Consider the following 130,300-nt stretch of genomic DNA (forward strand, 5'->3'; position numbering starts at 1 on the left):
CCACGGTGTGTGCAGAGCTGTCAATTCCAAACACACCAAGATTTATTGATGACACAGATCCCCCTCTCCTGCTCTGTGGTTTCTCTGAGCAGAATGATTCCTAAATTAAATTGCAGCATTTTTCCCAGGCACTCACTCCCTTGAAAACACAAGGCCAGGGAAAGAACAGAGTTGCAGTGGAGGAATTACAGGATGGGGAGTTTATTTGTGTTTATTTGTGCTTTAAAACATGGAGTTGTGCTCTCCCTGCTCAGGAAAACAGCACAGAGCTATGAGGAAAGAAATTTGGGAGGAAACCAGGCAGACTTGGAAGGGGCTGTGGACAAGAGAACTTCTCTGAGAGGTTTTAGGAATGGAAAGAAATTGAAAATACACCGAAAAGATACAACACAGCTTTAATGGCTGGCAAAAGGGAGCATGAAGGAATTGACAGAACACGCAGCAGTCCAGGAGGGGAAGCCTTGCAGGTTCTCCTTTCTAAGAGGGTGAAGGATCCAACCTTTCTGGTCCTGCCAAAAGCAGAAGCTCATTTTCCTGCTGCACTGGAGATGACACCTGGAATATTCTACTTGGATCCCTCCAGCCTCCTCAAAAACCAATTTCCCTCACGCCAGCAAAACTGTGTTTTATTAACAGCAATTTGAGCTCTCCAATAAATCCCAGCCAGGCATAATTCCCTGGAAAATGGCATGTCTGCATTGTTACTGCCTCCCCGCTCCTTGCTCGGAACCATTTAGGACAATACTGACTCGGCGGAGTCCATAAAACAGGATAATCTGGGATGTGCCACAACTGCTGGTGTTAAACCCTCTGGGGGCTGCTCGTTTCCTGGGCAATGGTCCTGAGCAGCAGGAGAAGCCAAGAGGATTCCCTCCCATCCACCCATCCATCCATCCATCCATCATCCATCCATCATCCATCCATCATCCATCCATCATCCATCCATCCATCCATCCATCATCCATCCATCATCCATCCATCATCCATCCATCCATCCATCATCCATCCATCCATCCATCCATCATCCATCCATCCATCATCCATCCATCCATCCATCATCCATCCATCCATCATCCATCCATCATCCATCCATCCATCATCCATCATCCATCATCCATCCATCATCCATCCATCATCCATCCATCATCCATCCATCCATCCATCCATCCATCCATCCATCCATCATCCATCCATCATCCATCCATCATCCATCCATCCATCCATCCATCCATCCATCCATCCATCCATCATCCATCCATCCATCCATCCATCATCCATCCATCCATCCATCCATCCATCCATCCATCCATCATCCATCCATCATCCATCCATCCATCCATCCATCCATCCATCCATCCATCCATCATCCATCCATCCATCCATCCATCATCCATCCATCATCCATCCATCCATCCATCCATCCATCCATCCATCCATCCATCATCCATCCATCCATCCATCCATCATCCATCCATCCATCCATCCATCCATCCATCCATCCATCATCCATCCATCCATCCATCCATCCATCCATCCATCCATCCATCCATCCCCCTGCCCTTCCTGGGATGGGTGTGAGCCCCTGGATGATTCCAGGCTCGTGGGATGGGATGGGATGGGATGGGATGGGATGGGATGGGATGGGATGGGATGGGATGGGATGGGATGGGATGGGATGGGATGGGATGGGATGGGATGGGATGGGATGGCATGGGATGGCATGGGATGGCATGGGATGGCATGGGATGGCATGGGATGGCATGGGATGGGTGTGATCCCCAGGGTGAATCCGGGCTGTGGGGGGCTCCTGCTGCTGCCCAGCCCCTCCCCAGGCACAGCAGCACTGCCAGGACGCACCAGCAGCGCCCGTAGATCTTTTTTTAATTTGAAGAACGAACAGTTTCCAGGAACTGCTCCAAACTTAGAAACAATATGATGCTGCTGGTGAATAAGTCATGAGGGCTGGAGCCTAAATCTACATATTTATGTGCACACTGCCTCATGCAGGGGGATGATTTATATAATTTATACAAGTGAGAACGCTCCCATGCCAGAGCACAGCTCTCCCCAGGCTGGGCTGTGCCCCACAAAAGCCAAGCTGCCACCCCAAAATCCTGCTGGAGGCTGGCACTGACCCCCCCAGCCTCCACCCACTGCCCAGGTGGCTTTTGGGGCACCCAATCCTGCCCTCAAATCCACGTTTTCCACCTGCCAGTGCTGCCAAAGCCACCAACAGGATCTCTTCTATTAGAGAAGCTGAAAATATTGCCAGTCAATGATATCTCAGAGCAGGGAAGTCAGCAGAGATCTATTTTCATACACTTTCCACATCAACACTTATTAATTTTTTCCCTTTTTCTGCTTTTTTAATTATTGAAAGTTTCTGCTTCAAGAAACTCCCACATTCTCGGGGGGTGGGAAAATTATATCAAAATAGGCCTTTTGCTAATCTCTGCCTTTTAATGTGCACAGTTATCCTTGGGAAAGCTGGATCCCAGAAACATCAGAAAGTCTCGTGTGCCCCCAGGGTCTGCCTGCCAGCTCCCCACTACGAGAGCAAGCGAGCCTAATTAAATTGTAAAATTGCAACCGGCACTTTTCCTTTATTTCTCCCTTTTTTCACTCAGCGCTCGGCTGTGCCTTTAATTACCACCTTCAATTATGTGTCACTTCAAGGCCCGAGTCCCGCTTTTGAAAATCCTTTTTTTGCTTCAGTCAAGGGAAAAAAAACCTGTGGAAAACACAGGGGGATGGCTCAGGTGTGGAAGCCCAGGCTCCAGCTTAACTTTAATCTGTGCTTAAGCACTTTGCAAGGCTCAGAGCAGCTCTGTGCCTCAGTTTCCCCAACCATCCCTCTGCCCCTGGGGCTGGCTTGGTCCTTTTCTTTAGGACAGTCCTTTTCTTTAGGATATCCTTTTCTTTAGGATGTCCTTTTCTTTAGGACAGTGTTTTTCTTTAGGACAGTCCTTTTTCTTTAGGATGTCCTTTTCTTTAGGACAGTGTTTTTCTTTAGGACAGCCCTTTTCTTTAGGATGTCCTTTCCTTTGGGACAGCCCTTTTCTTTAGGATATCCTTTTTTTAGGATGTCCTTTTCTTTAGGATGCCCTTTTCTTTAGGACAGTCCTTTTCTTTAGGATATCCTTTTTTTTTAGGATGTCCTTTTCTTTGGGACAGTCCTTTTCTTTAGGATGGTCCTTTTCTTTAGGACAGCCCTTTTCTTTAGGATGCCCTTTTCTTTAGGATGCCCTTTTCTTTAGGATGGCATCATCACTGCCCTGCCAGGACATGGCCAGACCCTCTCCGTGCCCTGCAGCAGCACAAGTTTGGGGGCACACAGAGCCCCAAGCCCCTCCTGCTGGGGGAGGAGATCCTCTGTCCAGCAGGAAAAATGCCCCCAAATGCTTCTCCCCCTCCCCAGGACCCCCCTGCGAAGGAGTTTAACGCCTTTTCCCGAGGAAGGGTTCCCGAGAGGCGGCTCCCCGGGCAGGAGGGGTCTCACCCCGATCACAGAGACACCGAGGGCTCGGCTGGAGATCAAACGCCTTCAAAGGCGGCCGGGGCAGCGCTAAGAGCCGGGGCTGCCTCTCCCAGCACGCAGCCTGCTCCTCTCCTCCTTCCTTCTGAAGCGCCTCCGGCCTTTCATCTCTCCGGCACTGCCCCCTCCCTGGCCAGGAAAATCCAAAAATGGAATTCAAACCTCTCTGAGATGCTCGTGCTGGCCAGGCAGAGCTGCCTGTCCCTGTGTGGAGGATAAAGGATATTTAGGGTGGCTCTCAACCCTTCTCTTCATGGGATGTTGAGCAGCAAAGGTTCAGGGAATTCCCAAGGGAATTCCCACACTGGGGAGGTGCAGAAGCTCCCGGGTGAAGTGTGACTGTCCCCTGTGCTGGCAGAGGGGTGAGCACAGCCAGTGCCTGCAGGGAATCTGCCCCTGGTGCTCCCGAAGTCTCCTTGGCTCCCTCTCAGCTCCAGCCCGAGTGGGAGATAGGCTCTCCATCCCAAACTCCTCCCTGGGCTTCCTCTGGAAAGCTCAACCTCCCTGGTTTGGGCACTGCAGGTGTTCTCTCTCTTCCTGTGAGGTCTGGGGGGAAAAAAGAAGGAAAAAACTTGTGCAGGGATTGGAGAGGAAGAGGAAGGGTTTCTGAGAATGAGTCCTTTGTGGCAGAAGAGGAAGGGGAACTACAAGGATTCACACAGACACGAAAATCAGGAGTCAGGAGTAATTAAAGAGCCTGGATCACCTCTTATGCCCAGAGGAACCCCTGATAATGGTCTGGGTGCTCATTAAAGAGATATAATTAAGACTCTGAAGCCACTGACGAGCCACTGCCTGTCCCAGCACCACAATGTCTACACGGGCAGCTCCTGCCCCCCTCTCCTCTGGCAGGCACACCCCAAATCCCTGCACAGCCCAAACCCTTCAAGGGCCTGCCCAGCCCCTCAAAACCAGAGGTTTAGATGGGGTACTGGGGAGAAATCCTTCCCTGGGAGGTGGGCAGGCCCTGGCACAGGGTGCCCAGAGCAGCTGTGGGTGCCCCTGGATCCCTGGCAGTGTCCCAGGCCAGCTTGGACAGGGCTTGGAGCAGCCTGGGACCGTGGAAGGTGTCTCTGCCCATGACAGGGGGTGGAATCAGAGGAATTTTAAGGTCTTTTCCAACCCAAACCCTTCCACAGCTCCATGATTAACCCTGAGGGCAGCCCAGCCCTGCCACGAGCAGGTCACACGTGGCAGAAATAATTGCTCACCCCCAGCTCAGTGTGACCCTCAGACAGCCAAAAACCAGCCCCACAAAGATGGGAGGAATGGTTTGAACACACGATGGAAACCCTTGGGTGAGCTTGAACCCAACATGGTGGTGTGATGCCTAATTAATTTATGTCCAAAAGCTCTTTGAGTCAGATGAAAGACATTATTATAGGATTGCACAGAGATCCTTTATCCCACAAGCTGGAAGTGGGAACAGCCCCGGCCACGCTCCCACTTTAAAGGGCACGGGCAATTAGCACAGAGCCCTCTGATGAATAGCAGCTATTTTATTTTTTCATGTTCTGGAAATGATGCTGCATCTTCTGGTGATGACACATTGTCCTGGCACAAGAGGACAGGGAGGAGGAGAAGCTCCTGGTGGAAAACAGGGAGCTAATTATTCCCTCCTTAACGCCTGCAATGAGTTTGGACCCAAATCCCCTTTTCCCTGCAATGCCCTGGGAGAGTTTTCCTCTGCTCCAACCCCACTGAGCTGATTTAGGGTGTCTGGGGCTCTCCTAACACTGCAGTTGTTTGAGGAGGGGTAAAAGGATTGATCAAAAGGTGAGGGGAGGTTTGAGGGGTTCTGCCTCACCAGACTGGGCAGCCCAAGGGAGCCAGGCTCCAATCCCACCCCACAGAATCCCAGGATCCCCTGAGCTGCCCTGTCCCCCACTGAGAGCCCCGTGCCCATCTCCTCCTCTGGGGTTTTGGAGCAGGGAGCTATTTTGGGTACCCTGGGACAGTGAGTGCCACCACTCAGGAGATCTCAGTGAATGGCCAGAATTCAGGATTTTCCTGCTGGGATAGGAAAATGGGTTAGAAATCAGTCCCAGCCCCAGGTGCTGAGTTGTTTCTTCTCTGTCTCCTTCCTCAAGCCAGTGAGGGCAGGATTAATCCCTTTCTGTAGATTTAGGGAATTACAACCTGCAGGGTGAATTCCTTCCCAGCCACCCTCAGAAAACCCCCTGGAGAATGGAACACACCCCACACCATCCCAGAGCAGGCACAGCCCCCCTTGCTGTGCTTGGAGGGGTCAGCAGCACCCTCCTGGAGGGGCAACAAAGGGTTTGAGTCGAGGGGAGCTGCCCAGGGACAAGGACAGGGACAGGAGGCACCGAGGGCTGGGAGCTGCTCAGGTTTCCCTGCTGTCCCTCTGCTCTGCTGGTGGCAGGGTTTGTTTAATCGCAGCTCCACGGCAGAGATAATTTGTAGGTATGAAACTCGTCCTGGTGGGCGTTCGTTTTTGTTGGCTGTTTGTGTGAAGAGGCTGAGTTCCTCCTCCCAGGCTGATGCTTCCCAGCTGCCGAGACACCACAGGGAAGGCTCCCACCCAGCTGGGAGCAGCCCTGCCCCACAGAGCCCACCGAGGCACAGGCAGCTCAGGGATGGATGCTCTGCTCCCCCTCTGGCAATAGGAAAAGTTCCCCCGAGGGTACCACTTGCTGGTGCCCAGTTTTGTTTGTAGGATGGAGGATTTGGCTGCCTGAGGCCCCCCAGCACCCCACAGCGTGGGTTCCTGAGTGGGGGGGTGTCGTGGATGCAGTTGCCATGGAGAATTAAAACCCCCGTGAATACGCAGAGGGAGCTAATGAAATAATTAACAAGCAGCAAAAATGAAAGAGGAGGATGGTGGTGGGGCTGCTGCCCTGCTGTCTGAGCTGTGGAGGAAAACTGACCCAGAAAGAGATGGAAAAAGCAGGGAAATAAAGCCCGCTTAAATCTGAGCTGGGGCTGGGATTGTGTGAGTTTTGTTTTGCTTTCAGTCCAAAAAGCAGAAATGATAACTCCAGGACCCAGAGCACAGCTCCCTTCTGAGGGACAGGCAGCCCTTGCTCCTCCAGGATGGGCCCACAGCATGGAGAGTCCTTGTGGCCCCAACAACTGGGACGGAGCATCTGAAAACTGGGGGGGACACTGGGAGCACTGCATTACTCTGAGACCCTGTCACAGAAGGACCAGTTTTTGGAAATTACAAACACCCCCATGGCAAAAAGGCACCCACAGGAGCATCCAGTGCCTCTGGGGGGTCTCAGAGCCAGCCCTGAGCAGGGCTCTGGCTGGACACCCCACTCCCCTGTGAGCAGAAGGCTCCTTCCCACCCTGCCACGAAGCACAGCACCAGATATATCTCTGCACCAATTTATGCAGCACGGCGAGGCGCTCCCTCCATCTCCCCGAGACACCAGTTGGCAGATCTGTGCTGTGAATGTCACGGCAGTCTTTCATAACAACTTCTCCCACCATCCCATCAAGTGCAGGGAGAAGGGAGAACCATCTGCCGGGAGCTGAGCGCATCCCTCCCTCGCCAGAGAAACCCTGACACCCTTCCCCGGGCCCACTCAGCCTCTCCCGGGCTGGAACAGCCACACTTGAGTCTCCCAAGTCTCTCCTTGGGGGTCCTTTTTGTCCCCTCTGTGTCTGCAGTGATGTGCTGGGGGTGAGCAGGGGTTAAAGCAGCTCCTGGTGGGGTTTTTAGCCCCCAGCCCTAAGATCATCTGGCAGGGGAAAGCATCAATAGGATTGTCTCTGTGAACAAAACTCCTTCCCTAAAACAAGGAGAGGCAGCACTTGGAGCCATCAGGGATAAGAGGCACTGTAATCTGATTTTCTCAGCAGGAGAGTGTCACTCCTCAGGGGACACAGGTCTGATCTCTGCCCAGAGCCAACCTGTGAGACAGGGGAGCCGCAGCCAGGCAGGGCCAGGGGGAGCTGGATCACCCGCAGAGGATCCCAGCCCCCAGCCTGCTGCCACTTGGGCTGCTCCTCCAGCCCGTGTCACCTCCCAGCCCGTGTCACCTCCCAGCCCGTGTCACCTCCCAGCCCGTGTCACCTCCCAGACCGTGTCCCCAGGGAGGGAGGGAAGGGCCTGAACCAGCAGTAACCAAAGGTTTATCCCAGATTGGAAAGGCAGGCAGAGAGGGACTGAGCATCTGAATCCACAGCTGTTGGTACAAGGAAAACCAGGTTTCCAAATGCTTTTCAAAGCCGATTCAATAGTGTTTCTTAAAGAAACCACTTGAAGAGGAGCAGGGATCCTTGCAGGAGCACTGGGCATCGCTGGGGTGGCAAAGCAGCAGCAGCAAGGCAGTTTATGCCTGTGTTTGCACAGGGGGTGGGGAGAGCCAGGGCTGGAGTGGAAATTAGTGCAGGAGAGAAAAATCTCAGGGCGCTCCAACACAATTTTGTTGACGCTGTTGTGCTCAGTGTGAGCTGGGAAAGGCCAGTGTGGTCCTTGCCCCTGAGGAGTGAATGCTTTCAGCACTTGGATAATAAGAAAAAGTGTTTTCTGAGGGAAAAAGAGCGAAATGCTTTTCCTCTCGTGAGGCACTTGCTTTCTTTAAGCTGCTTGCAACACTTTTCATAATTAAAATACCCCCATAACGTCACACAGTGCTTTTTGATGCTTGCTCTTTGATTTGGATCAATGAAAATGTCCTGGGAGCTTATGGCAACAGCCTCGCTCAGCATTTTCTCCACTTGAAAGAAACCCAAGAGGAAAAATCATTTGTGGCTCTGCAAGAAGAAGGATTTTCCAAAAGGGCTATTCCACACCGTGGAAAAAAGGAAAGTGATAATAACCTCATCCTGAGTTTCCATCAAGGCTGATTTACATAATTAACACTAAAATTAGTTGTTGTTCTGCCTTTCAGGGTGTATTACAAAGGGAACCTGGTGAGAGCAGAGCTTTGCCCAAGGCAAGCCGGGTCCCCCCAGGGATGTCCCCAGATCCCCAGTGTGGAGCCACAGGTCCCTGGCAGAATCAGGACTGACTTCATGCCTTGAGATGGCCAACCCTGAGTGCAGCCAAAGCCTGGCATGGCCGGGCACTCCCACAGTGCCCAGAGCAATGAGGAGAACCGTTAGATTCAAATCAAATCAATCCAACTCGAATCAAACCTTATGGGATTAGCATGAAACCCGAGCGCTGCCGGAACTGGGAGCTGCCACCTCCAAGCCCTCCTGGCTTTCCAGTCGGGTCTTTTTTGGAATGTGCCCGTCTCCCATCTGCAGAAATTGTGATCAGGAGTGAATTAATATGAAAAGGGACTTTGGAGCCAAAGCAAAAAAAGAAAATAACTCAACCCCAGCTCCCAAACCTGCGAAGCCGGAGCTGCGCTCACGCTCCGGCACGCTCGGCTACACGAGGATTTTAATTTCCCCCCCACCCCTCAACAAACTGTCAGAAATGTACTTAATGAGAAGTTCTTCTGTTACAAATGAAGCAGTAATCTGTCAGAAGGGAAAATCTGCTGTAAAGTCAGAGCTCATCCCCTGACTCGGTGCCAGGAGCAGCGCAGCGCTGGCGGGCGGCGGGGCCGGAGTGCCACCTACAGCGGCCGGGGGGAACTGAGCCATCCCGGAGCCTGCTGCCCTCGGGTTGGGGCTGCTTGGCCCAAAACAGCCTGCTGCTGCAGCTGGAAGAGTGCTGGGAACCGTGGCAGGGATGCAGGGAAGGTCATCAGCAAATTAAGCAGCGCTCCAATAAAAATAAGAGTTGTTTTTGCAGCTCGTGCTTGCGGTGGAGACTTCCAGAAAGTCGTGTTGTGAGGTGTGGAGAGTCCCTCGTGTGGTTTCTTCATGAGGAAGAGTCAGGGCACAGGGGTCTGGTCCTGCTTCCACGGGCAGCACATGGCAAAACCCACCCTGGCACCGGGAGGAGGGGACCCAGTGAGACCCACGCTGAGGCAGCTCCCAGAAAGATCTGCAGGAGAACATATGGTGTGTTTTTAAATGCACCCATAACATTTATTTAAAATACAGGCTCTAAAGCTTGCCAGCAAAGCTTAATGGCAGGAAAGCTTTCTTTACGCTGGAATGGCTGCTATTGTTTCACTCAAATCATTAGGCTCGTATTTATTTGGGTTTGGGCTAAACAAGTGGGGAGTACTGCAGGCAGAGCTGCCTGGGATTCCCCCGCCTGCAGCATCCCAAATCCAACGTGCCCGGCTCAGTGATGCCCTCCTGGCTCAGGGGACTGCCAAACCCCGCCGAGATCACTCTGCCCTGACAGTCCCCAAGGCAGAAATGTCCCTCTGCAGCGAGGAGATGGCTGTGACAGGGAGAGGAGAGGAGAGGAGAGGAGAGGAGAGGAGAGGAGAGGAGAGGAGAGGAGAGGAGAGGAGAGGAGAGGAGAGGAGAGGAGAGGAGAGGAGAGGAGAGGAGAGGAGAGGAGAGGAGAGGAGAGGAGAGGAGAGGAGAGGAGAGGAGAGGAGAGGAGAGGAGAGGAGAGGAGAGGAGAGGAGAGGAGAGGAGAGGAGAGGAGAGGAGAGGAGAGGAGAGGAGAGGAGAGGAGAGGAGAGGAGAGGAGAGGAGAGGAGAGGAGAGGAGAGGAGAGGAGAGGAGAGGAGAGGAGAGGAGAGGAGAGGAGAGGAGAGGAGAGGAGAGGAGAGGAGAGGAGAGGAGAGGAGAGGAGAGGAGAGGAGAGAGGTGAGGCTCATCCCGGCTGCCATGGGGTGGGCGGAGAGGCTGAAGCGCAGGTGGGAGCCGAGTTCTGTGTGTACCCGAGCCTGCCCGCTGTCCTGCCCAGCCCCGCGGCTCCAGCATAGCTCGCTCCCGTCCGGGGGATGAGTCAGGGCATGGCAGGCGGGCGGGGGCTCGAACACAAGACAACGGTGGCATTTGGGCTCCTCCGGCCGGCCCGGTGCCATCGGAAGCAGCCGGATTGCCGCAAGGCACGGGGGCACCCCCGGGATCTGTTCCCCTCTCCTCCGCCTTCCGCTGCGCTCTGCCAGCATCTCCCGCGGGCACTGCCAGGACGCGCTCTGCCAAGGACAGAGAGGCCAGGAATAGCAGGAGACGGATTTCTCATCCCCTCCGTGCCACCGTGCCCACGGCTGGCACGGCGCTGGCGCTCCACAGGTAGCTGGCACGGAGCCTCGGGCAGGTGACAGTGGCGAGCTGTGTCCCTCAGCTTTGTCCTGTCTTGCCAGGACACTGGGAAGGGGCCACGGGGAGAGCCCAGGGCTGGCTGCACCCCCAGTTCTGCCGCAGGGCCGGGGTCTGGCTGCACTCGGTGGTGCCCAAAGGCAGCTGCACCATCTAGAGGAGAAACGGGCCCCGAGCAGAGCCCACACCCAGTAGGCACAGGGATGCAGGAAAAGGGTAACCAGGGCAGCCTGGTCATGAGTGAGCTGCAAATCCTTCGTGGAGGCGCTGTGTGAGTGATTTCAGGGTCTCATGAGCGAGCCCAGATGGCCCATCTATGCCAGAGAATGGGAACAGGGGGATAGGATTCACAGATCCTGCCTCTGCCTGCTTTACATGCTACTGATCTCTGCTGGCTGCAAGGAACAGGGCAAAGGAGAGGGGAAAAAGAAATTAAAAATCCCCAGCTTGCAGTCAGGCCGACCACACACCCCCAAGCTGGGAATCAACAGCCCTGAAAGCAATTTCATCGCTCAGCTGGACCTGTATTATTGCTCTCCCTCTGAACAGATGTGCCAGTGACACTCATGAATTATCACAACAGAGATTCGAGGGGGTGAGGAAAGCCCCCCTTCCTCCCACCCTGTGTCCCTGCTCCCCCTTCCCCACGGTGCTGAGGCCAAGCCCCTGCCCAGCACCCAAACAAGTGGCAGATTTCTGATCCCTTGTGCTGGGGATGTCTCCAGAGATTTTGAGGAGCAAACCCTCAGGGCCATACCCACAGGTATTCCAAGGAAAAGGAGGCTGCACTCCATGCTGGCAGCACCCACCAGTCACAGATGGCCCGGCTCCCTGGAGCAGGGGAGTGCCCTGTGGCACCCACCAGCTCGCCCACATCCTGCCCTGTGGCAGCTGGATGAAAATCTGTAAATCCAGCCCTGTGCCTGGATTTACGAGGCATGTGAGAGCCTCACCCTCCCCTGCAGCACAAGGGGATGTGGGAGCTGCATTCCCACTGCTTCCACATTTTCTATTTGCACCACTCAGGCCCCTGCCGGCTGTGCAAGTCACAAGGGAGCGTTGATCACATCCCAAACACAAACCACTAACACGTCTCAGCTCTCAATCTGCCTCGTTTGCTGACACCGTTTTCTCCTCCTCCTCCTCCCACCAGCTCCTCACAGCCGGTTCCTTCCTCCCAGCACGTAGGGCTCAAGCTGCTCCGGCTCTGCCGTCCCACGCAGGCACACACAGCCCGAGGTGCTGCCCCCGCACCTTCCCTGCCCTGCCCGCGGCTCTCCTGAGCCCCGGCCAAGCAGGGAAGCCTGGCTAAGGGTCAGATCCAGCCCTCACCCTGCACAGTGTGGGATGCACGAGGAGAGGGCAAAATGAAGAGCACCTCTGGTAATGGGAATGGGCTTTTTTCTTTTCTGATTCTTCCTGGTCAGTTGGGCAGTGACGAGGATTTGTGTGTTGGTGAGCCACATTTTGGGTGAAGGTTTGTAGCCCCACACTGTTTTCTCAGTATCTCAGTGCCCCCAGGGGTGCTGGAAGGATCAGAGAGGGTTTGGGTCATCCTCCAAGGAGCCCAGACTGCTGCCAGGGGATTCAAGATGAGGATGAGGAAACATTTTAAAAGGACTATCAATGCCAGCAGCACGAGCCCCATCCAGGAGAAAGCACACCACGTTTTTCTTAATGCTTGCTAGGACAGGATTTGATGCCCTGCTCTGTCTCCAAAGCTGTTATGGATCTGTTGCACTCAAGGCATTTGCACTGCCCAGCCAACACTTCTCCATCACTGACAGCTCTGCAGGATGGGAGGGTGAATCTGACACTGCACTTAGCCCAAAATTCCCATCACTGCCCATATGTCATGGCCCTAAAAGACCCATGAACAGCAGGAGGACACATGGAGTGTGAGCAGCTGCACCTTGCACGAAGCTGGGGTGCTCCTGCCCTGCTCCTATCCAGGCTGGAGCACTGGGAGAGCAGAATGAAGGCTGGAGGAAAAGAAATACCTCAAATAACTATTCAGCACTGCTCCAACCAGCCTGGAGCTGCTCCTGGGAGTTCCCCTCAGCCTGCAGAGCAGCAGGAGGCTTTGGCTGTGCATGGCTGCTCTGCTGAGGGCGATTTACTCTGTGCTGCTTTGCTGGAGAAGAACCCAAGTCAAAGCATTACACAAAGCCCCAGCTCAGCGTGTTTTTTCAGCCTGATGAGAATTCAAAACAGCGGTGATCTCTGGCTTGATCCAAAACTTATTTAAGGAAGCGTTTTAAGCACTGAACCAAACAGGAGCTGTTTGCAAATCCTTGATCAAAGCTGCTTGTGCAAAGAGCACTTGGAAACTGCAAAGGCGTCTCTGGGTGAGGCTGTGCACCCTGGCCCTGCTGGGACTGGACAGGCAGCACACCCTGGTGGCCCCGTGGGCTCAGCCTGCTCCTCAGGGACCTCGGGGACAACTCATTTCCATCGTGCTGCACTTCACACAGAGACTTTGAACCCCTGCCAGCTGCCCTGTTGTGAATTCACCACAGAGGTTTCTCTTGTTTGCAGCCAAGAGAGTCCAAGGATGCTAAAAATAGAGCACTTCTTGAAGGTGATCTGAAAAGGCTGAAGATGCCTCTTAAAAACACCGGTTCAGAGCTAATGGGGGCTGGGACAGTGCTCAGGGTGGCCCCTGCTGGGAATCAGGAGTTGCTTCACAGAAGGAATCCAGCAGCCTTTGCCTCAGAGGGGGCTGCAGGGATGCTCCTGGGCGAGCAGCAGGTCAGGAAAAGCACTCTGTAAATGCAGGACCTGGTAATTGCAGGTGGACAAGTCCGTGGCTGTGCTGGGATTCCTCGGCAGAGAGTCAGAGAAGCAGTAATGAGGGCAGCTGGAGCATGTTGTGTTTTCTTTCCCTCCCCCTGCCCCATTAAAGCTCTCAGCAACTGCAGCACAAAGTCAAAGCAGTTTCCTTTTGAAATATAAAGTGAGTGCAGCATCTCTGTTTCACTCTGGCTTTTCTTCATGTAGCAGGGCAGGTATCTATCCCAAGGTACATCTTTGATCCTGCCCTTTAAATAAACCATTTTAAGGCTCACAGACCCCTTTTCATCACCAGCCACCTCAGCTCATGGCACCAAATGCCCGTGTTTATATCCTGCCTCGTGGCTGGAATCAAAGTGTTGCTGTGGGAAACTGCACAGAGTTCATTAAAAAGTAAAAAATAAAAAGCCTGACTTTCTGTCCCTGAATGAATCCCCACCTGTTCAGCCGTGCTCCCAAGCCCTGAGGTGCAGGAAATATCCGAGCACTCCTGGTGCTGGCAGGGCTTGGCACCGAGCATCGGCACTCAGTTCCAAGTGCTCATCCCAAAAGGATGATGGGCAAGGTGGGAAGAGGTTGGTCACTGCTCTGACACCACCCCAGCGACCCCACAGACACCAGAGCAGTGTGACGAGCTGCTGCAATAGGAAAAGCTGGCCCCAGGAATGCAGTGAGAGGTGGCCTAAAACACAAATATTCTGCAAAACCCGGCAGGTTTGGGGCAGGAGCTGCTGCCTGTGGATGCTCATTCTGCAGCCCAGGGATGAGCAGCGGCTTTGGAGGGATCCCAGCTGATAAAAACTCAGACAAAACCAGCACAGAGTCCCCGTTTGGTGTCCCGGTGAGTTTGCCCTTTTTGGGTAGGACCCACAGGTGAGAGAGCATCCCAGAAAAGCCACACCAGCTCTGGCTTCTCATATCCTCGTGTTCTCCTCGAAATCCCAGAAACTGGAGACTGAGCCGATAAGAGTCTGACACCTAATGGGCACAAGCAGAATTGTGACAAGCACAGGAGCCAGCTGGAAGTGTCCTTGCGGGAATACTGACAGCATTGCCCCCAGCAAAGCCCGCGGAGATGGACAGAAAAGAGGGATTTGTGTAAAGAAAACTCTTAAAAGCCCACACGGCCCATGTCCAGGATTGTAAACATGAAATATTTATCATTTAACCTAGATAGGAATGAGTCACACAAAACCCATTAAAAGGTTCCAGGTACAGAATATGAGAGAGGGGATGTAATTTCCTTTGATATTTCAGAGGTCTCTGCCACATGGTAGCAAGGAAAGGTCAGAGTTACAGTTAAAACTCTTGGCATTAAGCTGTGTTTTCCACTTTGTGTTCTTATCCGGATAAACTTGGAATCAACAAGGAAAAGGGACATCTCCCAAAGCAATGAGACCTTCAGCTGCACTTTGTGTAATGGTCAGTGATGTATGGGAAGCCCACCAGGTTTGACTCCAAAATGTTAAATGCCTTCTGTAACCCGCCTCTGTGCTATCATTACACTTTCATTTGCTTCATGGAGTCGGTTGGTTTCTTTCCTTTAAAAAAATCTGTCAACCAAAGGTGATTTACAGCGATGATGTTTTCCAAGGCAAGACAAAGCACAGCTTCCAGGACTGAGCTCCACCAAAAACTGCCCTTGAACCTCCTCCTGCCTCAGGTGCTGCTTCCCTGGACAGCATCCAGCCCTGCTGAAAGAAAGCTCAGACAATCTCTGCTCCATTCAGAGGGTAAATAGAAATGTTCAATACCCAGTGCTGCTTCCTGGCAGCTTTCACAGGCATCTCTCTTCCCTCTTCTTTTTCTTTTTTTTTTTTTTCCTAAATTAGATCTTTCTATTATAACTTCAAGGCCTCATGAGTCTCCTTGGCATTTATTAAATAACAACTAAAGTCTTCAATTTGCCATGTTACTACACGATCCAGTTGTTCTCTATCTAATAAATCATCTGAGATCAGACTGAAGGAGATGAACAGGGCAGGGAGATGTTGGAGCAGGGCCAGCACTGAGTGTCCTGAAGTTCAGTGCAGCCATGTGAAAAATGGACCCTAAAAACTGAGGCTGAGGGAAAATCAGATTGTGCCCCATCCACCTCCTTTCTCTGCTGCTTTTTCCCCAAAAAAACTCAATGGCCACAACAGGATTGTGCTGTTGTAAATCAGTTTTGCCCCCAAACCCAAAGAGGTGCTTGGGGAATGCAAAACTGCCCCCAACAGAGGAAAGGGTTTGTGGAATCTGAGGTCATTGACTTCTCTCCTGTCCTAGATATGGATGTGCCCTCAGCCAGCATCAGTTGTGACCCATATTCCCAAAAAACTCCAGCACAGCAGACGTAGCTGGTGTTTTAACATAGCTCCATGTAGGAATATTAATTGGCCCTGAAGCCACAGGTTACCCAACAACAAAATCTGCCCAGTGAGTCCTTTTAATTTGGTTTAAATCTTATGCTTTCTCTTGCTGGGAAAAAAAAAAATTAAAAAGCCATGGCGTGAGCTCTGATTTCAGGCTCTGAGGTATCCAGAGGCACCTGTAATGAGCACCTACCCCTGCAAACAGCAGCAGCAGATCCGGAGGTCGGGGGAGATATTTCATTTTGGAAATGTGAACGTTCCCCTGCCATTCCAGCCATTCTAATGAGGGGCCCAATTAGTGATTGTGACTTTGTCATCCGTCCAGCAGGGACCACTGCTCTCATTTCTGCCAAGATCAGGGATCAGGAAGGCAAATCACCCCTAATGGCACCTCTGCTCTTCTTTCAAGTAAAAGTGGCACACAGAGCCACAAATGCCACCTCGGCTGGGGACAGCAGAGCTCTCCAGCAGCAGCAGCCTCCCCCCTCCCAAGCAACTGCATGTGCACAAAAACATTTATCAGGCTTCTGGCCACAGCTTTGACTTTAATTTTATTTTAAAAGTGCATTCACATGTAAATTGACTTGGCCCGGGAGGATACATGAATACAAGAGCCCTTTCTTCCCTCTGCCGCGGCATTAGGGAGGAATATGGTGAGCGAAGCAAAGTTTCCTCACCTCCAGGCTGCAATTCTGCAGTGAAGGAAAAGCAAGTCCATTGTTTCCTCCCGCACACAGATGCTGGCTGTGCTGTTTTCAGCAGTCTCGTTCAAGCGAGCCAGATCAGAACATAAAAGCATGTTACATATCCCAGGGACAAGAACACACAGGCAAATGTCTTATCGGCTCTGTTTTATCGGCTGTAAGAGCAAGAGATAAATTAATACGAGTTTGTAACTGTGTCTGATGGTTTGGAACACGGTCCTGCCCCACATTCCCAGGGTCAGACCTGGTTTGGTGGTAGAGGATTGCTGGGGATGAGGAAAAAAATTAAAATGTGAAGCTGGAGATGAGGAAAGGGCAAGAAATACACGTGCTCCCCAAAACAAGAATCTCTGGGATAAAAGCAGGTGGAAATCTGTTCCTCTCCATATCTTGTGATGTCTTGTGATATCTTGCCACAGAGTGAGCACCAAAAGAGCACAACACTCTCAGTCACCCCGTTTCCAGCCTGGGACCTTCCTTAGCTGCTGTTCCCCCTTTGCCATCACCCAGCCTGAGCTTTTGATGAAAGATGCTGATTTCCTCTGCAGCATCACAGGCGTTTCAGCCCCACAGGGAAACAAAACACACAGACAAAGTGAAAACAGGCAGCACTCTGGGCTGAGGCACCGGGGTTTTGTTTGCCAGAGACGAGGAATGGAAATGCTGGTGCAGATTTATAGACTGAGAGCCGTGAGTCACTCTGTGTGTTTTAGGAACGAGCAGGTTGAGGGGGGTGTCCCGAAAGGAAGCATCCCACAGCTTGGTTCTGCTCTGGAAGCACAGGGATGATAGCACAGGGCTGGCAGCGTATCCTCGGGGAAAACCCGCTTGCCAACAAAACAGGGATGAATTAGAGCACTACAACTTTGCTGTTTCACTGTGTGAAACCTCCGACAACCCAACAGCTCCAGGATTCCCATCACCGACCGCTTCAGCTGCTGCAAGCAGAGGCCTTGGCTCTCTACACCTCAGTTCCCATTCTGCACTTCAGCTCTCATTCTGCACCCCAAACTTTGCACCTGGGACAGCCAAGTGTTGCATCCCGCCGATATTTTGAGTTTCCCCCGGTCCGGCACCCCGAAGGGAGCGGGTGGATCATGCCCCGCTCTGCGCGCGGTTCTCAGACAAGAGCCGAGCACAATCTCCTTCTTTCCGCTGCCGTTGTCCCTGTCCGCGCCGGGACCGCGTTCGGAGCCCGGCCCTGGCCGCGGGGCTGCCGCAGGAAGCCGCGGTGCCCCTTCCCCCGGCGGCCCTTCCGTTACGATCGTTACCGGGCTCCCGCCGCCCTCCCTCCGCTCCGCGCCGGCTCTCGGGGCCAGCGGCCGCCGCCGCCTTTGTGCCCCGGCCCGGTGCGGTCCCTCCCCGCCTCCCCGCCGGAGCCCTGCGGCGCATGCCTCCCGCTCCCCGGGGGCAGGGAAGGAAGCGCCGCCCGCCCCTGCACCAGCGCGGCGGGCAGCGGCGGAGCGGAGCCCGGCGGAGCCGACAGCCCGGCCCGGCCGCCGCCGACCCCCGTCGCGCCCCTGTCGGCCTCCTCTCGGCAGGTGAGCGGCGGGCGGGGGGCGCGGCCGGGCCCCGCCGCGCCGGCGGCCGAGGGAGGCCCGGGCCCGGGTCCGGGGCGGCGGAAGGCGGGAAGGGGGAGCCATGGCGGCGCGGGCAGGGCCCGGCCGGCCGCGGGCAGCGGGCGCGGCGCCCCGCGGGGGTCCCGCGGGCGGCGGCTGCGGGCGGCCCCCGAGGGTGGGGGGCCCGTCACAGCGGCTCCGGGGTGCCCCCCGAGCTGGGGGTACGCCCGTGTCCCCTCACGGAGCTTCTGTGGGTGCCCCCCGGGTTGGTGTCGCTTCATGTCCCCTCACGCAGCCTCTCTGGGTGCGCACCGGGATGGTGTCGCTTCCTGTCCCTTCACGGAGCCGCTGTGGGTGCCCTTCGGGTTGGTGTCGCTTCATGTCCCCTCACGCAGCCTCTCTGGGTGCGCACCGGGATGGTGTCGCTTCCTGTCCCCTCACGGAGCCACTGTGGGTGCCCTTCGGGTTGGTGCCGCTTCATGTCCCCTCATGCAGCCTCTGGGTGCGAGCCGGGGTGGTGTCCCCTCACACAGCCGCTGTAGGAACCCCCTGAGTTAGTGTCCCCTCATGTCCCCTCATGCAGCCCCTGTGGGTGTCCCCTCATTTCTCTTCACAGGGTTACACAGGGTACCCCCTCCTTCTGGGTGTGTGTCCCCTCATTTCCCCTCAGATCCTGTCTGGGTGCTGACCCTGGTGAATGTCCCCTCATGTCCCCTCACACCCTCAGTGTGTGTCCCCTCATGTCCCCTCACACCCTCAGTGTGTGTCCCCTCGTGTCCCCTCACACCCTCAGTGTGTGTCCCCTCGTGTCCCTCACACCCTCAGTGTGTGTCCCCTCATGTCCCTCACACCCTGTGCCAATGTGTGTCCCCTCACGTCCCCCCTCAGACAGCACCAGGTGTCCCCTCACGGTCTCCATGGGTGAGACCGTGAGGGGACACAAAAATTCACCCCAATCCCGTCTAATTCATGCACGACCCCCAGTCCAAGTGTGGGATAGTGAAGGCTCCTGCCCCTTCCCTGAAAACTGTGGAAATAGGTTAATAGGAAAAACGTTGGGGTTTTATTTTTTAATGAAGCTGGGAGCTAAAGTGTGTTAATTGTGTTGCTTCAAGGTAATGAGGTATCCTAATTTCTGTCTTTTTGATCCTTAGCTGCTTATTACAAGGAAAAATGTTTTTTATTTATATTTGCCCAAGAGAGGGTGAAGAATTGTCTTCCCTTGTTGTCTGTTACCTTACTCTCAGTAAATAAATACAAGTTTTAAAGAATTTAGAGTCATTAATCCTTTAAAATATTTAATACCACTGATTAATTTGAAACCAGAACTAGAGAATAATTGACAAGTGCAAGGTCAGGGAGGTTTCAGAGGGAAAATTGTGTCCCTGTACCTTGGCAGAGTCCAGTGCCACTGCAGTTGGGACTCACTGTGTTTGTGTGGAGCCTGGGCTTGAAGAGCCACCCATCTGCAGTAGTTTTTGGGAATTACTGTCACCCTCAATCCTAACAAATAATGCTGCAGGTGAAGCCTTCGACCCTCACGGGGCCATGTGGAGGTGGTGAACTCTTTGGGGTGTTAACTGGAGTTTTGTGGGTGGCTTTTTCCACTCTTCCACAAACCAAAGCTTCGTTCTGCCTGTGGTTTCGACTGGAACACAAAGAACAGTTCCTAATCTTCATCCTGCTTTTGTGCACTCCCCAAGATCTGTGTTTGCCAAGAGCTTTTATCCTGCAGTGAGGCCGGATGACTGATGTCTCGGGGTTATTGCTGTAGAGTGTGTTTCAGGAAGAAATAAGTTCCCTTTCCTTCTCTCTCAGCTGCCCCAGGTCCCTCAGCTGTTTGTGTTTAATGCCAAGTTAGATGTAGTAAAAGCTGTTTTGGGATATTGTGTGATCCTCTGCTCTCTGAGGAGGAGTTTGTGTCCCCCCATCCCAGATGATGGTCCAGGTTTCTCCACATCCACCATCCTGCACTATGTGGACACAGCCAGTGCTGCTTTCATTGGAAAACTGGAAAGCTGAGCTGCATGATCCTTGAAAAGGGCAGTTATGCCAAAGGAAACAACAATCAGAGTATTCTGCTGAGTTCTCCACTCCCACTATGAAAGAATTCCTTGAAATTGTTCTTTCTCTCCTGCCACAAAGTTTTCTGCAAAAGTATTCAGGCAGCCTCAGTGCAAAGGGGGCTGCACACACCAGTGCACTGAATCCCATCACAGTGGGTCCTTGTGGGTCTGGGCAGTGCATCATTATTTGGGAGCACATGCAAAAAGGACTGGAAAGCACAGGAGGAGTTTGAGAAGTGAATTACCTGAACTGCGTTATGATTTTGCCAGAAAATACTACAAAGCACAAATGATGAGTGCTCTGCCTTATCCCCAGTGGCAGTAGTGACTGATTTACCTGTTCAAGTGATGTTGAGGAGTAATTCCTGTGATTATCTGGCACAGGAGTTCTGAGTGTTAATAATTTACCGTTTATGTTACCAGGATTATTACATGGAATTTCTAGAAGGCACACACTTAATAAATATTTTCCTTTTTTAATTTGTTTTAGGATGGAGGAGAGACCGGTCTGAAAATCTGTTCCATCGTGGACTTTGCTGTGGTCTGCTAGAATGTTCCTTATGGATGCTCCTCCTCTGGTAGCTCTTCAGACAAAATGGGAGTCCTTTGGGCCAGCAAGGAATTATAGATACCCCGTTTGCTTCCCTGAATCCGACAGCAACGTCACCAGAACCTCCGTGAGCACCAAAGTTCAGATGATCATAAACAACCTGCAAAGCCAAGAGCCTGCCCTGGGTATGAACAATGAGTGTGGCTGTGTTAAGCAGAAGAAACAGAAGGGAGAGAAAGGCAGCGGTACCAGAGTCACAGCCGGCAGCACGCTGCTGCGGAAGCATCCTCAGTACACCCAGCGTGGCTGCCCTGAGGATTCTGATGGCAGCGCAGTGGAAGGGAATGTAGAGTTTGAGACTCTGCTGCTCGATTCTGACAGCGACGATTCTGTGGACCGAGGTATAGAGGAAGCCATCCAAGAGTACTTGAAAACAAAAAGCAAAAGTGCCCAGTCGTTGCCGAGGAATGCAGAGCGTTCTGAGAATGTGAGCAGAGACAAAAGGTTTAAGAGAGAGTTCTCCCAGAGCAAAGTGGCGAGTAACCTCCTCCCTGTGCAATTCAAAGCTGAGATGCTCTCTGAAGAGTACCTGTCTGACCACCTGGGAATTGGGAAAAGGCTCCAGCCTGCTTCCCCTCAGAGTATCAGCAGCGATGACTCCTTTGAACAGAGCATACAAGCTGAAATAGTGCAGTTTTTGAATGAGAAGAAGCAGCAAGAAATTAGTAAATGTGTTACCGAGGAGGATAAAAAAGATTCCTGTGTGAGATCTGTCCTGAAATGCAACAAAGAAGCAACAAACAGAACAAACTGTGGTGCTCTAAAGCAAGGTTGTAATGCGCTGCTCCTGAGACACCATCCCAAGCTGCAGAAATCCAGCACCCAGCCCAAGTGTTTGCAGACAAAAATCCAAGCAGAGCCCAGTGATTTCAGCCGGGTGAACCACGCATATCTAGAAATGGCCACTGCCAGCCAGCCCTGGCTCGTGGAGCAGGATGAGGGAAGTGGAGCTCATCACTGGGAGCCAAGGGCAGCACTTACCGAGGAGAGCATGCACACATCAGACTCCAGCAGCGATGATGGCATCGAAGAAGCCATTCAGCTTTACCAGCTGGAGAAAATCAGGAAAGAGGCAGGTCATGCAGCAAACTGTGTCCCTTTGCAGAGGGAACCATTTGATCCAAAGGGTATGGCAGACATTTCTGCCAGCCTGACAATTAGCTCCACAAAAAGTGCCTCACCAGAAATCCATAAAACCCCTATAAGCAACAAGAGAAAAGAAGTTAATTCCAAGCCAACGGGATTACAAAGCACCAGCAATGACTTTAATAAGCTGTTTAAACCACTGAAAAAAGCCAGACATTTTGCACTTCCAGAAAACAAGATTACTGCTTGTGAGCTCACATTGCAGGCCTCTTGCAGAGCAGACACATCTGCAGAACTCATGTGTGCAGAAGCTATCCTGGATATTTCCAAAACAATCATGCCATCCCAAATGGGAAGTGACAACAAATCCCTCACTGCAGACTCCTTCTTTTCTCCCCAGCTTCTCTCGTCCTCCCGTTGTGAAAGTGACAGCAGCCTTGTGGACAGTGATGACAGCATAGAGCAAGAAATCAGAGCGTTTTTGGCTCTGAAAGCACAGTCAGAAAACCTTGGAACAAAACCTCCCAGCCTGTCACGCTCCATCCAGATGCCTTTGCCTTCTGATCCAAACAGCCTCACCGGGACCCTTGAGCCTGCTCTGCCCAAAACACTGAAATTATCCCTGAGTCGGAAAAGGAGGCTTAAAAGGGAAGGCAGAACAGCAAAACAAGGGGGGTCAAAACTGCCTGAACAGCTGGAGACAGGACTTTTCCAGCCAGGTCACTATTCCAAATTCCCAGTGCTCCGAGAGGAGCGTGCCCTGATTAGCCCCACAGAACTCCGGGATGCTCAGAGTGATAAAGACCCGAGGCAGCAGCAGCTGATGTCTCCCAAATTGCCTGGCTCTGATGGCAGCAGATGTGTGGACTCTGTAAACCCTTTCCTGCAGGTTCAGAGTAGCACAAGAAAACCTGTGAAAAACCCCATCCAAACCGCAGAGAGGGAGGGGTCGGGTGATGAGAGCAGCTCTCTGGACAGTGATGAGGACCTGGACAGTGCTATCAAGGACCTGTTACAGTCTAAAAGGAAGTTAAAGAAGAAATCCAAGGACCAGAAAGCTCAGTGCAAGAAGAAAGTCAGATTCAGTGAGACAGAAACTCAGCTGCTGGATGACTTCAGTAGCCTCCAACAAAACGAGTGGAAATATAAAAATCCCTCCCTGCTAAAAAGCTGCCTCTCAAAACCTAGGAAAACTGTGAGGGAGATTGCAGTCAGGAACCCTCCAGACAACATCAAACTTCCCAATGACAAGCCAGAAACCGTGAAAAACCTGGAGTCTAACTTACAGCTTAAAAAAGGCAATAAACCTAAATCAGTTTCAAGCCAGCGGGGGGCTAAGAATAGAAAATGTGCTCTCCCAGCTGTGTCAGACGCCAGTGACAGCAGCTCGGTGGACAGCGATGACAGCATCGAGCAGGAAATCAGGAGGTTTTTGGCAGAAAAGGCTAAAGACTCTGCAAGCAATTCAGAGATGCAAAAAGGTGATGCAAGTCTGGACCTACTTAGAGCGACCAAACAAACTGGAAATAAAGGAAAAGCAAAGCAGCAGCCAGTGGAAAATGAGATTGACCTGGTGCTGGGTCAGAGTAAAAAGACTGAGGTGGCTCAGCAAACTGAGGAGGTGAAGAACTCCCAGAGAACAGAAGGGAAAAGTGCAATGTTAGCTGGCAGTGGAAAATGTGCTTCTTCTGCAGAGAATGTTCCTACTACTGGTCAGTCAAAAGCTAAGCAAGGACTGGGGGGGGTCAAAGGTGGTGCTGCTCAGGAGTTACCTGGGAATGCAACAGGTAAAAGGAATGTCCGTAACACAGAGCCCCCAAAACCCAGCAGAAACGAAGGGTGCAAAGTGAGAAAAGTCATGAATGCAAAGCCCAGATCTAAGAGGAGGAATACCTTCCAACTAAAAATCTCAAGTAAATTTATTGCAGGTCTGAAATACGCCCGGGACAGGAAGAAGTCGATGCTTTTGAACAAAAAGCAGAAAGCAGAGTGTGTGCTCAGCCAGAGCAGTGCCTTGGGAATGGAGGCAGCTTCCCAGGACACAGATGTACTTAACCCCTTGCCAGAAGGGGAAATTACACCAGCAATAAAAGAACCCAGTTCTTCTCAGAACCTCGTTGTGGGAGGGGTGAGTCCCCATGTAGCAGAAACCCGTGCAGGAGCTGAGTGTCTGCAGGAGGCAGCTGAGGGTTGCAGGAAGGCTGATGCTCCAGAGGATCAGTCCCAGTCCTGCCTTCCCTCACAGGAACGGAGTGTGGCAGCAGGAAAAGCTGATAAGGTTTACAGAGGAACCTCCAGAGCTGAGAACACCCAAATGTGGATCAAAGAAGGAGATATCCACCAAGGCAGCTGGGCTGACTCCACTGCAGATCCCCCACACCCTGAGAGCAGTGTGGGAAAAGCAGATAAAGTCAGCAGAGAGCCAGCTCAGCAGAGTGCTCAGGTGGACAGTAAGGGAGGGAACAAGCAGCTGGACAAGAGGCCAGATCCAAGTTTAGCTTGCCCAAGGCAGGAATTCAATGTGACAGCAGCAGCAGTGCATAACAGTGGAGGAGCCTGTGCAGATAGCAGTGTGCAGATGTGCATTAAGGAAGAAAAAGTTGACAGGCAGGGAGAAATTCAGGTATCCAGCCCCAAAATGGAAGGAAAAACACCTGTCCTGCAGAACAGGGAAGCTGCTAATGAAGTACACCAAGGGCAGGGATTTTTAACCAAAACCTGTGCAAAATTTACTGACCTACCTGCAGGGGACTGCCCAGGTTCCCTCTTGGAAAAAAAGATTTCAAATATGTAAGTACTTTTTTTTTTTTTTACACTAGCAGTCTTTTTATAAAATAACTGTGATTGATAAAGCTTGAGAGAGGAAAGGAGAGGCAGTGGGAGATGCTGATACCTGTATATCATACACACACTAATGTGAAAATAATTCTATTTAACAGGGATATCACATATAGACATTCGTAGCTTTTGTAGAATTTTGTAAATTATTTAAAGTGCTCTAAGGAAATATTTTTTATAATGATTTCTAGGGCTTGCATTCCTACAGGATGCTGTAGTTACTGTAGATAAGATATTGGCTAATCACACTTTAAATTATGAGGCCTCTAATTGTCTCTCAAAGGGAAACCTGTTTGCGCACAGAATTTATTTGGGAGCCTGTTCAGAGATCCTAGGAAAGCACAGCCCTGGATAGCAATGCAGATGTGACACTGGCCACATCCCAGCTGCCTCAGGACAGTCCTGTGGGGTGGGTTTTGCTGGAGCTCGGTTTTCCCACCCTGTGGGATGAGGTCCCTGAGCAGAACTCAGCTGTGGGTGTGGAGATCCGGCCTGGAAGATACAAATGCAAATTCAGGTAAATCAAGTGGATGGCTCTGTCTGCACCTCCTGTGCAAAGGGATCTCAGCAGCTGCTCAAAGTCCTTTCACATGCCCAGAACCTCCTGCTAGCAGATGATTCCAAGCACACTTGCAGTCCAAGACAAGTGGAGGAAGGAGTGTGTCTCTTCAGACATGATTTCCCTGGATTTCCCTGGATTTCTGTACTGTCGGGCCTGCAGGGCTCAAACAATTCCTGCTATTCTCAGCTCTCTCCTTTTGATGCCCTGCAGTTACCCAGAGATGGCTTTTGGTTTCCTGATTGAACTTTCTGGAACTGAGTGCCCTTAACTTTCCTTTTTCAGAAGTGGTTTTTAAAATGTTACATTTCTGTGAACTTTTCACTGACAATTTTGGTGCAATAAAGCAAAGCTGGGTTTGCTGTAGGAAGTCACAACACAAACGGATTTTTTCAGCCACGGATATTTTCAGCACTGTTCTTTCTTCAGGCTTTCTCTGCCTCCGTTTCCAGCAGCCAGAATAAAGCAATTTTTTCACTACTATCTTTTTATTTGTACTGACTTTCAACGGGATTGAAGTAGCACATTCACATCACACACACAAAAAAGTGCCCCCACACTGGTTTCGCTGCAAATTCAAAAGGTGTAAATTGGAGCTGTTGGCTCTTTCATTCTCATTTTTGTGTTGTGAAGTCCTTGGAGGAGTTTGTTCTCACATCTTGTCCCTGTGAATTGATCTGATATTCTCTTTGTCTGCTCTTCTGCAGAACTTCTCAGCCAAACCACCACTTAGCATCACTTTGTTTCTCAGTCACTTCAGGAGTCTTCCTCCAGGCTGGCCTTAAACTTGCAAAAACGGAGCAAAAGCAGCCGAGACTGGATCCAGAATCCCGTGGTGTCCCTGGTGTGATGCAGAACGTGGGCAAAATACGGTGTAGCATAGAGTAGTGACTGTGGCATGTAGAGAAATAAACATCCTTGGTGTGTTCATGCTGTCGTGCAGCTGCGTTTGAAACATGTTCCTAGTGCTCACTTGGCATTTCTGACTGTCCAGCCACCTTTCTGTAGCCCTGGGGTTGGTTGGCCAGGTTGTTTAAAGGTCAGTGTGTAAACTCATCTCCATTTTGTGGTAGGATACCTTGGAAAAGTGGTTTTTCCTTAGCTCAGTGCCTGCACTCCCTCTTCACAGGTTTATCTTTTGCTCTGCCTTGATTCCGTTGCAGGATTTGAGCCTTTTGTTTGGAATAGGTCAATAGGCTGGTATTTTAAACTAGAAGTTTTCCAAGTACCTTGCTTTAAAAGGATTAAACTGTATACTTAATTTTCCTAGAGATGTTGGAAGCACTCTGTACTGTTTGTATAAAAAGCTGAATGTTTCTTCTCAAAAGGTTTCAGTAAATCCACATGTCTCGTGCCCCTGTTGCTGTGTCTGTGTCCTCAGTACCTGATCCACTCCCAGTTAAAATGCAATTCCAGTTACCTTGTGCTTTAATAAAACCTTATTTCAAACAGCACTTTTTTATTTTAATTAAACTTGATTTGTATATAGGAACTGGTGTACATTGCTGAGTTTCTAATGTTTAATAAATGGGGTTCTTCCATGGACCGTGCAACTGGAGTGTTCCTATGGTTTGTGTCATCATCTTGAGTGAGTAATAATTTCTGTGTTTCCCCTTCTTCCCTCCCGACTGAGGATGTCATTAATTCTTTGTAACAAAAAATGAAGGAGGAGAATTTACAAAATACAAAGGAGTGGCTTTTGGGAGGTGAGAATGGTGCTTGTGGTGGCAGAACACCCAGAGATTTCTTCCCTGGTGTTTGTGGTCGAGAGGTGGAATCTTTATTTGTGTAATTAAATGTCAAGGAGGATCTCTGGAACTGAACAGCCAGGCTCCAGTGGCAGTGTCCTCATCCTGGCCCAGGTCTCATCATTGTTCAGAAAAGAGAGGTCTGGTGGTTTGCAGCAAGAAGAAATCCCTCTCACACATCACTAAAGCTGAGCAATAAAACAGATTATCTTGAGTGGCAGTAAATTCCCACACGTGGTACCAAGGTTGGCACTGCAGCATGAATCTCTCAAGGCTGAATCTTCATAAAGCAATTCCAAAAGCAGATTTTATTTCCTGTTCATAGTGTCCCTGAGAAGCCCAGGGAGGGCACAGAGTGGGCACAGACTGCTACTCCAGTGCCAGCTCTGGGGAGTGTCCAGAAAACTCCTTTTTCCCATTACTCCCACCCTCCTGAGACACCAATTAATTATAATTATTGCAGTAGATACATGGAGCCATAAACCCAGCTCTTCTAAAGCTTATTAAGTTACCTTTTTCTTAATGAGTGCTGGTTCATAGTTAAAAAATGCACAATGCTAGTTTTTCTTTCCAGTCAGAGCACAAAGCTTTTGTTAATTTAGATACTAAGTGCTTAAACCACTTGTGCTTTTTTTTTATTATGGCTCTGGTGAGTTACAGATCCTGGCTGCACAATTACTGCTTTATTTTTTACCCCAGTGACTGCTTTTGGGTGCTTTGGGAACAATCTTCAAGGATCCTCAAGGGACAGCAAGGACTCTGTTCATATTTTTATTCCCAGTTCTTTGCTGCTATTTTAGGAACACGTGTTTTGACATGTAGCTGCTCTTTATACAAGGCAGGAAGATCCCTGCCCCCCTTTCTTTTATTAATGTAGAAGCTTTTAAATTGTTCATCCCTTCAGTTGGTGATAGTTCAGCCTCACATAATTTTATCTGCAAATGTGAAAATCTTCCTTTCAAAAGACAGAGCAGAAAGAGATTGATTCAGGTAGATCCATTTTTAGAATGATATTTTGAATTTGTACAGGTATTTTTTTTTAAGAAGTGCATTTGGTCTAACCTCTGAACACTTGGATACACTGCATGCCAAACTCTTCAAAGGAACTGGTTTCAAGAATAAAACTAAAAGGGAAGAAATTGAGGCAAGAAAGAAGACGTGGGTGTTTTCAGATGGAGTGGGAAAATATGTGACAGAATCCACTCTTAATATTTTTAAGAGGCAGCCTTATCCCTAAATTATGCCACCTGCAGAAAAATCTGTGGATAAAAATATATATAACATTGTCACAACTATTTCTATTGATGCAGCACTTTGTTATTTTCTCATTTCAGGAGAAGAAAGGGAAGTTCTAAAGAAGCTCCAGGTATTGTCTAGAGTCTGATACGAGGATCGCAGCACATGGAAGAGGGTTGCTTATTTATTTTCAGATGTTAAATCTTTGAAATGTTAACTTTTCAGGCCCATTTCTGCTCAGTTTATTTACCTGTTCCAATTTATTATTTTTGGTGTGTTTGCAGCAGAGGGGGATCTATGCAGCTCTTACCACATGCCACAAACAGGGAACGTTTCTGACATGTGAAGAGCATCGATTGCAGTGGTGTTTGGACATGTTACACTCATTATTTATATTTTTTTAGCAAGCTGTTTGAATAATGTTATGCTCATTTTTAATGTTCTGTTACACCTGTAAGGTGGGACTGTTTCTCATCCATAAACAGGCAGAGTAGTTTCTCTTAAAAACTCATTTTTAAACCAAAAATATTCAGGTGTTCTTTCAGTGCAGTCACTGTCCAACTGATGCAGTTTCTTTGCCTGTACCTACAGTTGTTCCAATAAAACTTTTTAAATAATCTTCTTTTTGATTACTTGTAATTATTTGAATAATTTCTTAAAACTTCGTTGTTTGGAGAGAGAAGAAATGTGAACTTTCTACAAGAAATCCAAAGAGTTAATGAATACCTCTGGAAAACCTGCAGATTGATTATTCATTAAATAGTAGAGAAGCAGTTGAAATCTTAATTTTTAATGATAAGTAGTACATAAGGCAAGAGTGTAAAGGATCATTAGTGACAGAGAAGGGGATAAAAAACGGAATTTGTGTTATCCTAGTATTTATATGCTGCTGATAAATTAGGCAAAACGCTTCACATGAGCTACCTAACTGACACTTAACCACATTAAACCTTCACTGTTTTACTCCTAAAAACATTCCCTCTGCAACCTAGCGGGTCCATTTAGGATCAGGGCAGACAGAAGCTGGCTACAGCGGCTGGTCCCTGCAGTGGGAGGGCCCGCTGGGGTTGTAGCTGGGGTGGAAGTCCAGGTGCTCGTAGGCGGTGATGAAGGTGTCGGTGCCGGTGCAGTGGCTCTTCTCCAGCGACGTGTTCAGGCTTTCGTTCCTGCACATGCCGAACCTGCCCAGATGATCCGAAAACGTGTGCGGGAGGGTGTGGAAGGAGCTCTGCGGGGGCAACAAAGGGCACAGAGAGGGGAGGGTAGGGATGGTTTAGACACCAACATCGACAGCACCTGCGTGCAGCGGCACGGACGCGGCTCCGGGCAGTGTCCCCATGCACCCGGGGTGCTCGTACCGGCAGCTCGTGCACCGTGGGGGCCCTGCTGCCGTAGCTCTGGTTGGCGGTGCGGAATCGGGGGTGAGCTGGCTGCTGCCTGTGGGGGGAGAGCACAGCTAGAACAGCTGGCACAGCTGGCACAGCCGGCACAGCCAGCACAGCGGGCACAGCACTGCAGAGCAAACACAGCCAGCACAGCTGGCACAGCACAGCTAGCACAGCCAGCACAGCCAGCACAGGCAGCACAGCGGGCACAGCCGGCGCAGCCGGCACAGCCAGCAAAGCCGGCACAGCCAGGACAGCCAGCACAGCCAGCACAGCCAACACAGCGGGCGCAGCCAGCACAGCCGGCACAGCCAGCACAGCACAGCCGGCACAGGCAGCACAGCCGGCACAGCCAGCACAGCCAGCACAGCACAGCTAGCACAGCCGGCACAGCGGGCACAGCGGGCACAGCGGGCACAGCACAGGCAGCACAGCGGGCACAGCCGGCACAGCGGGCACAGCGGGCACAGCGGGCAGCGCCCGGCCCGCCGCTCACCCGTAGCCGCGGTACAAGGTCAGCTCCTGGAAGCGCTGGGGCACGCCCGGGCTGGGCTGGGCCATGGCGAAGCCGCCGCGCCGGGCCGGGCCGGGCCGGGCCGCGGGCACCGAGCGTTACCCGGCGACAGAACGCGGAGGGCGGGCAGCGACCGCAACCGCCCCGCCCCGCCCGCAGGAAGCGGAAAGCGCCGCTGACCTTCCCCCTCTCCTCCTGCTCCTCCTCCTCCTGGTCCGTGTCCGTGCCCGCGGCGGGCTCGGCGGCGGCAGTGTCCCCATCCGCTCGGAGCATGGCGCTGCCGCGGCTCCTGCGGGCAGGTGAGCGAGCGGCGGGGCCCGGGCGGTGCTGCCCGCAGCGCCCCGGCCACCCCCGTGTGACCCGCGGTGTTTCTGTCCCGCAGCTGCCCCGCGGCTCTACAGCACCGTCCCGGCCCCGGCCCCGGCCCCGGCCCCGGTCCCGGCCCCGGCCCCGGCAGGCAGCCGGCCCCGCGGTGAGTGCTGCCGGGCACCCCTGGCACCCCCGGGCACGGGGCATCCTCTGTGCAGCCCCGGCTCGTGAAACAAACGCAGTGAGTGTTTGTGTCCCCTCTCTCAGCTGACGATGACAAGCTGCTGACAGAGCCTCTCAAGCACCCCGACTTCTTCAGCGTGAAGGAGCTCTTCACCCTGAAAGATCTCTTTGATGCTCGGGTGCACCTGGGCCACAAAAAGGGGTGTCGGCACAGGTGAGTGATGCTTTTCGTGACCCAGTGCTTGTTGACATCGGGAATGCTTTCTCAGACCTGGTCTGAGCCTGGAGTAGGGATCCCCCCAGTGTGGGCACTGGGAGGGTGTGGCAGTGCCACAGACACCAGGTACGAGGGCACACCTGTGCTATCAGGAGCACCGGATGGTTCCTGTGGGTCCCACATGCAGAAACACTCAATGCCTCCACGCCCCATCCCCGTGTCGCCCCCGCAGGTTCATGGAGCCCTACATCTTCGGCTGCCGCCTGGATCAGGACATCATCGACCTGGACCAGACCATGCAGCACCTGCAGCTGGCCCTCAACTTCACGGCGCACATCGCCTACCGCGGGGGCATCATCCTGTTCGTCAGCCGCCGGCGCCAGTTCTGCCACCTGGTCGAGAGCACGGCGCGGGCGTGCGGGGAGTACGCGCACACCCGTTACTGGCAGGGCGGCCTCCTCACCAACGCCCACATCCAGTTCGGCGCCGGCGTCCGCCTGCCCGACCTCCTCGTCTTCCTCAACACCCTCAACAACGTCTTCGAGCCGCACGTGGCCATCCGCGACGCGGCCAAGATGAACATCCCCACGGTGGGCGTGGTGGACACGAACTGCAACCCGTGCTTGATCACCTACCCCGTGCCCGGCAACGACGACAGCCCCGCGGCCATGGAGCTGTACTGCAGGCTCTTCAGGATGACCATCATCCGTGCCAAGGACAAGAGGCGGCACAGCGAGGCCGTGGAGGAGCTGCGGAGCAGAGCCGAGGGCAGGTAGAGCCCCCGGGCTGGGCTCGGTGCCTCTGCTCCGGCTGCACGGGGCTGGTTCTGTGCCCAGCACCCGGCTGGCTGGCTGGGAAGGGACCCCCGCTGCTGTGCACGGTGATGCCGCAGAGGTCACGGCCACGGAGGGTCTCTAGCTGCCTGAAAAAATTCAGAAATTCAGGGAAAATGGAGCCAGGCTCCTGTCCTTGAGTTTGTCACTGCTGCAGGGAGGTGCAGCTGTCCCGTGGCTTGTGTGAGCTCATGATCTCACCTGAAACCACTTGTATCTTGTGTCTGTTCTTAGCAAATAAAGGGATTTATCTCTGTGTTCCTTTTTGTGTTTTTCCCTAGGGGAATGGGATGGGGAGTCTGGCCAGGGCGGTCAAGGCAGTGTCCCCAAGCTGGGGATATTTCAGGGTGGCTGATGCAAGCTGAGAGGGTCCCCAGTGGGCATCAGAGGGTCCCCACTTTGTCCCGGGATACACGGGGAGCCCAACCTTTGCCACCACGGGCCATGGGGGACTCCAGGAGAAAGGAATATCCATCCCACAGTAGCCTCGTGTCTCCGTGGGAGGTCCTAGAGCAGTCCTGGGCAGGGCTCCGTGTCCCAGTCCCGTGTCCCATTCCATGTCCCATCCCGTGTCCCAGTCCCGTGTCCCCTCCATTGTCCCCTCCCGGTCCCACCCTCGCCCTCTCCCGGCTCTGAGTCCTCCCGCCCGGCAGGGGGCGCTCACGGGCGGAAGAGCGAGCGCGCCCGCGCGCCCGTTCCCGCACTATATAAGGGGGAGTTGAGGGGGCCCTCGCCCTTTCGGCGGGCGCGGGGCAGCGGGAGCGGCTCTCTGAGATTCCCTCAGAAGGACCCGGACTGGAGCCGGGCCCGGCCTCGGCCTCTCCCGGCGGGGCCAGCGGGAAGCCCTGCGTCCCTCAGGCGCAGGAAAGCGGTGCTGGAGGAGGCGGCTCCACCGCTGCGCCTTCCCCCGCCATGCTGTGGCGCGGCTCCCTCGGGGCCGGTGCCGCTCCCCGCCGGCCCCGGCGCTGAGCGGCTGCGGCGGGAGGAGCCGAGCGAGGTGAGGCTGAGAGCGGCCCTGGCACCGCGGCCCCGCGGCCAGGCCCGGCCCCGAGCGGCCCCGCGGCTCCGGCAGCGGCCACGTGCGCTGCAAGGCCGCAAATCGTGGAATATTTGGCGCTGGAAGCCAAATACCTATATCTATCTATATCCATGTATATATAAAATTAATATATTAATATGATATTATTAATGTGTCCTTATATTGTGAATCGAATATATTTTAAGTGGTATTTTTTAAATATATATGTATATTTATAATGTATCTAATATAAAGCATACACAGATGTCTATTTTTTAATATACTCCACTGAAAAAAAACGAAGAAAATTTAAGGCTTTCGGGAAAATATTTGCAAATATTTCAGTAGCTAACACAAGTCTGCAGTAGATGCTCTTCTTCTAACTGTTGTAATTTTCTGTTTTTCAGTTAAATGGTGTGCTTCACCAAAAAAAGGCTGTTTGGCAATTATTAACAGCATTTTTCCTTTCTTTCTTCAGCGTCGCAGTGGACAAAGAAATGAAGTGACCAGGATGGTGTGACTTCAGGAATGAAGGGTGATCCTTCAGGAAAAGGCTGCCCAAACAAGCTTCAGCCACCTTGCTAAGTGTAAGTGCAGTGTTACCTGTGGTGTCTGCATGTGCAGCAAATACCTTGGCAGCACCGCTTTTAAATAGATAATTAAATCTTATTTTAAATGTAACAGAATCATGGGATGGTTTGGATTGGAAGGAACTCCTTCCATGCTCCCAGGCTGCTCAGAGCTGCATCCAGCCTGGCCTTGGACACTTCCAGGGATGGACATCCACCCACAATTACATTTTTTCAGTGTTTTGGGGTTATTTGTTCCCCCAGGCTGCCACTGGCGTTGCAGAGATGGCTGCTGTGGCATCTTTTGTGTCAAAGAGTGGCAAGAGAGACCCAGGCTATGTTCTACGCTCGTGTGTTCTGCACCCCGTGAGCACTCTGAGTGATTGATAGCCTGACATCACCCTGAAAGAGACAGGGGAGAAGCAGTCTGAGCTGCTTGGAATGTGAGATCTGCATGGTCCAGCATGGGAGCTTCTGTTCTCTGCAGCTGCACGTGCCTTCCTGGTCCTGTGGGTGCCACTTGTGGGACACAGGAATAGTGGAAGTGATCTGTGAAACCACGTGGCAAGGCTGGGAGTTCATCCCATCAGAAAATAAAAATATTCCTTTGCTTTTTATTCCTTGTAAATCCCTGCAGCGCCTGTGTGACCAGGCTTTGGGCTGTGTCTAAAGGCTCTCCATGTGTTTGTCCCTTTTCCAGAGGCAGCCCTGAGCCCAGGCACAGCAGAGGAGCCCAGCCAGGTGAGCTGCACTGCTGGGAGCTGCCAGCTTGTGTTGCAGGTGAGCTGCAGTGCTGGCAGCCCTGCCCCAGTGTTGCAGGCGTGGCTGCACTGCTGGGAGCTGGCAGCCCTGCCCAGGTGAGCTGCAGTGCTGGCAGCCCTGCCCCAGTGTTGCAGGCGTGGCTGCAGTGCTGGCAGCCCTGCCCCAGTGTTGCAGGTGTGGCTGCAGTGCCAGCAGCCCTGCCCCAGTGTTGCAGGTGTGGCTGCACTGCTGGGAGCTGCCAGCTCGTGTTGCAGGTGAGCTGCAGTGCCCCAGCTCGTGTTGCAGGTGAGCTGCAGTGCCCCAGCTCGTGTTGCAGGTGAGCTGCAGTGCTGGCAGCCCTGCCCCAGTGTTGCAGGCGTGGCTGCAGTGCTGGCAGCCCTGCCCCAGTGTTGCAGGCGTGGCTGCAGTGCCACCTCTGTGTCAGTCGGTGGCAGACAGCAACAGGCGATGTCTTCCCTGGTGCTCTGAGCCCTGTGAGCTCTCAGGATTGCTCAACAACCTGACACTTGCTGTTCTTGTCCTGCTCTCCTGCCTTCAGTGGGGAGTGGCAGAGGATGGACACTGTCCTTCAGTCCTTCCCTCCATCAGGGACACCTCGAGCTGTGCCCCAAGCCCTGTGCACAGGTGTCCCCGTACCCAAATGGTGCTGTGTGTCACTGTCACTCTTGAGGGACACCAGGAACAGTGAGAGCAGCTCTGGGCACACAGATTGTGACCCTGGGCTTTGCAGTGGGTAACTGGCACTGCTGAATGGGAAACCTCATTAAATGCCCATTACAGGGCCAAAGGGGCCTCAGGGGTGCAGAGTGAGCCCTTTAATTGGCAAAAGCCATGGCTTTGGAAAAGAATGTTAATAAGGTTGTGGTTATGGATGAGGATGTGGCTCTTTTATTGAAATTTCTTGACTTCTTTTAACCTGCAGTCTGTGTTTGGGGTTTTTCATCAGGCTTTCCTCACTCCAGGGGTCCTGTGTGGGCACTGAGTGCTAATGAGTGTCTCTTTAGAACCTCCCCGTGTGAGGCACAGCAGAACCTTGAACATTTTCCTGATGGCATTTTCTGGACCTGCCCTTCCCCAAGCAGCACTCCTGGGCTATGGATATTGCTTTACTGAAGGAAAAACTGGCTCTCAGCTGTGGAAAATGTGAATGTTTTACATGAAGTGCTTTAGAGAGAAATTAAAAACTCTGTGCACATAGCTCAGCCCTTCCTCATCAAGGACTGGTTTATGTCATGGCTTTAAAGGCTGGAATAAGCCCAGATTTTTTTTTTCCATGCACTATTAATAGCTTGGCTCTGCACCAAGGTTGGCAAACTCACCTTGGATTTTTAGGGAGTGATGGAATAACCCAGAACAGGCTGCAGCTATGCTCTTAAATTATCCCCTTCCTAAACTCCCCCAGCCAGATCTTTTTCCAAAACCTTTCTGATGTCATGCCAAAGAGCTTCTCCTAAACTTGTGCCATGTCCTTCTGGACTGAAGGAAATCCCTGTCTAAAAGTTTCCTTGTGAGCCCTGATACCAGAGCCTTAAAATGTGATTTCATTTTATATTTCATCTTTATTTCCTCTGGGATGTGAAAAATCTTGGGACAATCCTGAGACAATGAGGGCAGCAGAGTGTGGAATGCAAGGGTTAATTAGCTCATTAGTATTCACCTCATTGCTCCCTTTTCTTGCCTGTTTTTCAACTTTTCTGACATCCTGGGCCTTATTTTTTTTATTTGCAGATTATGCCTTGAGCTGCAGAATGTCTGACAAACTGAGAACTGGTTGGCAGCATCCACGTCTGATGGCTTGGAGATTCCTAAAACTTGATCAGCTGTGTTTTCTCTACATGGTTAAGAAGGATTTAAATAAATAAAAAAAAAAACTAAATAAAGATGCCACCTACAAGACTGAAAGGATTATGCTGTGTGTTTGTAATGCTATTTTTTAACCATTCTAGGATGGAAGACTTCGTGGATGTGAGAATTTAGGATTGTTTTAAAGCAATTGAAGGTTTTACCTCCATCCCCTTGGGCACAAAGGGGATCCAGTGAGATCAGTCTTGGAGTGTCCTGGCTTCTTTTCCATCTCCTGTGGGGAATCTGGAGGAATTTGAGTGTAAAACAGCTTTGCCTTGACTCATTTCTCTCCTGTATCCCAGAGTGGTTTGTAAACTGCACTCTGCTTTTTATTAGTGATGAGCAGAATTCCTGGGAGTGTCCAGGGCCACGGGGGCGTGCATTAATGGAGCAATTGTTGTCACAAGTGACTTAATTTCAATTAAACTGTCAGGGCCTGGTCTCAGCTATATAAACATTTAGATGTTTATGTTCTGATGTTGGGGAAACTCTTTTCCTCCACTTCTCCAGGTGCTTTAACTGCTTTGAGGGAAGGGAACAGCAGGGATTTGGTGGGAGTAAACAATGGAGGGAAGGATGAAAAATGGTTTTCCTGCCACCCTGAGGAGGGGATTTTGGCAGGGGCTTGGATTCCTTTGCTGATGGATTTGTCCGGGGAGCTGTTGCCATGGGGATGCAGGACCAGGGATGAGGAGCCTGGAGCCTCCTTTCTGAATTCCAGCGAATTCCAGCCCTGCCTTTCCCTCCCTGCAGCTGAACCTGCACCTGCAGGCAGGGCCTTGGCAGTGCCCATACCCAGTGCAGGCTGAGGAACCCTTCAAACACAGAATCCCTGGGAGTGCTCACCTTTTCCATGGATAAATCACATTCCACAGGCCACTCCTCAGCAGGGACTGAGCTCTGCTGGACACGGAGCACTCCTGACCCCAAAACGTGCCCAGTGAGAGGTGATGAGGATCCTAAAGAACCAACAGAAGGAAAATCCTGATCTTTCTCCCCAAAGGGCTCCTAAATTCACAGCCCTGGTGCTGCAGTGTCAGGTGTATTTTTATTTTCTGATTGCACATTGGCTGCACGCTCATTTCCCTAAGGAATTGTTGGCAGGAGAAGCAGCACGTGCTCCAGCAGCAGGAATATGGCTGTGCTGGGAACAGAGCAACCTTGGGGGAGCTCACCCAGCTCTTCCTCCCTGCCCAGAGCTGTAAGATTGCTACAATTGAGCATTTCAAGGAGACAGCCCGAGTTGGAGCCCTGGGAGCACAGACACAGCCAAAAATAAATGTCTGGAGACCCGCTAAAAGCTTTGCCTGGAAATTCATTTTAATAATGAGAGAAGCACTGGATTATTCTGGTATTAACCTTCAACCTCTGCAGGGCAAGCCCAGCTTAGTTTTTGGAGAATTAAACGGAGGGGTTGGCTTATCCCTGCTCTGAGTGTGGTGGGCAGTGACACCCGAGCACAGGAAGGGGTCAGTTCGTGTTTAGCCCTTTGCCTTTAAGCCATCCTTGGCCTCGGCCGCTTCCAGAGCGGACACGTGAGGGGATGGCTTGTGCTGCCAATTCCAGACCGGGGGCAGGAGCAGCTGGGGGGAGCCTCTCGCAATTCACGGCATCACCGTCAGGGTCAGGCACTTAAAAACGGAACCAAAGAACCGCCACGATTCTCCAGGGTGCAACAGACAGCTGAGCTGCTTCCCGTGTGACAGCTGATGGCAGATGACTCAGACACTTAAGGAGAGGCTTTTGAAAGGGGAAATCTACCTTTTCCTCCTTTTTAGATCACAAGCAAGCTGGTACTTAACAGGCTGCTGTTTGGCTATTGATGGACGGGTGTGATTCACGTAAAAGCTGTTTATTTACATCAGAGCCGTTCCTCAAAAGGAGATGTGACAAGTACAGCATGAATGATTCATTCCCATCGCTTTGCTCTGCTTTCCTGCTCATCAAGGAACAGTTTGATGCATCCAGCTGGGCTCTGCTTCCTCATCCCTTTCCGTGTCTTCTTCCTCCCCCAAGCCTGCTCAGCCCAGCTCCGTGTCCCAGCTCCTGCCGAGCCATCCCTGATGCTGCTGGGTGGTGCAAGACATGATGCTTGGTTTTCCATGAAGGAGAAGGGGCCGCAGCTCTGCTGAACTCCCTGTGCAGGGTGTGTTTTTCCTGGGGGGGAGAGGATGGACAAACAGGCCTTCAGCCCTTGGACCTCACTCCAAGCTCACAGATTGGAAATTCCAGGGCCACGCTTCCCCCGTTAGGAATATTTGGTGTTGGAAATCTTCTTCCAGAGCAAGGTCTTGAGGTTGTTGAGCACGAGGGAGTGGTGCACTTCCATCTGGCTGGCCAGGCCACTGAGGGTCATGCAAGTTCGCAGCTGTTTCTGCAGCTCTTCCTTCAGCTCCAGGGGAGCCCCATAGAGCAGATAGTCCTGCAGCAGCCCGCACACCTTGGCCAGGTTGGGCTGCACCACGTCACTCTTGCACTGCTTCAGGAGCTTGTCACACGTGGCCGTGCAGTCCCGCCCGTAGGTGCAGTCCCCGTTCTGCTCACAGTGGCGGCCCTTGAGGAAGCCTCTGATTGTCATCTCCGTCGCCACCTTGCGCAGGTTGACCATTTTGAAATCGTACTTGTCGTTGTAGCCCACGTTCCTGAGGCTGCTCTCGCAGATGTAGAAGCTCCCGTAGGTGCCGTGGAAGATTTCCTCCACGAACTCCAGGAGGCCGATGGCGATCTTGGCGCGCCGCGGCCAGGCCGGCGCGAACCACTGGTGGATGAGCTGGTGGGCGAGGGAAGGCAGCAGGGACTGCAGGAAAGGGGGGACATCCACCCCGTACAGGGAGGTGTGGGGGATCTTCTCGGTGACGTAAAGGTCCCCGCAGTGCCCCAGCAGCTTGGCCGTGTGCTCCTTCTCGTGCAAGGAGAACATGAGGAGGAACTCGTTGAGCTGAAGCAGCGCCCAGATGGATTTGGCCTCTGCCAGGGACACCTTCCCGTCACGGTTCACGTCTGCCATGGTGATGATCCGGCTCACCAAGGCAGGAAGAGATGGCTGATCCCCCAGCTTGGACTGCAAACAGCACAAGAAGCGGCATCAGGCACTCACAGCTCTCCGTGTTTGGGTGTCACATCACAAAACCAAACTGGGGGAGCAAAGAACTGAGCTGGGGAGAGGACGAAATGGTGACACTCCAGAAAATCCAGTGCCACACCATGTGTGGGCAGATCCAGCTCCAGCAGAATTTTGCCAGCCTCAGGGCTGCTCTAAAGCATCCTGCTAGAGCTGCTACCCCACCACTGCTGCAGAAGCCCCAACAGGGGTAACTACCAGGGCCACCAAATCAGCTCTGCCCAGCAGAGATGCCACCCACAGCTGTGGCACAGGTATGCTGCTACTGAAATCTCACAAGAACTCATTTCCTCCACTAATTAGTGCATGGCACTGGCACCCAGCAGTGGGTGGGGGGCATGGGCAGGAGGACCTCTCGTTCAAAGGGAAGGAAAACCACAGCTGGTGTTCCTGACTCACAGGAGCCATCCCAGGGCTGTGGGATCCCACAGGGCCCTGCACTGACCTTCAGGAAGTTGAGGAGCATTTCCTTGAACTCGTCCATGGAGGTTCCCCGGGTGGGTTTGTCGAAGAGCACCACGTCCCTCCTGGGCACAGCGTCCGGGCGGCTGTCGGCCCTCAGGGCTTCCCCGATGCCACATTTGATGATCACCTCCCTGTCCCTCCAGAGCCCTCTGTAAACCTGGAGCACAGGGACAGCAGTGGAGGGAGCTGGGTTCTGGTCAGAGGGGGAGTTGTGCAGGGTTTGGTGCTGGTGGCCAGCCCTGGCATGGGTGGGGGGCACAGACCTACCTGCTGGCTGGGGGAGGACGAGAGGCAGTGCTGGAAGAGGAGGCCGCGCTCCTCACACAGGTCCTTGCACGTGGAGCCAGAAATGATCCCTTTCTTGTACTGGTCACACTGGGGAGGGCAAGCACAGAGAGGAGCTCAGCAGGGACAGATTTTACTGGCCCTTAGGGATGGCTCAGTGCCTTTGGTGTGGTGGGGCTGGGCTGGCAGGGACCCCTGTGCTGCTGGAGGGATCTCAGGGATTTGTTCCTGGGTGCTGCTGCTGCAAATCCAGGGGTTTGAGAGAAATTCCTGGCTGGAGGAGAGGGCAGTGTGGAGTTCGGAGAGGATGCACAGCTCAGGCTGCTCAGGAGAGCAGCAGTCCCTGCTGTGGAGCAGGCTGGCCCCAGTCTAGGGGTGGCAGGAACAGGGACAGACAGTGACTCTGATCCACGGCCAGACTGGAGCTGGAGACATCCCTGGGCAGGGGAGGCTGCAGCTCTGCAGCTCCTCACAAGGGCATGGCAGCCTCAGGGCTGGAAGCTGGAGCTGCAGACATTCACTGCATCTTTTCCCTTTTTTTTTTCCTGCTGTGGATGGGAATTAACCCTTGGACCTGCTCACAGGGGCCACGGCCAGACACGGTGCCAGGAAGCCCCAGCTCCGAGCAGGAATTAGCGCCCAAGACCCCGCGGTCGGAGTCAGGCAGAAAATCAAATTAAACGATCGTCGCTGTTGTTATGGCAATTCCTGCCTCCCTTCTCTGCTGAGGGATTGATCAACGAGGCTTGTTCTGACACAGCCCAGCTCCCCCTCCTCGCCTGGGCTGGGCTGAGACCTGCTCCCACACCAGGGGCACACACAGCACTCCTGGGGACATCCCATGGGGAACACCACCCTGCAAACCCCACACAGAGCCAGGCACCACACCGAGCTCTGCTGCTTTAGGGCTCCTCAGCAGTCACAGACAGGTGCCATGGACCGAGTGCTCCCCTTTTTCCTCCTGCTCTGCAGAGCCCAGAGGGGACTGGTGAGATGCTGTCCCTGTCCTGCTGCCTGCCCTGACATTCCAGCTTCACCTGCACAAACTTGGATCTGCCCACATCTGCCCTGGCTGCTTCCTTTTGACACCTCATGGAATCGGTTCACCCTGGCAGGGTACGGTCACCCCTCCTGCTCCGAGTGCCATGTCGGGGACAGCACCAGGGCAGCAGCTGCCAGGAGGGCTCCCCCTCCCAGCTCTGGGGCTCCCCCAGCCCAGCCAGCCCCGAGAGGAGGCACGGGGCCGTGCTGCCACTCACGATGATCATCCGGCACACGTGGCCGCGGCACAGCTCGGAGTAGGACGAGTAGTGCATGTAGGCCACCCAGCTGCCCACGAAGATGCCCAGCCACACCACCAGCAGGTACTTCACCTTGATGCCCGGGAGGCGGCCCTGCAAGGGAAAGGAAATGCTGTTGAAACCCTTTTGGAAGGGCAGGGCTTTGCCCAGGGCAGCGGCAGCTGGCCGAGGACGGCTTCTGTCACACAAACCGACCTGAGCGCTGGGGAAACCTTCAGCCTTTTTTATATATATTCATCAGTCTCTTATGCAACTCCTGCTGCAAGTAGGTCACTTAAAATTCCCTAAAAGCAAGGGGATTACCAGGCTGGGCTGTGAGGAGCTGGATGCTGTGCATCCCTGGGAGATGGGGCCACATCCTTCCGCTCTCCTGCCCTGTGCAGGCCTGGGGTATCCCAGAGGGGCTGCAGGAGCTCTGCTCCTGTTTGGGGGGACCTTTCTCAGGAGAACCCCCCATTACAAAGCCCCACGGGCAGGGGAAGATCCCAATAGCAGTTCCATGTGGGAGTGGGTGAGTAACAAACCTGTGAGCTCTCGGGTGATGCTCTGTGCAAACAGCTCAGAGGCTCTCAGCAGGATTTTGGTTTTTTGGCTTTTTTTCCTCCCCCCTGACCTGGCACAGCAGCACTGCTGCCATCTGGCCTCCTGCAAGAGAGGCTGCTCACCTGGCTCGTGGAACGGAGCAGATCCCGGCAGTTCCAAAGGGCAGGGAATGAATCCTTGCACTAAACAAACCCTTCCATCCCTTTTCTGCAGGTAATTCTACAGAACCCTCAGCCTTTGACCTCCTCCAAACCCTCCTCCCTCCTCACAACTGCTGCTGGGATGGGGCTGGATCTGAGTGGGTGCAGCACCTTTAAAACCTGCCAGGGATCCTCGCTTGGGTCTTGTAGCCCAAAACCACTCCTCACCTCCAAACTGCTCCTCCTCAGCCCCTTTGCAGAGCTGTCAGGGCTGTGGGAGCCACAGGAGCGGGCAGTGAGGGTGAGAGCAGGCAGGTCTGCCTCGAGATCGTGGCATTTCTCCCATTAATTGGAAACCCTAAAGTGTGAAGAGGGCCAGGGTGCCCAGTTTGCCTGTGAAGCAATGGCAACGCTAATTAACGTGAAATTAAATTAAAGAGAAGCCAAGCACAGCCAGGACTTGGCAAAGACAAAGTGTAGGTGGCTGCTCCTGTGAGCTGAGAACCAGCTCATGGCCCTGAAGTCAGACACACTGAGAGCCTGAGATCCCCCCAGCACAGGAGCCCCCCAAAACTGCCCAGGGTGGGTGCGTGAGGCCCCCTGTCCTCAGCAAAGGGGCTTTTCCAGGGAATTCCCACTACAGATATGTCTTGGAGAACCCTGGAAGAGCCAAAATGTCACTTTTTACTTATTCTGACTTAGAATCCATCATGTTCCTGGGGCAGAAGGGGGGTCAGGACTGCTGCCTGAGCATGGCATGGGAAGCTCTGTCTTTCCCTAAACAGTGGAAGAAAAGTGGGAGTGGGGGGATGCATTTCAATGAGAGGTTCCCCTGGGATTTGCTTGGATTTTGGATTTTGAGGGTTCCTCCAGCGCCTCAGTCTCAAGGCACAGGGGTTTCTCTCCCATTGCCTTCCCTGCACTGAAGGGTGTTACCCTGTGAGAGTTGCTGTGTTTAGTTTTGAGTGACTCTGGAGGATATGAAAGTGACTTTGGGCTGGGGCTGACTTCAAAGGCAAAATGGATGCAGCATCAACAAAATCCTTCTCCATGCCTGTGGCTCCCCTGGGAACACGGGGGTTGTTTCACAGCACCCCCAGCTCTGCACCCACCTCCTGCCAGCACCCTCTGCCCACTGGGTATCCCCTCCCGTGTCCCCCTCCGGGATCACCCCTCAGGTCCAGGATCGTTGCCACAGTCAGGCTTTCTCATCCCATAGCTGCAGAGAAAACCCCATTCCAGCATCCCTGACATCCCTGGCCCCAGCATCCCTGGAGATCTGAGGGAGGTGCCCGGCCCCTCGGAAGCTCGGGGATGGGAAGAGGAGGGAAAATAAAGAAAGCAAGAGAAGGAAGGAGCCATCCCTGCCCTGCTGCATCGGCGGCTTCAGCCAGCGCTGCCTCCTGGGCTGCCCCGGTGCTCCCAGGCTCCGGCACGGCGGAGCGCGGCGCGGGTTATGCAACCTCTGCGGCCGCGGCTGCCGCTCCAGACCCCCGGTGCCGCTCCAGACCCCCGGTACAGCTCCAGCCCCCCGCGGTGCCGCTGCCCGGCCCCCAGCTCCTTGCACCGGCGTCGGGGGAACCCGAGGCGGAGCGTCCCTTTGTGCACGGCCGGTGCCAGGATGCGGAGACGGGCATCCCCGAGCCCGCATCCCCCATGCCAGCGCATCCCCCCGGGCCCGGCGCATCCCCCAGCCCGCATCCCCCATCCCGGCGCATCCTCCTTCTGCCGGTACCTGCAGGCCCTTGGAGAAGGGGCAGAACAGCACCAGATGCACCAGCCGCCGGATCCTCCGCATGCTGCGGGCGCCCCGCGGCCGCGGGCCTCAGGCTCCGGGGGGCATGGCCGGGGCGGCCGCGGCCCCCGCTCCGCCGCCGGGGCCGGGGCGGGCCGGGGTCCCGGGGAAGGGGGGCCCAGGCGCGCCGCTCGCTCCGCCGCAGCGCCCGGCCCGGCCCGCGGGGCTCGGCGGCTCCGCCCGGCGCGGGGCGGTGCGGGAGCGGGGGCGGCGCTCGCAGCTCCGCCGCAGCCCGGGGGGCCGGGGGGCTGCTGCCCGCTGGGGCCGGGCCCGGGGCAAGCCCAGCCCAGCGCATCCCACCCGGGGGTCTCACGCCACAGCCTGGGGGGTCTGTTCTATCCACCCGCGCATCGCGCTTGAGGAGCTCATCGCCGCGCCCATCCCACATTCCGGGGTTCCACCCACTCGGGGATCCCATCCCCAGGCTCACCCCACCACACAGGGGCCTGGGGATGGATGTATCCCATCCCTGGGGATGGGATGCTCTCCCCTCCTGGCAGAGCAGGGAGGGGTCTGTGGAGATGCTGATCCCGCCTGGCCCCCAGCACTCACAGCAGCTCCAGGTTTGTTCAAAGCCATTTTGGGTGGCAGACGGCCAGACTCTCTCCTTGTTACCCACAGCAGGTAACCTGCGAGCACAGCTCGGGGGCTGCACCCCTCAGCCCTGCCATCACTGCTGCTCCTTCTCCTCCTTGCTGTGTCTTTTCCCCACCCTGAATCCCAGCAGCAGCACTGGCTGGTCCTCCCTGTTTGCACTGCAGCGGGGCAGGGAAAGCTCACGGCAAGACTTTGTGTCCGACAGGTAGGGACAGCCCCATGCAGGGGATCCTGTGTGAACAGGCAAGTTAGAGCAAGGGGGACAGGGAGCAGATAATGTGATGGGAAAGGATCTGGGAGACTCAGTCACGAGGGCATTGTTAAGATAATTCCTTGCCTGCTATCAGCAAATCTTCAGATTATCCATTTGCTCCCTTTTCAGGGCTCAGGTTGCTCCTTCCCTTTGATTTTGGCTCTAAATGACCTTTGAAAACAAGCTGGTCACTGCGAGCCCAGATCCCAGCTCAGTGTGAGTGCCAAGCACGGAATAATCAGGGCCTAATGAGCAAAAGCCTTTGCTGGATAATCCAAATAATGGTGATGAATAAGGAGCATCACACAAAACTGCCTGAAACCTCCCAAATCCTGCAGAGTGTTTGCTGCCTGCTTTTAATCCCGAGGAGGTCCCTGCTGCTCCAGTGCTGAGCCCTGACCTCTGTGTGGGCTGGGCTGACATTGCCCACGGCAGGGACAGGGACGGGGACAGTGAACGTCACCTCGGCACCCACAGCCCCCATCCAGGCAGCTTTTACCATCCCACTGAAGCCAGGATGGTTCTCTGGCAGGCTCTTATTTGTAGTGTTAATTAAGACAGGAAAAGAGAAGAGCCTCTGAGATTTATTTTTGATGGTGGGGTTGGTAATTCGGGAAACAGCCGGGACAGGAAGGTGCATTGCTGGATGCATTCCACGCTCCCTGCTCACCCAGTTCCTGCAGCTCCTTCTGACTTGAACCCTGATTTTGGAGGCCAAGAGTGGGAGAAGAATCCTCGATGGAGATGGGAAATGGCATACCTGGGCCAGGGCTGAGGGTGGCTTGAAATCCACAGAATTCTGCTGCGGGGCTCTGCAAAATTCAGGGGTGGATTGTCCAGCGAATCTAATTAGGAATGAGCAGACCATCCCAAGCTGTAATACGCCAAGTAATTAAGTGATTAGTATTGATTGTTAGAATGCCTAATGAGCAGTTATCACTGAATGATTAATTAATCCAATCAAAAGAGTAATAAAAATTCTACAGGTGTGATTATACCTTGTATTCAACACAGAAGGGAAGTGAGATCTCTCCCCATGGTGCCCATCTCCGGTTTCTATCCCAGGCACCAGGGATGCACTGCCTGGGCTGCTGCCCCTGTGCAAGGGATCTCTCCCCTCCCCAAAATTCCCCTGGCACTGCCAGGATGGGCTCCAGCATCAGGCAGGCACCCAGAGCTGTGTAGCTCGAAGGTGGGGAAAATGCTCCCGCAGGCGCTGTCAGCATCCAGAAGATGCCGGGATCAGCCAAGGCTCGGCTCCTCCCTGGGAATTCTTTCGCTCGCTGCCTTGATTAAGTCGCTTCAGTTTCTCCTGGTCAAAGCCCTGCTAATCCCAGCTAAGCCCGCAGCGTGCCGCACGCTGGCCTCTGATCACTTCCCTGCCAGGCGGTGGCTCTGCGGGCACGTCCCCAAGAGCACCGTGCCCTGGGGACATGGCAGCTCGCGGGCAGCCACAGCCCTGCAGCGCTCATCTGCTGGCCCGAAATATTTACCTGACTAAATGATAATGAGTAAATGATCTCCAGCCAGAGCTAACAGCAGTGCAGAGCAGCCCTGACTCGTGAGCAGGGACCCCCAGCCACCCGTCCCCTGCCGAGCACCCTGAGCTGCCCAGCTTCCTCTGGGTAGGATGTCAGAGTTGGGTGACAGCTGGGGACAACCCAATGCCATCTCCCGCAGTGCTGCTGCCGGCAGGGGGGTGCAGGATCCCAAACCAAAATAGGGGCACATGCTCTCCCCCCTCTCCTCTGCCATCGGGATCAGCCCCATGGCCACACACCAGAGGGATCTCTGCCCCGGGCGGGCTGCGATGGCACCCGGCATTCCCAGGCAGCTCCGGAGATGATGGATGCAGGCTTTAATGCTCTTTTCTGTGCATCTTTGAAGGATTTGAGGCTGATCGCCCGCGCTTCCTGCATGGCATCCACAGCTGGCTCCGCACAGCCCGTCAGCTGCCTCTGCTGCCTGCCGGGCCCTGCCGGGCTCAGCGCAGCGGTTATAATTAGAAATGCTAATCAGCTCTTGTGTTTCTGGCTTGACAGCCCTGCCACCCCCAGCACAATCTTCCCTCCAATCTGTCCTGTGCTCGCCCCCTCTGCTTCCTCTCCGCATCCCTGCTACTTGTAATTAAGCACTATGAAGTTAAGGGGGGTTGAATGGGGGTGTTGGGGCTCCTTGGATGCTTTGGGCCAGCATTGCAGCCCCCACAGAGTTCCTGGCTTGCTGGGAGCTGTTTGGGGGTCTCACCCTTCATTCACCACCATCCCCTTGGGCTGGGGACACCCCAGGGATGTCCCTGAACTATGAGGTGGAAGAGAGGGAAGCTCAAGGGCTCTGCAGGCAGTGCTGGGGTTAAAGGCAAAGGGTGGTGGCTGTGGCTGGAAGCCCTGCGGTGCTGGCTCTGGAAGGGGAGCTTCTCTCATTGGGATTTCCATCATGTGCCAACCGTGGGCGCTTCCCAGCCAAGGAGGAAAGGGAGCTTTGCAAAGGAGCTCAGAGAAGAGGGCTGAGAAAGCAGATCTCTGCACTGGCTTGGATTATGGAGTTATTCATCATCAGGTCATGCACTGGGAGACACAGCCCAGGGATTCCTCCCTCACCAGTGCCCCTGCCAGCTCCCAGTCGCTCCACACCAGAGCCAGGGCATGGCTTTCACCCTGGGCATTTGGCTCCCGAAGTCAGGCTCGGCCAGGGAGACATTCCTTGGAGCAGGCACGGGGCTCAGCTGGCCTCAGAAGAGACACAGATGCACAGGTGGGATGAGCAGCTCTGGACACAGTTTTTAAGTCAACATTCATCTTCCAGGCGCTCCCTGTGTATCAGTTTCAGTGAGGAGAGAGGCTGCAGTTTGGAGGGCTGATGTGCAGAAGGTTTTCAAGAAGGCAGTGGCTGTCTGAGCAAAGGAGAACCCCCCCCCTCAACTCCTCTGTCCCATGCTTCACCTGGGACACCTCTGCTCACTGCAGCATCTCCCAAATGTCAATCCAACAAAGGGCTCTTCCTCCTCAGCACAATTTCTCCCTGGAGAAAGGATAATAAGAGAAACAAGGAGCTATCACAAAAAGAGCATGGGAGGGACAGGGCATGGTGGCTTCAATGACGTTGCACTCGTGAAAAGGCACCAGCAGCACAGGCAACTGACTGGGAAAGCTCTGGGGGAGAAGTCGGATTGGATTTGTCATGACTAATTGACTCCCTCCAGCACTGTGGTCCAGCCTTCACGCATGGCAAGAGCAGGGTCCCAAGCCTCCAGGAATTAATGAGGGTCTGACCCTGTCTGCTCAGCCACTTGAGTTTTGCCAGTGCAGACAGCTGGCTTAAGAGGCCCTTTTATCCTTTACAGATCAGATCAATTTGGATAGTTATAATCTAGTCCTGGTGAAAGCTCAGAGTAGACTTTATTGCCCAACCAGCTCAAGGAGAAAAAAAGCAAGCAAGAGGGAGAGGTCATGCTGAACTATTGATTGTGCTGCTCCCAGATTGGCCTCGGCAGAGAGCTCACCTGGGACAGTTTGCCTCTATCTCCTGCTAATGCTGCTCCATTGATCTCCTGTGACAGGCGGCAACTACAAGATTTTTTGAGGTCAGAGTCATTAAGAGGCATTAATCAATAAGAGAGGAAACTGAGAGAGAGCGACTGTTTGTTTCATGCAGACATATTCCCTGTGTGGATTTTAGCCCGCTGAGGTGTGCGCGGTTTATTTCCAGGGAGGTCTGCCAGGAAAAGAATTCACCTTGTGCTGGACTCTGGCACTTGGAGGAGATCCTGAGCCAGTTGCAACACACAGGCAGCTCCAGCAGGGCTGTGCAATGAGAGGGCAGCACCTGGGGAGTTTGTGGCATCCATTCCAGGTCCCTAGCATCTTACCCAGCAATTGCCCAGACCCTCTGTTCCCACACAGGCACCCCTGGAAGAGATGGGCACTGATCTCACATGCCCAAAGACCTGGGTGCTGGTTTCACGTTGCGCTTCTACTAAAACTAAACAAAGCTGCTGCCTGGCTGTGGTGCAGCCAATCCCAGCAGCCTGTTGCAGGATCCAGCCCTGTGTGAGCTCAGCCCAGCCCAAATTCATTCCTGTGGCAAGACTGGAGCTGTTCACAAGAAAAACGTTCTTTGTGCTGGAAGCACCCCGGGCTGCTCCGCTCCCTCCCGCCCTGCCCAGCGGTGTCAGTACATTTCCACTGCTCCGTGGTGGCAACATGCCTTTTCTTCTCCAGCAGCTCCTGTCCTCAGCCCCAGCAAGTGTCTGTGCAGGTGCTGGAGCCCATTTTCCCTTGGAGAGGCAGAGAAGGGGCAGGAGACCTGCTCAGGAACAGGAGGATGGGATCATCTTCAAAGGTGGTGGTTCTGGCACCAGCAGAGCAACCAGCGGCCTCGGGGTGATCTGGGGCTGGGGAGGTTTCACAGGAATGGCACACCTGGACTTAGCCCAAGGGCCCTTTAGTCCTGCTGTGTGCCACAGAGCTGGCACACCCTGCGGCACAGTGCTGGCAGGTCTGGCAACCCGGGAATGCCACACTCAGCCTGGGGAGGGAGCATGGCTCAACCAACAGGGCCTGCACCCAGGAGGTGCCATGGGATGCTGCAGAGTAAGGGAAATGTCCTTTGGGAGGTGGGGATGGAGATTCCAGTGGAATCAGTGTCCCTTTCTGGGCACACATTGCCTCGACTCCCAGAACCCCAGTGTCCCACTTTGCAGTGGTCTGCAGTACTGCAGATCCCCAGGGAAACACGATCTTCCTCATTCCTGTAACTGCAGCCACACATCCGCAGCACAGGGATCCAGGGCTGCAGGAGAGGAGGGGATGAGATTGCTGGCTCAGGTTGCACAGGTGGGGCACACACAGCCCATAAATACCTGGCAGTCCAGCCCTGGAGACACACCCAGAGCCCAGCACCACCAGCTGAATCCAGACCAGGCAGACTCTTTATGGGAATCCAGCTCAGGTGGGACACACAATGATGATGATGATGATGATGATGATGATGATTGATGATGATGATGATGATGATGAGCAGGGGCTCCCTGAGCTGAGAACCCGTGGCGTGGGAGATGCAACAAAGCCCTCTCCAGTCGCAGGCTGTCCACCAAGAGAAGCTCTTGGCTCACAGCTCTGCCTTCCCTGCTCAGTCTATCAGTCTCCAGGTCAACAACACAGTCCCTTCCACCGGCACAAAATCCATCAGAAACAATTCGATTTCCTTTATTTACACATGACATTTAGGAGAAAGCCTAATCATATTGCAACTTAGAAAAAAAAAAAGTGATTCCAATTGTACATCCTTGTGCCTGAAAGAGCTTGAGAGCTGCAGCCAGACAAGATGTCCTGTACTGGGCACACCCTCATTTACGCGCACGGTGCAGAGACCGTGAGGCGCAGGGGATTTCCAGCCTGTGGTTACAAATGTAAATGTAACAGTAAGATCTGGAAGTCTTGTGCTTTTGCTACCTCCTGTTTTTGGCAAAGTCTACCAGCAGCAAAAAAAATAAAAGTCAGTGCTGGGGGGCTTGGTGGTGTGTTAACCCCAGCTGCAATCCTTGCCTGATGCGCACTGGCTCTGCAAACACCAGTCTTCAGCCTCGCTGACAGCCCTGGCACTCTTGGGGTGCTGGTGTGGCGTTCCTCTGTGGATCAGCATCCTGCCTGGTGTCCTGCATGGATTCAAATCCACACCTGCCTGGTGTGGACATCCCAGAGGATGACGTCTCACTTTTCCAATAAAGTTACTTGTAGGTGAGTAAAGGTTACAGGAAGGAAGGAAGGTTCAGATTATTTAATAGCCTTTTAAAACACGTTTCTCTCTTAATTGCATGTTCCCAGAGTCAAAGTCCTTTGGGCTCTTTGCCTTTCCAGAGGCCAGTGGAGGCTGTGCCTGCCGGGCAGTTTAGCAGTCTCATGCTTCTGGTTCTTGTGCAAGGCTCTGTTGTGAGCAGGGAACTGCAGCGCTCAGTTGAAGCCACGCTGAGTCACCAGCCGGTTCCTCCCCAGTGTTTACTCTGTTGTCACCAGAGCGCTGACGTGTGATTACTGAGGAGCCCAGCAACCACGGGGAGCGTGGCCATGGAGCAGCAGGAGCCAGCGTGGAGGCTGAGGGTCAGGATGAAGCTCTGCCCCTGCGACTGTGGGCTCACCGTGAGCTTCCCTGCTGCCCACACAAGGAGCAGCAGGAAAATTTCACCTCCCATGTGCCCTTTTAGGTGACAGGAAAATGAGATTCACCCACATCCTTTGCACAAACTGCTCTTAGCATCATCCTCACCAAGCAGACTGTGGTGTTCCCAGCCAGGGCAAACCTCTTCTCTGTCTTTGCCAGGGCAACACTTCCAGGAAAATTGATGCCAGCCAGTGATGTCAGCCCTTGGGGCAGCCTTGCTTATGGATACAAACAAGGTCCAAGTTCCCAGCCTGAGGCCCTGCTCATGTGGGGGTGTTACACAGGGTAAACACGTCAGTGCTGTGATGCTGGACTGTCCTGTGTACCCTGAGCTCCACAGAGGTGACACACAGTGACACCGGGCTCTGACACATCTCCCAAAGCCAGCTGCTAATTCAGACAGGTGAAGAGGGAAGAGGATAGATCAATGGATGCATGGATGGACAGACTGACAGAGGTCTGGACGGAGTTATAGCAGACGTGTGGATCACCTCACTGTCCCCAAGCCCCTGACAATGGAGGCTGCTGTGCAGCACCCAGCACGCGGTGCTGAGGAGTTTGCACAGCCCGTGGCTTCGTGCTGTCAGCCCTTCCTGTGCGGGCTCCCCGCCTCACACATGCATGCCACGAAAAGGCCACGAACGAGCATGTTTGGCTGGCTGCTGCCTCCTCCCCCCACTTTAATGTCACCAGACCCAGCTGCCGCTTTCAACACACGGCCCTTGGCAGGAGGCAAAGGGAAGCAGGCCGATGGGTAGAGCTGCCAGAGGCGCTGTGGGAGGCCAAGGGCAGGGGCAGGGCGAGGCAGCACAAGTGAGATTCTCCACAAATCCAGCCTTCCTTTGGCACAGCCAGCATCTCCAGAGGGTCCTGCCCAGCACCCACCCAGCCTCTGACCTCCTGCTGCTCTACAGCCTGCTCAGCCAGGAGATGGACACATCCCTCCTTCCTTCCCACCCCTCCGAGTGCTTTCCCTCCTTCCCTTCTCCGTATGTGGGAGATGTTCTCCCTGGCTCTGTTTCTTTTGCAGTCAGAAGCTAGTTATCCACAGGGAGGTCACATGTTGTTGCCAAGGGAAGAAATAAATTTAGGCAAATAAAAGATAAAAGAACACAGTCAGATTATTGTAAAACAAGGGTAATGCGTTGAGCTTCATGGCTCTTCATGGACGCAGGCACAGAAATCCCACCAGCAGTGATGCTGCGTGGACCCTTCTGCTTGGCACTTGATGTGTTCTTGTTCCTGCCAAGGATTCTGGGCCCTGCTCAGCTACACTACCTGCAGGGCACCCTTCTACCATGTTTAAATAATCCAGCCAGTAGTTTAAACATGCAAAACACACTACACAATCTAGCAAACCAGGTATTTTTTTGAGAATTTGGAGCTGCTTCATCCTGGCTCCTGCAGCTTGGGAGGACAAGGATGGGGTCACCTTTGCCTCTACCCCAAAATGGCCATGTTTCAGGGCGATGAGGTGATGCTTGTGTTGCACAGCGGGCAGAGGCTCTCGGGCCTCCTCCATCAGGCAGTTTGTTATGAAAATGTTAACGCACGGGCTGTCGTCATCTGGCAGCAGCACCGCCTGCCTTATGAAATAACTCAGCATGACAGCTCTGCTTGCTCGCAGGCAGGCCCATGTCTGCCTTCTAATCTGGCATCAGAACGCGCTCCCCTTCCTTGAGCTGCAGACTAATACTACGTGCTTCATTTGCATTACTCCAGATAACGCACCGGAGAGCGTGGGGAGAAGGGGACGGCAGCCAAGCTCCTCCAGGAGCCCACACGTGGAGCGTTGCACCAAGCCTGCCACGCCGGATCTGCTCACTCCGCTTGCCGCCGGCACCGCGGCCCTGCCGGAATTTACATTTCAGATTCCCAACGTCAGCCAGCGTTTATGAGCTCCGCGGATGGGCCCGCGCGATGCCCCAGTGACAGATCACCAGGGACCTTCTTCCCGTGTCATCAAAAGCAAAAAGTCACCAGGATAACACAGAATCGCTCCGGGCCCAGCGTCTGCTCAGCTGCAAAGGTCTCGGTGACTTCCCAGGCATATGTTGGCTGGCACGGCACTGGAGCAAGGCTCCCTGAACAGCCCACACGACACAGGCAGCAGGGATTAATCTAATGCTGTGTGGAGATGCTAATACAATAAGGGTTCTTTGTGGCATTAGCTGGAATCATGAGACTAGCTCTGAGATGTCATTGCCTGGCAGCCGTAGGGAGTGCCAGCCAGGAGCTCTCTGCAGAGAAGGAGCCTGTCTGCTGCTCCCAGCCCTAAAGCTGCTGTGGGGTAGGGAAAGTGCAGTGAGCTCTCCTCTTTCTGGTGACAGCTCGTTTGGGAACAGCACGCAACCTCTGTTGGTGAATCCAAGGACAGCTGAGGAACAATGGTTATTTTAACAGGGCTAACACTTTTCCTTGATTTTTCCAGGAGCTGCAAAGCTGTGGATTCCAAGGGGATGCTCAGAACCACAGGGTCACATCTTACCCCAGTGGAGTCTCCACAGAGACTTGCAGGACTTGGGTTTTGCTATAAAAAGTGTTGCAAAACCAGCCGAGCTCAATTAATGGTTTGTGTTGGTTCCAGCAGACATTTCATCTCCCATCTCAGCTTTGTACCCACAGAGCTTCAGGGCCTGATCCTATCCTAACCCCAGCACCAGCAAGGAAAGCTCCATCCTGCTCAGCACATTTGTGCTGCTGGAAAAACAGCATCAAGCACCAGCTGAGAAGGTGGGTGAGGGTCCATGAGGGTCCCCAAGCCTCACATGCTTCCCTGAGGGACACAAACTCCCTCACAGCATGGAGGACCCCAAAACCTTTCCATGGCACCACACAGGCAGTGAAAATCCCCAACATGGCACCATGAGGGTCCCAAAGGCCCACACGGCTCTGTGAGGGGATCAAACACCCACAGGGTTCCATGAAGAGACAAAACACCCCCAGGGCTCCATGGGGGTCCCAAAATTCCACCTGATTCCACGACGGACCCAAACTTCCACAACCATTGAGGCAAGAACCAAACCACCATAGGGCTCCATGAGGGGACCAAACCCCCCGAAAGGACTTCATGAGGAGACAAAACACCCCCACAGCTCCATGAGGGGACCAAATCCCCCCAGAGGGCTTAATGAGGAGACAAAACCTTCCCCGGGCTCCATGGGGGTCCCAAAACTCAACATGACTCCACAAGGCTCCCAAACTTCCACAATCCTCGATGCGGGGACCAAATCTCCATAGGGGTCCGTGAGGGGACCAAACTCCCACAGAGCTGTGTGAGGGAACCAAACCCCCCACGGGGCTTCATGAGGAGACAAAACCCTCCCCGGGCTCCATGGGGGTCCCAAAACTCAACACGATTCCACAAGGCTCCCAAACTTCCACAATCCTCGATGCGGGGACCAAAGCCCCATAGGGGTCCGTGAGGGAACCAAACCCCCCACGGGGCTTCATGAGGAGACAAAACTGTCCCCAGGCTCCATGGGGGTCCTAAAACTCCACATGGTTCCACAAGGCTCCCAAACTTCCACAACCTAAATCCCCACAGAGGTCCGCGAGGGGACCAAAGCCCCATAGGGGTCCGTGAGGGGACCAACCGCCTCCCTCCCCTCGCCATGGCGACCGCGGCCCGCCCAGCAGCCCGAGGAATGCCCGCTCCACAGGGAACGTTCCCCGCTCGCCCGTCCCGCCCCGCCGAGGGAGCGGCGGGGCGGGCCGGGCCGCCCACATAAGGCGGGCTCAGCGCGGGGTGCCCGGGGAGAAGGCGGCAGTAGCGGCTGGTCCGGGTGGAGCCGTCATGGAGATGGGGTGGCTGCTGTGGGGCACAGCCGTGCTGCTGCTGCTCCACGTCCTCATGCAGCTCAGCCCCACCGTCAACTTCGCGCTGCGCATCGGCTTCTACTGCCTGCTGTGCCTGGTGGCCTCGGCGGTGGCGGCCGTAGCCTGCCTGCTGGTCAACGGCGGCCGCACCGTCAGGAACATGAGGTGAGGGGGGAACGGGCGCTGGGGACAGCGGTGTCACCCCCCGGCGCTGCCTGGAGCCCCTGGGGCGGCGGCAGCCTCTGTCACATCGGTGGTATCGCAGCCCCGGGGTCCCCTCTGGGCTCAGGGGTGGCTGTCCTGGCTGGCCCGTGGCACAGCCCTCGGCAGGGCACGTTTGGGGATGAAGCGCCTGGAAGGTGGCGGTGGTGGCTTTTCTAGGGAAAGCTGCAGGAGGAGCAGTGTTTGTTGAGAGTGGAAGAACACTTGAGCGCGCTGTCCAGGGAGTGTGAGGAATCTACCTGTCTGGAGGCATTCCAAACACACCTGTGTCACTGGGTGACCCTGCCATGGCAGATGGAGCTGCTCTCCAGAAGGTTCCTTTTGGTTCTAACAGTTTGGTGGCTGTGTTTGGGGTGTTTCCTGCCCCAGGAGCAGAGGCTGGCAGGCTGTGTGCCATGTGCTGCCAGGGCACTGCTCTCCTGCAGCTGTTGTGTGGCCCTGTGTCCCCTGATAGGACACCTGTGACAAGGGCCAAGGGGCTGCTGTCATCCAGCACCTCCTCTCCATGCCAAGGTACATTCTACAGCAGAGCTGGCACTTCTGCTGGCAGCACAGGACAGCTTATTTCCTGGTTTTGCTCTCCCCTAGGCAGCTTTTTACCTCTGTGAGCATGTCATATGGATGCAGGGGAAAGGAGAACCTTAACATCCTTTAGGATCAAAGGTTGGCAGCATCTGAGCAGGTGGAGCTGGACTTTGATTTGCAGTGTGGCTTTCACATGGGCGGAGGGAGCTGGCACAGGGCGCTGATGTGCTGCCTTGAGGGCTGTGCCCTGCCGGTCCCAGCTGGTGCCATGGCCCCAGGCAGTCTGCTCTGTGATCTCCAGCCTTGCTCTCTCTCCAGCTTTGGTTGCCTTGGCTCACTCAGGAGCAGCTTTCCAACGCTCAGCTCGCTCTGCATCTGGGAGAGTTTATGATGTCATTGATGGAGATGCTATCCTTTTATTTCCCCCCAAAAATAAACCCCCTAAACTTTCTGTAAACTTCAAGGAGTTATTTGGGAGCAAGAACTTGCCTTGGATAACTCCTCATGTTGAAACCCAGGGCTGAATTTTGGCCAGAACCACCCTTTTCCTGTAACTTAAGCCTGTTGTTTCCTTGTAGTTGGTACTGGCTGAAGATCCTGGTGATGCATCCTAGCCCCTGGGAGGTTCATGGATGAGGTGATCCAGTGAGTTCCTTATTTCTCCAACATCCCAGGCTGCTTATTCCAGCTTGGGAAAGGGGGCTGGAGCAGAGCATGTGCTGGTGGACAGACAGAGATAATGGTGTTGCTGCCTGGCGCAGAACACCCCGTTCTTGCTGTGCTGCTGGCTCCAGTGTCAAGCTGGTGTGACTTGGAAGAGGTTACCCAGGGTGTCTGATAGAGATAGAACTGTTTATCTGTGGTAAAACATCTTGCACGAGCTTCCAATCTGGTAAGCAGATTTCAGTAGTCCTTGAAAATCAGAGTATCCTAAACAAGCCTCTGTGACTGGCTGTGGAGCAGAGCACGTGAATCTGGGGGCTGCTGGCTTTCATACTCAGACTGTTAGGGATGCACTGAAAAGTCCCATTCCCTGTCATTTTTGTGCTCTTTGTCTCTGGCAATAAGTGCGCTGGTTTTACAGCTCTCTGCAGCTGTGGCTGCACCACGTCTGAGTCGATGATTCCGGCAGAGAAGTCACTTGTGGTGTTGTAGGGGACTCAGATCCATCCTTTAACCCTGTGGGTGACGTGGCCAGCCCAGCAGGTCACCCCTGCTCTTTGCCTGCTCTGAGCTCTGCCCCTTTGCCTCTTTCAGTGGCTCACGCCACATCTTGTGCAAGGAAAGTCTGTCCCCGGGCTGGCAGGAAGAAGCTGGATGGTTGCTCTTGAGTAATGTGTAACCAGCCTCTCCCAGCAGCCAGTGAGCTCTGTGACTTCCAGAGCGGTGACCTCTTTTTTGGTTGGCAGTCAGAAGGGAGGAGAAGTGTGATTTAGGTCACCCTGGTGGCCTGGCATCCCCCATGACCTCCCTGGTTCGTGTCACCCTGCCTCGTCTCACCTGTAAGCCCATCTCTCCACCTGGCCTGCACCCCTGTAACCTTGGAGCGGGCTGGGGAGCTGGGGAGCTCTGCATTCCTCCCCGTGCCCTTTCCCTGGGTGTGGCTCTTTGCAGCAAATTGAAATGAGGACTGATAGCAGTGTCACCTCGGGGCATTGGCCTGGCCTGAACTCCAGTGTCACAGCCAGCTCGTGTGGTCTGCATGGGGGGACACCCCACGGAGATGTGAGCCCTGCTGGGGGTAGGAGCAAACTGGGGGAAGTGCTGTGGCTCAAGAGTTTGTGGAGACTTTTGGAGAGCAGATGCTGGGAGCTGCTGCCAAGCCAGGATGAGATGCTGTCCAGGTGCTCACCTCCCACCCGAGTGACAAGGATGCTTCTCAGCGGGATGGTGCTGCCCACTTCCCAAGCGGGACCCTGTGGTGGGGACAGAGCTGGCTGTCCCTCAATCTCCTGCTGCAGGAAGGAAAGCTCCATGCCCTGTCTGCCAGGGAGAAGGTGGCCCTAAGGCAGGACATCCAGGTGCTTGCTGGAGGTCAGGTCAGCTTGAATCAGCTCTAGGGGAGAGCAGATCCAAGCTGGTGGCTGTTCCTGGGACCCTTGTTCACGTGCTGGCTCCTCTGCCACCTGTCCTGGTAAATGGCTGTTCCCTTGCCCAAAATAGCCCCTGTGTTCTGCCAGCTTCTGCCTGTGTCCTTTGGCCTAGCTGGAGAGTCCCCAAGTCCCCCGGTCAGGGGGTGGCATAGATGGGCCCTACTCCTGTGGGCTGACAAGGAAACGTGCTCCAGTTCTGGCATGGCTGAGTGGAGCTGCTGGAGTGTCCCAGCTGGGAAAAGCTGGAGCTCTGTCAGACCTGTAGATCCACTGGGGAAGGGCAAAATCTTCAGCATGGGCTTGCTTTGGGCACCCAGCCTCTGCCAAGCCATGTGGGGAGCATCCTGTTTGCTGCCTGCATCCTTGCCTTGTGCAGGGAAGTGTTTCTCACCTTCATTCCCCTCCTTCCTTGGGCACCCCGGGTTTGTTTGTATCATTGAGCACCATCTTCCAGCACTGCAGGGAGCAGACCTGGCAGAGCCTTCCTTGGGTGTCAGGTGTGCTAAGGAGTGGCAGAATTGTTTTACCAACTTGTGGGGCCCTGCTGCTTGCAGGAGGAAGAGCATGGTGGCACCAGGGCAGCCCAGAACCATGGCACTGAGCAGGGCAAGTGAACAGCACTCCTGGAGCACTGGGACCATGCAGGGCAGACACCTGGGTGGACCACAGCACAAATAAGACTGGAGGTTCTCTGCCCTGGAGCTCTTCTTGTCTCCTTCCACCCCCACTGGGTGTAGCAGTCCCTGCCCTCCCTGCTGTGCTGCTGACTGCTTTTTTTTTCCTTCTGCAGAATCATCAAAGCTGTTGTCAGGAGCTTCAAGTATTTCTTCGGCGTGAGGTTTGAGGTGAAGGGGCTGGAGAACTTCAAGGTGGAGGGCCCTGCTGTCATTGTGTCCAACCATCAGAGCGTCCTCGACATGATGGGTGAGGAGGAAGAGAACATTTCTCCTGCTCACCACTGGGAAATGTCCTGCTTGTACCTCCTGGACAAGCAGCCCCTGGTGCAGCTTCCCCATCAGTGCTGGTTGGGGAAGGGTCTCCTGTCACTCTGAGCAATCCCACACTTGTGCAGCACCCCAGGTTCTGCTGTCCTTGAGGTGCTGGCCCAGCACCTGAGCCAGTGGCCCTGCTGGACTCCCTGGGGCTGGGGAATGAGCTGCCTCTGGGTGTCCTGCTGTCACCTGCAGCCACTCTGTCCCACCAACTCTGCTGTGTGCCAAGCCTCCTGCTCTCAGAAGCTGGGAGAGAAGCAAGGCACCAGCCTGTCCCTGGTGCCCTTGTCCTTGTCCTGTCCTTGTCCCAGGGGTGACTGCTGGGTCTTGCCCTCTGCCATCCCATTAGGGCTGATGGAGGTCCTGCCCGACAACTGTGTCCAGGTGGGCAAGAAGGAGCTGATGTACATGGGCAGCGTGGGGCTCATCATGTACCTTGGTGGAGTCATCTTCATCAACAGGAAGAGCACCAGCAGTGCCAAGATGGTGATGTCAGAGGTGGCCAAGACTATGGTGGCTGAGAATGTGAGTGTCACTGTGGAGCTGGGTGGGGTGGCATGGGAGCCACCATTCCTGGTGCTGGCTCAGCTTGGCAGAGCTGGCTGGTGTCTCCCACCACTGCAAGTGGATTTCTGGAGCAGATCCTTGTCTTTCCTTTCAGGTGAAGGTGTGGGTATATCCAGAGGGCACAAGGAACTGCACTGGGGATTTGCTGCCATTCAAGAAAGGAGCATTTCACCTCGCTGTCCAGGCACAGGTAATGGTGCTTTGCCCCTGCATGGGAACCCTGAGTGCTTTTGCAGTGGCACTGCACACTGATCGTGCAGTGTGTGGTTTGTTTGCTCTCAGATGAGCTGTGTTCCCAAGTAACACCTCCTCAGGTAAACCACTGGTGTCAGAAGTGCTGCCCTGCAGCAGCCAGGAGCCTTTTCCATCCCCTCTGGGAACGAGCTGGCCCTGGGCATGAGTGGCTGTAGACAGTGGAGAATTGCCCTGTCCTGTCTCCTGCCTGCCTCAGTCCTGGTGTCCCCTCTGGAGGGAGCAGTGTGAGGGGCAGGCACGCTTGGTCCCTATCTCCAGGCTTTCCTGGCAGCATGGCAGGGCACTGCCAGTGCCCAGGGGTTGCTGGGGGCATGGCTGCAGCCCAGAGCTCACTCCTGGCAGGGAGCCCAGTGGGTTCTTTTCTGGGGAAGCCCAAAGCTGACAATTCATTTCTCAATCCCCCAGGTCTCAGTCGTGTAGTGATGATTCAGGATTGTTAATTCTTGTGCTTTAGAGCAACATCTGGGCTTGCTCTGTGTGAAAATAGCTGCTGCCTCCCTGGCAGCCATATGGCAGTTCTTGATATGTCTTTCTCTCCAAAATGACAGCATCCACGAGCAGTTAGTGGGGGAGCAGGCAAACAGCTTCAGCCAGCCAGAGCTGTCTCAGGAGCAGGGTGTTTGCCTGGGCACAGTGCTGGGGCAGTGTGCCAGAGGCTGGGATGACTCGAGGCCTCACCGGAAACTGGTTTCCCCAGGAGAGGTGTTACAGCAGGGTTTTTGGGAAAGGGAAGAGATGCCAACTCTCTCACTGGGTTTGTTTGGCCAAGCCCAGGGTGTAGCCTGTGTTGTACCATCCCCATTCCTGCCTGGGTGATGCAGCCTGGCAGCTGCTGGAGGAAAGGATGACATGGAACTGGTCCTGCCTCTGCTACACCCCCCTGAGTCACCAACTGTAGATCCTGGCTGTGTTACCAGCACTGGAATAACAGCTCTGCCTGCCCTCCTGGCCCTGTGTCTGAAGCTTCCCCAGGAGCAATTGATAACAACTGGTGACTCCTTTTCTTAGAAACTGAAAGCAGAGCAGCCACCCTGCCCCAGACACGTGCCTGTACAGCAGGCAAGGCCTGTCAGAACAGGCAGCCTGCAGTGTTTGATTACAGGACAGAAAATACCTGGGGTTTGGAGCCTCACTTGGGTCAAGGAGCTGTAAAAGCCAGTGCTGAGCTGAGGCTAGAGTGGAACTTGTCCCTGGTTCCTTGAGTGTCCCTGTGCCTTGAGTTTTTGGGGAGTGGTTTTGATTCCATTTGGCTGCTGATTGCTCTACCCTTTGGAAGTGGGTGTTGCTTGTGGGGCTGTGTGTTCCCTGTGTGTCTGAGAGCCAGGCCAGGTCAGCTCTGTTGTGTGGGATTTGCTGCCTGTCTCTGGCCTGCCCTGAGCTCCTTAAGTGACAGTAACTCCTCTTTTTCTTCCCTTCCCCAAGGTCCCAGTGATCCCTGTGGTGTATTCCTCCTTCACCACCTTCTATAACCCAAAGACAAAACTGTTTACATCAGGTAACAAAGAGTCACTTGGAGACAGGGTGGCTGTTGTCCCGTGTGGAGATCTGGCTCACAAGGGTGTGGGAGGGAAGCAGAGCTGGGGTGAGCAGGAGGAGCCCCGCTGGGAGATGTTTGGAGGCAGTTCAAAGCACTTGGCACCAGAGCCTGGGCTGGGTTAACTCAGGAAGGGCTGTAATTAAATACACTGAGGGATGTTTTCATTAAAAATTGGTTACCACCTCCTGCTGTGGGCAGGCTCTGGCTGGGATGGCAGTTTGGGGCACAGGGGGATTATTCTGGGTGGCACAGCCATTGGAGCTGGGATCTAACTCTGCCTGTGCTCCAGGGGTGGATGCCTGAAGCCCTGGGAGGGGTTGAGGGCTGTGCTGGGGCTGTCCAGGGTGGGGAACAGGGCAGAGAACAGAGCTCCTGTGGTGTGTGGGTTTCTCACAGGCTCCTCTCTTGTCCCCAGGCAAAATCAAGGTTGAGGTTCTGCCTCCAGTGGAGACCAAAGGGCTGACGTCAGACGATGTCACCGACCTCTCTGACAGATGCTTCAGCACCATGAGGGAGACCCTCTTCAAGCTCTCAGGCCATCCAGGCAAGGCAAAGGACTCATCCTAGAGGCTTCTGCAGTGGTGTCACCATGTGGTGGTGGCTGAAGGGACCTGTCTGTTCTTGCCAAATACTGAAGGATCTTCTTCTCCTCTGCAGTGATTTCTAACTCTTGGGAGCACCACAGACTGGCACACACAGGGTGTCAAGCCAGCACTAAGGCTCCCCTCTGAGTGGATTTCTCTTATGGGTTCATTTTTTCACTTTGAAATATCTCCTTTTTCTGAATTTCTCAGGCATCAAACTTGTGCTACCAAAGGGCTCAATGACCAGAGAGGTGAGTTCCCCCAGCTTTTGCAGCTAGCTTGGGGTGACAGCAAAAGCCTGCCTGGAGCCTGAGCTTTGCCTCTTGTGACTGTCCCTGCACCTGTGTTCCTGCAGGCTCAGCTCTTGAGGAGGCCCTGTGATGTCCCAGGTGGAAACCACCAGGCAGCAGTTTGTATCAGCACAACCTTGATGCTCAAACAGGGCTGAGAACTGGGGTGAAAATCCAGATTTTGGCTTTTCAGCAGTGCTAGGAGTGTGGTGTCCTCCCTGGACAACCCAGAGCACTCCCACCCACCAGTGGGACACACAGCCTGTCCCCTCGAGATGCCCTTTTGTCACAAGAGCATCACGTTGGCAAACTGCTGCCACTCCCCACCGTGGTGGTGGCACAGCCTGGTCACATCCCGGTGCCTGCAATGCCCCTTAGGGAGGCAAAGGGCTCTGTCGTGCTCGTTTTGTCACTTGTCATGGTCAGCACTGGCCGAAAGATGGTGCCTGTCCCGCGTCTCTGCTGATCTGCGGGGCGGAGCTGCTGCTGCAAAACCCCTGCAGAGCCACAGGGTGGGTGAGCTGCAGCTGGAACGGGGCTGGGAAGGCTTGGAAGGCTTCAGCTCCCCCTTTGGGGGATAGAAACTGCTTTCCCAGGCAGATAAAAGGGGTTCTCCTGTGCCTTGGGGTGATGGACCAACAGAGCTCCTGGGTCCCTCACCGGGAAAGTGGAATGTCGATGCCCGTGGAGGCTGGGTCAGGTCCATGGTTCCTCAGCTTTAGCTCTTCTGTTTGTGGCACAGGGGACCTTGGCATGAGCCAGCTGGGGCTGCTCAGGTAACCAGCACAGGCAGCTCCTGCAGCCTGCATTGGTGGAGTTGTGTTTATCTGGCATTTTGGGGCTGAAGCCTCAGCTGGGAAAGGCAGGGAGCTCCATGGAAGGAGCCCTGGGGCCGAGCTGGTGCTGCCAGGGGCTTCACTGGAGTACAGACTCAGGGGATGGGAAGGGGTGGGAGCATGGGAACCAAACCAGCACTTTGTGAGAGTGGCAGATCAAGGGCTGCCATGGAGGGTCAACCCAGGAGGGCCCTGGGAGGGCTCCTGGGGAGGGGAACCATGTCTGACTCCTCCTGGGAGGAGGGAGCAGTGCCTCTATGTGCAGTTGTCTGCTGTTCACTTTTAATTGGGCTGAGAATGTTATGTGCTTTACAAAAAAATCACCAAAAAAAAAAACAAACAAAGAAATTACACCTTTGGTTATTTAAATAAAGGAGCCTCCTTGTCTTGTGTGGGGGCTGAGGGAGGAGGATGGGGGTGCTGAGGCCTGAGCTCTTGCAGGGGGTGGGTTTGGTGATGGAGGGGCAGGGGGGGTCCTTGTCCCCACCCTGTGCCCCCCAGGCAGGAGGGCTGTGCTTCACCCAGCCTCACTGGTGAGGCACCATCCCAGCTCCAGGGCTCCTGGAGAGCAGAGTGGGAGCTGCAGGGATGGGCACCCACTCCTGTACCCATCTCTGCAGGCACCAGGGGCCCTGTCCCCTGCTCTGACACCTGGCTTGGAGCTGCAGGGACTTGTGACAGCAAGCACAGGGAGCGTGGGGAGGCAGCAGCCCTGCCTGGGCCAGGTCTGTGCTCGCTGTTATCCCAGGATAATGCTGAGGAAAAGCCAGGGGCAGCCAAACCCCCCCAGGTCACACAGAGGCAGTGTGGCACAGCCAGGCACTCATGGCACGAGGTAAGGCATTTATTTGCTGCCTCTCCAGCAGGGAGAGGGCTCAGAGTCCAGTTTGGAAGGAACTGTGTGGCCTCTGCTGAGGTGAGCTGGAAGAGAGAACGATGGAGATGCTGATGGGAGCCCAGCCTTCTCCTGCCTTCTCCTGCCTTCTGCCACCCTGTGCCTTCCTATGATGCTGTGGCTTCATCCCCAGCCTGGGGCTGGAGGGAGAGAAGAGCTGTGGATGCACTCAGCTTGCTCCAGGTCCCCAGGCACTCTGCTAGAGCTCATTCTTGCAGGAACCTGGGAAGATTGGGGAAAAAAAATAAATTCAGACAGATAAATTCAGCCTGGCTTTGGTTTGTGACTTTCCCAGGCAGAATGAGACTGACCTGATCCTCTGGGAATGTCACCCACACTTGCTGCTTTCCTTTTGGCAAACAACCCCAGGCTGGCTTCATCCCCCCCACACTCTGGAGTGTCACTCTCACCTCCCTGGCATGTCACAGTCCTTGCCCTGTGCACAATGTCCCCAAATCCAGTGACAGTAACAGTCTGTGCTGGATCAGGGGTAATTCAGACCTAGAGAGGCCAAAATCATTATGGCTTACAGAGCTCTGACCTGGTGCCTCTGCTGGTGGTTTAAAGAAGAGAAAATGGGTTTTTTGGTCAGTGCACACATCCCCACTGAGCAGTAAATTGGGGAGTGCAGTTGTAGGACAGCATTCAGTGGGGAAATGCTCCACCAGGCACAGAACAGGGATGGCTGAGTAACTCCATGGGATCCCTGTGAGCCCCAGAGCTTGCTGGGGTATGACAGGACAGCTTTGTGTCCTACAGGGACCATGAAAAGAGACAAAAACAGGTTTTGCTTGCTGAGACAGACTTGGCAGAAATTAATTTCAGGACTTTGGAGTCATCCCCTGGAATGAATCCATGTTACCTTGTGATACTGCTCACATTCCTCTGTGCTGTCACTAATAATATGTGCAGGGCACTACTAGAAAACTCAGCCTGCTGGAACACTCAGTGGTTCTGGTAATTACCCCTCCCTGAGATGATTTTTAGGTGTCTATTTGCAGCTACTTTGTCTTCAGACAAGTTCTTTGAATTCTTTTTCTCTCTCAGCCATTACTGCAAGCACTGAACTGGGACTGAATATGCCCTGAACCAGTTTCTCCTGAGTCTTTCCAAGACTCAGCAAGCTGCTGGTGCACACCCCAGCCATGCCTAGTTTCTGGAATTATTTAATGGGAAAATGAGCTGCCTATCAAAATAAAAGAGTTCAGGTGGTTGTGTTGTGCTTGGAGTGCAGGTGAGCACCACAGGGACCCGAGGGGTGCTGTCCCTCTGCGTGGTGGGGACACCAGGCAGGACCCCCCACTTCATTTCACACATGACAGCTCTCACTGGGGTCCCTCCCTCACTCTGCTACTTCAGAGACCTTCTCTGGTGCCCTTACTGGTCTGTAAACTTCCAAAAGAAATACCTAAAACTTCCCAGGCTCATAAATCTGCCAACGTCTGCACGCTCCCTAAACCTCCCTGATTGACTTTTTGGGCTGTTAATTTCCTAAGAGTTGGGGGTTCTTTCCTAAGGGCTGAGTTATCAGGAAGGGACAGCAGCTGTGAGGTGCTGCCTGCCTCAGGTGCCCCACTGCTCCCAGTGCCTCCCACAGCCACGTTTCCATGTGCCAACCCTACAACTTTTGGCTGCTACAAGGGCAGTCAGATGGTGCAGCCACAGAAACAGCTTTGAAATGAAGCTAATGGGCTGTTTGTGTTCATCCTTTATTAATTACAGGCTGCTGAGCTTGAGGCAGATCCAGATTAGCAGTGGCATATGTGTTACTGATCTCGCTGGCCCACATCTGCTCCCCGTGGCCAGCGTGGCTGCAGGGACATCCTTCCCCACTGCTTTTTCCAGGCACTTACAGGTCTCCAGCCTCTCCTCCAGGAAAGAGATCTGCTCGCTCAGGGACTCGATCCTGTCCAGCTGCTGGAGGGAGTGGGACAGGCGGCTGATGGGGTCTGCACCCACATCCTCTGGAGGCATCAGGTTGTGGAAGGGGGCCAGCACCAGCTGGAGCTTCTGCAGGGAGAAGGGGAGCTGTGAGTGCAGGACCACCCGGGGGGATGCAGCACCCACCGGGGAGGGCTCAGGGGGCTGTGGTTGTGTTCAAAGGGCTGGAAAAGCCGTGGTGTGGGCGCTGCCGGCGGGGAGCACAGCTGGGATTGCTGCTGGGATGTTAAAAATAGAGCCGGGAAAGAGGGAAACCCTGGCTGCAAACAGCCGCGGGTGGGAGCTGGCCGAGCAGGAATGGGGCAAGGGGATGTGCTGCAACTCGCCTGCTCCAGCGCTTCCACTCTGCTCCTCAGGTCCTTCATTTCTTCCTTCATTTCACTGGAGGGACCTGAAAAAGTCACCGAGGGAATGCCAGTGAGTAAAAGCTCACTGCTGAGCTGAGGTGGAAGCTGCTGGGGAGGAAGACATGGCTGCAGGGCTCTGTCCAAGCCCTTCTGCTTTCCATTCCCAGGGTCTGCCCCGTTGGGATCACCCCCCAGAGCATCAGCTGGACCTGCTGGCATCTAATCCAGCTGCTAAAGGCACAGGCTGCTCCTGCTGCTGCAGCACCTGCAACAAAGTGGGGAGGGTTTCAGGCAGCGGGGCGATGCTTAAAGGACAAGAGATCTGGTGGATCCTGGCCTTGCATTGCCAAAAACCACCCAGCTCTGCCCTGTGCTGTGGTGGGCACAAGGCATTGTCCCTGCTGAGGGCCCTGCACAGGGGCAGAGGCAGGTGGGGCCCGTGCAGGCTGTCCCAGATGTGTGCTGGTGATGCCCGTGCTGGCCACAGCGCATTATTACTCACGGTACGAGTTTGAAGTGTCACAGCGCGTACCAAAAGTAATAATGGGCCGTCACCAGCGGCGCCGCTCCTCGTGGCTCCAGACCTGCCCTGCAGGAACGAGGATGATGAGGGAGAGAACAGACACATCCCAGACAGCTCCAGCCACAGCCAGGCCCTGGCACCCTCACAGATGGATTTGTGCTCAGGGGAAGTTTGGGTGGGAGAAGCGCTCGTGGGTCAGCGAGGATAAAGCTGAGGGGCTGTGGCTGTTGTCCCCTCTCCCATCTCCTGGGAGTGTTCCCTCAGCTTTCACTGCAGGCCCCCAGCAGCTGTGGGGACAGGATACCTGTGTGGCTGGAGGTGTCTGTCCCAGGCGCTGGCAGCAGGGGCTGGCAGCCCTTGGCATCGGCAGCCAGGCTGAAGCCGTCCCGGCAGGCGCAGTGGAAGCTCCCAGCAGTGTTGATGCAGAGCTGGCTGCACCCGTGGCTCTGGCTGGCACATTCATCCACGTCTGGAACACAGGAACAGCTCAGTGAGGACAGGACAGGGTGAGGGACACAGGGGGGCTGCAATGGAACCCCAGGGAGGGCCCCCCAAGTGAGCTGGTGTTTGTGCCAGGCACAGCTCTGGGTGTCACAGCACCACCAGCACCTGGGACAGCCCTGGTAAAACCTGGGCTAAGCTGGAGGGGGTCTGGCCTCCTCCCCTCCTCCTGCTACCCCCACAACACAGCCAGAAGGAGAAGCTGTGGTCAGAAATGTCCCAGCTCTGGCCAGGCAGTGCTCGGCTCTCATCCCGGATTTACGGCCGGGGTTTTGGTTCCAGCCAGCTGTGGCGAGGAGCTATCAGCCTTTCAAGTGTGTACAAAACCCAGTAACCTCTCCTCACACGGGGGAGTTATTAAAGCTGTTCCCACAAAGCAGAAAGAGCTGAAGCTCTTCCCACGCCCGGGCAAATCTGTTTTAGGCAGTGGGAAAATCCTTTCCCTCGGAGCTGGAGCTGTCAGCGATGGGCTCAGCCCTGCCTGGCCCAGCATGGGTCAATGCCACACGCTCCTCCTCTGCCTTACAGGAGGCTGGAAAGCTGAGAAAAGCTGGGAAATGCCGTGGCAGAGGTTTGAAGCACTGGTGTGCACCACACTGCCTGATTTCTCCATGCTGTGAGGAGCACTGGGGCTGTTCCTGTGCTGGGGAGGAGCCTGGACATCACCAGGCTTCTCACCCACCCCCAGATATTTTTGATTTATGGATTTTTAGTCTCTGCAGTAAAAGGGCATTTTAGTTTACAGCAAGAGTTTACAAAGCCTGGGAGGGATGAACACAAATGAACACAAATGAACACAATCCCAGGCTGGCCCTGCAAGGGCTCTGTGCTGCAGAGAGGCTCACAGCTCTGCTCACACTGACCCACACAGAGCAGCAGGCAGAGAAAATGGGGGTGCCAGAGCTGCACAGGAGGGAGCACTGAGGCAGCCAGAGGGAGGCCAGACCTCCCCTGCGAGCCACACTTCCCATCCTTCCCTGGAGCAAGTGCTCTGTGTGTGCAGAGGGACAGAACAGACATGGCCCAAGGTCTGATAAGGGACAAGGTCTGACAAGGTCCCTGTCCCTTGAGGGGTTGGTGTAGAGCAAAGGACACCCAGAGCCCCATGGCAGCTCCCAGGAGCTCTCCCAGCAGCAGGACAGGTATGACACAGGCAGCAGGGACAGGGGGGACACAGCCAGTACCTGTCTGGCAGGCTGGCCCTGTCCAGCCGGGGGGGCAGGAGCATCTCCCGGGGAAGGCGCAGCTCCCTCCGTTCTGGCACGGCTCCCAGCACACAGCTGCGAGAGGAACAGCAGCACAGCATCACCCAGCTGCTCCGGGGGTCCCCAGCTCCCTCCCTGCCCCCTGGAGGCGTGCACACCCCAAAACACACCAGCACCACACAGCAGGGCTGAGCTGCCCCAGAGGGAGCAGGACTTAGGGTGGGTGGAAGGAAGAGGAGCTGGAAAGAAAGAAAGAAGCTGAGGGGTCTGAAGGCAGCAAAGATTGGAAGGAGGAGGGCAGCAGGCAGGAGCAGCCCCTGGTGCCATGCTCTGAGCTCACTGGGGACACACTGGCTGCTGCTGTGGTTTGTATTTGTTGCCTCCTGGAAGTGTTTCTCATCCATTTCTGCTGATTCAGATGGGAAGGACTTGTTTCATTTATCCTCTGGTAACTATAAAGGTAATAAGTGATCCCAAAGGAAAAAGGCCCAAGAGGCAGCAGAGAAAAGCTGGGAATTAATCAGATATTGAACCACATTTGGCTGTGATGCTGCAAATTTAATTCAGGGAGAATCCATTGACAGGCAGAGGGTTGGTAAAGGAGAGATGTGGTCCTGGGACCCCTCCAGGGACACGAGTGGTCTGGGGACAGGCAGTGGCACCAGGGTGACCCAGCAGCTCCTCACCTCTGTTACAGCCCAGCGTGTGGCCGTTTGCTCTGCTCCATCCAGGACAGCACGAGGCCATGGGCTGGGGCAGCTGCCTGTACCTCTGCCTGTAGGCAACCCTGTAGATGGTCCTGCAAGGAAGGCTGGGCTGAGCAGGGTGCCCCAAACCCCTCTCCTGCTCCCACAGCGGCACAGGGCACTCCCAGGGGTGGGACCCCCATCCCTGTGGGTGCAGCAGGGTCTCTGCTGCCCGTGGCACAGGCAGGTGGGCTCACCTGTAGGTGCTGCAGAGGCGGTGGCCCTGGCAGGTGGTGAGGTAGGGCTGGTACACGGGCTGCACGTGGGACTCGGCGTGCGCGCTCAGGCGGCTCGAGCACACCCTGCGCCTGGGCACAGAGAGCTCGCTCAGGGCCGCGCCCAGGACACGGCCTGAGCTCCCCTCTCTGCTCTGGGCTAGTGCACAGCAGCGGCTGGTAGCCCCAGTGACCTGGGAAAGCCACTTCAGGCAGTTTTGGGTCAGTGACACAACTCCGGAGCGCTGTGAGCGGCGCGGGCACTTCCTCTCCCATCCCAAGGGAGCAGTTTGGACCCAGATTAGGGATGATTTACTCATTGTCTCCCTTCCCCTAAAATCACTCACTTTCTGGGCGGATTTTTCCTTTCTGAGACTTTTGCATGCCCCTGTGGTCACCAAGAAATTAATGATTTCACAGGAAGGGTCAGGCTCACCGCAAAAAAATTAGAGGTTGGATGAAAGGCACTCCCCAGCCTTCCTAAGATAAGTGTTATCCAGTCAAAAACTTTCCCAAGGTTAACAGCCAAAGTGGTCTTGGTTAAACATCCTTTTTTTCAACAACTTCCAGCCCAAGCAGGTCAGTCCCACTGAGGAACCCATCTACTTGTCTCAGCCTCCCAGTTCAATTAGAAACTAAAATAAAAAGCCTGGGAATTAGCATGGACATCAGATGGTTTCCATTAACTCCAGAAAACTCCTCTCAGCCTCATGATTAATGTTATAGAAGATGCAATTTTTAAATGGCAATTGTTTGCTTTGTACAATTCAGAACAAAGTTTTAGCTGCAGCCTGTGTGTGTGTGAGCAAGGAATTCAGCTGTGGTTTCAGCCCTGGACAGAATGTGAAAGGTTTGACACTGGAGGAGCATTTCAGTGTAAAAACAAACTTTGTAGAAAATGTGAGCTGTGTCTGGGGGAGGGTTTTGAACTCCAGCTCCTCTCAGCTCAGGAAGAAACTGGGGCACTGAGCTCTGGGCTTCCTCAGCCCCAGCAGGAGCTGAGCTGTGCCTGCCCAGGCTGTGCTGGATCCAGGGGCTTCTCCCAGACCCATTTCCCAGAAAGGGAAGGGGAATTGCTGCAGCTGCCACTGCTGGGCTGGCAGGACCACGGGCCCCAGCAGCATCCTGGGGGGCACAAAGCCCAGGGGGCACAAAGCCCAGCCCAGGGCTTCCCACACCTCTGTCCCTGGGTGTCCACCAGAGCTGGGAGCTGCATCCTCTGATGGAGCTGCATCCTTCAGTGACAGCTTGCTCACAGGGCTTGATTTGTGTCCTAGCAGGATTTCACACGTATTTCATGAAGGATGTGCTTGAAGGAGGCTGTAATAATTCCTGAACTGCCCAGGGCCTGATGAGCTTTTGACTTGCCTGGACCAAAAGCCCAGAGTGTCTTTGTGGCACTGCATGGAGTTAAACAGAGCTGGGACATTTCCTCTGAGAGATGTTTTAGCCCCAGTGAGAAAGCAAACAAGCAGCAACGGGCTGCTGAGCCTTGGGAGAGCTTTTCCCACCTCCTCACCACCCAAAGAGCCACAGAGGGCTGTTCCCCCCCAGAGAGGACATGCCTCACCCTGCTGGGTGGAGAACACACCTGAGAGGTGCAGAAAAAACAAAAACAGGCCCTTACCCTGCCTGGGCAAAGCCCTCCGTGCTGGTGGTGCTGAGGATGAGGAGGAGTCCCCAGAGGAGGCAGCTGAGGCTCCACATGTCCCGTCCCTCCTGCAGCACTGGCTCCTGCTCTTCTGTGGGATGTGCTGGCTCCTACTGCATGGCTCGTCCTTCAGTGGGGATCCCTGCAATGCAGGAGGACATTTCAGGGAAAAAATTCTTCACTGAAAGAGAGATTGGGCACTGGAATGGGCTGCCCAGGGAGGCAGTGGAGTCACCATCCCTGGATGTGTTTAAAAACAGACTGAACGTGGCACTCAGTGCCATGGTGTAGTTGATGAGGAGGTGTTAGGTCAAAGGACTTGATCCCAAAGGTCTTTCCCAGCCTGGGTCAGTCTGGGATTCTATGAACTGTCCCTGCCCAGCTGGTGGCACCCAGCAGAGCCGTGGGGACAAACCCCTGGCAGGGTGGGAGCTGCTCCAGGCACAAACCCACCCTGCCCCGCTCATCCCACCCCTGTGCACAAAATTAACTCAGGAATTATCCTTGATTTACCCCGGGGGATGCCTGGGGATGCTCTCAGGGCACCAGGGGCTGCCCAGCTGTGTGTTGAGGGGCAGGAAAGGGACGTGTTTTGCCTCCAACTCGCTGCCAGTTCCAGGCAGAGGGGGCAAAACAATGGCCTGTCATTTCTTAATGCACACAGCATTGTAAAGCTGTGTTTTCCCACCACATTAAACACTGAAATCTGATCTTCTTCTCTTTAAAACACAAATTCGTGACAGAGAAAAGTGCTGTAAGGGCCGTATGTACCATCTGCAGAGCCGGCTCTGAGGCACAAACCCAGAGGTTTTGATTTTCTAGCAGAGGACAAATACAAAACCAGGCTGAAGAGGGTCAGTAACAATATCCAATTGAAACAATATCTCATTTAAACAAACCACTTGGCCTCCGGATGGCAGCAGAAATAAAGAAACCCACCTTAAATATGCACCAATGAAAGAAAGAATCTTCTGGTTAAACTTTCTGAAAGGGGAGACTACACAACAAGAAACCTCCTTTGGAGACTGCAGATATGGTGAGCTGCAAATCAACTTTCTAAAATCCCCACATGCTGTGGGGCAGAATTGGGCTGGAAAATTGCAGTTTGATCCCCAGACTCCAGTGGGAAATCCCAACTCTGAGACGGATTATTACAAATAACCATGGCAAACCTGCAGACCCTGCAGGTCTCCAAGCCCTTTCCAAGTCACTCAGGATCATCCTTTCCTTGGTGCAGGAGAAGAATCTGAGGCAGGGAGAAATGGAGATTCACATCTGGAGAGAACCCAGCCTGGTGCCTTCCTGCCCCTTAATGTCAAATGTCAAATATCAAATATCCCAGCAGATTTCCATGCAAGCCCAGCCCTGAGGATGGAAGGAGGATTTTGGTGCTTTGAAGCCTGCAGTGCTCCATTCTTCTTCAAACACTGCAATTAGTTTAATTTCCTAATGAAGAATTTGTGGTACCTCCACCATCAGGAAAGCAAATCTTGCTTGTCCTGCAGAAAAGTTTTTTTTAAAAATAGAGAAGGAGCTTTCCCTCTCCCCAGCCCTCCTGGAGACATTCCAAGGACACTGGTGCACAGACACACACCAACTCCCCTTTCCTCCATCAGCCAGCTTTTCCCAGGGCTAAAATGGGACACAAAACTTCCCTGCAATCCCAGATCCTGAAGTCTGGAAGTCAAACTCTGCCAACCATCTCCATCCTCCCACAGGATTCCCGTGGCTGCCATGGGAGCTTTCCTTGTGGGGACTGCAAGAAGCACAGGGCACGAGCCTAAAATACAGAGTTTGTTTTTTCACTTTGAACTGGAGCAGCACTGCCCTACCTCAAGGATCCCTCTGGGCCATAAAATTATGGTTGCTTTGTACCAGAAAAAGCTGTAAAAGTAGAAAATATTGTAGTCTAGACTTGTATTTTTTATGTGCTTACAAAAATCAACCTCTTTAAAGCTGCTGAGGATCCTCCAACCTGTTGCCACCATCTATTCCATGCTTTTTTAAAGCACAGAAATTAGGGAAGAAAAAAATTATTATGCTCAAGAAAAAAATGAATACTTTTTTTTTTGTCTATGGCTTTTAAGCCTCTCAAATGAAGAGGTGAAGCCCTGTGGTCTGACAAGTGAAATTATGTCTTAGGGGTCAGCAAACCCTCCTTGGCTGACCACGTGCTCCTGCAAGTCTGGCAGTCCCTGTCCCACCAGCCACAACCATTCCCAAAATTCTCTTAAATTCCCAAAATTCTGCTTTTTCCTCGCCTGCCACAGCAGCTGAGGGGACACACAACCCACAGCACAGGTGAGCAGCGATTTCTCCAGCTCTGCCCACGGAACCACGGCCAAAACTGCAGCTGACGGCAGAGGAGGAATCGTGCCCCGGCTGCAGAGGGAGGAGAGAATCCAGCCCTGGCGAGGACGCCGCGGCTCTCCCGGGACCCGGAGCTGCACTTTGCCATCAGCCCGGCCTGGCGAACCCGCGGCTCCGACCCCACCTGTGCCCGCAGAGCCAAACCCCGCCGGGACGGTCGGTGCCACCCGTGGGATGGATTGTCCCTGGCAGCCAGCTCCAGCCGCTCCCGGCGCTGGCTGGGACACGGGCACGGAGCGGGACACGGGGACACCGTGGAGGGGGCTGTGACACTGTCCGGGGGGACACGGGGGCTGCGGGGACAGCGGCACCGGGCAGGGACCGCACCGCGGGGCTGCGGGGACACGGGTGTCCCGGGAGGCTGTAAGGACATGGATGTCCCCAGGGGCTGCAGGGACACGGGTGTCCCGTGGGGGCTGTAAGGACAGGGGTGTCCCGGGGGGCTGTAAGGACACGGGTGTCCCGGGGGGCCATAGGGACACGGGTGTCCCGGGGGGCTGTAAGGACACGGGTGTCCCGGGGGGCTGTAAGGACATGGATGTCCCCAAGAGCTGCAGGGACACGGGTGTCCCGGGGGGCTGTAAGGACAGGGGTGTCCCGGGGGGCTGTAAGGACAGGGGTGTCCCCGGGGTGCCACAGGGACACGGGTGTCCCGGGGAAAGGCGGGGACGCGGATGTCCCGGGGATGCTCCCGCGGCCGCAGCACCCCGATCCCCGATCCCTCCCGAGCCCGGGCCCCCCCGGCCGCCCCCGGCGCTGCGGTACCGAGCCCCGCTCCGCCGGCACCCGCGACCCCCGCCCGTCCCCGCCGGGGATGCGGCCGGACCCCCCCCGGGCCGTGCCGAGCCCCGGGCCGGGACTCACCGGTGCCGCTGGCGGAGCCGCGGAGTCGCCGCCTTGCCGCGGCCCCCCGCGCATTTCCTCCCCCGGCCCGGGCCGGTCCCTCCGCCCCGGCCCAATGAGCTCCCGGCGGGGAGGAAAGCGGAGCCTCCCGGCCGGGGGGAAGCGCCGGGGCCCGGGGATCTCCGCCGGCCGCCACCTGCCCCCGGCTCGCCGGGACACGGCAGCGCCGCCGGAGCCACCGGGAGCCGCGGGGGAGTCATGCGGGGACAGGGCAGGACGCCCCAGATGTCCCGCCCGGGTGAGGGGACACGCTGCTGTAGAGTCCCAGATGTCGCTGATGGCGGCAGGATCCTGTCCCGGGGGGATGTGGAGCCTTACCTGAGAGCCCAGGGCAGGAGGAGCCCCCCGGGCTTGGGACACGCGGTCCCCGCGCCCCCCGAAGGCCCGGCCCGGCTGGGTGGGTGGGTGGGTGGGCAGCGGATTAACAGAGAGATCGCGGCTCGGCCCCGGCCCTCGCCCCGGGCTGCTCGGGCTCCCCGGGGGGATGCTGCACCACCAGGGCAGCGGCCAGGGCAAACTGAATTCTCTTTACTGAAAATGACTGTCCTGATCCGCGCTCCCCACCACGAGCACAGAGGAATTTAGGAGGAGGCATCACCTCTCCCTGGGTTAGAGACCTGCTCCAGACCCTCCCGCTAATCCCCCGAGCTCATCCCCAAGTCCTGCAGGAGCCGGTGGTGAGCCACCAGGTTTCAACAAATCATAAAGGATGCTTGGAGAATTCCTTGGGAGCCCCCCAGCTGCAGAGGGACTCTCCGGGGTGACACCCAGGGCCAACACCTGCCCCGGGACAGCCCCAGCCCAGCTGCCTCCAGGCTTCTCCTCTTAAATGCCCAGTTATTTATCAAAGCGGCTCGGCTTGTGCCAAATTGCCACTTGTTTTGTCTACATTTTTGTCTGGAAAATTAGAGCACAGAGGGTTATTGTTTCTCAAATGACTTAGGCGCCTGCCCATGCACAGAACCATTCTCAAAGATAGCAGGGATCTGATGTGCAAATGAATGGCAGGATACAGCCCCCTGGGAATATTTGTTCCCATTAAGCCCTGTACATTTTTTGAAAGCATGTAAGCATTTAAAGGAAATATTTACCAGTTCAACAATAATGGCTCCAAGAGAACAACTGAGATCACTGGCCCATCCCCTCTGTTTCCTCAGGGATATGCTGGGGCTGCTGGTGGAACTGGAGCTGCCTCGGGGGAAGCTGATGGGTGCTTGGGGCTCTCAGTGTAAAAGGAGCTTTGGTGGATCCTCCCTGGGAAGGGAGCAGAGGGGAATCCTCTCTGGAAGTGCTGGTGGAGATGGAGATCCCTCCCAGCAGCAGGGAAAGGTTTGCTGGTGCTGGGGGAAGTGCAGCTCCATGCTGTGCAGCACCTCACACGGGTCTGTTCACCCTCTGGAGCCATCCTACCTCTGGGGAATGATTTCAGCTCCCTTAATTTCATCAGCACAGGCAACTCCTCCCAAGAGCCTCGGAAGCACAGTAGTTATCTTGTTATGCAGAGAGCCTTATTGGGTTTTTTTTCTGGTGTACAGGGGAGATTAACAGAGCCTGAATTATTGTCTAATAATTGCAAAATGCACGTGGAAGCCAGAGCTTCTCTGTGTGGCCATACTGAAAACACAGGATCTCATTTTGCAGCTGAGACAACTCACCTCACCCACGGTGCTCCATCAGGTGTCCTGGGCACGGGATCCTTTGCTTGAGGAGCATCTTGGTTTCTTTCTGTGAGGACAGAAAAAGCCCAGGGTTACACTCCCCTTGTCAGGCAGGCAGAGAGCAGTGGCCCAGCCCTCACCCACCATGGAGCTGGTGTTCCCTGGACACTCCCAAAGATCCCTGCAGGGTGGTGGCCACAGAGCCCCTGTGGCACTGAGCTCACACCTCTGGTGTGCCAGAGAGGCACAAACACTGTCACACCCATGGCAGGGCAGCAGGAAACCCATCCCATCCCACAGGGGGTGTTTTAGGAGCATCCCATGGCCCTGACCCTCCCTCACCTTGCTGTGATCCCAGTGGGAATCCAGGCAGAGCCTTTGCACCTTTTAGGGCTGAGCAGGGGCTGATGAGCAGGAGGGATTTGCTGAGCAGGATCTGTCCCCTCCAGCAGCTTTGCCAGTGCTCAGGGCTGGGATTTTCCAAGGACCCAGGAGAACAGCACCTGGCACACTGTCCCAGGTGTATCCAAGCTCACCTCCCTGATTTGTGATCCCCTCTGTTGTTCCCCAACAGTATTTTACCATTACACTCTATTTTACCATTGCCATTTTACCATTTACCCTCATTTAAGGACAGGCATCCCTCGCTGCCCAGGAAACCTTTGCATGAATCCCTGGGATTCCAAGTGCAAATTTGATGGTGAGGAAGAGGATGGACTCATCCTTCAGCTCCTCACAGGACACCACCACACAGGGACCCCACTGGAGCCTTCTCAGCCACAGGCAGCCACTCCTCAAATGTACTGAGCATTTTAAAATTCTGCCAGTATTTTAACTGCAGAAAATTTCCAGTTCCATTTATTGGGTCAAATCTTTGCTCAAGCAAGCGCCCGTGTCAGCTGCTAAAGAGCTGCACACAGCCCATTAAAAGAGCATTTAATCCTCCTCTCTCAGGGAGGGTTCTGTGTCTTCTGTGCTAATATTCATTATGCTGGGAGGGAAATCCCGCAGGACAAGGCCTGGCAAAGTTCCCTTGGAAGCAGAGGAGTTATGCCAGTTCAGAGTGGGGGAAGATCAGACCTGTTGGCACTGTTCAAGTCAGTGTGATGGCTCCTGACAAAGGCAGCAGGGGATTTTGGCCGCCTGAATTCAAAGTCCTCCCTTGCCCCATGTTTTACATTTTTCCCCCACAGCTTTCTCCCTTGCACACCAGAAGTGTACTCCCACGACATCTAATATTAATGCTTGTCTCCAGGCCAGCAAAGAAATGTTTCTGCCCAACCTCCCTCTTGGATTCAGCAATGTCAAAACCTCCTTGTCTCCCACTGGTTTTACCACCAGCCTGAGCTGGGGGGGACGGCGAGTGCTGGCCCCGAGCAGAGCTCAGGCTGAGCACCAGGCTGGCTGTGCAGGTGAGATTTTCCCAATTTCCTAGAGCCTGCCAAGCCCAGTGCAGCTTTCTGGGCATCCAGCAAACCCCTGAGAGCACCCGTGGGGGATTGAAGGCTGGAGCTGAGGGCTGGGAGTGCTTCCCTGTTTGGCAGGAGAGCCTGGAGGGTGGCAGGTATCTGGGGCACGAAGAAGGAAGGATTAAGAGTGGAGAATTGAAGTCCCACATCAGGAACCTGCTCTTTAGAGAGGAGCACTTCCATCCCCTCGTGGAAAACGGGACGTGCCCAGGCACACGAGCTCTCTCCAAAGTGGAGTGACAGATGGATGGGGACATGGGCAGGAGAGTGACACACATACAGATGCAAAACTTTTCAGCCCCCAGAAGCCGTGGCTGACCCCATACCTGCGGTGCACAAAGGGCTCTCACTGATCTCCACGGGGGTCTGGCACAGAACTGCAGGCACTTGCTAAAGCAAAAGGGAATTTTTGGTGCTCCTCAAAAATAGAAAAAGGAGGAATGGCTTTTGCTGTTCCAGGACAAATTCTTCTGCCCAGGACTTCACGAGGCTGTTTGTAAACTTTACACTTCAGTTTAAGCTTTGGAGCAGCCCCCGTTCTGCAGAGCTCTGAGGAAAATGAGCTCCCACTGTTCTGTTCTGGCCCATATTGTTCTCAGCTGCGTCAGCTGCACTCCAGCTATCTCAGTGGAAATCTAAGAGTCCACTGATGGCAGGGGGATAAAACCAGGTCAGACCAAGAGAAGGACTTGACCCATAACTCCTGCTCTTGTTGCCACCAGTGGCTCAGGACTCTGCATATTAAAATGAGACCTGAGCCCCACAAAGTGATTTTGTTTTGGCCTGAGTAAGGATTCACAAGCATTAGTTGTCTCAGGACCAGTGTGTTATAACTTAAGGTGCCCATGGGGACAACCAGCCGCTGAGCTGGAGCTGTGCAAAAACAAATGCAGGAACATCCCATAGCCAGCTTTATTTTCCCTCACATGCACACTTGAATTTTTATTTACATTTCGAGGAGGCAGCAATGGCTGCAGTGTAAAAACTGGGAAATGATTCATCCCACCCAAGAATAAACTGAATTTTGCGGCTGTCTGTAAAATTTCCCCAGCAAAACCTGGCAGTGGTGCCCTGCCCCACTTTCCCAGGGAATCAGCACACGGGAAGTGTGGTGGGATAGCTGGGAGCTGCAGGATGGCTCAGCCCCTCCACCATCCCGGGAACAGCTCAGCACAGAGCCTTTCACACAATAAATTCCTGCTCTGATTATCTTTCTCTTCCAGGGGAAAGTTTCCAGCTGCAGGAACCTGCCCTGGGCAGGACAGGCATCCCGGAGCTCACTTTGGGAAGGAGGAAAGAACAGCTCTGATCCCCCCTTCTGTTTGCAGAGGCACTTTTGTTTCCCTGCCTGGTCTGGGACCTCTTGCCCGGCGTTTCTCCCAGCCCTCCTGCTGCTGGGGCAGTGGGGCCGGCTCGTTTACCCCAATTTGCTGCAGTTTGTAAATCTGCCTCCCCGGCCAGCCCCATCTGCAGCAGCCGAGCCTGGGAAAGGGCTGCAGGGAGCCTCCGGACCGGATTCAATTTCTCGTCCTTACCTCCAGGGAAACTCGGGAAAGCTGCTGGTGGAAGAGCAGAGAGGGGGAGTAGCTCCAGCGGCAGATCCAGGGAAGGACAGTGAGAATCTGCCGGGGCAGATCCGTGTTGCCCACTGCTGCCCAGAGGTGAGGTGGATTTTTGAGGATGCTCCAGCTCCATTCACAACGTCCTTCCACAGCCTCCCAAGCACTGCCAGACCTTCCCAATCCAGCTTGAAATGAATTGAAGCACTGGCAAAGCCTTGTTGTTTCTTTCTGTGTTTGATTCTCTGCTCGGGGAGTTGGTTCCATGAATGTTGGACCCTGGGGAAAGATGTGCTGGGTTATTTCTACCAAGAGCCCTTCACTGGCGTGGTTCTGCTCCGTGTTCCTGCACAGCCAGGCAGTGCCTGGATATCCCAGGTGTTCCTTTATCCCGAAATACCCTGGGTGCCTCACTGGAAGCCTCCTGCCTGCACTGTGCAATGTCACAGACGAGGACAGCAGGACCCACAGGTAGCTGCAGACAGCATGAAAACCACCCAGCTCCGTGGTTATAAATCTGGGAGGCTTTGCTGAGCTCCTGGTGTGCACACCCAGCGTGATCCAGGCTCGGCTGATAGTCAGGACAAGCCTTGGTGGGAGAGCCGGGACAGTCCTGCCCCACATCCCTGTCCTGCCCCACATCCCACCCGGGTCTGGGGTGAATTCACAGCACACAGAGGAGAGCAGAGGGCAGGGAGCAGAGCTGGGAGGATGGACAGCCTGGTGATGTACCAGAGGTATCCAGAGAGCAGGCAGAGGGAAAAGGGAGGGAGTTACAGAAAGCAAAGAGATTAGCTGAGAATTTCCAGCTATCTCACAGGAATTTGTGCAAGTGTTTGCAGCCTCTACAGGCACAGGAGGTAAAATTTACCCACCGCCTTCCCCTCCCCATGAAAACAGCCTGAATGCCAGTGGGGTGACTTAAAAATTACAGTGGGGTGACTTAAAAATAAGAGTGCTGGAGGTTGAGCTGGGCTCAGAGCAAAGCCCTGCCCAGCACGTGGCTGCCAGCAGATCCAGCCTCGCCGGGAGCAGGTGGAGGCTGCCTCACACACCTGTGTGCTCCAAGGGATGCTTTGCACCCCTGCTCACTCCATGCTGGGTGTTCAACCACCCCCAAAGCTCCCAGCATCACGAGCAGGGCCAAAACCCACTCAGAGCTCACAAGGAGCTGCCCGCAGTGCCAGCTCCCCATGCCATCCCATCCCATCCCATCCCATCCCATCCCATCCCATCCCATCCCATCCCATCCCATCCCATCCCATCCCATCCCATCCCATCCCATCCCATCCATCTTGGTTTGGAAGGACAGGTCCTTGCTGAGGAAGGCAGGAGCCTCCCCTGAGAGGGAGAACGTGAACCACCACCCCGCTCTGAATCGCTATAAATTTCACATCAAGGGGCTCTGTGGTACCTTGGGTGCCCCCCTGTCCCCCGCCGTGCTCCAGGTGGCTCCTGGTGGCCATCCCTGCCCGGCCACCCCGTCCTGCTGTCCCCGCTGTCCCTGCTGTCCCCGCTGTCCCCAGCATGGCCGGCCGCCGGCTGTGCACAGGCAGGAGGTGGCTGCCGAGGTGGAAGGGCGGCTTTTTATGCTTTTCTTCCTGTATAAATCAGGCCGGGGATGGACAATCCCAGACAGGACTTCCTGTGTGTGTTGTGAGCTGATAACGGGCGCGGCGAGGAGAACAAACACGGCCGCCCCGAGGGGGACAGGGGCACGGGGCGGGACCCCCACGAGCCCACCACGGACAGGAGGCAGCCACGAGGCCCTGGGGACACGGGGAGGGACAGGGCTGCTGGCCCAGGCTCCCTCCCGAGCCTCACACCAGGCCTCAGATGGCTGGGACCCATCCCAGAGGGACACATCCCGCCCCATTAGGGCACATTTTGGCAGCTCCCACTCCCATTCCCACTCAAAGGGGGACACTGGGGACCCCCACAGCACCAGGGACCTGTGCCAAGCATGGCAGGGTTGGTGGCCACCTCCTCAAGAGGGGCCATGTCGATGTTGGCCACGATTGGAGAACCTTCTGGGGTATTTGTGACCCCCCAAAATTTGGGATACGAGGCTGTGCTCGGGTTGTTGTCACCCTGTCACACTGTGCCTGGGTTGGGAAAGAGAGAGGTGTGTGGTTTGGGCCACTAAACCTGCAGGACATCACCTGACAGAGGTGTTCTCCTCAGGGCCAGACAGCAGAGAAGTGTGGAAACAACTGCCCTGATGCCCTAATTTTCAAGCCCATTCGTGTGCAAAACTGATTGCATTCTGAATTTAATCTGTGTGTATGTGTGACCTCAGTGCTGGACAGCCAAAGGTGCAACAATACAATTTTTAACAGGATTTTGGAACTTCAGACTAAAAACAGAGGCGTTTTGGAGCGTGAGGGCTGTGGCAGTGGCAATTATTTCTGTAAACTCCAGACCCCCACAGCAGCCTGTGGGCTCTGCTCCTGCCCCAGCAGAGTGCCTGGCATGGATTTAGGGCCAGCCACGTGCCACCTGGGGTCCCCTGTGTGCCCAGCTCGTGCCGCAGCTCCTGCGCAGGCTCGCGGGGAGCACGGAGCTACTCCCACCCTGATTCAGCAGAACAGAGCTCTGGGCAAATCCCCTGGGAGCTGCAGAATATTCCTGTGTTTATTTATATAAATGCATGGCTAAAGAAAGCCCCCTTCTTGTTTTCCTTGGCAGAAAGGGCTTTGGAGGCTGCCCATCACCCTCCCCAGCGCCAGGTGATGGTGTGCCCTGTGTGTGAGTGCTCCCAGTGTGCAGCACTCCCAGCTGAGGGAATCTTGGGGAGCACAGATGTCCCCGAGGCAAAAATGGGTACTCAAATTAACTGCAGGGAGGCTCAATCTCCCTCTTTTCCTCTCAGTGCTGGGTTTTAAGCAGCAGCTCCCCATGGAAAGCTCAGGGGTCACACGGATGGCTTGTGCCATGTGTGGGATGGGGGATCTCAGAGCCAGGGCTGAGACCTCTCCCCACCATCAGCACACACACAGGCTCAGCCCTGCAATGCTGAACACCTCCAGGGCTCTCCCTAAAGCTCTACACCCAAATTTTATCCTCTGCAAGCAGGCCTGCCTGGCGCTGTGCCATCTGCCCTGGGATGAGCGCAGGTCACAGGGCAGCACGGGGACAGCATCACCCACCCCTGTGAGCCCACACGGACTGCAGGAGTGACCTGGGACGTGTGGGAAACCCTTCCTGTTTACCCAGGGCAAGGAGCTGCTGCAGTCAGCAGGGGCCACATGAACAGAGGGGTTCAAATCTGAAATTGGGACACCTCATCTTGTCCTCCCAGGGAAATCAGTGCTGGGGGAAAACCTGGGAGGCAGCCAAGGCTCAGTTACGGTGGGAGGGAGGGAAGGAGGGAGCCAGAGGGGGTTGGCCATGCCGGCTGTGCCCACACCTCTGCCTGCACCTCCCATTGTCCCCAAAGCCTCTTGCTGGCGTCTCCAGCCCACCCCAAGGTGGCCACAGGGGCAGGGGGCATGGGGACCCCCCAGAACAGAACAGCCACTCTCCCTGTGCAGGTCTCTCGTTCCTCCTGGAAGTCTCCACTTCTCCAATAAAACATTTTCCAAAGGCTCTGACACCCATAAGGCCTCCTCTCCAAGCAGCTGCTCGTTAACACCAGAAGCTAATTGTTAATTAGATATTTGGCATCACGTTGCACAGGGAGCTGGTCCTGGTCCCATTTTGCAGCTGGGGGCTGCAGCAGTGCTGTGGCACAGCCCTGGCAGGACCCAGGGTGGGCACAGTGACCCACAGAACCTTTGGGGTGCTCCGTCTGCACTCTGGGGGCTCGGCCTCCCCTCCCTCCTCACAGACAGCTCGAGGGAAGCCTGGTGAGAGAAGAGGAGAAAGTGAGGGAGACAGGGAGCAGAGATTTAATTCTGTGCAAGCCTTGAACACGGGCAGAAAGGCTGGGGTGAAATGCCCTGCCCTGCAGGACAGGGAGCTCAGGGCAGCCAGGATGGGGCTGCTGTGACTGCAGGAGCACAGGGGGAAACCCAGAGCCCCCCATGGCCAGGGCAGCGTGGAGAAAGGCTCTGCAATCTGCATAAGGTGTCAGGGCTGTGCTGGGGGAGCAGCTTGTGTCCCTCAGCCTGCAGAGAGCATCCAGGCTCTCAGAGCACATCCCAGAGGGAGCTGTGTGCAGTGGGAAGGCGCAGGGGATGGGTCAGCCCTGCCCTGCAGGGGTGCAGTGCCCGCTGGCCTGAGCAGGTTTTTTCAGCCTGGCAAACTGCAGGGAGTCTCCTCCTGCAAATCCCTGTGGAGAAAAATTATCAGAGAGCAAAAAAAGGTTTATTGCTGGGCTGGGAATCCCGCCCATTCCCCCCAAATTCCCTGAGGTATGAGTGATGTGGTCCTTGCACACCACTGGTGTCTGCCGTGGAGCCAGCTCCCACTGCCACAGAAAGATGGGAAAACATTTTCCACTAAAAAAATTACACTCTATTAATCCAGCTGCCCTTTTCTTGCACCAGAAACACTCCTATGGATGCATTGACAATAATTTATTTATTTTTGCTATTATTTGACAGCAGAGTCCAAAATCTTAAATGCAAAGCCTTGCTTTCAGCAAAGATCCAAAACACACATTTTGAATTCTCTGCCAAAAGTGACACCAAATTATGGATCAGGTAAGGGCTCCCACAGACCTGCCATTTATTTCATGGAATCCCAGACTCATTTGGGTTGGAAAGGAACTTAAAACTCATCCCATTCCACCCCTGCCGTGGCAGGTACACCTTCCACTGTCCCAGGGTGCTCAAACCCCATCCAGCCTGGCCTTGGGCACTGCCAGGGATCCAGGGGCAGCCACAGCTGCTCTGGGCACCCTGTGCCAGGGCTGCCCACCCTCCCAGGGAAGAATTTCTCCTTAATATCTATTAAAAATCTACATTCCTGCAGTTTAAAGCTGTGCCTTCTCATCCTCTCCCTCCATATCCTTAAAAGTGACTTCTGGGCTATTCCATCCTCAGCAGAGTCCTGAAGGCTGAGCCCTCCTCTTCCTCTTCCCTGCCTGCAGCCAACCATCTCTTTCCCAGCAACTCTTACTGGTCACTGTAGAGGACAAAAATTGACATTTTCAACCTTCCCAGTCACAGAACAAAACACCTGCAACTGATTAAAAAGTTTTCTACCTCAAAAAAAACCCTCCGTGCATGGGAAAAATGCACTCCAAGGGCTGGTTCTGATCTGGCTGTGTGGGACAAAGCCCAGAGGAGCTCTCCAGGAGAAGACCTGAAGAATGGACAGGACGTTACCCTAATTGTGCTGCACAGAAATGATGCAGCCAAATAACCCCCAGCTGAATAGATCTGCACAGCCTTTTTATAAAATTAATAATGCGTGTAAAGATAAGTGTCTCCCATTAGTGGATTTAATGCCTTGGCTTAAAAGTCCAACCCAGGAAACTTCCATGGCTTTTCTGCTGACTTCACTGGATTTCAGAGCATAAGAGAGAAGTGGAGTTCAGCCTAAAAGTCAGACAGTGAATGCAGAAGTCAGGACTTAGGAAAAAGATTTAAAAAAAAAAAAAAAGAGCTGTTGATATTTCTCCTCTCTGACACGTCGCAGTCTGTCAAAATGGCCACTGCCTTTATTTTGTTTAATCACTTATCTCCATGGAGGGAAGAGGAAATTCCCAAGAACGCACGGTCGTTAAAAATATTAGCCAGGGCTTGGTGATTATTTTTGGTAGCTAAAAACTTCCTGGCTGAGGGGTCTGGGTTTGCATTGGACTCCAGTAAATGTTTTAGGATAACTTTCATAAATACCCATTATGCTCAAACCAGTGGGCAGTTTACAATTCAGCTGGGAAGGGCGGGGACATGTTTCTCTTTCTTTTGTTCTGCCTGGCCGCATGCTAAAGTGCATAGATCCACACTGAATTAGCATTTAGCTATTTTCTCGTATCCTTAAATAAAGGACCAGTTCACACAGTCAGAAATCTCTGTTTCCTTTCGGGCAGGAAAAAGGAAGTGAATGCGAGGGGCAGATTTGGAGTTTGCTTGCAAGAACAATTGAACTCCCATCCAGAGGGGAAGGGGATCTGCGTCAAGAGGAATTCACTTTTTTTTCTCTTTTTTTTTTTTTTTTTTTTCCCCTTTCTACCCCCCCCCCCCCCTTACTCTGGAAGGGAAGAGAAAAATGACCTTTAGTTTAAAAGCCTGAAAGAATAAAGGTCTGCCTGCACAAATATAGCCATGAAGGGTTTTTTCTGAGCAGAGGCTCCTTCTGCTCCCCTCTCCTTATCCCAGGTGAAGGGCGGCCCCCAGACCTGTCAGCAGCTCCTGCCCACCAGGGACAGGCCCTGGGTGTTTCTGAAAAAATAATTCTGAATTTGAATTCTGAAAAAATTCTCTTTTCCTCCAGCCTGCTGCCCACGCTGCTGGTGGGTGAAATTGAGAGGATCCCCTTGCCTTGCTCGCCCAAAATCTTATTTATAGATGTGTGTGCAAGCAGGCAGGGCAGTGATTCAAGATGTTATGTGGGAGCAGCTCGTGCTGGCCCCATTTTGGTCCTTTTAGTGTACAACACAAAGCCTCTCCCAGCTTTTCTGGGGGCAGGGGATGTGCACTGAGCTCTTGGATGCTTGGCTAAGTGTCACACCATCATCTGTGTGGTCTCAGACTAAGTGTCACACCATCATCTGTGTGGTCTCATCTCCATGGTCTCCCCCAAACCATTTCAGTCCCCATTTAGCGGGCCTTAAATATCCACAGAGTGTTTTGCTCTGTGTTTTTTCCCCCCCATGCAAGCCATATTTCCAAGACAAGCTTCCAAGGGAGCCCCAGGGCTGGAGAACACAGAGGTTGAACCTTGTGGGGATGCTTGAGCATCTCCAAGGGCATTCAGGACTTTGGGATGAGGGTGAGTGCCACAGGCTGGGGTGCCCCCATGGTTCCCAGCTCTTGCCAGAGCAATCCTGGCAAAAGAGGGACTCATCACCCTTCCCTGCTCTCCTCACATCATCCAGACACGTTCCAAACCCAGGCTCAGACCTGCCTGAGGGGTTTGTGCCCCAAAGCAGAGGCAGCCCAGCAGCTCCCATCCTGCATCCCCGGGGCTGCTTCCCTGCAGGGAATCACCAGGGCCCGAGGGAGCACGGGGGATCCAGCTCCACTCTGCGTTCCCACACACTCACAAAAGCTCCTCGGAGCAGTTTTCCTCCCATCCAAGGAAAATATTTGCTGGGAGTGCGAAGTGTGGCTGGGCAGTGTCAGCAGCAAATGTCAGCGAGAAACTCGTCAGGCAAAATGGCCAAATCCCCCCCAGGAGGAGCTGCTCTGTGATCACTGCAGCAAGGATGGACGTGCCAATGGTTCCACGGATCATTTTGTGCCCTCCCTCTGCTCCTCTCCTGGTTTTATCCCAGCCCAAGGGCTCGGGGAGCTGGTGACCCTGTGACAACCCATCACGGACACCTCCCAGCTGAGCTGGGCTGAAATCACCTCTCGGTGCTAAGGCTGTGGGTCTCCAAACACATTTTGGCAGGTTTCCACTTTTCTTCCCTGCCTTGTCCATCCTCAGTGAGTGCAGCTGCAGGGATGCCCCCAGCAGCGCCCGGAGGGACAGACCAGAGCCAGCAGAGACCCAGAGGGACAGACACAGCCGGCCCCAAAGCACTCAGGCACCACCTCTGCCAAGGTCAGATGTCTGCAGAGCCTGGCACGAGGCAAAGGTGCATCTGGGAGTGCTGGGATGACTCAGTCCTTGAGGAAATGGTGTCACCTCCAGCCCCGTGCAGCAGCCCCACTCCCTTACTCTGTTTTCAGCTCCACACACGGATTTACCCTTTACTACCAAAACTTCCTGAGCAAACCTCCCCGTCTGAAGCTTGAGTGAGGTTTCAGGTCCTGCTTATGGGTTTGTCACATGGAGGGAGCCCAGCTGGGAGCTCATCCCACACCCAGCCCAGGATGGGAACAGAACAGCACTGGGAGAAAGGCAGGATCCCACTGAACGTGTGGGAATCTGCCAACCCCATGGATTTCTAGTCTTATTCCTGCTCCTCTCGAGCTCCCAGCGTGCACGGGCTGCACTCCTACCTGGGTGCACAAAGGTAATTCATTAACCTGCAGGAATGAGGAGCCTCAACTTTCCCCCAGTCCCTGTGACAGCAGCAGCTCCCCGTGGTGCTGCCAGGCTGGGGACAGTCCCCTGGGGTCTGCCAGGCTGCTGGGCAGTGCCAGCCAGGCAGGACATGTGCACCCAGCTCCTCAGGAACCCTCCCAGCAGCAATGGGAAGCCCAGGAGAGCCCAGCTGGGTGAGGGACTGGCAGCAGGAGGGGTTTTGTTCCCCTCAAGGAAAGGTTGGGTTTAGCAGGGTCCCAGAGCTGGGTTTGGGATTCCAGGGGTCTGCAGTGGGACCAGGCAGGCTCTTCCTGAGGATTGTGACAGGGTGCTGAGTGCTTGTGCAAGGCCAGCAGTGGCAGAGCTGGAACTGTGACCCCACAGCACCTGCAGGGCTGCCAAGTCCCCCGTGGGGCTGGAATAATCTCATTGCCTCCCCAGCCCTTGATTTACCCACCAGAAGCAGCAGAACCAGTCCCAAAAAGGGCTGAGCAGACATTGGGATTGCTGCCCCAAATGTCACCTGAGCACCCCAACAAAGAGGATAAACTCGTCTGGAAGGAACCCTGGAATGACCCAGCTTTAATTTACTGCAAAAGAACATTTTCCTTCTGCTCCTGGAGGACCCCCAGGGCTCAGGGCTGCTGCTGGAGGCTGTGCCAGCCCAGTGGGGAGCCCTCAGCTGTTTTATTCATAGAAATCCAGAGCAGCCCCGGGGCTGGCAGCAGCCCAGAGAGGGTCTGTGCTCCGAGGAAAGGGGCAGGGCAGCCCAGGGCCAGTGTCCCAGCAGGAGAGATAACATCTGGATCAGGCACAAAAGGAGCCATTGGAGCAGGAGCCATCACGTGCCCTGCTCCTCCTGCTGCACACAGGGATGGTTCAGGTTGGATCACCTTATTTTCCATAAACACACCAGGTTTTTAATCCTGGATTTGCAGGACAGAGCTGCTGGGACGCTGCTTTGAGCTCAAGTGTCAGGCTTAAACCTGGGCTTTGCTGGGATTAGTCCCAGGTACAAAGCCAGCAGCACTCAGCAGGCTCTGTATGAGCACAAAAATTGGTTGGATCAGGATTCCTGTGGCACACAGTGAGCGAAACCACTGGCCTGTTATTTCTGAGTTCCTTTTCTTTCCGTTTCTTCTTTGCTCTGTTTTGATTTTGATTTCTTTTTCTCCCGTAGGAAGCAGCTCAGAGATTGGTTGTGACATTCCCCAGGTCACAAAAGCCTGTTTTCCAAAGGAAACATTTCCCATCTTACTCCCAGCTCGGATTTGCCTGTCCCTGCTCACTTGCCAGAGCTTGTTCTGCAGCATTAATAAGGAAGTTTCTTTGCACAGAGCCAATTGTGCCCAAGTGATTTTGTTCGAGGCATTAAAAACCACATTCACTTGGTGTTTGAGATGACATTTATTTGGTGGGTGAGCTGGAGAGCTCGGTGGGCAGAGAGAGAAAAAAAAAACCCTTGTCAGGAGCTCTTTCAAAAGCAAAGGAACAAGAGCCCGGGAGAGATAAGAAAATGAGTGTTTGCAGAATCTGGGAGAGCCTCGTGCACAGGGACAGAGACAAAGCACGAGAATGCACTTTATTTGTGACAAGCTTTCCATCCTGGGCAGCCAAACAGGACATCCTGCTTCAGTTCTCCTTCCTCTCTTTAATTAGAGTTGCGTTCAGGACACTGCCATTAATGTCATCTCAGCATTTCCATGACAAAGCCCTGTTTTTGCTGGACTTTAGGAACTTGGCCCCAGAAAAGCCTGTTATTGGTGTAGAACTGCTCAGCACAGAGGCTGGAGCAGGTCTGCAGCCAGCTGCTGTGACATTTCCATCACAGGGAGCTGCCACCAGCCCCGAGAGGTGTTTCCATGCAGGATGTGGGGGCAGTGAAGGAAATCAGAGCCCCTCTCTGGCCACAGCGGGATTAGGGCTGTTTGTGCTCCAGGAATCTCAGTTTCAGGTCGGAATTGTGGCACCTCTCTGACATCTGAAAGTCACTGAAAACACACCACCCACATTTTCCAACCTGTGAGTCACTGTGGAAGCCTCTGTGGCTGCAAATAATTAAAGAAAAACCTGAAAAGTGGATTCTGCAGCAATGGCGCTTTCACTGCCTGAGAACAGAGCCTGGCTACAGCCCCCCAAAAAGGAGCCCCTGAAATCCCTGTCAAAGGAGCACAAACTGTAAAACAGCCGGGTTTGAAACGCACCTCAAACACCAGGACAGCCTGGCAGAGCTCAGCCAGCTCTGCTGATAAACCAGATTCCTGTCGTGCTTCTTGTGCTGGATAAACTCCTTCCTTGGGGTCTCCAGGGCAGGACCTGGGGTTTGTGCACAGCTCTGAGCACCCGGGCAGGAGAAATCCTCATTCCCATCCCTCTGAGAGCCCTGCTTCACCAAACTGGGCATCCCTGAGCAGGAGAAGCCACAGCTCAGTGCAGCCAGCTCCTCTGGGGCTGGTTTTGGCTCGAGAAGTGCTAAATATTATTAGCAGAAAGAAAAACCACTTTTATTTTTTTTCCACGGTGGAAAAACGAGTCCTTCCAACCCAAAATATTAGTGAGATTCTTCCACTCCTGAAGGGAGGGCAGAGATTCCTTTGTTCCTGCTGCAGTCCCAGGTGCAATGCTGGCATCCAGAGCGGGGCAGGCTCTGGAAGAAGCTGCAAAGCAACATTTCATCACAGGATACTCCAAAGCAGACAGGGTTAAGCCAAACATCCTTTTACTGCTCCTCTTTCACTTCCCATCTGAGGGGAGAGCTCACAATGGCCCTGCACCCTGAGCTGGGGCTGTGCTGGGGGATCCCCTCCCTGGGATGGAGGAGTGCAGCTGCGTTTTCCATTTTCTCCTGGCTTCCTGCAGGGCCAGGCTGCTGTGATCCCTGCCCAGATCCCACCAGGAATTCCCTGCCTTTCCCTGCCACCCCACAGCTGCCCTCGCTCGCTGAGGAGCCAAACCAGGGAATTCAAACGGACTAGCAGAGGGAGGAAACGGTGGAAAGGGGCTGGTTTGGGGCTCTCCAAGCTCTTTGGAGCTGTTTCCCCACTTTCCCACCTGCTGGAACAAAACTGCTTTGGGCAGAAGGCGCTGATGCTCCGGTGCCACCGCATGGCACAATCCGGGGCTTTGGCTGAGCAGGTTCAAGATGTGCTGGCACAGGGCTCCTCAGCAGTGCCCCCCCATGCTGGGCACCCCCGGGGGGGGCTCAGGGCTCCATCCCCCTGCCCTGGCTTGAAGCAGAGCAGGGCAGGGCAGGAAGGGAGCAGCGGAGCTGAGGAGATGAGTGTTTCCTGCACTCAGCAGCGCTGTCACTCAGCGGCCCCCGCAAGTGCAGCAGCAAGATAACTCCAGACACAGCCACCATCACTTCCCCCCTTTGTCCCTGGCTTTTTTCAGGCCTTCCTGAGCACAAACGTCCCATCTCCAAAGGAATGTCCCTGCTGCTGGCCGCCCCCGGGATGCCCGGCGGCCACGCTGCCCGCGGGGTGCGGGTGCTGCAGCACCCCAGGGTGTGGAGCGGCTGGCAGCCCTGAGCTGGGCACTGCCGTGGGGGGACAGGGAAGGCATCCTGGCGTGGAACTGACCGGCCACATGCCTCAGTTTCCTGGCCTGAGTCACTCCTGAGCACAGGAGATGAAGGAGCTCACGGAAAACAACGCGCTCAGGGCAGCGCGAGAGCCAGCAGAGCAGTGTGCCACACGTTCCCCAGGCTCCTGGGGTGGCACAATTCCCCTCCAGCCCCACTGGATGCTCCAGGACGGTGCCCATGGGATGCTTCCTGGCTGTGACAGCCCCTGCTCCTTGCCTGTCCCTGTGTGGTGCCCACTGGGCCAGCCTGGGGTAACGCCCAGGCACTGCTGGCCCCACAAACCCCACAAACCCTTCTGATCTGAAAGCAGGGAGCACTCCCAGCCTTTAAATTTTGTATTTTCCCCAGATTCCTTCCCACAAGAGGGCTCTGGGTTTGGCTTTTGGGATGCTCTCCCTGTGGCTCTGCTCAGACCCGTTCAGGGCACACGGCTGCACAGATCAGCCCCACGGGAGATTTTTTCACTCCCACAGAACTGTGGGGCAAAAAAGGAGCTTGACAGGACCTTGGGGGAGATGTGGCACCCCCAGAGAGGGCCCGTGGCCAGCACAGCACCAGCGTGCCCAGAAAGCCAAGGCTGGAATGCAGCGAGGCTGTTTGGTTATCTCCTCCCCTGCCTCTCAAGGACACAACAATCTAACGGTTGTAGGAACACATTTTTCACCACGGGACTCTTCATCAGTGCTTGTTTCCTCCCCCAGCCGTTTCCTGGAAGCAGTTTGAGCTGCAGGGGCTGCACACGCATTCCTGCAGCTCCCTGGGCCAGGGGTGCACCTGGGCACGCTGCAGTGCCACTGCCAGCAGCTTTCCTGCAGGGACAGGGCAGGGGGGATGCTGCTAAACTGAAACAGGAGAGAATAAATTCAATATTAGGAGGAAATTCTTCCCTGGGAGGGTGGGGATGCCCAGAGCAGCTGTGGCTGCCCCTGGATCCCTGGCAGTGCCCAAGGCCAGGCTGGATGGGCTTGGAGCAGCCTGGGAAGGTGGAAGGTGTCCCTGCCCATGGCAGGGGTGGGATGGATGATCTTTAAGATCCTTGCCCACGATTCTGTGATTGTAAGCACCTTGCAGACAGCTCCTGGTGTTCCCAGCCCCATGGATGGCTCCTGCTACAAAACCTCCTGTTTGTGGATCAACCATAAATATTTGCTCCTGGTTGCAGTTTTCCCAGGAAAGATTTCAATCCACGAGCCATTCCACCCCTGAGCCTGCCCTTCCCTGGCTGTTTACTTCTGGAGTTCCTCTGATTTAAGCACAGCTTTATTTCCAGAACAACCAGAGTGCCATATCCATCATCCCCATCGATTACAACAAACCAATTACAGATGGTGCAGCAACTGAACAACCAAAAAACCATCATGTAACAAAAAATAAAAATAAAAATAAAAATAAAAATAAAAATAAAAAATAAAAATAAAAATAAAAATAAAAATAAAAATAAAAATAAAAATAAAAATAAAAATAAAAAATCAGCCACCAAACTGCAGCCCAGGGAGGGAGGAAGAGGATATGGTGCTTCTGGGAGCCGTGGCCGTTTGAAGGCTGCAAAGGGAAGCAGGCCAGAGGGTTATCCAACTTCTGGAGTTCCAGAAGTTCTGGAGTTCCTCTGATTTAAGCACAGCTTTATTTCCAGAACAACCAGAGTGCCATATCCATCATCCCCATCGATTACAACACACCAATTACAGATCGTGCAGCAACCGAACAACCAAAAAACCATCATGTAACAAAAAAAAAAAATTAAATAAAAAAAATCAGCCACCAAACTGCAGCCCAGGGAGGGAGGGAGGGAGGGAGGAAAAGGATATGGTGCTTCTGGGAGCCGTGGCCGTTTGAAGGCTGCGAAGGGAAGCGGGCCAGAGGGTTATCCAATCTCTCGGAGCAGACATTTCCGCCTGGCACGCCCCAGCAGCGCCGTGCTGGGGCATTCATCAATCACCCATCCTGCCCCCGGGAGGAAGCGGCAGCGGGGCCGGCAGAGGGGTGAGGGTACCCCCCGTGCCCCTGTGGGCATTGGGGAGGGGGCACCTCACAGCCAGGAGCCCCCCAAAGGTCCTGCACAGCCTTTTCCAGCTCACCTGGATGTGGCAAGAGGAGCTGCAGGGCCCCAGCACAAGCTGGAGGTGGTCAGAACTCTTCTTTTATCAGCTGTCCATTCCCCCTGCCAGCTGTGGCAGCAGCTCTCTGGCCACAGGGAGCAAGGCACAACATTCCCAGGGAACAGATCACTTTCCCTTTCCATCATTCTTAGAAAGGCTCTGAGATGATCAGAAAAAAAGAATGAGAAACAATTCTTGTCTTGCTGCACCTGGCATTGCGAACACGTGGAATGTGCTGTGGAGATCTGTTTATCCAAGGGTGGTTTCTTAATTAGCCAATGGTGTTTGGAGTGGAGGGCTAATTAGGTCCACCTGTATCGTGACTGTCCATAAAAGAGCAATGGGTTTCTTAATAAAGATCATTATTGATCAGCCTTCTGTGAATCAGGGAGTCAGTGCTAATTATTACCCAGCCAGGGGACACCGAGCTGCCTGCCTGTGTTTGCAGCAATCCTGAGCTTTCCAAGGGCTCCCAGGCTCCCCAGGAAGCTCCTTCAGCCCCAAACCAAGCAAGCAGCATTGTTCCCCTGGGAACACAAGCTGGCATTTTTGGCAGAGGGCTTTGAGCAGGTTTTGGCAGCTGTTTGAGCACAGGTAGCACGGGCTGTCCTGCTGGACCCAGCCACGTCCTGCTCCCCATCACAGCAGCACCCCAACCCATTCCCTGTGGCACCCACAGTGCCCTGACCCCCCTGGGGATGGTGCAGGGATGGCACACCTCGTGTCACACCTCGTGTCACCCCGTCCTTGCAAAGACACCCTGGCTAAAGCAGGGGGGACAGGGACACCCAGAGTGTGGTGATGCAACCACCCCCCAGCCCCACACCTCCCTGGGGCTGCTCAGCGACACAAATCCCTGCTAAATGACACAAATCCCTGCGAAATGACACAAATCCCTGCCACCAGAGCTTCCTGTTTTCCTACTACAGCGGCTCACGCTTCCCCGCCGTCCCTGACCCCTGGGACGGGGCTGGAAAGGATGTGAAATCCCTCTGCTGCAGCCCGAGGTTGGGCTTGGGACTGCCCCTGGAGCCCTGAGCCCGTGGCTGCTCTGTCTGTGTGTCCGTCTGTGTGTCAGTGTGTCTGTCTGTGTGTCAGTGTGTCCGTCTGTCTGTGCAGACACAATGGTCACACCGTGCTGCTGGCACAGTTGCCAGCAGCCTCGGGGGACAGGATCTGATAGTTCAGGGGGAAAGCAGAGCCACAGGACAAAGCCAAGCCCAGCAAAGCTGAGTCTTTGACTCCAACCCTTTTTTTTCCCCTTCTCTGAGCAAGGAAATAGAGAATGCAGTTGTTTTCTCACTTGCACTTCCCAAGTTTCAGGTTGATCAAAGCCCAAGGGTTTTGCTTTCCCTGCACAGCTGGAAAGAAATTCTCAAAATCCTTTCCTGGCACAGGCTGGGCTTCCCAAAATGTCAAGCAGGGGAAGGTGGGGTCTCTGTGAGAGCAGAAACTGCTGCCCCAGGCTGTGCAGACCACCACGGACACACCTTGGAGGAAATGGCCCAGCCTGGGCCATTGTTGCCTTTCAGAGTCACCACCTCTCATCCCTGCTGGGAAATGATGCTGCTCGTTTCCCAGCATATCAAGATTTCAACATTTCAAAGTGTAAAACAAGTGTTGGTCAAGCCAGACCTGATGGGTGTTTCGCTCTGCTTTTCTTGGGGTGACAAGATGCTTCAGCCCTGGTTCGGTTTTGTTTTCCTGTTGCAGGAGTGCCAAAAGTCAGAAATCCCTCCAGAAACAAACCCAGGTCTCCCCCAGCATCCTGAGCACAGGAAACTCCACACAGAAACATTATTGGGGACAGGAAACATGAGCAGGGCTTTGAGGAGGGGGCAAGAACACGGGCACTGGGTACCAGTTCAGCCAGCATCAGGCAGATCAAACTTCCTTTGGAAAGATCCAACATTTGTGAAAAGGAGCTGTGACAACCATTTATTTCGAGGCTTTGCTGCTGGAGATCTTCTCATCTAACAGTGCTAGGACCTCGGGGACACCATCCAAAGCTCTGCAGGAGGGCTCAGCTCCCAGAAAGGTGAGGACAGGGTGGCACACGAGCGCTCATCCCCCTCCCCACGCCGGGCTGAGCCTCTGCTCAGCTCAGGGAGCTCACAGCCAGATCAATCTCCCCCTGCCCGCCCAGGGCTCCAGTTACACCACACTTAATCCTGGAGCCACTTTGACACTGCAGCTCCAAGCTGACCCACTTGTGAGGCAGCGAGGCCCCCTGAGCTCAGAAATGTTAAATACATGTAATTGGACCCCCGGTGCCTCTGCTTTCCTTCCGATGGAGAGGCCCTGGGAAGTGAATTTTCCAGAGTGTTCCTGGCGTGGCAGCCCCAGGGAGCAGCTGATTCTCAGGGACAAACTGGGATCTTCCCCCTCTGTGGGGTGGTCTGGCCACACCGATGGCAAAGAGAAGGAAACCCAATCCACCCGTTCCTGGTTTATCCCAGGAGGAAAAGGGAGTGGGGCTAGATAAGGAGAGAGCTCCCTGGGGAAGGGAGGGGAGAGCTGTGCACTCCCTGTTCCAGCTTTTGCTCTTGCTGCACCTCTAATACCAAATCTTGCCCGTGATGCTGGAGGCAGGCAGGGCCTGGGGGAGGGATGTGGCACCACAGCCTCCAGTGGCACCCAGCTCTGCCCTGCTGCAGCCAGGAGCGAGCTGCCAGCATGGATCAGCTGCCTCCTGTCACCTGCCCCCTCTCCTTGTCCATCCTGGGGCCTTGGGGACAGCATCAAATTGGGAACAAATCAGCCCTGGTGTGCTGGAGGGGCAGCACGGGCACTGTCCCCACTGTCACCTCTCTTTGCTATTGCCAGGTGAGGCTGGGGGCTCCTGGAGGAGGGCATGGCCACGGGGCAGTGCTCCCAGCTGCTGTTTTGATGTAAAAAGCAGCATTTCCCCCAGCTTTAAAATGCTTTTCCTCCCTTCAATGCAGGTGAGTGCTCCTCTCGCAGCTGCTGTCCTCTCCAGAGGGAGTTTGAAGGCCACGGTCACAAAATCAGCAAACTGGGGCAAAAGACTCTGCCAGACACGCAGGCAAAGGAAACAGATGCAAGGGGAGCTCCGTGACAGCCTCACTTTGCTACCAAACACTCCAAAACCCCGTGAGGACAAACCCAGCAGGAGTGTGAAACTTCTCCTCCGCCTCTTGGGGACTTCAAAAAAAGCCACTTTGCTCTGCTGGAGTTTCCAGACTCACAGGTCACAGCCAGGGGAGAAAGTGGCAGACAGAAGCTGCTCCCTGGGGTGTTGGGGCAGGGCTGGGGGCACAGAAAGCCCAGTGGGCAGTGGGCAGCACCCACATGGGAGGCAGGCAAGCTCCAGTCCTGCTCCCATGGCTCTGGTGGGCTAGGCCTCGGGTTCGGTGGCAGGAAGAGTTTTGATGCTCCCAGAAATCCTGGACACGGCTCCCAGAAATCCTGGACACGGCTCCCAGAGGCGTTTCAGCAGGGAGATGCTCTCGTGGTTTGCCTCCCTTTGAAGTGAAAGCCCTGGGAAAGGCAGGAACGCCTCCAAAGACACTTAATTAATCCAACTTGTCACATTAACGACATCAAACCACAGCGACTGCAGCAGAGCCCCATCTCACACCCAGCAGAGCTCCCCCAGAGCAGAGGGCTCAGGGCACAAGCTGTGCCTCCTTTGGGGCAGCTCAGGGGACAGCAGGGCTGTCCCCAAGGGCTGTGCTCAGAGCCCACCCTGAGCCCCCCGAGGGTTCTCTGCTCTCCTGCCCCCTCCAGCTGGCAGCTTTGTGCCCCCTCAGTGTTTGTGTGCCCCTTCCCAGGCTGGGATGAGCCTGTTTGTCATAGTAGCTGTCCCCACAGCCCCCTGGGCTCAGGGTGGCTGTCCCTGGGTGGGGCTGAGCCCCCTGCCCTGGCACCCCCAGCCCCTCAGTGCCTGGCCCAGGCGATAACCTTGGGAAGCTCCCTGTGACCTGGAGGAGCTGGCAAAGGGAGGGATGGTGACTTTTAACCTCCTGCTGCGCTTCATCCTCCTCCTGATGGGCTGAGCTCCCCCGTGCTGCTGCCCTCCACCCCGAGCCCATCCATCTCCCTGAGGCCTGCAGCTCTTCCCACGATCCCATCCCGGGAAAGGAGAGGAACGAGCTTCCCTTGTCTCGGGATCTCCTCTGGTCTGGTTGGGAAGATCCCGAGGTGTGTCTCTGTTAAAAGTCTCTTTTCCCCAACCCAGCAGCCAAAGAAGGAGTTGAGAAGTCTTCGGTTCACGTTCTCAAGGTTGTTTATTATTTTTTATCTCAAATATTTTGTGTCTAGCCTGCCAAGGTCTGTTCTGCAGGTCGGTCTGAGGCACACTCCCCATCTCTTGGACTGGTGTTATCTTTTATACTAAAAACTCCGTATACTATATTTACAATTATGTTCCAATACCCATCACCTGTGTTAGACAGTGACTTTCTACTCTGAACCAATCTGTGAGTGCCAACATCATCCTGAACATGGATGCCAGGGAGAAGAAAGAAGAAGGACAGGGCACACCCAAATCCCTCCATCTTGGAGCCTCTGACCCCCCTGTACAGAATCCCAAACCCCCCTGAACAAGGTTCAAAAGCCCCCTGTACAGTGCTCCAAAATTTTTCCCTGTGATTGCTGCCGCTATGCTACTTAAACTTTTGTGACCTGTGATTCTTCATATAGTGTTGATAATTTGCTCCACGGGTTGAGATAGAATTCCCAGGTGTCTTTGGCTCCCTGCCAGGGCTTTGAGCCATCCAGGGCATCTCAGTGCCCAGATTTTGGCCGAGCCACCGGGTGAGGCAGAGCAGAGCCCGTCCCCTCCCTGCCCCACTGCAGGCAGGACCTGCAGATGACCCCGGGGCTTTGATGTGCAGGGGAAAGGGAGATATCCCTTATCTCCCTGTCCTTCTGGGCTGAAACCCTGCCCCAAAGGCATCCCTGGGATGGAGGGGCCGGGCAGAGCCTGGCTGCCCTGGGAGCCTCGGGGCTGGTTGTGTTCAAGGGTGCCAGGACGAGGGAAGAGATGAGAACCTTGAGTCCATGTTTCAGAAGGCTGATTTGTTATATTATTATATTATATGGTATTTATTATATTATTATATCACATGGAATAAATATTATTATATCATATGGAATTTATATTATATCATATGGAATTTATATTATATTATATTATATTATATTATATTATATTATATTATATTATATTATATTATATTATATTATATTATATTGCTATACTAAACTATACAAAAAATAATAGAGAGAAAGGAAAGGAAAGGAAAGGAAAGGAAAGGAAAGGAAAGGAAAGGAAAGGAAAGGAAAGGAAAGGAAAGGAAAGGAAAGGAAAGGAAAGGAAAGGAAAGGAAAGGAAAGGAAAGGAAAGGAAAGGAAAGGAAAGGAAAGGAAAGGAAAGGAAAGGAAAGGAAAGGAAAGGAAAGGAAAGGATGACAATAAAATCTTGTGATGCTCACAGCCTCGACACAGGTGGCTGCCATTGGTCATCAAGTAAAAACAATTTCACATGCTGGGTAAACAATTCTCCAAATACCATTCCAAAGCAGCAAAACATGGAGAAGCTGAAGCTTCTCAGGAGAAAAGATCCTTCAAAAGGCAAAAGGATTTTTCATAAAATACGTCAGTGACACCTGGGGTGACAGCAGGAGCTCAGACCCAGCTGGGACAGGAGCTGAGCACAGGAGCGGTGCTGGTTCCCTCTGCCTCCTTCTGCCCTCCTCTGGCGCCCCTGGGAGGTTTCCCTTGCGTCTTTCTCAGCGGCTGCTGCGGCCAAATCCCGTCTGGAGGCAGAGCTGGAAGGGTGGCAGGGAAAATTATCATTATTGGTTTTTAATTCCCTGCCCCAAAGACAGCCCAGGGCTGGCACTCCTCGGGAATTGAGCAAAAGGGTTTGGGATTAAATACAGACCATGAGGAGAGGAGGAGGAGGAAGCAAAGCCAAGAGTGGGGAAGGGGAGAAACACCCGAGTGGTTCCTTGGGAGGAGCAGGAGCCGCCTGTGCTGGCTGGGAAGGGGAAGAACACCCCGCTGTGGCTGCTGCTGCTCTGGGAAAGGCATCCACCATCTCCCTGGGGACATCTCCCCTCTCCAGCCCCCAAAAGGTGCCTTCCCCCAAGGGGTCACCGGGATTTCCCAGCCCAAGGAGGGGAATGCTGGGGCTGGAGGCTGCACCTCGCACCTCTGTCCAAGGGGAGAGGCAGCAGGGAGGAAAGGGACAGCTGCTGCTGGGGGCTTTCCCTCCTTCACCCCTGTCTGCTTCAGAGAGGTGAAAATTCTGGAAAAGGTGCAAAAAAAAATCTGTGTATCCCGCTGCTGGATAGCACAGGCTGTCCAGGGAATGTCCCCACCTCGGGGGGACACTCCACAACAGCTGGGATGCAGCAGAGACATTTTAAAAACTTATTTAAAATTATTATTTCCATTTTTTGGAGCACATTTCAGGAAACATTTAGATGAGAAAATATATAAAGCAAGGAGCAGCAGCAGCTGCAGGCGACAGGAAGGTGGAGTGGGAGAGCCACGCTGGCAGGAGCTGAGCTGTGCAAGAGCAGAGCTCCCTTTGGCTCCACAAATGAGAGGTTCAAAGTTGGAAAACGTGTGAAGCTGTCTGCTGGCGTGGGTCAAATGGAGGCAGCAGCTTCACAGGGAAAGAGGAGGAAGGATGGATGCAATAAAAACATTGAAATACTTTGCACCAAGGCTTGCCAGCAGCAAGTTTAATTCTTGAGCTGCTGGATGTTTTTTGTCTCATCGTTGTCAAATATGAAACGTGCTTCTGGTGAGCAGCATTTTCCCTGAGAAATTGCTCCCAGCCTCAAAAGAAAGAGAAAAAGCCTTTAAAGGGTATTGAACATCCCCCAAGAAAGAAAGGAAGGTTTTAATTTCGCCTGGAACACAGCATTTGCACAATGAACCAGAAAAGGAAACATGGCAGAGGTTCTCCCTTTGGGCCTGAGCCCGTCTGACTTTGCCCTTGTGGTTTTCGGTTCAGCTACAGAGCAGAAACCTCTGGCTCCCCCAAATTTCTCTCTCTGAGCCCTCAGGAGCAGCCTTGCCACGGACACAGGCATGGGAACTGCACCTGGAGCTGCCCTGGGATGTGACTCACCCCCTTGGGGTGCTGGGGGTTAAAATCCCTCCCCAAATCTGATTAAAATCCCTCCCCAAATCTGGTTGAAATCCCTCCCCAACGCTCTCAGGCAGGGCTGCTGCTCCTCCAGGCTGAGCCATGTGTTTCTGTTTACTCCCTGTGTGTGCCAGCAGAGCCTCGGCCTCCACACACATCGTGTTTGCATATAAGCTGCAAATTTGAGTTTGATTTGGTGGGCTGGAGCCCCCCGGGGGCCTCTTGGATGCTTTTGAAAGAGCTGCTGGGTCTGAAAGGTCTCCAGTGCGTGGGGATGTGTGGTCCAGGAGAGGTGCTGAGAGGGGAGTGTGGGAAGAAGAGCGGGAGGAGAGAGAAAGGAAAAGGAGATGAAAAGGAAGGGGGCAATGGGGGAATTGCAGCGAGGAGGGGGATGGCACCCAGCACCCAGCCATGCCCAGGGCACAGCACACACAGCCCCATCCTCATCCTGTCCGAGGGATGGGCTGGGGTCTCAGCAGCCCCGGCCCTGCAGCCAAACTCCCTCCCCTGAGGCAGCAGAGGCAGAGCCACCTCTGGCCACCCAAACCCTGCAGGGACCTCCTGCCCTGGGGTCCCTCTGCACTCTGGGGGTGACTTTGTACAGCCCTGGTGTCCCTCCATGCTCCCTCCAGCTCTGGTGTCCCTCTGCAGCCTGGGGGTGGCTTTGTACAGCCCTGGTGTCCCTCCATGCTCCCTCCAGCTCTGGTGTCCCTCTGCAGCCTGGGGGTGGCTTTGTACAGCCCTGGTGTCCCTCCATGCTCCCTCCTGCCCTGGTGTCTTTCTGCACTCGGGGGGTGGCTGTGCAGAGCCCATCCTTGTCCCCTGTCCTCCTTCTGCACTCTGCTGTCCCTCTGCACTCTGGGGGTGGCTTTGTACAGCCCACCCTGTCCCCTGTGATCCCTCCTGCCCTGGGGTCCCTCTGCACTCTGGGGGTGACTTTGCACAGCCCATCCTTGTCCCCTGTCCTCCTTCTGCACTCTGCTGTCCCTCTGTACTCTGGGGGTGGCTTTGTACAACCCATCCTTGTCCCTCCATGCTCCCTCCTGCCCTGCTGTCCCTCTGCACTCTGGGGGTGGCCGTGCAGAGCCCACCCTGTCCCCCCATGCTCCCCCCAGGCCCGGGGGCTGCTGTGCCCTCCATCCTCAGCACTCCCGTCTGAAACACCCAGCAGGAGGCTGGGAACGTTTGGCTGCTCTCCCAAGGAGATTTTCCTTCATGAAACACAAGGCAGGCGGGGGCTTTTCACAAGCAGTGGGCACGGCTGAATCCCTTTTCTCGGCAGCCAGCGGGAGGAAAATGGAAGAGGGACAAGAGAGGGGATGGCCACTGCCTTTGTTCGGTTCTTGAGGCAGAAAGAGGACAGTGTGGGGGGTTTCAAGATATGATGATGGGCTTGAATGTGCTGAAGGAGCAGCTTGAGGTGGGGAGGCTTCAGACTACCATGGGAGGCAAGGTTTGGTTGTGGTGCCAGTGGCTCACAGGGCAGGGGTGAGCCCCACATGGTGGCATCCAAAGGGTTGGGGTCTCCCTGCTGCACTAGGGTGGTGTCCAGGGGGGAGGAGGCTGCTTGGGAAGGGTCCAAGAGGTGTGTGGGATGCTGGGGACACGGTGAACAGGTTGGTGCTGGGTTACCCATGATCCTTGAGGGCTTTCTAACCTTAATGGGTCTATCATTAAATAAATTAATGATGTAGCACTGTTTTGCACTTCGGGGCTTATGCACTGCCTCACCCCAAAAGAGTGAGGAGAAGGAACCCCAGTCCTGCTTCTTCGCCTGGCTCTGGCTTTGTCCCCCCTGCCCTGAGGAGCTGGGGATGGTGGGGACAGGGACACGGGGCCGGGGCCACCACTGCCCTGGGGACCCGCTGGGAGAGCCCATCCCTGTGTCACTAGATGGCGGCTCCACCTCAGGAATGGCTGCAGGGGCACGCTGGGGGCCAGCCCGGGGTGTCCTGTCCCCCACGGGGGCCCAGCAGAGCCCCCCATGTCCCCCTGATGTCCCCCTGCCACCCGTGTCCCCACAGGCACCAGTGGAAGCCACCAAAACCAAGCAGGAGTTTTCTCTCTCTGCTCACTGCAGCCTCCCCTTACAGCACCATTCCTGCTGGGAGGACCTCAAATTGCACCAGAGGGGGTTTAGGTTGGATATTAGGAATCATTTCTTCACTGAACTTGGGATTCCCTCTGTCCAGCTCCTTCCCACGGGGCTGCTCCTGAGCCACAGCTCAGCCTGAGCTCCAAGAACTCTGTCCCTCTCTTCCCCCTCAAGGAAACCCAGATGGAGACACGGAAAAGATCTCATCTGGTGCCTAGACCAGCCCAGGCTGAGGGTGTGAACCTCCCGAGGTGGTCTAAAACCCCCTGCAGCACCAGGGAGAAAGGCCCTGGAGCCCCAGGCCTGGCAGGCACAGGCAGGGAGGGTGGGTGTGCATCCCTGGGGCGCAGCCCGGGATCATCACCCCTGCTAAACCATCAGGGATTCATTCAAAAGCCTCAGGAACGGAGAGCAAACGCCTCTCCCAGCAGCACACATCCCCCAGCCCCTGCCGTGGTGCTCACACTCCCAGTATGACCAGTTCCCCCCAGCCCCTGGGCTGGCTCTGCACGGAGCTGCAGCTCCAGGCACAGCCAGGCTGGAGCAGGTTCCTCCTCCCGGCCCCCAGTGCCCTGCCAGAGTCAACTTAGCTGAGAGTAATTAGTGTGCTTATCAAGGGAGGAGGTGGATTAATGTGGGAAAGTCATTGATGAAGGCAGAGAAGGGCAGATGCCTTCCTGGAGTCCCCAATCAATACAGACCTTGGAGGATGAATGAGGGCTTCAAAGCAAAGCAGCAGCCGACAATTGAGTGCTGTTAGCTCCCGAAGGCTGCTGTGCCTGGAGCAAGGAGTGAAACACAGCCCAGGGCACCGCACCCCCTGCCAGCGACCCCTCCTTGTGCCCGGGAGAGACTCTGCCCACCCTGCAGGAGGTGATGCTGAGAGCCTCTGCCCACCCTGCAGGGAGGAGGGGATGCTGAGAGCCTCTGCCCACCCTGCAGGAGGAGATGCTGAGAGCCTCTGCCCACCCTGCAGGAGGAGATGCTGAGAGCCTCTGCCCACCCTGCAGGAGGAGGTGATGCTGAGAGCCTCTGCCCACCGTGCCAGGAGGTGATGCTGAGAGCCTCTGCCCACCCTGCAGGAGGAGGTGATGCTGAGAGCCTCTGCCCACCCTGCAGGAGGAGGTGATGCTGAGGGCCTCTGCCCACCGTGCAGGAGGTGATGCTGAGAGCCTCTGCCCACCAGGCAGGAGGAGGAGGTGATGCTGAGAGCCTCTGCCCACCCTGCAGGAGGGGATGCTGAGAGCCTCTGCCCACCCTGCAGGAGGGGATGCTGCTGGGGCGGGGTGGAGATGGGCACTGAGGATGTGCAGGTGGCCGTCAATCCATTGGAATCCAAATTCCTGCCCCCTCTCGGCCCTCTGGGTGTGCCTCACACCTCCCCTTCCCGGCAGGGTGAGGGGACACCAGTTGGTGACCTCCAGGGCTCTCTGGGATAGCCACAGCCTTGAACGTGTCCCTGCAGGGCAGTGAACGAGAGAAAACCATCCTTGATAGCCCAGCTCCTATCTGGGAGCCTGAGCAGCTTCCAGAACCTCCGTGCCCTGCCCTGTGCCCCACAGCAGTGCCAGGGGCTGTGCCACCTGTCACCCTGTGCCCCAGCCCTGCCAGCATCCACCCCGTGTTGCTTTTCCTTTATTGTGCAATGCAAGGACACACAGTGGGTCAGGAAGGGAGGGAGAGATGGAGCTGCTGCCCCTCGGGGACACGCTCTGCTGGCCAGTGACACCAGTCTGGTGGCCACCACGGCTCCCGAGTGCCACCACTGCTGGATGTGGGCACACACAGACATGTCCCTGTCCCCAAGCTGGTCCCCTCCAAGGCACAGCCTTGCCGGTCTCCAAGGTGCAGAGATGCCATTGTTTCAGGGGAAACTGAGTCACGGAACGGGAAGCAGCGTGCCCAGGGCCAGCAGCCCTGGCAGTGCCAGCCAGGGGATGGGTGCTGAGCTGCGGGGGTGGCTCCTGGCACAGGGGGCATTTATTGCCGGGGGAGCAGAAGGGTCTGGGCACAGGGAGCATTGCCGAGGAGGAGAGGGGACAGCAGAGCTGTTCTTGTCCCCGGTGCCAGCAGGGCAGCGCTGGGTGCCCAGCCAGGGCTCCCTCCGTGCCCGCCTGCAGCACCCAGCGCTTTACTCGAAAGCCAGGCGGGACAGCTCTGCAAAGAGGCAGAAAAAAAACCAAAACAAATCGCAGCATGTTTTGTGGGTTTTTTGTTGTTTTTTTTTTTTTTTTTTTCTTTATTTGCACTCCCGGCGCAGCTCCCAGCCCCTCCTCTGTCATTCCCGCTGGAATGCGTCTCCAAATTCCTCTCCGGCTCGCTGCGTGCTGCTGCCGGCTCTGCCTGCGATTGTTCGCAGCGATTGCGCTTTTCCCACACTCGGGATCGCGGCTCGGCACCGCCGTGGCTCCGTGCCGGCTCCGCATCCCCCCCAGCGCCGCGGGCCAGCGCAGGCTGGGGCTGGCGCTGCGTGGCTGTGCCCTGAGTCACCCCTGAGTCACCTCCTGCCCCTCTGCCCCGGCTGGCACCACGGGAGAAGTGCCTGCTGCCCTTCGGTGGGTTCCTCACGGGGTGATTCCTGCAGCTTCAATGCCCGTTTCAGCTTTGCCATAATTTTTATTTTTATTTTTTTGTGCCTCTTCCTCGCTGTGCAGGCTGTAAATTTTGGGATTTCTTCGCTCTGGGAGCAGTTTCCCAGCTGGGCTTTGCTGTGTGCAGCCCTTGGAGAGGCAGGTGGGTGGGCGCAGGGATGTGTTTGTGTCCTGCTCTTTGTTTTTCCTGGCTGGGGACACATCTCCCTGCCCGGTGTCACTTCCCTGTTCCCTGTGCTCAGGGCAGCTGCCATTTCCATCGCTCTGGAGATCCCCAAGCTCAGTGCTGGGACACCACAGCAGCAGGATGGCCCCAAAACCGGCTGAGAGCAGCTGTGCCCACACAGATCCCGTGTCCAAACCAAGCCTGACCCACCCACTCTCAGCAGAGCATCACCTGGCAGCCACCTCTCCTTCCAGCACCCCAAAACTCCCTTATCTGCACCATTAATGGGGGAAGAGGCCCTAAGGAGAGGTGTTATCTCCTGCAGACACGCAGGAGGAGGTCAGGAAACACCTGGCAGCCCACGGCCTGGCCTGGCAGGCCGAGTGCAGGGCTGCAAAGCTCGCTCCCATTAATGGACTGTGTTTTACAGGGACTCCATAAAGCAGTTAATCCTTATCTGCAATTTATAAAAGGATAAACTGCACGTGATTAAAGCCACGCTGTGTAAGGCAGGCAGCTCCAAGAGAGCGGCACCACAGCCCTGCAGCTCCCCCGAGGATCCAGCACGCCATCCCAGGTCCCTCCAGCTCCTCCTGGGATTTCCCCTCCTGGGACTTCCCAGGGGTCACCCACAGCCCTGAGCACCCTCCAGCTCCTGTCTCCCAGCTCTAATCTCAGGGCTCAGGACTCTGAGCATGAACAAACTCAGCTGTTATTTGCAAACAATTCACCCACAAGTACTCGACAAACAAAAACCTGTAATTAAGCAAATAACGAGAACCTTCTTCCCCATTAAACAGCGCTGCAGACCGGCTTCTGTTTGAATTGTTTTATTGCAAAGGGTTTTAAATCACTCTTTTTTTATTTGAGATGAGGTAAAAGCTAAACATAAATTTTAAAAAATCAGGGGAAGGAGCTGGATGGGTGCCTGCCGGGGCTCTATCACTGCTTTTCCCATAGGAAACCCCCCTGAATGTGCTGAGAACGGGACACCCACAGCATCGCCTGCTATCACAAACCAAACACGGGGGAAGGTGAATGTAAACAGCTCCTTCAGCCCGATCAAATGGACACGGTTAAAGGTTGGCCCTAATTGCTCCTGCAGCAGGGGTGGCACAGCACCTCACCCCCAGCCCCGGGGGGACAAGGACTCCTGTCCCCCCACTCCCTGCCCCCCAGAGCAGCACTGCCTGCCCTGGATGAGGGGTGAGGCAGGAGAGAAGCCCCCAGGGAGTGATTTCCCACCTTGCACCCCCAGTGTGGGGACAGGGAAGAGCCCCTGCAGACTTTTCCAGGAGCAGCTCCCCAGAGCACCCTCTTCCCCCTCAGTTCTCCCAGTCTCTCCAGTTTTCCTTGGGCACCGTGATTCCTGCTGGCTCCTGGGCAGCCAGAGCCCCTCTCCTCCAGCCCCTGTGCCATCCCCAGCCACCAGAACTCCAGAGCAGGGACAGACTCACTGCATGTGCTGGCACGTGCGGCTCCAGCCCCGTCGCTGTCACCCCCGGGCAATCCTTCAATCCTTATCGCGTTTTCCAGTCGCTCTCTCCTTCCACACACAATGAAGGTCAGGGGGCAGAGGGACATTTGGGTTCTTGCCATCCAAACAGCCCGGTTCGGCTCGATTTGGTTTATTTTTTTTTTTCTTTCTTCCTGCCCATCAAACCCCAGCTTCCCATATCCAAGGCTGAGGTGGCTGAGGGTGTTGGGATGGGGCAGCCCGGAGCCAGCTCTGGTGGTGGAATCTCACTCACTTCCACCGGGGAGAGCTGGGAAATGACCAAACTGGGAAATCAATGGACTCAACAAGCATTTGCAGCTTTGCCTGTTGTTTATTTAAATTTTTAGTTTAATTTTTTTTTATTTTTCTGCTTAGAGTGTTTTGTTTTTAAAGGCTCAGTTTTTTCCAAGGGTGGGAAAACCTGCCCTGGAGCGAACCCACAGGGATAGCCAAGCCCGGGGGAGCGAGAGAGTTCTGGCAATTTTGAAATAAAACTAAGTTTTTCTGTCAGAAAAACAAGTCCTAGGCTGGCCAAAGACAAATATTCTGAGCGTTTGCTTTTAACTCTTTCAGTGCCACCCAGCTGGGGCTTCTCATTTTACAGCAGCTCCACTCCTTGAAGGGGGGGTGCCAGGTTTTTGATTAATAAAATAACACATTTTCACGTTTGGCTTTGTGAGGAGAAGCTTCCTCTGGCCGTGTGGGTTCTGCAGAAGCCAAAGTAACTTCCTCCTGCCTTCAGGGCCCTCTCTGCCACTCCAGCAGCCTCCAGCCCCCCCCTCCCCATGCCCAAACTGCTCCGTGTGTGCAGAGAGTGAGGGCCCAAATCCAGGCTGCTGTGACCCTGCAGAGAGGCTCTCAGAGCTGTTTGCTGCCAGCTTCGTGCACGTAGGAGGCAGAACACGAGGTCAGAGAGTCACCCTGGGTGTCACTGGTGGTGTCACCTCAGAGCCACTGCTTGGGGAGCTCAGCCTTGCTAGACAGCAGAGCACCCACGCAGCAGAAACCATCCGAGAGACGAGCGCAGAGGAAACCAAGAGGGTTTCCTGCCTGGGCTCGGCTGCTCCTGGAGCTGCCCTGAGCCCCTGTGAGCCCCAGCCCAGCCATGCCAGCCCCTGTGCAGCCTGGCACTGCAGTGCCACGGGCTCAGGGCGGCTCTGCCGTGCCACCACGGTGCCCATGGCGCTGCAGCTCTGTCAGGAATTGTGTGACTCAAAGCTTTGCTGAGCTCTTTCTTTCTCCCTGTTGATAAAAGGATGTTGTGGCCATGCCCAGGGCCGGGTTCTCTGTGGGAAGGGGGATCCACCTGGCCCAAGCTGAAGCTCCCAGGGTGGAGGCACAAACTTCCTTGGAAACTGAGGGATGGGACACCGCCTGAGCAGGGCCAGATTTTTAGGTCTTGTGGCCCTGGTGACACTGACCAGCATGCTGCCATCCCCAAAATCCTGGTGCCACGTGGCCCTGGCAGGGGACAGCTGCTGGCGGCCAGCACTTGGCAGGGCTCAAGGAGGATCTCAGGAGTTTGTGTTGGAAGCCTGGGGCTGGGGGGTGTGGAGAAGGGTGGCTGGGTTTTCAAATCCATTGGTTCACAGAGGAGCCAGCGAGGGAGGGGCAAGGAGCAGCCTGCCTGGTAATTGTAATTGTGTTAATTACCCGGGCTGGCTCCCAGCAGGATCCCACACTGAGGCAGGTGCCTCATCCCCCCCTACCCGGCATCCTGGCCACCATTCCCTCCTGTCCCCACCATCCCAGCCAGGCCTCTGCTCCAAAGGTGGCTCCCAACCAGTGTCCCCATCCCTGCCACGCACCCAGGGTCACATCTGGGGCCACCCTGAGCTCATGACACCCCGGCTCTTGGGTAAGCCCACCCGCTGCTCCTCGCAGGCTGTTGGCAGGGCAGGGCAGGGGTCCCAGTGATGCTCAGGGGTGTCACCAGGGTCCCTGAGTCCTGCCAGTCACTCAGGCCGAGCTCTGCAGGAGCAGGCAGGGTGGTGTGTGTGGGATCTGGCCCCGGGGCGCTGGCTCAGCCCTGTACAAGTGAAGCAATGGAAAGCAGCAAGCAGGAGCGTGCCTTGCCCCTGCTTGCAGCTCTTCCAGCTCTAGGGCTCGATGCTGCAGATAAACGGCCTTGATGGGACGGCAGGACAAGTTCCAACACTGCTTCCCAGTGGCTGCTGCCAGCTCCAGAGCGTGAGAAAATACCAGGCAGGGAGGGAAGGATCAGCATCGCACGGATGTTTGGAGATGATTGATATTTTTATGGTGAAGTTGGGATTTTTGGGTTCCTCCATCCCCTCCACGTGGCAGGTTCCTTGGCTCGGGCTTGCACGCACGTGTTGGGCACTGTGCTGCCCACGGGCACCCAGGGACATGCCAAGGGCTGGGCTGCACCCCAGCTCCTCACCTGGGCACCGCAGCAGGCTGCAGGCACCCTCTGAGGCCCTGCACAGCAGCCCTGTCCCTGTCCCCTCTTCACACCAGCGTCCCCCAGGCTGGCCAGGATGGACCCTCAAAACCAGCGAGTTTGAAAGTAAATCAAGCAAAACACTGAAAGCACAAGTGCCCTATGAGTGTCCATCCATCCCTCCCCAAGGACAGGGATTCCCTGGGTGCTGTCATGTGTCCATCCATCCATCCCCAAGGACAGGGATTCCCTGGGTGCTGTCATGTGTCCATCCATCCATCCCCAAGAACAGGGATTCCCTTGGTGCCTGTCATGTGTCCATCCATCCATCCCCAAGGACAGGGATTCCCAGGAGTTCCCACCTCCCTGCCCACGGTGCAGCTGGCTCCAGGGACTGGCCATAGGAGAGAGCTGTGGTTAAAGAAGCAGCAGAGAGCACTTGTTGCTCCTCAAGCAGGCAGTGAAAAACCCTCTCCCCTCAGGTCCCAAAGCTGTGGGGCTCAGAGGCTCTCACTCCCCACCCTTGTTCTGGCTGTTTGCATTTACAGCAGCTCCAGCACTGAGTGAGGGAGTGAATTCTGGCCAGCTGGGAAGGACCAGACTCTCCTCAAGTTGTCCTAGGCCATGGCCTCCCTCTCCTGCCACCAGTGCTCCCTTTGTAGCACTGGGAAGAAGGAAAGCAGGGCAGGGAACACTCTCTCCTAGCAGGCTGTGGGACATGTCTGGGCATAAACCACCTCCTGCTGCAGACCTGGAGCCACCGTGTGCTGCAGGGGTGCTCCCTCCATGCAGGGGTCTGATGTGGGCAGGAGCTCCAGGACACGTCCCCAGGAGGGCCCTGTGCCCCTCTGGATCCCTCTGGGGAGGGGAAAGCACAGAAAGCAAGCTCAGCTCTCTGGGAAAGCTCCCTGCCTGCATCCCTTGGGGTCGAGCAGAGGAATTCAGCCTGATTATCATTAGAATAAAGGCCAAAGGAGCTCGGCTCACCCCGGCTCCCTGCTCTCAGGTTCCCACCGTGGATCCAGCTCAGGGTCCTGCTCTGGGATGCAGCTGCAGTCCTGCCTGGTGCAGGAGCTTGCTGTGAACTAGCAGGAGATGGGCCACGCTTCCAGCAATCCCATTTTATCAGCTCCCAGGCCCTCCAAAATCAGCCACACGCTCTGTTACCTGCCTGACCATCAGCACATGAAATTCAGGAAGGGGGAGACGGTAAAAGGATGCACTCCTGACCCTCCTGCAGCATCTTGTCAGTGCTTCCACTGGGATGTGGGTGAGGAGCAGGTGAAGCTGGAGGAGGGAGTCTGCTCCTTCCCAGACCGACTTGCCTCCCCGAGGTGAGGCTGCAATTGCTAAAAGGGAGTATTTTCCTGAGTAAAGATGGGTCTTAGCCACAGAACTGAACTAAAAAGACACAATCTGCTTCAAAATGAATGTCCAGAGCGGCTCATCCTGGCAGGGAGAGCCTTTGCAAAGGCACTCCCCAGCCAGCAGTGCCCCTGGCAATCCTGCTCCAGAAAACAGGGAGACAAACCTACCCGGGTAACAGGCTGTTCTATCAATTAATTTATGTCTGAGTGTGCAAAAAAAACAACCACCACGCACCTTGGAAGCCAAGCACGGGCTTTTTTTTTTTTTTTTTTTTTTTAAATTTTATTTTTTTTTGCCTGGGGCGCTCCCAGTAAACGCCGCGTTTCCGACAGCACCCGGGGGTTCTCCCTCTCCTCCTTATCGCAGCCGGGACGCGTGTGGTTTTCTGATGCGGAATGGTGGCCCCGGGCTCTCCACCTGCCGGCTGCTCCCCGCGGAGGAGGAGGCTCGGCACCGTGGGATCCGCATCCTCCGCAGCGCAGCCGGGAAGCGGCCGTGCCCGGGCAGGTCCCCGCGGCGGGCAGGGCAGAGCCGGCTCCCGCAGGCGCTGGCATCGCCGCTCCCTGGCCATCAGCTCACCCCCGGCACTCAGCACGGCTCTCCGGTGTTTTTCCTTAAGGAATTCTGGCTCTTCTGTGCAGGTGTCAGAGGAGGGTGGATTGGGGGGGTCAAAGCCCAGTCCCTCACACTGCCCTCAAACACCTTTTAACCCCACTCTGATCCCTCTCCAGCCCTTAGGCTGTTTCCTTGCAGGTCCAAAACGTTTCTGTGAGGATTATAATCCTGCAAATTCCTGCAGTGGGGCTGGAGCTCAGGAAGTGTTTACATCCAACCTCTAAACCTGTGGTTTTCAGGGAACTGATCTGCATGAGCAGGATTGTACCAGCCTGCCCACATCCCTGTGTCAGGGATGCTGTTGGGGCTGGAGGGCTCAGAATGTCCCCCCTGTCCCTGTCCCCCCTGTCCCTGTCCCCTCTGTCCCGGCCCAGCCTGGGGACACCCATCAGGCACCACTGATATGGGCACACCTGGAAAATCCCAACCAGCTGTGCCAGGATGAGCAGAGGGGACACTGAGAGCTGTCCTCATGGATTGTCCCTGCCCCGCTCCCTGAACAGAGCTCGATGCTGCCCCGGCTGAAACGGGGCTGGGGCTGAGGTGCCAATGCCTTGGAACAAAAGGTTGGGAGTTTAATGTTACAGCAGGAAAACAACTGGCTGGAAAGCTGCCACAGTTCCTAAATAAACAAGGGACCAGCCCTGACAGGTCCAGCTCACAGCTCTGATGACACAACCGTTCTTGCCTGTGCCCTTTGAAGAGCAGGAGTGTGGACAGGGAGCATCCTCCCCCTGCACAGCCCAGCCAGGACTGTGCCAGGCAGCTGCACTGGCCAGGGACAGTGGCTTTTTCCCACTGGCCATGGCTCATCCTGGCAAAGCCACATTTCCTGTGGCCCATTCCCCTGGCCAATCCCACATTCCCCATGCTGGACACTGCGAGGTGGGAAGTGCTTCCTGGGAATGGTGATCCTTACCTGGGAATACCTGCCCTGGCAGCAGCAGAGAAGCCCAGGACAGGAGGAAATCTGGTCTCCAGAGCATGACTAACCCCTGGAAAGCAGAGGTGACTGACAGCTGTCAATCAAGAAATGACACAAAGCAGGAATGGCAATTTGGGTGCATCTGGCCTCCAGTGGGGGCCCAGGCCAAGCATCTGCCTGCCAGGCTACTGATAAAAAATGGTGTTTTCATAAAACTGAGATTTGGGGGGAGGGTGCGTGGGGGGTGACATTTCCAACAAAACTCTTCTCTAGTGCCGGAACAGCAATCATTTTTATCACTTTTTGGCAGCCAACCAGATTTACAACGGCCTTTCACTGAAGAAACAGAGCTTCTGTTTGTTTTCGGGACACCCACATTCCCAGGGTTTGACAGAAATTATTATTTTCCCCCCTTTTCTTCCAAATGTTGACACAAGAGCGAAACACTGCTGCCAGGCTGAGAAAGGGAAATGAGCTTGGCCAGAGGAGAGGCCAGGCCATGGCCCTGGGATGCTCCACCCAGCCAAGGTTGCTCTGAGCTCAGAGCAGCTGCTCTGGCCCTGCTGTACCACAATTCATCTCTTGGGCCAGAGCCTGGGGGGAGGATGAGCCACTGGGAGCTCCTCTGACACTGTCCCCCCACCAAGGCTGAGTCCAGCTGTGTCCCACGGGCTGGCCAGGCATGTCCCTGCACAGCTGCCTGTGTCTGTGGCTCCTTCTGCAAGAACTGGGAGCTGCAGCAGCCTCCCCCTCTCCTGTGCTGGGTGTTTGCATCCCCTGGCATGGGGGAAGCAAATCCCCCCGGCCATCATCTTCCCCAGTGCTGGCTGTGCAGACCCCAGAGCTGTGCAAGGATAAATCTGGGGGTGCAGGGCTGATGGCTGGGCCCCGTGGGACTGGATTTACATCTCCACTCTTGGGGATGGTGTTTGCAGACCCAGGCCAGAGCAGGGGGAGCTCCCAGCTCTCTACCCACCCTGGCAAAGCCCCGGTGCTTGGGAAGCTGGAGCACCCTTCCTCTGGGAAACACCAGTGCCAGATTCCCAGGGAACTTGAAACAAAGCAAATCCAGTCCAAGACACGCATCTCCAAGCTCTGTAGCTGGAGGGCACCGGGGGAAGCTCAGGGGGGAAGAGGCTGAGGGGAATCAAAACTCCTTTTTGCAGCCAAGTGCTGGTTTTTCCCAAATCCTTTGCAGCGCCTGCATCAGAGGCTGCAATTACCCAGACTTGCCCTCTCTGCATGGTGCTGCCCCACGCTTTGAAGTGGCTCCTCAGAGCAGGGTGAAGGTTCATTAAGTCTTTGGGGGTGAGCAGAGAGACCTCCAGCACCTCCTGGATGGTCAGCAGGGAGAGCACCCGCAGCACCACGCTCGGCCTGGAGCTGATGTGCCAAACACCCGCTCCTGCCACAGCTGTGCCTAGCAGGGCCATCCTGCCGTGCTCCTGCCCTGCTGCCAGATGGGGACATCAGCCCAGCGAGGGCTCAGCCACGTCCTGCAGAGCTGAGGCTTCCTGCATCCCTGCAGCGCTGATGTTTCCTGCATCCCTGCAGCGCTGGCCAGCGGCGCGGCCGGACGTGTCAGCAGATGGCAATGTTTCTGTGCTCTGCTTGTCTCTGCTGCTCAGCCCACCGCCAAACCCCAGCAGGACCCTCCCGTGGGCTCCAACCATCACCCAACACAGAAAATCCAGAGCAGCGAGGCCCAAAGGTGTAAAAACCTCCAGCATCCTGCCACGAGGATGTCCCAGCCCTTCTCCTGTGCCCATGCCCTGGACGTGGTCATCTCATCCTCTCCATGGTGGTGCTGCTGTTTCTGGTCTCAGCCCCGGCCAGGAAGGGCAGAGGCACTGACAAAAATAGCCAACAAACTGCTCAATGAAGCTTTTTCAGACGCTTGGGTGTGGCGTGACTTTTGGGCACGAGATCAGGGGTTGGCTTTTCCCATCCAGCACTGCACTGGCTTGGCTCGGTTTGGCTCGGCTCAGCTTGGCTGCTCCAGGAGTTTGGGAGCACCAGGGGAAGCAGGGAGAGGCTGGGAACAGCAGAGGAGGTGGAAGAAGCCTGTTCCGGTGGTTAAATGTCAGCCAAAACATCCCTGTGGGGAGCTCTGCAAGGCAAGGTGTGAAGGGCAGCAGGTCACAGGTCGGGGCTCTCTGTCCTCAGCCTCCTCTGGCCACAGCACCCCCTGAGCTGTGCTTGCCCGGCCAAACCCAGCCCAGCCAACCCAAGCTTAGTCAAGCCCAGCCCAGCCCAGCCCAGCCCAGCCCGCCTCGCTCGCAGCGGCAGATTTCGATTTCCCAGACTTCCTCTTTCGGGTGAGATTTATGGAGGTCTGATCACAGCAATTAGGAACCGGGAATGACCCAGCCAGGCTGCCCCAGGGGGTAAAAATAGCCCTGGCTGGTGACTCACTGCGCAGAGCCCCGGGCTGGGGACACGCTGCTGGCCGGGGACACCGCCCTGTGTCACCCTCTGTGCCCTCCTCCTGTCCTGCTGATGTGTCTCCCACACTGATGAGCCCCTTGGGGAGCTTCCAGAGGCACCCAGGTGTGCAGAGTGGGGACAGTTTGCATGGTGGGGGGCTCCAGCATGGCCCAGCCCCCTGGAGCTGATGCCCACCTCCTGGCAGAGCCTGGCCAGAGGTGCCCATGGATGGGGGCTGCCTTCCCAGGAGCCTTTCCCTGCCTGGGAAAGCAGCACGGCAGCAAGGATCTGGAAGAAGCCAGGCTGGACCTTGGGAATATCTGGGATTACCTTTTACCTCCCGATGCAAACACCTGCAGCCCAGCAGCTCTGTCCCTCCCTGCCCGCAGGCTGGGACTGGAGAGGGGCCAGACCCTTGGTGTGGGCACTGCCGGTCCCTGCCACATCCCCGTGCTGTTCCCTCTCCCTGTCTGATCCCATCAGGCACCAAGCTCTGCTGAAGCAGAAGTGTCTGCCGAGGGTGGGAGCTCCTGCAGGGCAATCGTGCTTCCTCCCTGCCAGGTAAAAATAGGTGGCAGAGCTCAGAGAACGAGGAGCTGGGTGCACCTCAGCAGTGCAGGATCCGGGCAGTTGTTGCAAGAGCAGCTCAGTTCAGTGCTCCAGTTTCGGGACTCCCCTTTTGTTTTCACGGGAGATTTGCACTTGAAAAGCCGCTGTCAAATTTGCATGCACAAACATGTAGCCAGGCCAGGAACAGGAATGGTGCCCTCTGCTTTGCAGAGCCATCCCAGTGCCTGTTGCACACCCGCCAGGCTGCCAGGCTGGCTCGGGTGGAGGCTCCGTGGCACATCCACCAGCACCGCTGAGTGCTGATCCCTCATCCCATCACCGGCAGACAGAGCTGCCCTGCCCGGTGATTAATGACCCTCTGCTGAGATTTCTCAGGAGGAAACAAGCGTCTTCCCACTGGAAGGAGCTCGTTTCTAACCACAGGGCCCCGACAGCTCCCGCCATCCATGGCAAAAGCGGCTTTGACCGTGAACTCCCGCCCTGCAGGCGGACTGTGCCTTCCCCGCTGGGCAACAGCAGCAGTGCCAGTCCCTGCCGTGCCCTGTGGTGCCCTGGGGCACTCAGGAACAGGCACACATCGCCCTGGAGAGGAGCAGAGCTGATCCCTGGCTCAGCCCCTCTCTCCTTTGACAGCGAGCTGTTCCCTCGCGTGGCGACACGTCCCCAGCGCAGGCAGCGCCGTGCCAGCTCCTCTTTAAAGCTGAGTTCTCTCTAAAGCTGAGCTCTCTTTAAAGCTGAATTCTCCTCAAAGCAGCTTAAGGGAGCTGTGTGGTCCGAGCATCACCACGAGGCTGCCCCGTGGGGGCTCGCTCCCGGCACACGAGGCTGTGCCGTGCCAGGGCCCGCGGGGCTGCTGGGGCTGGAAATGCTGCAAGGAGCCACTTTTAGGGCCAGGGGGTCCCCACACGCGTGGTTTGCACTCCTGAGGATGGTTTTGCGGGGCTGCTGGGGCTGGAAATGCTGCAAGGAGCCACTTTTAGGGCCAGGGGGTCCCCACACGCATGGTTTGCACTCCTGTGGATGGTTTTGCGGGGCTGCTGGGGCTGGAAATGCTGCAAGGAGCCACTTTTAGGGCCAGGGGGTCCCCAAACGCATGGTTTGCACTCCTGAGGATGGTTTTGCGGGGCTGCTGCGGCTGGAAATGCTGCAAGGAGACACTTTTAGGGCCAGGGGGTCCCCACACGCGTGGTTTGCACTCCTGTGGATGGTTTTGCATCATCCCAGAACGGGGGAAACCACAATCCTGGCAGGCCTCAACCATCCCACTGCCTCAGCTGGCACCCTTGGGGCTGGCCACATCCAGGGAGAGTTTGCTCTAAGGGATTTTGGTCAAGCACAGAGAGCTGGAGAGGGTTCGTGCCAAGAGCTGGTCCTCTCCCACTCGCTGCTGGAAGGGTTATCAGGACAGGAGTGAAATCTGGAGCACGGCCGAGGTGGGAGAGGTGTGGGAACGCAGACAAGGCAGGGTTATTTCCCCTGCTCTGTGGAGAAGCCAGGCAGGAAAGACACACAAATAGACATAATTGAGGCTAAATGTCTTCGGTTTTTGAATCAACATGCACCACTGAGAGCACAATCAAAGGCTCTTTAGTAATTTATTGACTTACCACGAAGTAAAATTATCTGCGTGTATTTATCACACCCACACCCGCCCCCACCCCTTCCTATTAGGTAACTGAGTCCTTCCAGAGCACTCAGCTCCCCAGTGCCACACGCCAGGGGGAGGAGGATGGGATGTGGACAGGGAATTCTGTGCAGGAACCAGCCCCACACCAGCCAGGTGCACAGCAGCACCCACAAGGTGCAGCTTTGCTGCAGATGGGCAGACACAGTTGGATCCTGCTGCTCTGAAATTCAGATTACGTCCAAACACAGCTCCTGACACATCCCCAGTGGGCTCAGTGGGCATGGGGCACAGGGAGATTCCTTGGCTGGCTCAGCAGCACCGTGGCACCCATCACACCTCCCTGCCCTGCCCAGCAGCTCAGAGGCTCGTCAGAGTGCTGAGAGATGCCTCAAAGTGATTTTGGATTCACCACCCTACCATGTTCCAGAATTCACCTCCCTGCCCAGCCCAGCAGTTCAGAGGCTCCCTCAGAGTGCTGGATAATGCCTCAAAATCATTTTGGATTCACCACCAACAATGCCCCAGCTCCCTGTGCTGGTGCTCCCAGTGGGAGTGATCACCTCCCTGCCCACGCCCAAGCAAACCCAGGGCAGGGCTGTCCCTTCCTGCCTCCAGGCCAGCTCGAGTGACATGCCAGGCTCTCCTCGCAGGCAGAAAGGGGAAGGTGGCAGTGACAGGAGCAGCCAGCAGGCCCCGAGGTCAGGCTGGGTTTCAAAAGGCACGTGCAGGTTCTCTGCGCTTGCAAAACTTCCCCAGCCCTCCTCTTACGAAAGACCCTCGGCTTGCAAAAGAGCAGGGCCTTGGGAACAGGCGGGAAAATAAACAAATGGTAAAGAAAAACCACACTTGAGGTGTCTGGCTCTGACTTCCCCTCCATAGCAGCGGCGAGGGCGGCTCGTGCCTCAGTTTCCCCTTCAGCGGGGGGAGCAGCCAGAGCCACAAGGCTCAGGCCATGCTCCCAGTCCTGCTCCCATTCTGGCACCCAGCCCTGGCCCAGGGGCTCGGAAAAACCTTCCCTCCCCACCCCAGAGTGCAGATCCAGAGCACTGATTTTGATTACTGACACACGAGGCGGCAGGCAATGGAGGGGGAGGCCAATCCTGACCCCGCATCCCTGGAAAGCACCAACGGCAGCTGTGGGCAGCTGGGGTGCTAAAGGGCTTCCATCGCTTCCAAAAGGGCTCCAGCTCCCACAGAGGGGGAGATGAATCACCAGGAGGTGAAGGTTCTCCAGGGGGAAGCCCCAGCACCAGGCACAGCCCTCCCACAGGGCACCACCACACCCCGGGGTGGTTACAGGGGGGTAAAACACAACCAGAGGGGGCAGAAGCAGTTTGACATCCCAAGGATTCACCCCAGTGTGGGGTAGAGCCAAGCCAGAGGGCTGCTCCAAATAGCAGAGGCCGTGCAGGCTCCAGCTGGAGAGGTGCAGGGCCCAGCCTGACCCATAAATGAAGGGGGGATCACACACACCAAAGCCCCCAGGGGGATTTGGGGTGTTTTCCCTCTCCACTCCAGCCCTATCGCCCAAAACCAGCATGGGAAACTGTGAGTGTGACACAGATAGTGCCCAAGGGCAGATATCAGCCACGCTTCCTGCAGCACACTCAGCCCTCCACCCACCCACAGCCCCCAGCTCACCCACCCTGGCATCAATTAGCCTGATTAACACCAGAACTTGTGTAGTGATTAGAGGGAGAGCCCCAGCCGGCTGCAGCAAAGCCTGCTCTGTGCAGGGATCAGGGGATGCTTCTTCCCAGGCTGCTGTTACCCCAAAAAGGAGCAGAGCTGGTGGCCCTGCCACATTTTGGTTGCAGGCTGGCCCTGGATGGACAGTGTCCCACGACACAGCTGGGACAAGCTTCAGCCTTCCCTCCAAACCATCTCTGGGTGTGCCCACAACCACACTGGCCCCAAACCTCTGCCAGACACCCGCTGCAGGGGCCTGACGGGCTGGTGGGGAAAGATTTGACCCCAAAAACCCCGAAATCTCACATTTCTGAGCAGAGTCATGCCTGAATCCCACTGCTGCGCCTGCACCACGGAGAAGGGAGAGCCGTGGGTGTGAGCAGGCAGAGGTGAGCGTGCAAGGACAGGGGAGTGTGCAAAGATAGGTCAGTGTGCAAAGATAGGTCAGTGTGCAAGGACAGGTGAGTGTGCAAGGACAGGGGAGCGTGCACACCTCGGGATGTCACTGGCAGCAGGCAGGAGGTCAGAGCCCAGGTCAAGCCCTTCCCCGTGCAGGCTGTGAAGCCCAGGGAAGGGGCAGGGACGGATGCTGGCGTGGTCCCCAGTGACAAAGCCAGCCTTGGGAACAATCGCCAGCAGCTCGGCTGGGGCTGCCCTGAATTATGGACACCAGTCCCCGCGGCAGAAGGCACTGCTTGGGTTCAGCCCTCACAGCTGCCTCCCCAGGGCTCCCCGGGGATGGCAGCCCTGGGAACGGGCACGGGGGGAGCTCGGCCGTGCCAGGATGGCACCTGCAGCTGCTGCTCTGCCCTGGCAGCACCACGGCCATGCCCCGAGGTGAGGCACAGCACCCAGGGTGCTGCAGAGCCAGCCCGGAGCTGCTCGTGCTCCCAGCACAGCCCACGGGGGGCCTGCAGCTGGGGAAGGGCAATCCACCCCAAAAATCCATCCGTTGTACTGGGAAAATGTCTGGGAAGATCACAGAATCGCAGAATTGCAGAATCCCAGAATCACAGAATCACAGAATTGCAGAATCCCACAATCACAGAATCCCACAATTACAGAATCACAAAATCCCACAATCACAGACTCCCCCAATCACAGAGTCACAGAATCGCAGAATTGCAGAATCCCACAATCCCACAATCCCAGAATCACAGAATCCCATAATCACAGAATCACAGAATCTCATAATCACAGAATTCACAGAATCACAAAATCACACAATCACACAATCAATCACAGAATCCCATAATCCCATAATCCGAGAATCCCACAATCACAGAATCCCACAATCACAGAATCCCACATTCAGAGAATCACACAATCACACAATCACTGGGTTGGAAGAGACCTCCAAGATCATCTAGTCCAACCCAGCCCCAACACCCCAACTCAACCCTGGCACCCAGTGCCACATCCAGGCTTTGTTAAACACACCCAGGGATGGAGACTCCACCACCTCCCCGGGCAGACAATTCCAGCACTTCTCACTCTTTCCATAGATGTCATGGCTAAAGTCAGCAGAGTGCTGTGCTCAGCTGGGGGGAGGTGTGGGGTGAGATGACAACAGAGCTGCACAAGGGCTCCCAAAAGTCTGGCAGCAACCCCATGCCCACACGTAGGATTGGATCCACAGTGAAGGACTCATCCCTGTCCCAGGGCCAAGGTGTCCCATTGGGGTTTTCCCACCCAGTCCCACACGTCTGAGTGTGGAGTCCCTGTGCTGGATAATTCCTGGCCCTGGAGCAGTGAGGAGCCCTGCTCGAGGCAGCTGGGGACAATCCCTGGGCGAGGAAGATGTGTGGGGGCAGGAAAACACAAGGCAGGGAAATGTGGCAGCACTGGGAAAAGTCAGCGCTTTTTTTTTTCCTTTTTTTTCTTTTATTATTGTTGAGGTTTTTTTGTTCTTCTTTTTTTTTTTTTCTTTTTTTTTTTTTTTGGAAGGTGCCTGGGAAAGGAAGCGATTGTTTGGAGCAGATCTTGATGGCTCCAGGCCCCTCATTGAGGAGATAACCAGGCACAGCCCCTCCGCCGTGTGAGACCCGGCCTGGCCCCGGTGGGAAATGTCCCTCTGCAGCTGGGCAGCTGCAGGGGGGCTCGGACACCAACACCCACCCCCCTCAGAGCTGGACTGACTCGGGGAGGGGGTTCTGGGGGTCCCCCAGCAGTGCCACCCCCACAGCCGCAGCTCCAGGCCGTGTCCCCACCTCGGCCCTGTCTGTTTGAGGCTATTTTGGGGGTAAGCAGGAATTAGGCAGCTTTAACTCCTTTCTGATGTTGCTGCCAAAAATCTTGGCTAAGCGTATGTAATGAGGGGCTCGGTCATTCCTGGAGCTGTTCCCCCCCTGCCCGGCGCTGATTTGCAATATCCACATTTTAAACACCAGCGGCCTGGCCCTCTCCTCTGCTTCCCACCACCTCTCCCGGCTCGGGCTGGAGATTAGGAAACAAGAGAGGGGTTTGGGGCCTCGCTGTCAGCCGGGAGATAGAGCGGGGTTTGCTCTGAGGAGGGAATTATTCTGGGTATGAATTATGTCATTTTCCTCTCCGGAAGCGGCGCATGCTCCCGGGTGTCACAGCTGCCGGGGCCGAGGGGGAGGCTCCTTCCCCGGCACGTCCCGGCTCCCTGGCTCCCCAAACCACGGGGAGAACAAGAGGGGAAAGGAAAATGAGCAGTGGCTCCTTTTCCCTGTGCCCCTGCACCCCAGCTGCCCGGAGGATGCGGCCGCAGTTGTGCCGGGGCCGTGCTGGGCCCCGCGGGCTCAGCTGTGCCCGGAGCAGGGGGGATGTGGGGCGGATCAAAGAGCCCCAGCCCCTCTCCCAGCCCCCCGAGGAGCCCCCGCAGGGTCCGGGCTCTGCGGCACGTGGAGCATCCCAAGAATCAGAGCAAATGGTGCGGGGCTGGTTAAAGATAGAAATGAGGGGAAGAGCTCTTGGTGAGCGGAGCCAGGCTGGGGTGCAGCACCCCACACCCTCCCACAAACCCCTCCGGGAGCTGCTGAGGAGCGAGGAGCACCCCCCAGCCCCTCTCCCGACGGATTCCTGGTGAAAGGGAGCATTTAGGGCCATGCTGGCACCCTTGGCAGGCGCCGGGGCGCGCGGCCGGCCCAGCTGCTGCCGCTGGCGCCAGAGCCGGCGGCGCGGGCCGGGGGCAGGTGGACGGCTGGCTCGGCCGCCTCGCTCCCCACAAAGGCTCCCCTTTCTCCGAGGCAGGCAGCGTCGGAGCTGAATGAATCCGCCTGATTTATCTGGCCTCGTTTCCTCAAACGGTTTTTCCGCCCCGCGAGCGTGTCCGTGCTGCCGCTCCCCCTCCTGCTGCTGGCACGGCCCTGGAGCTCCTGCAGCAGCAGGTGGGGGTCACGGCTCTGGGGATCCCCCTGAAAATGCCCAGGGAAGGGGATACATGAGCATTTTTGCGGGAGAGGCCAAGTGGTTCGCCAGCGCACAGAGAAGATGCTGGGGGTGCATGCAAGGAGTGAACTGCTGGTGGGATTTGCTCCAGCCGCTCACATTTACCCCAGATTGCTTGAAAAACACACTGTGATCTCCCCACATCCTCCCTGAGCGCTGGGCACGCCGAGGGAGAAGCACAGCAAAGCCCTGCTCCATGCCTGGGGGTATCACCCTGCCCACCCCGCACCCTGACCCCAGCAGCACCCAGGGGCCCGGCGTTCTGCGGGAGAGCTGGGCTCAGACATGAAAAGGGCTCTGTGCTTTCTTCTTCCTGGTGTGATCCCAGCACAATGTCAATTAAAACCCTCTCTGTGTGAGGATGCAAATGCTGCCTGGCGTGCCGGTGCAGACCGAGGGAGTCACCCGGTCTCTGTCGGTGAGGGTCCAGATCTGCTCATTTCTCTATCTTACCCCGTCGGAAACCTTAATTAAACACTGCCTTTGATTTGGGCGTGCTCCTGCACCCCGCGCAGCTCCTGCCAGGGCGTGCAAGCCTCCCCCAGCACCCACCCACTCCTCCTGCCCTACGCCCACAGATCCTGGGGGTGGTGGGTGCAGAACCCCCCCGAGTCAGGGGGTCCCTGTGCCTCCCTGAACACCGTGGCATGGCACCACACGTGGGGCATGTGTGGTAAAACAGGACCTGAGATGGGATAATCTTAATCAGCTAGGACTGGAGGCTGTTGGATCTGCCTTTTCCTTCCAGGGTTTTCCACCTGAGCTGACATCCACCCAGCCAGCCGTGCATGGCTGTGTGTCGGTGCTTAAAAACTTTTTTTAAAAAGAGAAATATCAACCCCAAGAAGACGCCGGGGGTCGTGGCTGCTGTTTGCACACCCTGGTGAGAGATGAAAGGCCATCCACGCTTATCAGAGACGCCTTCCCCCAGCATCCCCCCCAGCCCTGGTGACTTTTGCCCGCACAGCCCCCTCCTCCTGCTGCCTGTGGGGGGGTTCCAGCCAGAGGGAGAAGCCAGGCGGGTGCCTGACAGCTCACAGATGGGGCAGAGCAGCAAAGTAGGACAGCTTGGGGAGGCAGCTCTGCCTGCCCGGCCCCATTGTCCCCTTTTCTTCGCGGGAGGACGCGCGGGGCTCAGCATCACGCCGGCGGGTTTCCATGGCATTTCCCTGCCAACCCCAGCCGGCGGCTGCCCCAATCCCGGCCCCTCCGTGCCTGCTGCTGCCTGAGCCCCGCGTGCTCGGCACGGCCGAGCCTCCCTCCCTCCTTCCCTCCCTCCCTTCCTCCAGCCTCTCCTCCGAGCTGGACCATCCGCAGCCGTTGGGGATGGAAGCTGCGGGCAGGAATTCATTGACCTGATGGCAGCTGCTCCAAGGATGTGTTTCACCTGCCTGGTGAAATCTGGGACTTTCCTACCTGGCTAGCTTGGACCGAGCACAGGATCAGCTCGTTTGCTGCTAATTTGCTATTTTGTTCCTGCTGCTACGGCAAATATTTGTGTGTGGTATGTGTGGAGAAGTTCCTCCTTTGTTCAGCTGCCTCTCCCTCTGCAGTCCCTGCAGCAAAGGCAGTCTGGGCTGACTGTTGATGTAAAGTGGTTTGGCAAGGAAGATCCCGTCTCTCCTCAAAATCTCCATCAGTGATGGGCTCAGGACGGCACCAGGCTCCGCTTCCCACCTCTCCCCCTCCCACAGACCAGGGGAAGAGGGGCTGAGCAGGGAAGTGAAAAGTCTGTAGGAATCCACAGCCAAGTTTGCAAAGATTTCAGGCATGCACTTCTGCAGACTCCTCTGTAGCAGAGCCAGAGGAGCTCCTGCTTCCCAAGGCATGGGAACAAACTGTTCACAGACTCTGTGCTGGAAGCCTTGATGACCCGAAAAACCCCCAAACCCCAGCTCAGGGCACCTGGGCTTGCTGGAAATACTGCCCTGTCCCAAAGACCTGTCCCTCCTGCAGCCAGTGTGCTGGAGCAGAACATTCCCTCATGGAAAATCAGGGGCTTTTATTGGATGCTGGGCTGCCCCACAGCTCCTGGGGTCACCCCCAGCCACAGACGGTGTCTGCTGCAGTTCAGGGAGGGGTTGGAAGGATGGCAGGGATGGCTGGGAGCATTTACACACCCTGGTCCACCCTGTGCTCCTCACAGAGCTCCAAAATGAGGGCAAGCACCATGCCAAATCCAGCCCTGAAGACAGAAACCGAAATTCATTTGCTTTGTTAATTACCTAATTACCCTGGAGATAAACAACAGCGAACATCTTGGGGGCCTTTCAGTGTGTTGGATGTGAGATCCCTCCAGCCTCTGAGCCCACCCATGGCACAGCAGATCGATTTTGGGGCATCTTGTGCAAGGGGCAGTGCTGCTGAGCTGGGCAACAGCTCAACTCCCACCCGCCAGGGCCAGGAAAAGAATTTGGCCTGCAGGGCCATGGGAATTAGGATTCCTCCTCGCTGCTGCAGCCAGGTTCCCTTCACATCTGTGAGCTTTACAAACACCCACATCCCCACTGCGGGCTGTGGGGTGTGGGACAAGCAGGTCCAAGGAGCCTGGGATGCACCAGCCCAGCTCCACAGGTGCCTCCACATCCACCTGCTGCCCCATCCCCGGAGCCGACACAAAGGGCGGCTGCTTCCCTCAGCCTCCCGCTGCTGGGATGTGCCCGGGCAGGTCCCCCTCGCCTCCGTGCAGCCACCCAAAACTGGCTCTGCTGGAGTTCAAACGTGCAGGGATGTCCTGGGGCACACGCAGAGGGGACTGTGCCGACACGTCGCCCGCGCGTGGGGTCCTCGTGCCTCCCTCGGGAGCTCCACGAACCCTCTGGAGCTGGGAAGGAAGGATCCCAGCTGGGATAATCCACCCCAGGCCTCCCCGTGGTGCCAAACCCCCCCGAGGTGCCCGTGGAGGTGCGTGGGCAGGGGGTGCTGGTGCTGGAGGTCCCCGAGCCGCCGAGCCCCGCGTTCCGCAGCCGCGCTGGTTTCATGGAGCAGGCAGGGCTCCAGCTGGGGCGCAGCCAAAACCAACCCATTCGTTACAGTCCGGATCCCAGACTGGGCTTTGCGGCACCCGCAGCCCGGCGTGGAGGGGGGGATGCCCAAACCCGGGGGGATGCCCAAACCCACGGCTCCTGCCTCTGTCCCAGCCGGTGTCCCTCGGGAGCTGCAGGTCCAGAGCTCTGCTGGCAGAACGGAGGGTGGGGCTGCGCTGCTTTAGCCATGGAGAGGATTTCCTGCTCCCAAGGGCCAGGCTGCCCCCAGGAAAGCCTGGTGGTGGGGGCACAGCGGGCACTCCTGCTCCCGTGGGGATCCTCAGGAGCCAAGCCCGGTGTGGTGGCAGGGAGAGTGCAGGAAACGCTCAGGCTGGGACTGGGGGGATGAGGAACAGGGAAAGACCTCTCCAACCCTCCCTCCAGTGGGGTCCTTACGCTTAACGCTAAACGCCTTTGGCACAAACGTGCCGCTTGCTCAAGCCCCGAGGAGGCTCCGGGGGCCGGGAGCGAGCCGGGGGCGTGCAGGAAGGCGGCAGAGCCAAGACCTTGGAAAGACTCCCCGGAGCCTGGGAAGGGTCTCTCTGCCAGGAGGGAGCGCAAACCCTCGCGGCGTTTGGGGGTCCCGCATCGCAGCCGGGGGATGCGGGGTGCGGGGTGCGGGATGTGGGATGAAGGATGAGGGATGCGGAGTGTGGGATGCTGGATGCGGGGTCCGGGGTGCGGGATGCGGGATGCGGGATGTCGGATGCGAGATGCGGGATGCGGGATGCGGCGCAGCAGAAGCGGCGGCTGCGGAGGCACGAGCAGCTCCCGGCTGGCTGCCCCGGGGCTGGGATGGCTCCAGCTGGAGCGAGAGCAGCCCCGTGGGCCGGCCGGCGTGCGGGCAGGCCGGGGGGAGCGGTGGCACAGCTGGACACAGCGGTGGCACTGGCGACACAGGCGCCGCGGCTGCTGCTCCGCAGAGCTGGAGCGGCTCAACTCCCCCGCATTTCCTCGCCGCAGTTTGGGGGTTTGTGCTTGGAAAGGCAAGAAGAGGCCCCCAAAAGTTTGATGATTTCCTCCGCGCCCCCCCTCTCCTTCTCGCAAGCAGCGCGAGTTGAATTTAATGTTGTTAGTCAGGCAGTGCCTGGCTGGCTGTGCCGCTCTGCAAGCTGATGGGGAAACCAATTGAGGGCAAAATTGCTGCAAACAATTGTCCTTTTGTCCCTTTCCCTGGGGTCTGTCTGCCAAGGTTAGTGGAGCTGAATAAAACTCACTTGAGCTGCAACTCACACAACATACCAAGGGCTCCTTTCGGGGCTCGGCGGGGCGAGAGGAGGGGGGGAGCAGAGCCGGGGAGGATGGGGAGCAGGAGCGAACGGAGAGGGGACGACACCGGGCACCGCCATGTGGGGGTGGCACAGGGAGCACCCTGCAGCCCCCAGCTCTCCATGAGCTGAGCCGCTGGGATTGCGGCTGCCCCGGCACCGAGCTCTGCTCGCCCTCAGCACCCCAAAACTGCCTGGGGAGCCCGGGGGGGCTGCCCTGCCATCCCCCCCTGCCCAGTGCCAGCCCAGAAGCAGTTTGGCCGGTCCCTCCTCATGCCCCAAGGAATCGTTCCTCCGTGCCCGTGGGCAAACCCCTGTAAAACACACGGAAATCAATGCCTCCTCCAAATAAATAATAGCACACTTGTTTGATTTCCTGAGCACAATAATTAAAAGCCCGGGGGCAGCAGGCATTGTCTGGGCGCCCCTGGGACCCAGCTCCCTCAGCTGACTCTTTCTATTCCCCCAGTTATTCTTTGCATTCTTTTTTTTTTTCTTTTTTTTTTTTTTTAGCTTCTCCGTTGGCGAATGAAAAATAAAAGCACTTTTTTTCCATCAATCTGGCTTTGTTACTGGAAGCTGATGCCTGAAAAGAACTTCTGTGGGGTTTTTTTCATGAGTAATGAGCACTTCTGTTCTCGCTGCCCAAACATGTATGTGTTTTCCCATGGGGATGCCCCTGGCTTCCTCTCCCCCCACTCCTCCACCAGTCCCAGGAGATTTCTTGTGTTGTCTGTGTGATGTTTTAGAGTCACTTTTCCCTTTCCCTGCCATGCTGCTCGTTTTTAGGTATTTCCTCACCTGCCAGGTGGTGCAGCAAGGCCCTGCTGGGACCAGCAGGCTCGAGGTGAGCGGCTGCTGAACTTCTGGGCTGGAACATCTGTCCCAGCCCCATGCCAGGGGAAAAGTGGCATCTCAGAAGGGCAGGAGAGGCTCAGCCTCACCAGCACCTGACACAATATTTGGTGCTCCTCTGCTCTGACATGGAGACCTTTCAGTCTGGGGGAGGCTGCAGCCTCCAGCCACTGCCTTGGTGGGAAGCTGCAACGTGGAAGAAAAACAAAGCAAAACGACACCAAAGAGGGACTGGCTGCATCCCTATTATCATTCCTGGGTTTGTTTGCAAAGCTGCACTGGGCAAAATCCAAACTCTGGGGCTGTCTGGGAGCTGGTTTTCTAGGAACCAGCCGTGGGAAGGACGGGGGGCAGGCGAGCAGGCTGGTGGCGGCTGTGCTGCCGTGACAGGAGCGTTCCGCTGCCAGCACGGGCAGGTTTCAGTTCCTCCTGGGATCCTCTGCCGGGGCACAGCGGGGCTGCTCCCCCCCTGTCCGTGCTGGCAGCCCCAGGAAAGGCACATTCCCACCCCGGGCTGGGGTCCCACAGGCACAGGGGAGGGAAGAGGGGCGGCTCCAGCTGCTGGGGTGAGCGTTCCCACAGGTGACAGCGCTCCGGGTGGTTTTGTTCCCCCCTGGAGGCCCTGATTTGCTCAGGGATGAGAAATCTCTCGCCTGCCTGTGAAGAGCAGCTGGGACAGCTGCCCCTAACTCAGTGTCCCAGCACAATCCACGTGGACACAGCTCTGGCCCAGCCACCCCTGGGACATTTGTACTGGAGCATGAGCATGAGGAGACCAAGCCCTTGTGCCAGAACCTTGCAAACCTCATTACCCCCAAAATCCTGCAGCATTCCCAGGAAAAACCTCCAAGAAGGACATCATCACCTGGCCGCCACCTCGGAAATATTTTGCCTTTCCATTTTTAGCTTTGCTGATGAGGAAAACCAAGAAACACCCCCAAAGGAGCTGTGGGAAGGGGGGAATGCCTGAAAATGAATCAGCCAAAGCCAGGCACTGCAGTTTGCAGCCAGGAGTGCTGGGAAGAGCTCAGCAAGTGCTGCACCAAAGTGGCAATTAGGTTCATTTCCCAGGAAAACATCCTCGAACACCAGCTGAGTGTTGGTTAACCAGGCATTGGGTTTGGTGCTTGGTTTGGTGAGCTGGAAACCAGAGAGGCAAAGCAATATCCAACAGAGGTTTGCCTGCACTGCCCACAGAGCTGTGCTCCCACCAGCCCAGATGTGATTCTGACCCAGAGTGGTTTTAGTTTACAGTTGTGAAATGCAAAAAAAAAAAATTAAAAAAAAAAAAAATCAAGCCCAAACCATTCTTTTCATCCCTTTTTGGCAAGTTTTGTTCTGAAAAACCTCTGAGTGCTGTAGTATTGTTGTCTCTTTCCAACCCGGAGCCTGCCTGGTGATTTGAACCATCAATGAAAGCTGCTGCCCCGGCCACAGCAAAATGAGGCACTTTGAGCAGCCTGGACGTGTCGTTGGGAAGTTGCCATCAAACGCTGGTTAAAAAAACCCCGCAGAAAAAAAAACCTCAAAACAAAGGCAAGAGTACAAACAGACAGAGCTTGGGATCAGACCGAAGGCAGGAAGAAAAAGGAGTTATGAACTATATTTACTCAGCCCGAGAGCCTTCGCTGCCTTCGCTTCTGAGTGTGGTTATTTATTCACCGAGGGCCAAATCGCAGGAAGCGCTCGGAGCCGCCGGCTCCCGGCAAGTCACTGGAGCTGCTGCAGCTGCCACGGCCATCCTGCCTCCCACAGCCCTCTGGGACCCTCTCCCACAATCCTGGCTCCCTCTGGGACCCTCTCCCAGCAATCCTGGCTCCCTCAGGGAGCCTCTCCCAGCAATCCTGGCTCGTTCATCCCTCTGGGACCCTCTCCCAGCAATCCTGGCTCGTTCATCCCTCAGGGACCCTCTCCCAGCAATCCTGGCTCCCTCAGGGACCCTCTCCCAGCAATCCTGGCTCCCTGATCCTTCAGGGACCTTCTCCTGGCACAGCCCAGAATCAGCATCCTGGCCGGAGAGCACAGCATTCCCAGAGGCTGCAGTGGTCCCTGTGGTGGTTCCCCCATTCCCAGGTGCTGGTTCCCAGCTTTTCCAGGTGGTTTTTGAGCATTGCAAGCTGCCACCACCAGCAGGGTCTCAGCAGAGCTGAGCTGGTTAAGTGGGAGCCCGAATTTCACGTGTTCGACCAGAGGAGCTGGGGAGTGCCTGGTTGGGCACCCAAAACTGAGTCCAGCCCACTTGAGTTTTGTAAGGCAAGTGCAGAGGAGTTCAGACCCACCCCAGCATGGCCAGGCTGCTCGAAAGCAAAAGCAAAGGCTGATGGCTGCCTCCACATAATTTTTACTTTTGTTACTTAATTTTTTCCACTGAAATGCCTCCTGCTGGGGCGTGGGGGTTTCCTAGGGAGCCCCAGGTGGATCCCTGACCCTGCTTTCACCCCTTTCAGGGGCAGCAGGTGGGGAATGACTTGAAATGCAAAATCTCCCTTGTTTTCAGATGCTGTTAACACCTCGCTCAGGCCGGCAGTGAAAGCGTGGGCAGCCCTGCCGAGCACTTCACACCCAAGTGTGCAGTCCTGTGCCATCCCCAGCCCCAGATGCAGCAAGTGCGACCAGCCAGAGGCTGCAGGAAGGTTTCCTTTGGACTCTGCTGCTTTCCAGGAGCAGCAGCCCCAGCGAGGGGTTTCTGCCAGGGCTCAGCATTCCCACGTGCCTCCACGCAAGGTTATTTTTCTAACATTTCTTTTTTTTTTTTTTTTTTTCTCTCTCCACTCATCCGGTACGGTTGTTGTGACACTGCAGTCAGCAAATATCACTGAGCAGTAGGAAACGTGAGGTTTTACTGCTTCAGTGAGACTGGGCTGGTGAAAAGGGGAAGAGAGAAACCCTCTCTGAGAGGGTGTGAAGCCCTCGTGTCCCACCCGCGGCCTCCCTGCACCCCTCCACTGCTCAGACCCCAAAATCTGAGCAGGGTCTGGCCCAGTGAAGCCACACTGGGGGTGGGTGGCACTGTGGTATCACCCACTGAGATGCCAGGGTGGCACTGCCTGCCTGGCACCCCTGGAAATCAGGGTGGAACTCCCTCTCTGCGCCAGGACACGAGTGGGGTGCTGCTCCCAAACTCTGCACAAACCCCTGGGGCTCGTGCTGGTGGCCGTGGGCAGCACAGCTGCTTTATCTGACGGGACATTTCGAGGGAACAATGTCCCCCGTGGCAGAGCTGGGGTGAACAATGGGCGCGGGACCCCGGGCGCCCCGGCCCGCAGGAAATCCTTTTATTTTTCACTTGTGCACTGAAACAAACACAAGCTCCTGTTTATTTCCTGGTCGATTGTATTTTGGAGGATGGAGGTGGCTTCCCCACGCCGGCGGTTTAACTCCTGCCCTGCCAGCTGGGGCTGTCCCCCCTCTCCAGCGGTGGCCACGAGCGGGACCCCGCTTCCCCCGCCCCCGCTAATTTATGTTTAATTTGAAAACCTGCGGGTCATAAATAACACGTGCTGGCGTGGGAAGTCTGGGAAGCGGGAAGCCGGCCCATCCCCTCCCCTGGATGAGGCCGGGGAGTCTGGAGCTGCTGCTGGAGGAGTGATGCAACATCCCCGAGGCTGCTCCACACCAGCCACGCTCCCATGGGATGTCCCGCTCTCAAGCAGAGGGAAACGGGGTGGCTGTGGCTCATCTGGGCACCTCTGTCCCTCCTGTTTCCATGCCATGCCCAGCCCAGACAGCCACCATCCCTCGGGCAGGGGCTGGCATTGCCCCAGAGGCCTCTCCTGTGAGGAAGAGGCTCCCACGGCGAGGCCGAAGGTTTGCCGACCTCAGGCTTTTCTCACAGCTTCCCCATCACATCCTCCCCTCTCCCACGTCTGCCGTTCACAGGCGCTGCTCTCTTGGCTCCCGGCCCCGGGGCCTGTGCCTGGGTGGAAACAGCATCCAGATGGAGCTATTTTTTCACATTTTTGGGGGGGAGGGGAGGAAGGTTTGGGAAAAAAGCTGCCGGGACCAGGAAAGCAGAGGGAAGGAGAGGATTTGAAATGGGACTGGTTAGTATGGCTCCGTTTCTGCAGGGAATGGAGGGCTTGGCAGGGAAACTGAGGCACAGAGCATCCCACCAGGGCAGTGTGCTGGCTGGCAGTGAACTCTGACTCCTGCCCCGGAATTAAATCCTTTAACTCCTGCCCTCAATGCAATTAGGGGACAGCACGGTCCTGATCCCACTTCCATCAGTGGGAGCATCTGCCCAGATGAGGAATTTGGTGCCACAGGCAGAACCCAAACTCATCTGTCGCTCATCCAGAGCCCAGAGGGGGAGGAAAAGCTCTTCCACCCCTCCAGCCTTAAATCTCATCCACAGAAAACTTTTGAAACCCCACCATTGTGCGAGAGGATAAACATTTATTGAATATTTCCTGTTTGGCACAAATTCTCTGCGAGTCCTCTACAGCCTTTTTCTTCTCGGTTCTTGAAATGAGAATTATTTGAGTTGAATGTAAAGGAAAAGTATCCCCCGAGCGTGGAGCCCCTGGGAGCAGGGAACGAAGGGAAGCCCACGTGTGTGCCATGCCTGCTTGCTGTTAGCTATTAATTTCTGTCTCCCGAGGTCTGACATGAGCAATGCATTATGCAAAGGTTGTGGGAATATTTCAGACTCTGCATCCCGGGAGAACTACAATTTCA

General features: G+C 55.4%; 6 protein-coding genes, 2 long non-coding RNA genes and 2 other non-coding genes across 19 annotated transcripts; 6 read left to right on the forward strand and 4 right to left on the reverse strand.

Annotated features, from left to right (window-relative positions):
- Nucleotides 1-16,308: 16,308 nt before the first annotated feature.
- Nucleotides 16,309-17,752, reverse strand: LOC135282965 (uncharacterized). Its single transcript, XR_010348933.1, has 2 exons — nucleotides 17,187-17,752; nucleotides 16,309-16,642 (listed from the first exon to the last, which is right to left on the reverse strand). It is a non-coding gene; the product is annotated as an uncharacterized LOC135282965 (long non-coding RNA).
- Nucleotides 17,753-17,903: 151 nt separating this feature from the next.
- Nucleotides 17,904-28,810, forward strand: PPP1R26 (protein phosphatase 1 regulatory subunit 26). Of its 4 annotated transcripts, none has more exons than XM_064393250.1 (3): nucleotides 17,904-18,028; nucleotides 20,603-24,598; nucleotides 28,288-28,810. In XM_064393250.1, the coding sequence occupies exons 2-3, from the start codon at nucleotides 20,664-20,666 to the stop codon at nucleotides 28,328-28,330; spliced, it is 3,978 nt and encodes a 1,325-aa protein (XP_064249320.1). In that variant the 5' UTR covers nucleotides 17,904-18,028; nucleotides 20,603-20,663; the 3' UTR covers nucleotides 28,331-28,810. The 4 variants fall into 4 exon arrangements, with proteins under 4 accessions (XP_064249320.1, XP_064249323.1, XP_064249321.1 ...); XM_064393253.1 differs by lacking the exon at nucleotides 17,904-18,028 and adding an exon at nucleotides 18,297-18,311; XM_064393251.1 differs by lacking the exon at nucleotides 17,904-18,028 and adding an exon at nucleotides 18,497-18,511.
- A 153-nt stretch (nucleotides 28,811-28,963) lies between these two features.
- Nucleotides 28,964-30,361, reverse strand: PIERCE1 (piercer of microtubule wall 1). Of its 2 annotated transcripts, XM_064393257.1 has the most exons (3): nucleotides 30,071-30,252; nucleotides 29,548-29,626; nucleotides 28,964-29,417 (listed from the first exon to the last, which is right to left on the reverse strand). In XM_064393257.1, the coding sequence occupies exons 1-3, from the start codon at nucleotides 30,133-30,135 to the stop codon at nucleotides 29,217-29,219; spliced, it is 345 nt and encodes a 114-aa protein (XP_064249327.1). In that variant the 5' UTR covers nucleotides 30,136-30,252; the 3' UTR covers nucleotides 28,964-29,216. The 2 variants fall into 2 exon arrangements, with proteins under 2 accessions (XP_064249327.1, XP_064249325.1); XM_064393255.1 differs by lacking the exon at nucleotides 29,548-29,626 and having other exon boundaries at nucleotides 30,071-30,361.
- Nucleotides 30,273-31,719, forward strand: MRPS2 (mitochondrial ribosomal protein S2). The gene is made up of 4 exons (XM_064393254.1): nucleotides 30,273-30,387; nucleotides 30,471-30,560; nucleotides 30,665-30,794; nucleotides 31,030-31,719. The coding sequence occupies exons 1-4, from the start codon at nucleotides 30,360-30,362 to the stop codon at nucleotides 31,571-31,573; spliced, it is 792 nt and encodes a 263-aa protein (XP_064249324.1). The 5' UTR covers nucleotides 30,273-30,359; the 3' UTR covers nucleotides 31,574-31,719.
- A 641-nt stretch (nucleotides 31,720-32,360) lies between these two features.
- On the forward strand, nucleotides 32,361-35,881 carry LOC135283032 (uncharacterized). 2 transcript variants are annotated; one of them, XR_010348957.1, is made up of 4 exons: nucleotides 32,361-32,627; nucleotides 33,127-33,235; nucleotides 33,918-33,997; nucleotides 35,708-35,881. It is a non-coding gene; the product is annotated as an uncharacterized LOC135283032 (long non-coding RNA). The 2 variants fall into 2 exon arrangements; XR_010348959.1 differs by having other exon boundaries at nucleotides 33,918-33,958.
- On the forward strand, nucleotides 33,482-33,616 carry LOC135283419 (small nucleolar RNA SNORA17). Its single transcript, XR_010349193.1, has one exon. It is a non-coding gene; the product is annotated as a small nucleolar RNA SNORA17 (small nucleolar RNA).
- On the forward strand, nucleotides 34,357-34,486 carry LOC135283418 (small nucleolar RNA SNORA17). The gene has a single exon (XR_010349192.1). It is a non-coding gene; the product is annotated as a small nucleolar RNA SNORA17 (small nucleolar RNA).
- A 1,238-nt stretch (nucleotides 35,882-37,119) lies between the features above and the next one.
- DIPK1B (divergent protein kinase domain 1B) lies at nucleotides 37,120-43,645 on the reverse strand. The gene is made up of 5 exons (XM_064393397.1): nucleotides 43,415-43,645; nucleotides 40,955-41,089; nucleotides 39,678-39,785; nucleotides 39,391-39,567; nucleotides 37,120-38,885 (listed from the first exon to the last, which is right to left on the reverse strand). Exons 1-5 carry the CDS (start codon nucleotides 43,475-43,477, stop codon nucleotides 38,073-38,075), a joined length of 1,296 nt encoding a protein of 431 aa, XP_064249467.1. The 5' UTR covers nucleotides 43,478-43,645; the 3' UTR covers nucleotides 37,120-38,072.
- Nucleotides 43,646-54,237: 10,592 nt separating this feature from the next.
- On the forward strand, nucleotides 54,238-63,365 carry AGPAT2 (1-acylglycerol-3-phosphate O-acyltransferase 2). Of its 5 annotated transcripts, none has more exons than XM_064393370.1 (9): nucleotides 54,238-54,467; nucleotides 57,933-58,066; nucleotides 58,484-58,659; nucleotides 58,796-58,891; nucleotides 60,379-60,451; nucleotides 60,909-61,037; nucleotides 61,288-61,328; nucleotides 62,824-62,928; nucleotides 63,067-63,365. In XM_064393370.1, the coding sequence occupies exons 1-9, from the start codon at nucleotides 54,280-54,282 to the stop codon at nucleotides 63,121-63,123; spliced, it is 999 nt and encodes a 332-aa protein (XP_064249440.1). In that variant the 5' UTR covers nucleotides 54,238-54,279; the 3' UTR covers nucleotides 63,124-63,365. The 5 variants fall into 5 exon arrangements, with proteins under 5 accessions (XP_064249440.1, XP_064249442.1, XP_064249441.1 ...); XM_064393374.1 differs by lacking the exon at nucleotides 54,238-54,467 and adding an exon at nucleotides 55,015-55,037; XM_064393373.1 differs by lacking the exon at nucleotides 54,238-54,467 and adding an exon at nucleotides 55,663-55,694.
- On the reverse strand, nucleotides 63,027-78,301 carry EGFL7 (EGF like domain multiple 7). Its single transcript, XM_064393375.1, has 10 exons — nucleotides 78,163-78,301; nucleotides 75,156-75,225; nucleotides 70,204-70,369; nucleotides 68,559-68,669; nucleotides 68,302-68,414; nucleotides 67,595-67,690; nucleotides 66,214-66,378; nucleotides 65,366-65,430; nucleotides 64,952-65,108; nucleotides 63,027-63,320 (listed from the first exon to the last, which is right to left on the reverse strand). Exons 3-10 carry the CDS (start codon nucleotides 70,281-70,283, stop codon nucleotides 63,298-63,300), a joined length of 810 nt encoding a protein of 269 aa, XP_064249445.1. The 5' UTR covers nucleotides 70,284-70,369; nucleotides 75,156-75,225; nucleotides 78,163-78,301; the 3' UTR covers nucleotides 63,027-63,297.
- Nucleotides 78,302-130,300: the final 51,999 nt, after the last annotated feature.

The sequence above is a fragment of the Passer domesticus genome, chromosome 18 (genome assembly GCF_036417665.1).
Source record: "Passer domesticus isolate bPasDom1 chromosome 18, bPasDom1.hap1, whole genome shotgun sequence".
NCBI classification, from domain to species: domain Eukaryota; kingdom Metazoa; phylum Chordata; class Aves; order Passeriformes; family Passeridae; genus Passer; species Passer domesticus.

Excerpts from the sequence above, each read along its gene's own strand:
- EGFL7 (XM_064393375.1), bottom strand. The coding sequence starts at position 70,283 with ATGTGGAGCCTCAGCTGCCTCCTCTGGGGACTCCTCCTCATCCTCAGC. Across the intron at positions 68,670-70,203 it reads GAGGGCTTTGCCCAGGCAGG|GCGCAGGGTGTGCTCGAGCC; the intron begins GTAAGGGCCTGT and ends CTCTGTGCCCAG. Across the intron at positions 63,321-64,951 it reads GGAGGAGAGGCTGGAGACCT|GTTCCTGCAAGAATGAGCTC; the intron begins GTAAGTGCCTGG and ends CAATCTTCCCAG.
- PIERCE1 (XM_064393255.1), bottom strand. The coding sequence starts at position 30,361 with ATGCTCCGAGCGGATGGGGACACTGCCGCCGCCGAGCCCGCCGCGGGC. Across the intron at positions 29,418-30,070 it reads ACCTTGTACCGCGGCTACGG|AGCTCCTTCCACACCCTCCC; the intron begins GTGAGCGGCGGG and ends TTGCCCCCGCAG.
- AGPAT2 (XM_064393370.1), top strand. The coding sequence starts at position 54,280 with ATGGAGATGGGGTGGCTGCTGTGGGGCACAGCCGTGCTGCTGCTGCTC. Across the intron at positions 58,660-58,795 it reads AGACTATGGTGGCTGAGAAT|GTGAAGGTGTGGGTATATCC; the intron begins GTGAGTGTCACT and ends CTTTCCTTTCAG. Across the intron at positions 58,892-60,378 it reads ACCTCGCTGTCCAGGCACAG|GTCCCAGTGATCCCTGTGGT; the intron begins GTAATGGTGCTT and ends CCCTTCCCCAAG.
- PPP1R26 (XM_064393250.1), top strand. The coding sequence starts at position 20,664 with ATGTTCCTTATGGATGCTCCTCCTCTGGTAGCTCTTCAGACAAAATGG. Across the intron at positions 24,599-28,287 it reads GAAAAAAAGATTTCAAATAT|GAGAAGAAAGGGAAGTTCTA; the intron begins GTAAGTACTTTT and ends TTCTCATTTCAG.
- MRPS2 (XM_064393254.1), top strand. The coding sequence starts at position 30,360 with ATGGCGCTGCCGCGGCTCCTGCGGGCAG. Across the intron at positions 30,388-30,470 it reads GCCGCGGCTCCTGCGGGCAG|CTGCCCCGCGGCTCTACAGC; the intron begins GTGAGCGAGCGG and ends TCTGTCCCGCAG. Across the intron at positions 30,795-31,029 it reads AAAAAGGGGTGTCGGCACAG|GTTCATGGAGCCCTACATCT; the intron begins GTGAGTGATGCT and ends TCGCCCCCGCAG.
- DIPK1B (XM_064393397.1), bottom strand. The coding sequence starts at position 43,477 with ATGCGGAGGATCCGGCGGCTGGTGCATCTGGTGCTGTTCTGCCCCTTC. Across the intron at positions 39,568-39,677 it reads CGTCCTCCCCCAGCCAGCAG|GTTTACAGAGGGCTCTGGAG; the intron begins GTAGGTCTGTGC and ends CCTGTGCTCCAG. Across the intron at positions 38,886-39,390 it reads TGCTCCTCAACTTCCTGAAG|TCCAAGCTGGGGGATCAGCC; the intron begins GTCAGTGCAGGG and ends TGCTGTTTGCAG.